Source organism: Zingiber officinale, chromosome 6A (assembly GCF_018446385.1).
Source record: "Zingiber officinale cultivar Zhangliang chromosome 6A, Zo_v1.1, whole genome shotgun sequence".
Lineage (NCBI taxonomy): Eukaryota > Viridiplantae > Streptophyta > Magnoliopsida > Zingiberales > Zingiberaceae > Zingiber > Zingiber officinale.
In genome coordinates this window covers 79,632,099-79,776,277 of record NC_055997.1, presented here as the reverse complement: position 1 = coordinate 79,776,277, position 144,179 = coordinate 79,632,099, and the positions used below count along the sequence as shown (strand labels likewise).

The following is a 144,179-nucleotide window of genomic DNA, read 5'->3' as shown; positions in this document are numbered from 1 at the left end:
GTCTAAGGTCGCCGCTCGACTGTCGGTGGAGGCAAGGGTTTAAGATCACCACTCGATCGTTGAGAAAGGTGTACTTCAAGAGGTCTTCACTTTTTATTCATATTTTGCCCTGTGTTCAGGAAACATACAAAGATACATGAATTCACTCGCGCACCTCTCATCCTGGTCCTGTAGGGTTGGAGATGATTCACGCTCTACGGCCGCTCTGCCTTCTTCTCGGGTTCCCGATCTGCCATAATTAAGATGGTGGCCTCCATCCGGCTCAGATGGTTCTAGACTCGAGGTTCTTCGTAGACCATCCCCCAAAGCTTTCTGATGATGGCGTTCACCTCCAAGTGCAGATTCTTCTGAGCGCTTCTTGCTTCGGTCTTGACCATTTCGACATAGCATCGCCGAGCGACCAGCTGATCACCTCTGACATCACCCATGCAGTCGTCCACCGAGAACTTGATCTTCTGGCAATAGGTAGACACCACCGCCCGAAATTCATTGAGAGTCGGTCGGCCCAGGATGATATTGTAGGCCGACTGTGCGTCCACCATGATGAAGTTTGTAGTTCTGGTTCTCCTCAATGGCTCTTCTCTGAGTGAGACGGCCAGTCGAGCCTGTCTAAGCGGCAGTACCTCATTGCCCGTGAAGCCGTAAAGTGGCCATCATGGGCAGCAGCTCACTTCAATCAATTTGTAATTGATCGAATGCCTTCTTGAAGATGATGTTCATCGAACTCCTTGTATCAACAAAAGTTCAGTAGATAGTGTAATTAGCAATTACTGCTTGGATAATCAGTGTGTCGTCGTGAGGGATCTCCACTCCCTCTAAGTCGTTTGGGCAAAAGCTGATCTGGGGCCCTTCGGCCTTCTCCTTGCTGCATCCCACGACGTGGATCTCCAACTGCCGAGCGTATGACTTCCTAGCTCGGTTGGAGTCACCGCCGATCGGCCCTCCGGTGATCATGCTTATCTCTCCTCGAGAAGAGTTATTCATGTTTTCTTCTTCCTGAACGGAGTATGTGTTTCACTCGGCCGAGCCTCGGGAGGGGTTGGTGTCATACCTCCGCTGATGGTGATGATGCTTGGACTCCCTTCTCTTTTCCTCTTGCCATTTGGTCGATTGATGCATTTGTCACCAATCGGTAGAAGGAGATTGGCGATGATATCCGCGTGGAGCCGGTCGACTGACGATTGGTGTCAGGCCGCAGCAATCATTCATGTTGTGGGTCATCGATTGGTGAAAGGAGCAGAACATGGGTGTCCATACCTTTCCCTTTGACGCCTTTGGTCGACCAGACGCCACATGTTGTATGACATGCGTCCTGATCTCCTGGTGCGGTCGTGCTCCCTCGACCCTTGGCCCCTTGGGTGGCTGATGGTTGCTCGACAGTTGGCTCTTGATCAGCGCCAAATGTTCGATCTGCGCCTCCTTTTTTTTGGCATCTTGGGCTTCTTCCACATTGATATATTCGTTGGTCTTTCTGAGCAGGTGGTCCAAGTCCCTGGGCGGCTTCTTGATGATCGGTCGGAAGAAATCTCATTCGGCGAGCCCCTGAGTGAAGGCATTCATCATGGTCTCGTACGAGACTGAAGGGTTGTCCATGGCCACTTGGTTGAAGTACTGAATGTACGCTCAGAGAACTTCCTTGGCCCCTTGCTTCAGGGCGAAGATGTTGACACTCATCTTCTGGTAGCGTCGGTTGCTAGCGAAATGATGTTGGAACGCGGCTCAAAAATCCTTGAAGCTTCGTATCGAGCCGTCCGACAGTCTTTTGAACCAGGACTGCGCCGATCCGGAGAGAGTTGTGAGAAAGACTCTGCACTTCACTCTGTCCGTGTACTGGTGTAGCGTGGCTTCATTGTCGAACTGATCCAGATGATCATCTAGATCGGTCAATCCATTGTACATCTTGACCGCCAATGGGGTGTAGTGTATGGGCAGAGGGTCTTGTAGAATCTCCTCTAAGAACTATCGGTTGATCCGTTTGGGAGACGCATTGTCTCGGGGCACCTTGCCCTTTTGTGCATCTCGAACGGGAGCATCATCTGAAGATAATCTCTGCTCCTGATGCGCTTAGGCAATCTCCGAGGGGGTTTGGAACAAAGCTCGATGGAAGGGGATCAGTGTGGGAGGCGCTTCCTCCTGTGTGTTGGTCGGCCTTTTGTTTTGCCCCTATACGGAGAGTTGCTCCGCTTGGTTTTCTTGTCCCACTCGCCTATCGACGCCGAGGTTGCAAGCTGTGGCGCTAGTCGATCGACTAACGCTTGTTGTTGTTGTTGCTCGATAATTTTTGCTGCTCGGGCCAAAACGAGCATCTCCGGCTCCTCTTGAGTGAGCTTTACAGTGGTGAGTCATCCAGCATCCTCCATCTTCTCGGCTCGAATGCAGGTGGAGTTCCCACAGACGACTCCAAATATGTTTCGATGAGATGGATGCTGGGGATGTGGCGCTCCGGCTGACCTCCTATGGACTTCGCTCCGACCTACAACACAAGTGGCGTCAGTGCCGAGCCAGGGAAGAGATCCCTGGCGATGACCCTCTGACGCTCAAGTCAGTCTCTGGCGAAGAAGAAGAAGAAGAAGAAGAAGAAGAAGAAGAAGCAGTAAACGAAGCAACAAGAAGACTGTAGCACAACAGTAAAATATCGCATACCTTCGTTGATGCTTGGATCCCCCCTTTATATAGAGCTCCGGAAGCATGCATGCACACTCCCCAAGGTGAGAATGCATCTCAAGGCTTTCCCTAAAAAGACCTGTCAGTAAAGTGTCCCTGACATAGTACCTTAACATGCTGAGCATATCTTTGAAGTGATTGTGGAACCTTCCGTCGTACGATTCTCTGTCTGACCATGTGCGTGTCAACGACACTAGCTCCCAAAAGGATGTCGAAAGATAGTCTGCTGTATCTATTGCATGGCCGAGTGGAATAGCCGCTCTGTTGAAATTCCACTATCCACGTGTTGTCTGTTGTCAGGCCGAGCGGGATAGTCGCTCGGCCGGAAGCCCACTGTCCATTGCTCTGTTGCTGGGCCGAGCGGGATAGCCGCTTAGCTAGAAGTCCACTGTCTGCGTGTTTAGTTGCTGGGACGAGCGAGATAACTGCTCAACTGGAAGTCCACTGTCCGCGTACTCGGCTGATGTCTAGTCTGCTGCTAGGCCGAGCGGAGGAGCCACTCGGCTCGGTTTCCACATACTGCTTCCTTGGTCGTCCTCTTATTTGAGTGCCAGGTGCTCGACTCGTGGCCGAGTCAAAGGTGATATCAGATCAGACCTTTCTCTTCCTGATCGGGACATGCTCGTCCAATCGGCAAATAACTTCTAAGCGTTGATCGCCTTGACTTTGACCTCCACCGTGACAGCAGAATAGAGCCCCTCATCATTACCGGATCATACTTAATAGTTAAAGTTAATGATAAATTCTGCGAATATTTGAAACATCATAGGAAAATATTGTTACTTAAAATTGTTAAAAAGATTCTTCAATACAAAGATAAGTTGAAGATTATATCATCTTAAGAAATAAATCAGGAAGCCTGGTCCTGAGTAATCTCCTACGGTCAAGGAAATTGGCAGGAGGGTCAAAGGCTAGATATCCTTTCTCTTTTAATTATTCTACGGCCCCCTCAGCCTCATGATTGAAAGCTTTGACAATAGATTTTACAATAGAAGTATTGAAGTTGGTCGACTCAAGAAATATCCTTTTTCTCTTTGCAAATCGATCATCTTCACCCGCTTGATAGTTTGCTAGAGTATCTTAATAAGATTTCAGTTCAGCCTCCTTAGAGGAAATATCTTCTTGAGCCTTGGTTAAGGATGAACATAGAGAGGTTATTTCGGTATCCTTAGAGTGTAAATCAGAGACTTTAGAAGCTAACTCTAAAGCGTGAGCATCCTTCAGCGTTTGCAGCTGAGATGATAGTTGAGTATTCTCTGTAGCGAGCTTATCTAGTTTTGTTGTTAACTCAGCATGAAGGTTGATCTTTGATTGAACTTGTGATTCGAAGTTTTCTATAGAAGTTCTCCATTGGCTCAGGTTTTCATATTCAACCTCGAGTAGTCTGCGAGTCTCTTGTAGTTGTGCAGATAACTCAGCTATCTTTCTAGAGGCTTGGGTAGAAGATGCCTCAGAGGCTGGTTGCCTTAGCATTTCATTCTCTCGAGCTAGGTCATATAATTGGAGGGACACACTCATGTTGGTGACCCAACGCTATAGAGTGGAAAGTTATCAGTAAAGTGTATGAATGAGAGAATAATTGAATAAAAAATATTTTACCTTAGTTTCTTCGAGAGAAAATTTATCCACTAACTCAGCGGAAGTAAGTTTCTCAATCTGTTGGCGAGTGTCTGCCCAAGCTATAGTTAAAGAACCCCCTTAGTAATATTGGGAGGGTAGAAGAGGGTGTGGATGAGGACGATAAGGAGGTGTGAATTGAGGGTGGGGAGAAAATAAGAAAAGGAGGATCCTGAGTCTCTTGGAGAGGTAAAGGGATTTGTTCCTGAAAAGTCATAACAAACCCAGGATCCAAACTGGTGCTCTAAGTTGGGAGGTCCCCCTAGGGAGGGATAGATGGTGAAGCAAGAATAGGATATAAGGAGGATAATGTAAATCCAGGAGAAGTAGTCTGGATATCTCCTTGTACCACATCTTCAAGAACAAAAATAGTCCGTCTCTTGGGGAAGGGCGCTAGGGTCAGTCTGCGCCCTGTACGTTTTCCTTGAGGAGTAGCTTATTACTTTCTCTTGTATTTCCAGAGGAATAGCTTTTGACAATAGAGGTAAATTTGCAAATGTTTCCCCAGAATAGTTTGTGAGCTAGAGGCAGCCACTTGCTGGATGGAGGTTTCATGCAAAGGAGCAGCAGAGGGTTGATTTTGCTCGACATTAAGTTCTTGTTCATTGGCTAAGAACGCCTCCTCTTCTAGACCAATTTCCTTGTCAACCAAGGCTTCAAATACAGCATCCACTACATTAAATAAAGAGTATTTTAGTTAGTTAAAAAGTAATGGTGAAGATGTCATAACTTACCAAAGTAGCATTGTAATTTATTTTGAACAGGGCTAAGGCCAAAAAGGTATAGAAGGTCATTATGTATCCATTTGTGAATGCAAAAACGATGACCAAATAATTTATTAGAATAATCGGAGAAGATTGGTTGTTAATGAAGTTCTTTTATGTTGAGAAGAGGGGGGAAAGAAGATTATCATGAAGTACACCATGTGACGGGTCTAGGAAATCTTATGAAAAAGAAGCGTGACTTCTAACCCTTGATGGGTGAGGGCATTTCTTTAAAGAAAATCATCTTCAGACGGGATTGAAAAAAAAATACTCCTGGATCTGATTTTTTGGGATAAGAGAACATGAAGAAATTTTGGGATGTAGGAGGAATACTGAAGAGGCAAAACAACATGTACAACCCACACAGATATCGGAAAGCATTTGAGCCGAATTGTTGTAAAGGAATACCAAAGTACTGACTTATCTCCGCTAAAAAGGGAGGAATAGAAAAATGTAAGCCCGCCATTAATTGGCCCTTGAAGAAAGTAACATAATCATCAGGAGGGAGATAAGGATAATCATTGGGTTGTGGGACCTTAATATGATACTCTTTAGGGATTTCATACTGAAGATGAATGGAAGTTTTATTGGTGGTACTAAAGGATGAATGAGTCTGAGCGTACTAAAGAACTAGTGATTTCTCAGTCATGGCAGAAAACAGAAACACTTAAGGGATAAGTAAATTACTAGGTCCTTACGAAAAGGAGGTAGTAGAAAAAGGTCAAGAAAAATGAAGAAGTGCTGGGTGTTGGAAAGAGTCAAGAAAAAGAATCGCCGGGAAATGAGTTGAGGAAGACGAAGGGTAAAGAAATAAAAAAAAACTTAAGGTTTTAGGGTAATATAACTAATAAGGATCGTCATTGAATTGAAACGGCTTATGTAGGGAGAGTCGTTGATCTGCTGAGTAGAATATGTGATAGGACACTAATAAAGAAGCATGTTAATGGTTGTTTCAAGAAATAGAAGAAAATTCTATGTGACACTCACCTATAAAGAGACATTTATGATGGACAGGATGGGCCAAATCACAGGCTGAGACGCCATATCTTTGTGCACTTTTAACATTCTCTTTCTGTTGAAGGGCCAATTACCAATAAAATAAATTTGAAAAGCCGCTCAACTCTCAAGGCATAATTGAGAGAGAAAAGAAAAGAAAGTATAAAATAATGAGTTAGATGAGTAAAGCAAACAAACGAAATTAAGACTCATGTCTAGTTAGTCGGCTACATCTCCTTCGACTAGACTTGAGGGGAAGGCTAGTAATATGGGTTATGATAAGTTGGCCTGTCGGATGACGTGGAGGTCTTGGTTGATAGAGAAAGGAGAGGCTCATAGTTGGGTGAATGTATGATTAATAGGGTAACGGCCGACCAAATGAAAGGCTTTCTATAGGCGCTTGGTCAGGCGACGCCTGACCAAGAATAGAAGCGTTCAACCTTATGAAAGCTTCTAGTATATGATCGGTCGAGCGAGGCCGAATGAGTACAAGTGTTCCTATACATGCTCGGATGGGCAAAACCCGACCGAGCGTAAAGACACTCACCCTTATGAAAGCTTTTAGTATATGATCGACCGAGCGAGAGCCAGACGAACAAGAGTGTGCCTATACACACTTGGATGGGCAAAACCCAACCAAGCGTAAAGACACTCAACCTTATGAAAGCTTCTAGTATATGATCAGCCGAGCGAGGGCCGGATGAGTACAAGTATACCTATACATGCTCAGATGGACAAAGCCCGACTGAGCGTAAAGACACTCAATCTTATGAAAGCTTCTAGTATATGATCGGCTGAGTGAGAGATGGACGAGCACAAGTGTGCCTATACACGCTCGGATGGGCAAAATTCGACGGACCACAAAGGCACTCAACCTTATGAAAGCTTCTAATATATGATCGACCGAGCGAGGGTCGAACGAGCATAAATGTGTCTATACACAGTCAGATGGGCAAATCCCGACTGAGCGTAAAGACAGTCAACCTTATGAAAGCTTCTAGTATATGATCGACCGAGCGAGGGCCAGACGAGCACAAGTGTACCTATACATGCTCGGATGGGCAATGCCCGACCGAGCGTAAAGGCACTCAACCTTATGAAAACTTCTAGTATATGATCAGCCAAGAGAGGGTCGGATGAGCACAAGTGTGCCTATTCATGCTCGGATGGGCAAAGCCCGACCGAATTTAAAGGCACTCAGCTTTATAAAGTTTATAGTACATTATCGGTCGAAATATATTTAACAGAAGGTATTCTCAATATATATACAACCAACTTGAATGACCAACCGAGACATATTTAACAGAGGATGGTGTACAAGTAGTAAATAGCTTTATGACAGCTTAACAAATTTAGCAGAAAATATTCTCTAGAAGCTTCTTCAGTTATAGGGACATATTCCTATTCATATTTCATCAGGAATATAAGTCATAAATGACAAAAGAGGTACATTTGAGGTTCAAAAAAGATTCCTTGAAGGATTATTGCATGAAACCTAAAGTGGTACTTCATCTTCTAACAAACTTTAACAAATCGGGGGCCACCTCATGATTACGGAGGTTATATGAGGTAGTATAAAAAGGGGAATCCTCTCCATTGGCAAGGTATGCAATTCTAGCATCCAAAACTCTACTTCTTGGTACTTTCATTACTGTACTTCTTCTTCTTCTTCCACCTTCAAGAGAGAGAACTAACTTGAGCGTCGGAAGGCCTAGTTAGGGATTCTCACCCCGGTCTTGGGTCACTAACGCTTTGTTAGCTCGTCTCACTATGCGCAAGATCGTTAAAGATCTCTTCCAGATCTCCAGAAGTTCATTTTCTTTGGAATCATCGTTCATCATGATCATCACACCTTCTCACAAATTTTAGATAGGATCAGCATAAAAATAGGTGTTTTCAAAAATAAGCTTGAAAAATATTTTTAATTTTTAAATTATTATTTTTCTTAATAAATTCATAGAAAATAACTTAATCGTCAAAAAAATTTAAAAATTTTCTATTTATAAATAATATTTCTATTTTACACAGATAAAATTTTGAATAGAAACTATGATCATAAAGTTAATGAAATAATTAAATTTAAAAAAAAATTAAATAAATTAATTTTCTATCATGCATAAAAATTAATTTATTGAGCTAAGTATGATTTTGGTATTCAAAATAAATTATTTTCTACTAGATTAATCAAAAAAAAAAATTGTTATATATGATCTTAGGAATTTTTTTAATTTAATCCTTGTGAAATCTAGAATACCAATTAATCCCTTTGACAATTTTAAATTGTAAATTTTGAAGAATATTTGAATTTTCACATACATAGTTATTCTTCAATTTTTCTATTTGTGTTTTCGATTTTTCATTTTCCAGATTGAGGTTATCATACATGTCTAAAGGACATGAATTTGCTATGTTTAATTTTAACTTAGCATTTTCTTTTTCTAATTTTACTATATTCTTGGAAAGCATTTTAATAAATTGAAACGATTGTTTAAGAGGTAATGCACGTACCTCACTTATCTCGTGGTCTAATGCTCCTCCTTCATCACTGCTTTTTTCTAAAGATCCTTTCCCTTTGTCAATGCTCATCTCCGAGGAGCTTTTGGTATCCCTTTGGTGATCTGCCATCAGGCCTAATCTAGTGTACTCTTCTAGTTATGATTCTAATGACGATAATTCATCCCATATTGCCTTTAAGTTCTTGTGCTTCGATCTTGTTAGTCTTTTACCCTTATCTTTCTCCTTCCTTTTCAGTTTAGAGCAGTTGTCCTTAATGTGTACTTCTTCTTGGCAGTTGTAGTATCGAACCTTCCTTTTGCTATGAAGGTTCTTTTTCACCTGTGACTTGTTAAATTTATTAGTTTTAATAAATTTACTAAACTTTCTTACCATTAACACTACTTCGTCTTAGTCGACGGATGCTTCAGAGTTTAGATCGTCTGTTCTTGCCTTCATGATAATTATCTGACTTGGTTCCTTCTTTAATTCTGTACATCTAGATTCGTGAAGTTATAAAGTAGAAAATAAACTTTCTAATGTACTTACCTCTTGATCTTTAGAAATATAATAGGAGTCGACTATTGAAGACCATTTAGGTGTCCTTGGAAAAGCATTTAATGCATACCTTAAAGAATCTCCATTTGTTACATTTTCTCTAAGATTCGTGAGTTCAGTGATCAGCTCCTTCAGTTTGGTGTGCAGTTGCACTATTGCCTCTCCTCCCTTCTTTTAGCCAGAGGTTTGTTAGTTGATTCCGAAGAAGGTTCGTCTCACGAGCTTTGCTTCTGATGTTCCTTTGTGTTGCTTCAGGAACTTCTTTCAAAGTTCCTTTATTGATTTGTAGGAGTCAAGATTCTAAAATTCGTTAGGCGCTAGTCGGGCGTTAGACCAGCGCCTAAGCCGCCTAAGCGGCCTAAGCGGGGACTAGGCGCCACTAGGAGGATTCCACGATATCAACATAAATTATATAATAAATCACGTTCTATAACTCCAACACAATAATATTAAATTTAAAATATTTTCAAAATTACACAACCAATAAAATATCATAAATTTATTCTGCTTCTTGTTTTTCATAATTTTCAACAACTTATTCTTCATCAGATACAAACTTAATATCATCATTAGACACAAACTTAATGTTACATTTCAATTTTTTTTTAATTAGGTTTTAAATTTAAAAGCCCAAACTAAAATAAATTATGAAAATCTTGCATCATTTCCGCGGCACCTAAATGATTCGACCAATTATTTGGTGCCTAGGACCACCTAATCCCGCCTAGGCACCATGGTCGCCTAGGCTGACCGACTAGCATGTTTTCGGTGAGGCTGGCTGGTGCCTAGCGCCTAGGTGGCTACCTATGCCAATTTTTAGAACACTACTAGGTGTTGATCTTGCTGATTTCTTGAGATGATAGCACGTTTAGCAAGTAGAATTCGACTCATCCATTCGTCACAAAGTTTGCTTGCTCTTTCTTTGTCCAAAGATGCTCTTTTGTTTGTTTATCTTTTTGATCTTTTGAAGCTTCAAAACCATATTTGATTATTAATAAAACTTCAAAGTCGGTTTTAAAAATACCTCCATTCACTTTTTCCATAGGGTGAACTCTCCCTTGAATTTCAATGGGTAGATACTCGGTTCGACCATCGTCTTATTTGTTTTGATCGACGGTTAGTCCTTCTGAAGCGGTTGGGTTTTAATACCACTTGTTAGTCTCGATGAAGCCAGCTGGAGGGGGTGAATAACCTAGGTGTTTGTTAATGTAAGACGGATAAAAACTCACTAAAATTCTCCTTCATTGAAGGTGGAGAAGCCCCTTACATTCTTTGATAGCTCAAAAATATACTAGGAAATAAATATAGAAGTTATTTATTTTCTAGCTCTAGAGATTTTTTTATAGCCTATAGAAAATCATATCTATGGCTCAAAGGCGCCTTCAAGGAGATCCAAGGTGCCTCCAACTTGATAAGTTTCATCTGCTAAAGATAAATCTTTATTTTCAACGAATGGTTGTTGAAGGAGCCTTCAACATGCTTGAAGGCGCCTTCCATGAAGCTTTGAAGGCGCCTTCAAGCTCACTGAAGGTGGCTTCCACAGGGTAGATCAGCTTCCAGCTGGTCTTCTTTGTGTGGGTGATGCTCTAGTTATCTGGAGTTGAGCTCACTCAAACCCAACTCCAACCTTCTCCTTGAGTAGACTTTCTTCCCGGCTTCTCATCTCTTGAACGTCGTGCACGTCATTCTCGTCCATCGATGTACTCTTTCAACACCTTTTCCTTTGAATGCACCGAGTCTGTCGACTCGCTTCCCATATCATCCTTCTCGCTAGCTACGTCTTCCGCTCGACTTCTTATACTCCTAAGTTTCTGTACACTTAGATACAAGGTATCAAATACAAACATGACCTAACTTATTTGGTTGACCACATCAAAACTACCACAAGATACTTACACATTTAACTTGTCTTAGATTAAGTTGGAGATTTCCGAGCCAGTCAGGATGGCAGACTGGTCCACCTCGCCACGAATTGGCTTGTTTGGCAGCTAGCACTAAGCTCATTGTCATTCATACTTCGATCAAATGTAATGGGGGAATCATAAGTGGACACCTATTAGATCTCTCTTGAGAAAGTTTTATGGTTGCAAATGTTCACGGTCATGAATGCTCGCAGTTTAGCTACGAAATTATGATGAGCACGGGCTCTCGCAAGTTTTTTTTTTTTTAGTCACGATCTTTTTTCTTGCCATGGAAAGGAAAGGAGGAAAAATGAAATCACGAATAGGCACGAGCTATGGAATTATGATGAGCATGATTGTATCTAGTGGGGGCTAACAAAAATATTAGACCGTCTAACAGGAACATTATCATTTTTTGCCACGCATGAGCTCATGACCGTTGGAATCATAGTTTGTAAAATCACAATCTGAATCGATCCTACGATCTAAAAATTCAAAATCGATTCAGGATCGTACAGAAACACTTTTTGCAATAGGATCGCAGCAGGATCGGTAGGATCAAAATAGAATCCATAGGATCGGAACAGGATCGGAGTAGAATTGGAATAGAATCGATGGAAGCTTTGAGAGGTCATAACTTTTGACTCGGATTGAACTACTAGGCCTATAATATATCAAATCAAAACTCGGTCAGAGATCTTTAATAAATTGTAAAGTTTATCCTTAACCACCCTCTTTCAAATCCAAAAAATATCATTTAAATTCTTTTCGGATGTCTAAGATTTTATTTTTTTATTATCTTTTTTTCATCTTATTAGAGTTTTAAATTATTTAAACATATGTTTAATTATTTTTGAGTTAGTTTTTTATCAATAATATTCCGTCATTTCTTTTTTCCAAAATAATAAGTTTTTGGATGTCAATTGTCTAGTATTGTGTGACATCAACCAGTCTTTAGAAGATTATTTCCTACGTTCATATTTGAATCAAAGGATTCAATAACTTCTGTTATATATGTTAGGTGATTTGTTGGTCTTTAAATTGAATTATCTTATAAATCAAGAAAATACTTTTGACATTGAATGTGTTATTATTATTGTGTTAATAGAAATTGTATATTTTTCATTTTATGATATGAAAATATAAATATTATTACTATGCGAGAATGATAGTTAAATTACAAGTTAATTTAAATTTGTACATATAGTAATGTAATTGAAAATGTTGAGTGTAAATAATAGTATATATATACAAAATTAGTTATTTATTTATATGTAAACGAGTTTTTTTAGGTATTTTTTTTTCTAATTATTAATAATGTATGATAAGATTTTAAGGATTTTTGGTAGGATCGTACGATTCTACAATCCGATCCTGATCTTAAATTTGATCCTGATCTTAAATCGATTCTATAAATTATAATTGGAAACACTCTTTAGAACTAGATATCAATAAAATCATAGTGGTGACTTTAAAATTACACGGCTAGATGATCATGAAAACATAATCAGTCATTTGCGAGCGTTCATGCTAATAATGTTAAGTTGATGATATTATATTTTAATCATCTTCCACCAAAAGGATTAAGAATAATTATAAATAGCCCCTAACAGGGCGGCATATTTTTAAAATTTTTTCTTTTTAATAGATAATGGATCGGTTGGCTGTTAGAATAAACTTCTATAAATACTTTTTAAATTTATCCTAATGTACTTATAAATACTTTTTTTATTTATCTTGATGTAGTGTGAAAAATTTTCATAAAAATTTTCATAGAACTAGGTTAATCATTCTAGATTAGATGTTATCTAATATGATTAATCAGTTTTTTTAAATAATAATAAATTAATTAAAGTTGGGATTTTGGATAGATTAATCATGCATAAATGATTATTTTCTAAATATGTAAGTCATTTATTTTTTTTAACAATGAATTTTTATATATAAATACGAATCAATTCACCTAGCTACCTAATAGCTCCTTAATTTCCCTTGGCCTATGAGTGCTTCATCAACCATATACGTGGATAGCCCCTAAGGTTTGATGATGATGATGATGATTGATCCTATTCGAGAATCGAGCCAGGGTGGGGGATGTGACACTCCTGTTGACTCTTGATGGACTCCGAGTTGAAGGAACCTGTAACCACAGCAACATCAGTGCCAAGCCAGGGTGGGGTTCCCCAATGATGGTCTTCCGACGCTCAAGTCAGTCTCTGGAGGTGCATAAGCGAGGAAACAAAGAAGCAGAGTAACAGTAGCTACAGTAAAAGTGTGCATACCTCCGTCGAAGCTTGGAGCATTTTATATAGGGCTCCGGGGAAGCGTGCGCACGCTTCTCGGGACATACACGTTTCTCAAAACTTCCCCTGAAAAGACATGTCAGGAAAACGTCCCTAACACCATACCTCAATGACCCGGGCATAGCTCTGACATGATAGTGGAAGCTTCCGTCGTACGATCATACCTCCGTCGAAGCTTGGAGCCTTTTATATAGGGCTCCGGGGAAGCGTGCGCACGCTTCTCGGGGCATACACGCTTCTCAAAACTTCCCCTGAAAAGACATGTCAGGAAAACGTCCCTAACACCATACCTCAATGACCCGGGCATAGCTCTGACATGATAGTGGAAGCTTCCGTCGTACGATCCTCTGCCTGTCTATGCCGCCAACCATGCCGTCTGTCGGTGGCGTGAGTTCCCACGAGGATATCAGCTGATCCTCCTTTTGTCTGTTAGTGGACCGAGCGGGAGGGCCGCTCGGCCAGCCCTTGGCCGCTCGGGTGGTCTAGCCCTTCGGCTGAGCGGAGTGGCCGTTCGGAGAGGCCGCTCGGCCAACATTCCATTGTCAGAGTTCTGTTGTGCTGTGATCCCTTTTCACCGGCTCCGAGGTTCGATGTAAGTTCGAGCGAGCTAGCCGCTCGGTGTATGTCTTGCTTTGAGTGTCGGAAGCTCGGTGCCTGACCGAACTGTGGTGATATTTGATCAGTACCTCTTTGTCCCTTTCAGACAAGTGAGTTGTCCGACCGGCCACCGATACATGGATGTTGATCGCTTAGACTTTGACTTCCACCGTGGCCATGACCCCCTGAGGGGTGGGCCCTTATCACCGAATCACATGTCTCGCCTTCAAGTCTAGTAGAAGGAGGTTGTAAGTCTGACTGACTGGACATCAAGAAGCATGGGACCGGTTGGCTGATCGGCCACCATATTGGTAGAACTCCGATCGATTCGTCGAAGATTGCCGACCGACCGTGAGACCAACCCCTGTAGCCGATCGACGCTCCAAGCATTCACACTTGGGCTTTCTCTTTCAATATCCTCGGACGCTTGCGGTCAATGTTGACATCACCAGAATCTCTTTGGAATTCGTGCAAATCACCCCCTTGAGGCCGAGCACGCTCCCATTAAATGTGAACCAGTGAGGGAATGCCATGTGTCATGGCCGCAGTTGTCGTCTGCCTGAAGCGACAGGCTTTGACGCGACGCCCAGCGGTTTGAATTCTATGACTGGATATGTGTCTTGGATTTCATGCCCTAGATCTGACGGCTCTGCTCGGCCGAGCGGAGGGCTTATAACGTCGCAGCGCCGCCTTCTTCCTTGCCATTGCTTTCTGCTCAGTGTTCCGGCGGGTTGTGACCAGTTGCTCCGGCGATTCGCGATCAGTTGCTCCGGCGACTTCCCGTCTTCCTCTCTTCGTCCGCGGCAACCTTTCCTGCTCTCTATAAGCCTTCTTTGATCTTCTCATAGTTCTTTTAAATCTTTGCTTCTTTCTCGCGCTTATCACGCTTTCTGTCCTCCTATCGAAATCGTTTTGCGACCATGGCTAGCTCTTCTTGGCCGTCCGACCCCGCTCCTGGTCTCTAGAACGGTACCATGGAGACCATATTTGACGCGGGCGATGCTGAGAGCCTTAGGAATGTCTTTGAGATCCCCCCTGACCATGAGATAATCTTGGCTGATTCGTCCGATCGACCAAATAATCCACCGGCCGGCACTATTTGTCTTTTCCAAGACCAATTTGTAGCTGGCCTTCGATTCCCGATCCACCCCTTTATTCTTGAAGTTTGTAACTACTTCCGCGTCCCCCTTCCATAGCTCGTCCCCAATTCTTTCTGCTTGTTGTGCGACATTGTCGTGTTGTTCCGGTTGCATGACATCCCTCTAACCCCTCAAGTCTTGCATTATTTCTACTATCCCAAGCAGTCCAAGCTAGGGACCTACCTTTTTCAGTCTCGGGTCGGCCTAGTATTTTTTGAGAAAATGCCAACTTCCAATAAACATTGGAAGGAGTATTTTTTCTTTCTGCGACTTCCCGAATGGCTGAGCTTTCAGACGTGTTGGCAGGTCGGACTACCCCCTCAACCGGATTTGAAGAAGTACAAGAGCCAACCGGATTACCTTCATGCAGCGAACATGCTGTCCAGTCAGAAATACGACATCTATAAGCTACTGTTGGAGGGTGTTATGTATATCTTTGGGTTGAGTCCGATCCGCGTGAGGCTCCCGAACGACTTAGGTATGAGATTTCTTACCCTTTTCCCTAGAATCTAACTGATTTCTTCTTTTCTTTTGCAGCTAAAATCATGATGCGAGCACATGCGACCGGTCTGACCAAACTCAAGGATGTTGACATCGAGGCAGCTGCAGCAAAGGAAATGGCGAGCCTCGGCTTGACGCCGGTCGGCTCCCACAAAGGCGCGTTGGTGAAGAGTGGGGGAGGGGGCGCCTACTGTGGGCGAAGGCGACACCGGCCGAACGGCCAGCATAGAGGTGGCGGGAGATCCACTCCCCTTCGGAGCGCAACCTGCCACCCAGGCCAGAGGCTCAGAGTCTTCAGGAAATGGCGAGCCACTCGTTAGGCGCAAGAGACACCGCACAGCCATGCCTTCCCGATCTGCCACCTCGGCCGTGAGCCCCTCCGAGTGAGGGGTACATTGTCTCCCGCGGCCATCCCCGAAATAGTGGAGGTCACTTTATCCGATCGAACACCCTCCTTGGCCGATCTGTTGAAGGAGCCTATCGCTGCACGACCGATCGCGTCTCTGCCTCCGTCTTGAACCCAACAGAGGTCATTGCGGTCCAGGATTGATCCAGCGTCGACTGCTGCTCCTTCCGGTTCGGCGATTTCCTCCTCATCAGACCCGAGCGGCCGGTGATCGGTGACCGTGACCCTCAACCTTCCAACAGAGGACCACCTAGAGCAGTGCACCTGTCCGACCACCCCCGAGCATAAGATTCTAATCCGCATGCCACTTGCCGGTATTTGGGAGGAAGAGAGGGCCCGAGCGGCTACGATGTCCCCAGGATAGCTCGACAACAACCACTTGCAGATGTCCATCGAGGTACGTATTTCGCTATCAATTCACTAATTACCTCTGATCGGCGCTAACATTTTTCTGTTCCATTGCAGTACTAGGTGGAGAGCGTGGCCATGTGCCAATGACTTGCCTTTGTGGAGGATGAGCTGAAGAAGCTCAAGCTTTCAGGCGGTGCATCCTCTTCCCAGGGTCCATCAATCGCCGAGCTGCAGGCCAATTTGGAGAAGGCCAACAAACTCTTGGAGGCCGAGTGGAAGAAGTTCGCCGATTAAGCTATCATGTTGGGTCAGCTCGAGGGGTAGGTGATGACTTATGTCAAGAAGATCGAGCTGGCCACAACCAGAAAAAACCGTGTCATTGTCGACTTGGAGCTGAAAAACCTGGAGGCTCAATCCTTCGCCCAGAAGCTCAAGGAGGCAGAAGACCTACTGGTCGCTGAGCGGGACAACCGCTCGGCTGGGAAAGCTACTCTTCGGGGGCAAGTGCAGACCCTCGATGACGCTCTGGAGGGTTCCTGCGCTACTCTAAAGACTTACCAGGAGGCTGAGCCGAGCTGGTTTGAAATGATGAAGTAGGAGTACCTCCGCTCGGACAAATTTACCGACAAAGTCGTCCATCGGATCGTCCGGGCCTTTGTGCTGGTGATTGACGAGACACTCGGTCAACTGAAGGTGAAAGGTCACCTCCCCGACGCCCTGACGGATGGCGTCATCAATCGTAGCCAGCTGAACGATTCGATGTCAGATGACATTTTCGATTATCTTGAGCAAGATAGTCCTGTAGGATTTTTACTTTTTGAAGACTGAATGTATGTTCATCGCTCGGCAGTGCCTCTTTTTTATTAATGGATATTCGCTTGTTCGGCAAGCTTTCTTTTTATAATTCTCATATGTTTACCCTCGCTCCTTCCGGTCGGCGATAAGTGCTAGTCTCACATTGCCTTCAGCGAAGCATTTTTACAACATGGCTCCAAGTGGGCGGAATATTCGAGGGCTCAGGTTGCCATTTGACCCCAGATGAATTCAGTAGGTTCTCTCTGGTTTAAGGTCATCGCTCGACCGTTATCGGAAGCATGGGTTTAACATATCCGCTCGACAATTTGACGAAGACGTGGGTTTAAGGTCGTCGCTCGACCGTCGGTGGAGACTAGGGTTTAACGTCGCCGCTCGACGATTTGACGAAGATTGGGTTTAACGTCGCCCCTCGACGATTTGACGAAGACGTGGGTTTAAGGTCGCTGCTCGACCGTCGGTGGAGATTAGGGTTTAACGTCGCTGCTCGATGATTTGGTGAGTCGTTCGGCCGGAACTTTGAAACCCTTGGGTTCTTTTTTACTTATCCTACAACTAGAGTATAGGGCTATCGGGGTACAAAGATAGATGATTTGCGCTCCATGGTCGTTCCAGTCATCTCCCATCCTCATCCTCCAAGCAGTAGGCACCCGAGCGGAGCTTTCCCACGACCTTAAAAGGCCCGCCTCAGGGGGCTTCCAGCTTCAAGACGTCGCCGACCGGCTTTAATTTCTTCCACACCAAGTCGCCGACCTGAAACGATCTTGGAATCACCCTTCGGTTGTAGTTCTACCTCATCCTTTGCCGGTAGGCCATCAGCTGTACTGCCACGTTGGCACTCACCTCGTCCACCAAGTCCAGCTCCAAGAGCCTCCGCTCGGTGTTGTCCTCGCTATAGTGTTGTATCTGATCAGATTCAATGTCGACCTCGACGGGGGCAACCGCTTCTCCGTTGTACACCAGGTGAAAAGGAGTTTCCCCAATCCCTTCTTTGGGAGTCGTGCGAAGTGCCCACAGTACACTGGGGAGCTCATTGACTCAACTGCCTCCCATATGGTCGAGCCGAGCTCGGAGGATTCTGAGAATTTCGCGGTTGGCGACCTCCGCTTGGCCGTTGCTTTGAGGTTAAGCTACCGAGGTGAAAGTTTGTTGAATGTTATATCCTCTGCACCATTCTTTGAGTTTTTGGCCGGTAAACTGCCTTCCGTTATCTAAGACGAGCTGACGGGGGATACCGAACCAACATATAATGTGCTGCCAGCTGCACTTCATGACCATATGCTCGGTTATTCTTGCCAGCGGCTCGGCTTCTACCCATTTGGAGAAATAATCCACCGCGACGAGCAGGAACTTCCACTGACCTGTTGCCATGGGGAATGACCCGACAATGTCCATGCCCCACTAGTCGAACGGGCATGAGACCGTGGATGCCTTCATCTCCTCGGTCGGCCGGTGTGAGAGGCTATAATACTTCTGGCAGGACACACAAGTGGCCACCGTCCGGACGACATCCTCTTGGAGGGTCGGCTAGAAGTATCCAGCCAATAGGATCTTTCTGGCCAATGAGTGGTCGGTTGGATGCCCTCCGCAGGACCCTTGATGGACCTCCCGCAGTATGTAATCGATGTCCTCCGCTCCGACGTACTTAAGCAGAGGCCTAGAGAAGGCCTTCTTGTAGAGATGATCCCCGATCAGGGTAAATCGACTAGCTCTTCTCCTTAATGTGCGAGCCTCCTCCTGATCGGACGGTGCAGCTCCTGACCGCAAGAATTCCACTAGAGCCATTCTCCAATCACTTGGAAAGGAGAGTCCCTCCATTCGATCGACATAAGCCACTAAAGATACCTGCTCGATCAGCTGTGGTATGATGATCGGTGATAGCGAGCTGGCTAGCTTGGCAAGCTCGTTTGTAGCTTGGTTCTCCGATCGGGGGATTTTATGTATGATGACCTCTCGGAAGTTAGCCAATTTTTCGAAGGCTTTGGCGTAGAGCTTGAGTCGTGCATTACTTATCTCGAATGTCCCGATTAGCTACTGAGTGGCCAATTGAGAGTCCGAGTGGATGAAGACCCTGATGGCTCCAACGTGCCGGGCGGCTTGCAGGCCGGCTATCAACGCCTCGTATTCGGTTTCATTGTTTGTTGCCCTATAGTCCAGCCGAACGACCAGCTGCATCCGCTCCCTTTTGGGGGGAGATAAGCAATATGCCGACCCCACTCCCCTGCCGAGTAGACGAACCATCCACATATATCTTCCAAATGACTTCAGGCTCAGGATTGTGTACCTCAGTGACGAAATCCTCTAAGGAATGCACCTTGATGGCTGTTCGGGGTTGGTATTGGATGTCGAACTCGCTGAGCTCCGTAGTCCATTTGATTAGTCGTCCAGATGCTTCTGGATTCAACAACACCCTCCCCAAGGGACTATTGGTCATTATGATGATGGAGTGGCTGAGGAAGTACGGGTGAAGCCTCTGAGCGGTGAGTACCAATGCGTAAGCCAACTGCTCAAGACTAGTGTAGCGAGATTTAGCGTCTTTCAATATATGACTCAGGAAGTACAATAGTTGTTCCTCGCCATTCGACCTAACTAGTGCCGAGCCGACCGCATGCTCAGTCGAGGATAAATAAATTCTGAGTGGCTCGCTGACAGTTGGCTTAGCCAATACAGGCAATGAATTGAGGTACTCCTTCAGTTCTTCGAACGCCCGGTCGCACTCCTCATCCCATTGAAATTTGGTGGCTCGGCGTAATATCTTGAAGAACGGCAAGCTCCAGTCGGATGCCTTGGAGATGAACCGAGATAGTGTTGTTATATGACTGGTGAGACGCTAGACTTCCTTCAGATTTCTAGGAGGTGGCATGTCCTGTAGTGCCTTCACTTTGCTGGGGTTGGCCTCGATGCCCCGTTCGGTGACAATGTAGCCCAGAAATCGCTCGCTTTTCGCGCCGAATAGACACTTGTTTTGGATTCAGCTTGATCTCGTACATCCTAAGCGTCTGGTAGGTCTCCATGATATCTACACATAAGTCAGCTATTCGGAGGGATTTGATTAATATGTCGCTGATGTATACCTCCAAGTTACGGTCGATCTATCGTTGGAATACTTTGTTCATCAGCCTTTGATAGGTGGCTCCGGCGTTCTTCAATCCAAACGACATGATATTATAACAATACATGCCATCAGCCGTAATAAAGCTGACCTTTTCTTGATCTTCCCGGGCAAGCAACACTTGTGGTACCCCATGGTACGCATTCAGCATGCATATCAGCTCGCACACAGCAGTGGAGTATACCATCTGATCAATCCGAGGTAGAGGATAGAAGTCCTTTGGGCATGCCTTGTTGAGGTCCTGGAAGTCGATGCAAACTTGCCACTTGTTATCCGACTTTGAGACCAGCACTACATTCGCAGGCCAGCTCAGGAATTGAACTTCCCGCACGTGGTCGGCCTCCAGCAGCTTCTCTACTTCCGCCCGGATGATCAGATTTTGCTCAGCGCTAAAGTCTCTCTTCCTTTGTTTCACCGGACGAGCATCCGGTCGGACGTGGAGTTGGTGTTGCGCGATGCTCGAGGAAATCTCGGGGAGCTCATGCGTCGACCACGTGAACACATCGTGGTTTTGCTAGAGATAAGCGATCAACTCTGCCTTCTGTTCAGCTTCCAGGTCAGACGCTATGAAAGTTGTTGCTTCCGCTCGGCGAGGATGGATTTGTACTTCCTCTTTCTTCTCATAAACTAGAGTAGGCGGTTTTTCAGTGATAGCGCTTACCTCTAGTCTGGGAGCCTTTCGAGTGGATCTGGCCTCGGTCTTGACCATCTCAACGTAGCAACAACGAGCGACTAGCTGGTCACCTCTAACTTCTCCAACCCGGTCGTCAACTGAGAACTTGATCTTTTGGCAGTAGGTTGAAACTATCGCTCGGAATTCATTGAAGGTCGATTGTCCCAGGATGACGTTGTAGGCTGAGGGGGCATCTACCACGATGAAGTTTGTGGTACTAGTCCTCCTGAGTGACTCCTCTCCGAGCGATATTGCCAATTTGGTTTAGCCGATCGGCTATATCTCGTTGCCAGTGAACCCATATAGTGGGGTCGTCATTGGCAGTAGCTCGCCTTGGTCGATCTGGAGCTGATCGAACGTCTTCTTGAAGATTATATTCACCGAGCTCCCTGTGTCAACAAAAACTCAGTGGATAGTATAGTTAGCGATTACTGCTAGGATGATAAGAGCTTCATCGTGCAGGACTTCTACTCCGTTGAGGTCCCGTGGCTCGAAACTGATCTCAGGTCCACTTGCCTTTTCTTGGTTGCACCCCATTGTATGTATCTCCAACCGGTGGGCGTATGACTTCCGGGCTCAGTTGGAGTCATCGCTGGTCGGCCCACCAGTGATGACGTTTATTTCCCCCCGCGCGACATTACTTCTGTTCTTCTCCTCCCGAGCGGATGGCCTGATTCGCTCGTAGCACGACTCAGGAAGAATTAGTGCTTCCCCTTTGCTGATGATGTTGCTGCCGCTCGGGAGATCTTCTTGCATCTTCTCGCCGCCCGGCGGATTGATGCCTATGTCGCCATTCGGGAGATCATCGACGATAGCCCCTTGGGGTTGGTCTGGCAATTGGTGTTAGACCATGACAATCACGTGTGTTGTGCGATGCCGACTGGTTGAAGGAACAGAAAATAGGTGTCCATGCCTTGCCCTTTGGTGCCTTCGGCCGATCGGAAACCACATGTTGCACGACCTGTGCCCGCATTTCTTGGTGCGGTCGGCCTTCAGCTCTTAGCCCCCTTGGCGGTTGGTGGCTGCTCGGCGGTTGCCGTTCGGTTGGCACCGAGGGTTCGGTTGGTGCCTCCTTCCTTCTGGTTGTCTAGGCCTCCTCCACATTTATATAATCATTAGCCTTCTTGAGCATATGATCGTAGTCATGGGGCGGCTTCCTGATGAGCGACTAAAAGAAGTCTCCCTCTACGAGCCCCTGGGTGAAAGCATTTATCATGGTCTCATATGAGACCGCAAGGATATCCATAGCTACCTAATTAATTCGTTGGATGTACGCCCGGAGAGCTTCTCTCTGTCCTTGCTTCAAAGAGAATAAACTGACGCTCGTCTTCTAGTAGCGTCGACTGCTCGTAAAATGATGTAGGAAGTGTTAGAGTGTATACTAAAAGCCTAGCTTTTTGTAAACATTTATTTTGAAATAAAAAATCACATTGGTCAAATGTCTACATTTATATGCTAAGTGTAGTTGTTTAATTAATTTATATTGTAGATAACATGGTGTGTGGTGTCATACATAGAAGATCATATTATCAGTTCCTTATAAGTTATAAACAGTTGCTCACGACTAAGATGGATCAGAACAAACCATTGAATAGTTGTAGTGTAATTTGGTGTTAGTTTATCTTAACTATAAAATTACACTAGTACACTCTGAGTGTATTGAGTAGGACCATTTGAGATAGTTTCTTTTTATACTGACTATATAAAAGAACAATACCTCTGTTATTATGGAAGTGTGTGCTCTTAATCATGATATAATAACAAGCACATATACTTAATATTTATTTCTTTAATTTATCAAAGGGTGTGATTTAGCTCGTTAAATCAATAGGCCTGATAAGTTAAAAAATGATATTATTTATATGGTGTGTTGCTGAGTATAGAATGAAACTGTGTCCTAGTAATCTAGGTTGATGATGTCCCCTTGAGGAGCTTATAAGGATTGTCATGTAAACCCTGCAGACTTAGTCCGACATGATGATAAGGTTGAGTGGTACTATTCTTTGAACTAGATATTAATTAAAGTGAGTTGTTAGTAACTCATTTAATATCTTAAACATAGGGAGACTAACACACTCATGATAAGAAGGAGCCCATATAGTAATATGAGATTAGTGCGGTAGTGCAATAATAACTCTTTAGTGGAATGAGATATTATTGATAAACTCGAGTTGGGTGTTCGGGACGAACACGGGAAGCTTAAGTTCATCGGGAGACCAAAACCAATTCCTCCTCTCAGTCCCTATCGTAGCCTCTTATTTATAAAGTCTTATACCCACTTATACCCACCTTCTTACCCATCCTTAGGTGGCCGGCCAAGCCAAGCTTGGAGCCCAAGCAAGGGCCGGCCAAATCAAGCCTTGGATGGTTCAAGTGGTGGCCGACCCTAGCTTGGAACCCAAGTAGGTGGCCGACCACAATAAAATTAAAAGGGATTTTATTTTTAAAATCTTTGCTTATATGGAAGCCATGATTTAAAAGAGAGTTTTAAAATTAAATCTTTCCTTTTATAGTTTCTACAAAAGATTAAAAGAAAGGTTTGATATCTTTTCTTATTTGTAGTTAAAAGAAATATTTTAATTTTGGAGAAAACTTTCCTTTTTGTAATCATCCACATGTTTTAATAGAGAGATTTTAATTTATAAAAGTTTTCTTTTATAACCAACCATGAAGGGAATTTTTTAGAAAGAAATTTTTATTTTAAAAATATCCGGAAACAAATTAGGAAGTTTTAATTTTGTGTTTAAAGCTTTCCTAATTTGGAGGACTTGTAGGGGCCGACGAATAAAAGAATAAAAGGAAATTTTAATTAAATTTTCCTTTTATTCATTGGCAAGGGAAAATAAAGAAGTTTTAATTATGTTTAAAACTTTTCTTAATTGCCAAGACCAATGAATATAAAAGAGAGGGTAGATGTGCCTCACCTCACAACACATCTATTATTTCTCTCCTCTCCTTTCCTTGGTGGTGGCCGACCCTCTCCTCTCTTCTTTCTCTCTTCTCTTTTTGTTGAGGCCGGCGGCACTTGGAGGCTTTGTTTCATCTTGGTGGCCGGTTGCTTGTGGAGAAGAAAAAGAGAAAGAAAGCTTCCCTTCAAGAAGAGTTGGTGGCCGAAACTTGCAAGGAGAAGAAGGAGACTTTGGTGGATTCTCGTCTCGATAGATCGTCACCCACACGACTGTTGGTTGCTACTCGGAAAACCTAGAGGTTCCACTGTACAAAAATTTTGTACAAAAGTCTGAACCTTTTCCTAGCTACCATGTGTTCTTTTAAATTAAATTTTGGATCGCCTGCGGAACTTAACACGTTTGATCCAAAACTTAATCTATTTGTTCTTTTAGGTTTTGACTTGGATCTCCTGCGGAACTTAACACGTTCGACCCAAGTCACCTTAAGTTATTAATTCCATTAAATATTAATTTCCATAATTGGTTCCCAGTACTGATGTGGCGAGGCACATGGCCTTCTTGGATATGGGAGCAACCACCACCGACTAGACAAAACCTCTTATGGAAAGCTAATATTTAATTTCCTAAAATAACTTTAGGTTAACCAAAAAGAACAATCAAATCACAAGGAAAATAAAAACAAAAGAACACAGCATCGAAAAATATATTCGAAATTCTAGAACGTAAGCCTCTTGTATTTGGTATTATTTCCATAAATAACTAGCATGATGCGGAAATAAAAATTACTAGTTATACCTTGTAGAAAAACCTCTTGATCTTCTACCGTATTCCTCTTCTAACCTCGGACGTTGTGTGGGCAACGATCTACCGAGATGAGAAACCACCAACCACCTTCTTCTCCTCCAAGCAAGGATCAGCCACAAAGGAAAACTTCACCAAGGAGAAAAACCAAAATACTAACCAAGCTCCAAGAGATGCTAGCTTTCTCTCCTTCTTCTTCTTCTTCTTCAAGTAGTATCCGGCCACCACAAGAGCTCCAAGAGAGAGAGAGAAGTTCGGCCACCACAAGAGGAAGAGAGAGAGAGGATGGCCGGCCACACCAAGGAACAAAAGAGGGAGAGAAATAATAGATGTTGTGTCTCATGAAGGCACCCTCTCCCCTTCTTTTATATTCCTTGGCCTAGGCAAATTAGGAAATTTAATTACAATAAAATTTCCTCAATTTCCTTGACATGATTTAATTGAGAAAAATAAAATAAAATTTCCCAATTAAATATACATTGGCCGGCCACATCATTGGAGAACAAATTGGACAAGTTTCAATCAACAATTAAAACTTCCTAATTTGTTTCCGGAAATTTTAAAATTAAAATTTCTCTTTAAAAATCTCTACATGGTTAATAAAAGAAATTTCTATAATTTTAATTTTACAACATGTGAATAATTTTTAAAGAGAAAATAAAATGTCTCACCAATCTACAAATAAGAAAAGAGATCTAATCTCTTTCTTTAATCTTTTGTAAATTTTACAAGAGAGATAATTTAATTTAAATTCTCTTTAATAAATTATTTCTTCCACATAATAAAAATTAAAATTAAAATTCTTTTTAATTTATTTTGGCCGGCCCTACTAGCTTGGGTTCAAGCTAGGGCCGGCCACCCAATCTTATACCTAGGCCGGCCCTAGCTTGTTTCCCAAGCTAGCTTGGCCGACCCCTATTGGGTGGGTATAGAAGGTGGGTATAGGTGGGTATAGAACTCTATAACTAAGAGGCTACGATAGGGACCGAGAGGAGGAATTGGTTTTGGTCTCCCGATAAAATTAAGCATCCCGTGTTCGCCTCGAACACACAACTTAATTTTATCAATGATAATTCATTCCACTAAAGAACTATCATTGAACTACCGCACCAATCCCAAATTACATTTTTGGGCTCCTTCTTATTATGAGTGTGTTAGTCTCCCTGTGTTTAAGATATCGAATGTCCACTAATTAAGTGAGTTACTAACAACTCATTTAATTAATATCTAAGTCCAAGAGTAGTACCACTCAACCTTATCGTCATGTCGGACTAAGTCCACCTGCAGGGTTTAACATGACAATCCTTATAAGCTCCTCTTGGGGACATTATCAACCTAGTATCTCTAGGACACAGTTTCCTTCTATAATCAACAACACACACTATAAGTGATACCATTTCCCAACTTATCGGGCTTATTGATTCATCGAACTAAATCTCACCCATTGATAAATTAAAGAAATAAATATCAAATATATGTGCTTGTTATTATATCAGGATTAAGAGCACACACTTCCATAATAACCGAGGTCTTTGTTTCTTTATAAAGTCAGTATAAAAGAAACGACCTCAAATGGTCCTACTCAATACACTCTAAGTGTACTAGTGTAATTATACAGTCAAGATAAACTGATACCTAATTACACTACGACCTTCTAATGGTTTGTTCCTTTCCATTTTGGTCGTGAGCTACTGTTTATAATTTATAAGGTACTGACAACATCATCTTCTGCATGTGACACCACATACTATGTTATCTACAGTATAAATTAATTGAACAACTACAACTAAATATAGACAATTTGACCAAATGTGATTCTTTATTCATAATGAATGTTTACAAAGCTTAGGCTTTCAGTATACACTCCAACAACATCTCTAATGACTGCCATATCTTCTACCATACATCTGATTCCCATTCCCTCCACATGCCGATCAAAAGCTTTCGCCGGAAGGGCCTTAGTGAAAGGATCTGCCAGGTTATCTGCTGATGCAATCTTGGCGATGACAACTTCTCCTTGTTTCACGGTATCTCGTATCAGGTGGTACTTGCGCTCTATATGTTTACTTGCCTTATGAGCTCGTGGTTCCTTCGAGTTTGCAACTGCACCGCTATTATCACAATAAATTGTGATGATTTTGGGCAAACCAGGAATCACATCTAAGTCCATTAGAAAGTTCCTGAGCCATACTGCTTCTTTAGCTGCCTCTGAGATACTCAGCTTCCATGGTTGAGTCCGAAACGCATTTCGCTTAACACTCCTCCATGAAATGACTCCACCTCCTAAAGTAAACACATAGCCTGATGTAGACTTCTTTATCCCTATCCGATTGGAAATCAATCCATGTAACCCACAAATCGTCCGCTTGGTAAACTAGCATATAATCTCTTGTCCTTCTCGGGTACTTTAATATATGCTTTACCGCAGTCCAATGTCCTTGTCCAGGGTTACTCGATCTGACCATGCCCACGGCAAAACAGATATCAGGTCTCGTACATAGCATTGCATACATTAGGCTTCCTACAGCCGAAGCATAAGGAACTGCTTTCATGTCCTCTATCTCTTTTGACGTCTTTGGAGACATCTCTTTAGATAGAGCTACTCCATGTCTAAAAGGTAAGAAACCTTTCTTGGAATCCTGCATGCTAAAACGAGCAAGGATTGTATCTATATATGAAGCTTGGGACAGACACAACATTCTTTTCTTACGATCCCTTATAACTTTGATCCCAAGAATGTGTGCACAATCTCCTAAGTCCTTCATATCAAATTGTTTGGACAACCATACCCTTACGTCTGATAATACCTTGACATTGTTGCCAATTAACAAAATATCATCTACGTATAGTACAAGAAATACCACCACGTTTCCGTTACACTTCTTGTATACACAAGACTCATCCGGACACTGAATAAATCCATACGACTGGATTACTTCATTAAACCGGATGTTCCAAGACCTTGAAGCTTGCTTCAGTCCATAAATGGACCGATTGAGCTTGCACACTAGATTCTCTTTGCCTTTTTCAATGAACCCTTCTGGTTGCTTCATATGAATGTTCTCTTCAAGACTTCCATTAAGGAAAGCTGTCTTGACATCCATTTGCCAAATCTCATAATCCATATGAGCAGCAATGGATAAGAGTATCCGGATAGACTTAAGCATGTCTACCGGTGAAAAGGTCTCCTCATAATCGATTCCCTCTTTCTGAGTGTACCCTTTCGCAACAAGCCTAGCTTTGAAGGTCTCTACCTTCCCGTCTGTCCCTCTTTTCCTTTTGTAGATCCATTTGCATCCAACGGCTTTTACACCATCAGGTGGTTCTACAAGCTCCCAGACCTTATTAGAGTACATATACTCTATTTCAGAATTCATTGCCTTTTGCTAAGATGCTGCATCTATATCTTGGAGTGCTTCGTCGTATGTTCGTGGATCAGGTTCATGTTTACCCGGGATCAAGTCTGAAGACTCTCCCAAAAACATGAATCTTTCAGGCTCCCTTACAACCCTCCCACTACGACGAGGCACTGTCTGTGGTTGTGTATCATGTGTGACACGTGTTGCAGTCTCTTGTGGTACTTCATCTTGTACTGTTGGTACTGAAGTAGACATGTCCTCTTTAAGTTCTTCTAAAACAACTTTGCTACTAGACTTGTGATCCATTATATAGTCTTCTTCTAAAAAGTGGGCATTGGTGCTAACAATGACCTTCTGATCTTTAGGACTATAAAATAAACCACCTTTCGTTCCTTTGTAATATCCTACAAACACGCGAACTTCTGTACGGGATTCTAACTTATCAGCATCTGGTTTCAGCACATGTGCTGGACTACCCCAAATCCGAATATGTCTTAGACTGGGCTTTCGCCCATTCCACAATTCTATAGGAGTAGAAGAAACTAATTTAGAAGGTACTAAGTTCAGAACGTATACTGTTGTTTCCAGAGCATATCCCCAAAACGAATTTGGTAATTATGAATAACTCATCATTGATCTAACCATCTCCATAAGAGTCCTATTCCTTCATTCTGCTACACCATTCTGTTGGGGTGTTCCAGGTGCAGACAATTGGGATTGAATCCCGGCCTCTGATAAGTAATTCCTAAACTCTCCTAAGAGGTATTCGCCACCACGATCTGACCGTAGTGTCTTGATACTTTTACCTAGTCGTTTCTCCCATCAGCCTTGTATTCTTTGAACTTATCAAAGCACTCAGACTTGCGGCGCATTAGGTAAATGTATCCATATCTTGAATAATCATCTATGAAAGAGACAAAATATTCAAAACCTCCTCTTGCCTGGACAGACACAACACAAATCAGAGTGAACCAACTCTAACACTTCTTTGGCTCTATACCCCTTGGCCTTGAACGGCCTCTTGGTCATTTTACCTTCCAAGCAAGATTCACAAGTTGGAAAATTTTCCAACTCAAATGAACTCAAAAGTCCATCGGCTATAAGCCTCTGAATCCTACTTAAGTTAATATGACCAAGCCTTAGATGCCAAAGATATGCTTGGTTCATTTCCGAAGGTTCTTTTCTCTTATTCGAGTTAGAAGATGAGTTATAAATTTCCATGTTTTGCTTTGTGGAAGAAATTGGATTTAAAGTATACAAATTGCCAACTAATGCACCAGAACAGATAATCATTTTATTTCTTTTAATAACTACATCGTTACTGAAAGAAACTGAATATCCATCTAAAAACAGTTTAGAAACTGAAATTAAATTCTTTCTAAAACTGGGTACATAAAGACAATTTCTTAAAATCAAATTTCTATTTCTACTAAAAGATAAGTAGACGTCTCCCATTGCAACAGCTGTCACCTTAGTAGCATTGCCCATGTAGACGGTAATCTCTCCTTCAGATAGTCGTCGGGTTTCCTGGAACCCCTGCAGGGAATTGCAGACATGATCAGTGGCTCCCGTATCTACACACCAGGTGCTGGTAGATAACACCGCTAAACATGTTTCAACAACTAGAGTATGAGATATACCTTTGTTTTGGTTTCTACGAGGACAGTCCGCCTTCCAATGTCCTGCCTGCTTACAGATGAAGCACTTGCCCTTCTTCATTCCAGCTTTAAATCCCGTACTCTGAGATTTATTCACTTTCTTTGCTGAACCAGCTTGTTTCTTCTTCTTCTTTCCTTTCGGTTTAGAAGTAGAACCATTTTCAGCATAGTGAATTTGAGCATTGTGACGAAATAATCCTTCTGCTGCTTGAAGTTCTGTCAGTAGTTCCGATAATAAATAAACCCTCTTATTCATATTATAGTTCAGGCGAAACTGCTCAAAACTTCTAGGTAGCGTTTGGAGGATCATATCAATCTGTGTTTCCCCATCAATTTCTCCTCCAAGGATCTGTATCTCGTTCAGATAAGCCATCATCTTTAGAATATGATCCCTTACAGGAATACCCTCTTGTATGGTGGCTGTCATTATCTTTCTCATGGCTTCTTGCCTAGAAGCCCTATCCTGATGACCAAAGAGTTCCTTGAGATTGTTCATAATATCATATGCTGTTGGTAAATCTTGATGCTGATGTTGCAATACATTTGACATTGAAGCCAAAATGTAACACCGCGCCATCTCATCTGCTTTTACCCATTTCCTATGATATTCAATCTCCTCTTGGGTAGATTCACCAGTAGGTGCATCAGGACATCGTTCGGTCAAGACAAATTTATAGCTTTCAGCAGTAAGAACAATGTCCAGGTTTCTTTTCCAATCTATGTAGTTTGGTCCAGTAAGTCTATTCTGTTGAAGTATGATGGACAGAGGGTTGAAAGACATCCTAAGAATCACAAATAACTTTTGGTCAGAACTCTAAATTTAGAATAATATTGATTCCTCAAACAATACTATTTTAAATTAACCAACACCTCAAAACACCGTAAATTTTGTATGCCACGTTAGTGTGGACGTATACAAATTCAACATTTGTAAAAGGAGGGTTTTAACCCATTAATTTTATTATCTTGTCAACCTAACTTTTTGACAAATAAAATTAATATTTGGTATATTTTGGTCACACAAATAATAGCAGTGACTCCGATGGGGAGGATACTATTAGGTGTGTCTAAGTGTATACCATTACTTGACACTGAGTCCATTAATAAGATTATGCCCCTTCCGTTGGGGAAGATCACACGCTCTTAATTAATTTCCTATAGTCATCCAAAAATGGAAGTCTGTTCTAGTGATCCACAAACAAGCTCATCCGTTATGGAGGAAGGCACTCAGAGCCAACGCGCAAGCTTGTTTGCATCACTTACAAACCAGTAATGGAGACCATGGGATTTATTTAAAAATCCCTCTCCCACTTAGTTATTTATAAATGAGGAATTTTAACTATGCTAGCCTACTAAGCATGTAAACTACCACATACACACAGCACAATATAAAAGCAATAAATAGAAAATCTAATTTTCAACTATTATGGCTTTTTTTCTCTAGTTGTCCTCCGTGTGTTGTCATCCCAAGCTGCTGCCATATTTGGCCACCGCCACCGGGTCTATCTTGCTCCTAGTTCCGCTGCGTCTCTGGTCCTTAGAAGGTTCCACGCTTTGCAAGATTCGATCCGCGACATAAATAGAATTTTACATTTTGATCCTATATTCCATAAAAGGAATGTACATGTATCTAGATCAAAAATAAAATCCTAATAAAACTAAATACAGCTCCTGCTGTATTTTAATACAATCATGCACACACATATAAATGCCCTTGACATGTCCAAGGGTCCAATCACACACATAATAACTAAAAGCCATAATAGTTGGAATTCTGCATCCACAAAGTTAGCATATTCTACTATTATCCTGCCTAAATTATGTATGACATGTGCATAATTAAACTAATACCAAATACACAGAGGCAAAACCCTAGCTCTGATACCAATTGTTGGTTGCTACTCGGAAAACCTAGAGGTTCCACGTACAAAAATTTTGTACAAAGGTCTGAACCTTTTCCTAGCTACTATGTGTTCTTTTAAATTAAATTTTGGATCGCCTGCGGAACTTAACACGTTTGATCCAAAACTTAATCTATTTGTTCTTTTAGGTTTTGACTTGGATCTCCTGCGGAACTTAACACGTTCGACCCAAGTCACCTTAAGTTATTAATTCCATTAAATATTAATTTCCATAATTGGTTCCCAGTACTGACGTGGCGAGGCACATGGCCTTCTTGGATATGGGAGCAACCACCACCGACTAGACAAAACCTCTTATGGAAAGCTAATATTTAATTTCCTAAAATAACTTTAGGTTAACCAAAAAGAACAATCAAATCACAAGGAAAAGAAAAACAAAAGAACACAGCATCGAAAAACATATTCAAAATTCTAGAACGTAAGCCTCTTGTATTTGGTATTATTTCCATAAATAACTAGCATGATGCGGAAATAAAAATTACTAGTTATACCTTGTAGAAAAACCTCTTGATCTTCTATCGTATTCCTCTTCTAACCTCGGACATTGTGTGGGCAACGATCTACCGAGATGAGAAACCACCAACCATCTTCTTCTCCTCCAAGCAAGGATCGGCCACAAAGGAAAACTTCACCAAGGAGAAAAACCAAAATACTAACCAAGCTCCAAGAGATGCTAGCTTTCTCTCCTTCTTCTTCTTCTTCTTCAAGTAGTATCCAGCCATCACAAGAGCTCCAAGAGATGCTAGCTTTCTCTCCTTCTTCTTCTTCTTCTTCAAGTAGTATCCGGCCACCACAAGAGCTCCAAGAGAGAGAGAGAGGTTCGGCCACCACAAGAGGAAGAGAGGGAGAGGATGGCCGGCCACACCAAGGAACAAAAGAGGGAGAGAAATAATAGATGTTGTGTCTCATGAAGGCACCCTCTCCCCTTCTTTTATATTCCTTGGCCTAGGCAAATTAGGAAATTTAATTACAATAAAATTTCCTCAATTTCCTTGACATGATTTAATTGAGAAAAATAAAATAAAATTTCCCAATTAAATATACATTGGCCGGCCACATCATTGGAGAACAAATTGGACAAGTTTCAATCAACAATTAAAACTTCCTAATTTGTTTCCGGAAATTTTAAAATTAAAATTTCTCTTTAAAAATCTCTACATGGTTAATAAAAGAAATTTCTATAATTTTAATTTTACAACATGTGAATAATTTTTAAAGAGAAAATAAAATATCTCACCAATCTACAAATAAGGAAAGAGATCTAATCTCTTTCTTTAATCTTTTGTAAATTTTACAAGAGAGATAATTTAATTTAAATTCTCTTTAATAAATTATTTCTTCCATATAATAAAAATTAAAATTAAAATTCTTTTTAATTTATTTTGGCCGGCCCTACTAGCTTGGGTTCAAGCTAGGGCCGGCCACCCAATCTTATACCTAGGCCGGCCCTAGCTTGGCCGGCCCCTATTGGGTGGGTATAGAAGGTGGGTATAGGTGGGTATAGAACTCTATAACTAAGAGGCTACGATAGGGACCGAGAGGAGGAATTGGTTTTGGTCTCCCGATAAAATTAAGCATCCCGTGTTCGCCCCGAACACACAACTTAATTTTATCAATGATAATTCATTCCACTAGAGAACTATCATTGAACTACCGCACCAATCCCAAATTACATTTTTGGGCTCCTTCTTATTATGAGTGTGTTAGTCTCCCTGTGTTTAAGATATCGAATGTCCACTAATTAAGTGAGTTACTGACAACTCATTTAATTAATATCTAAGTCCAAGAGTAGTACCACTCAACCTTATCGTCATGTCGGACTAAGTCCACCTGCAGGGTTTAACATGACAATCCTTATGAGCTCCTCTTGGGGACATTATCAACCTAGTATCTCTAGGACACAGTTTCCTTCTATAATCAACAACACACACTATAAGTGATACCATTTCCCAACTTATCGGGCTTATTGATTCATCGAACTAAATCTCACCCATTGATAAATTAAAGAAATAAATATCAAATATATGTGCTTGTTATTATATCAGGATTAAGAGCACACACTTCCATAATAACCGAGGTCTTTGTTTCTTTATAAAGTCAGTATAAAAGAAACGACCTCAAATGGTCCTACTCAATACACTCTAAGTGTACTAGTGTATTTATACAGTCAAGATAAACTGATACCTAATTACACTACGACCTTCTAATGGTTTGTTCCTTTCCATTTTGGTCGTGAGCTACTGTTTATAATTTATAAGGTATTGACAACATCATCTTCTGCATGTGACACCACATACTATGTTATCTACAGTATAAATTAATTGAACAACTACAACTAAATGTAGACAATTTGACCAAATGTGATTATTTATTCATAATGAATGTTTACAAAGCTTAGGCTTTCAGTATACACTCCAACAACGACGTCTGAGATAAGAAGAGGAATACGACAGAAGATCGTGAGTTCTATAAGCTACAAAAGGTATAACTAGTTATTAGTTTCCGCATCATAACTAGTTCATTCTTTTGTTTAGATCTTGAAATACCAAACACAAGAGGCTAGTGATTCTAGGCCATCGAATTTATGTTTCGATTTTGTGTTTCTTTTGTTTTTCGATCTTGTGATTCGATTGTTCTTAATGGTTAAACCTATGGTTACTATAAGGAAATTAAATATTAAATTTCGTTGAAAGACTTTGTCTAGGAAGTGGTGGATTCTCTCATACCCAAGAAGACTTAGTGTCTCGCCATGTTTAACCTGGAAGTCGATCTTTGAAATTAATATTTAATTGAATTTGTAACATGGGTGGATTTGGATCAATAATTTTAAGCATCATTTGCGATCCAATTCTAAATCACTAAAGAACAGATAAGTTAAATTTGGACTAAATAATGTTAAGTTCTGTTTGTGATTCCAAATTTAATTTCTAAAGAACACAATACGTTGTTAGGAAAGGTTCAGAACTTGTACAAAATTTTTGTACAGGGGAACCAGTACGATATTCCGAGTAGCAACCAATAGGAAGGTCGTTCGGAAATCCTTGAAGCTTTGTATTGATCCGTCCGGCAGTCTCCTAAACCATCGTTGTGTCGAGCCAAAGAGCATGGTAAGGAAGACCCGACACTTCACCCCATCTGTGTATTGGTGAAGGGTGGTCGCATTGTCGAACTTGCCCAAATGGTCATCTGGATTTGTCAACCCGTTGTATTCTCCAATAGCCAGTGGAGTATAGTGTTTGGGCAGAGGGTCTTGCAGTATCACCTCGGAGAACTGGTGGTTGATCCGCTCGGGGGACGCATCTGCTTGCGGTACTTTGCCTTTCCGAGCATCCCGAACTGGCGCTTCGTCCAAAGAACATCCTGGCTCTTGATTCGCTTGCGCGATTTTCGAGGGCATTTGAAACAGAGCCCGATGGAAAGGTATTGGCGCGGGGGGTGCTTCTCCTTGCGTGTCGGTCGACCCTCTATTTTGCCCCCAGATGGAGAGTTGCTCTAGCCGGTCCTCTTACGCCGCTCGACCCCCGGACGCCGATGTTGCTTGCTGTGCCAGCCAATCGACTAGCGTCTTTTGATGTTGCTGCTCAACTATTTTGGCTGCCCGAGCTTGCACGAGTATATCGATCTCCTCTTGAGTGAGCGTCACAGTGTGAAGTTGTCCAGCTTCTTCCATCTTCTCAACTCGGATACAGGTGTGTTCCCACAGACGACGCTAAATTTGATCCTGTCCGAGAATCAAGGCGATGGACGCTGGGGGATGTGGGGCTCTTGTTGACTCTTGATGAATTCTGAGTTGAAGGAACCTGTAACCACAGCAGCGTCAGTGCCGAGCCAGGGTGGGGTTCCCCGGCGATGACCCTCCGACGCTCAAGTCAGTCTCTGGCGATGTATAAGCGAGGAAACAAAGAAGCAGAGTAACAGTAGCTACAGTAAAAGTGTGCATACCTCCGTTGAAGCTTGGAGCCCTTTATATAGGGCTCTGGGGAAACACGCGTACGCTTCTCGAGGTATACACGTTTCTCAAAGCTTCCCCTGAAAAGACATGTCAGGAAAGCGTCCCTGACATCATACCTCAATGACCCGAGCATATCTCTGACATGACAGTGGAAGCTTCCGCAATACGATCCTCTACCTGTCCATGCTGCCAACCATGCCGTCTGTCGGTGGCGCGAGTTCCCACGAGGATATCAGCTGATCCTCCTTTTGTCTGTCAGTGGGCAGAGCGGGAGGGCCACTTGGCCAGCCTTTGGCCGTTCGGGTGGTCTAGCCCTTCGGTCGAGTGGAGTGGCCACTCGGAGTGGCCACTCCGAGGTTCGATGTAAGTTCGAGCGAGCTAGCTGCTTGGTGTATGTCTTGCTTTGAGCGTCGAAAGCTTGGTGCCTGGTCGAGCTGTGGTGATATCTGATCGGTACCTCTTTGTCCCGATCGGGCGAGTGAGTTGTCCGACCGGCCACCGATACATGAATGTTGACCGCTTAGATTTTGATTTTCATCGTGGCCATGACCCCCTGAGGGATGGGCTATGATGATGATGATGATGATGATGATGTTGTGTGAATCGATGTCCTTGAAGATAAAGATTTTGAGAAGGGTGTATATGTTGCATGATTTGAGCTTGTCCACGGGCAACGGGTGATGGAGTGGATCACATATCGAGCAACTAATCCACTGGAGTTGGAAATTGAAGAATTCCCAAAATGAATCAATAATCAAGACAAGAAACGAAAGGTTAGGTAGGGTGAGTTTATTTGATAAGATTTAAGTTAAGTCAAGTCTAGTTTAAAATAAATTAAACGGTTGAAAGATTATTCAAATTTAATTTGATTTCTTTTTTTTTATATGTTTAATTTAAATTTGATTTTAACTTAGATTCGTTTAAAAATTATCGAGTCCTCAATTTAAGTTTATTTAATTGATTATTAAATTTGATGATACAAATTTATTTATTTATTTTAATTATTTATTTATTTAATATGTTGATAAAAATTTTACTGATCAACATAATTAATAAATATTATTCATAAATATTGTTCACAAACATAAACAAGCTAAATACATATATTTAATTTTATTTATTTAATTTAACAAGTTTTTTAAATTTATTCGTTTAATTAACCTTGTATATTAGACAAACTTAAATAAATTTTTATCAAATCGAATATTAAATTTATTCATAACGTCCGATTCATTTATCATCCTAAAATTAGGGTAAGATTTTCACAGAGGAGTTGGTGTTAATTTTGAAGCTCATGTCGCTCTACTTTTTAAAATCAGAATCCAATAACTTTGGAGATCTTTACAATGTCGATAGCTAACACGTTTGGCAAGTGTTAATCTATGAGCTTAGTTACAAATGAAGGATTCACAAAGATTGAAGTACAGCTTAGATATCACCAGTAGTTATTAAAAATCTTGCATATAACCCCTTATACAAATTGTTATTATTTTGATCCGGAATAGTAGCGCTGGAGGACCCTGGGCAGGTAAACGGGGAGCAAAAACCCAAACAGATTGTAGACCCAAAGGATCGAATTGGCAACCGCGAGGACGCGCCCCGCCACCATCCGCCGCCCTCCCTCTGCCCTCTCGAACTCGCTTGCCACCCACCAAAATAAGGCGACGAGTCGCTTGCTGTTGTAGAGGATGGGCGTGAAGGCGAAGATCGGCAGCGAGAAACCGCGGGAGAAGGTGAAGCCCTCGAGGAACACCTGGATGCAGAGGAGGAACAGGTGCGGGGCGGCGGCAACGGCGCCGCCAGTGTCTCCGCCGGAGGCGCAGTCGAGGATGTGCATAAGCGGCAGGAGGAGGCCGAGGAAGGCGGCGAAGGAGACGTATTGGCCGAGGAGGCGGTTGCGGAGGTCGAACACTGGGCTGTTGTCGGCGGAGCGGAGGGGTGGGAAGGCGAAGGCGGAGAGGAAGTAGATGTAGGCGAGGGAGAAGGGGGCGAAGGCGAGGTCAGTGGAGGGGACCATGCGGTAGGCAGCGAGGACGGCTGCGACGGTCAGGCAGATTAGGTGGCGGGGGCTGAGAGAGCGGCGACGGGGCGGTGCCACCGGCGGGACGATGCCGCCGGTGGCAGCGGTGGGGGTTACACCATCAGACATCGTTCGCCGGCGCTGACGGATCGCTCGTTAACGGTAGAAAAAAAAAAGGATTTTGACGACCCAATTCCTATAAAAATTGGATCTTGCCAGTGAAATTCAGGGCCTTGGAGATCTACAGGACGAGGAACGCAGAGTTGGAAGTGGTTGGATTCGCAAGAAGATAAGATTTGTAGGGTCACAGTGGCCAGTGAGATAACAGAGTAAAATATTGTGAAATGCCCAGCGTAGCCCTGTTATATCCACTGAAAAATTCAATTTTTTTCAAAACAAAAATGATAAAAAAAAATTGTCAAGCTATCTCACTAATATCCAACAAAGACAGATGAATCATTTGTATAGGTTGAAAAGAATCCTATAAAAATTACACAGAAATGTTATCAATCACACAGGATCAACAACTTGTTTATGCAACTCTCAATTGGAGACTGCAATTTTCCTTATGTTTTTCATTTTTCTAAGAAACTAACATATTTACAACACACGTACCTGATTCCAGATATCAGAACATAACATGGCGGATCATGAAGATGAAGATCTCTGCGATTTTGGGGAGGGCTGACAGAGTTCTTCTGTTCTGTATAAAACAGTTACAAAAACTGCTGTGGTTGCGATTGAAGCCATTCTTGAATGGCTGAACGCAGTGCATGGTTTGGGATAAGCTCGCAATTTAGAAGTTTTAAGTTTGTCATGGGTGATGTATCATGGCCGCTGTCGATCCATCCCCGCATAGCTTCAGCTTCATAAGTGAAGCCATCAGTTGCTATGTGTGGATTTCTCATGATGTCCTGAAATTGTTTCGAAGTCGATTTTTTTTCAGAAATGATACAAGTCCACTTCAAGCAAAACACCTCAGTTTTGTTCACTGAGACACTGACTGTTTAGTAAGAGGAACGAATACTGACCTGGAAGATGGGACAGATAAAGTAATGAGGTATGCGGTCGCTGAACGATTTACTTGACTGTGTTGTCGTAGATAATGAAGCAACCTTCATCAATGGTTCGACAGTCTTCCAAACCTGCCCAGCTAGATCTGGTCTGTTCTTCCGACTGATAGCACAGCATCTGAGGCCCAGATGTGCCAACTGGTTTGCTTGCACAAATGGCCAGTTTCCTGCAGATTTGTCGATGATTTCATGCAGTTTTTCATCATTCATATATACCTCTACAACTCTGGCAATGCCTACAGGAGGTTTTCCAGTCAAGAGCTGCAGGATTATAATCCCGAAAGAGTAGACGTCAGATTGTGGTGTAAGCTCCCCAGTGGTAACATATTCAGGGTCCATGTACGCGAAGGTTCCTTTGGGATTAGTCGTATTGTGGTAGAGAGTGGCGTACATACTGGATTGGTCAAGAAGACGAGAGATGCCAAAATCACCAATCTTACTCACATAGTTGGCATCGAGAAGAATGTTATCAGGCTTAAGGTCTCCATGGACTATAGGATGGGGATTGTTGGAGTGAAGGAAGACCAAAGCAGAGCATATCTCCGCAATGACCCGTGTTCGGACCTGCCATGTGAGAGGTTCAGAATTATTTGCACAGGCGAGACGATCTTGAAGGCTTCCGTTAGGAAGGAACTCGTACACGAGTGCAAGAGTTTCTGAGCAAGCACCTATAAGCGTAACAAGGTTTGGGTGCCTCACCCTACTTAAGATGGCCACCTGATAGATCAGATATTGAATTCATAAGAACAAATGAGATGTCTAACTATCAAAAAGAAAAATTCAATTTGGTTTGTACCTCTTGATGAAACTCAGATCTGCCTTGCATACTTTGTGGATGCAACAACTTTATAGCCACAGTCGTGTTTCGCAGAAAACCTTTGTAGACACTTCCAAAGCCTCCTTCCCCAATCTTCAAATCATTACTGAAGTCTTCAGTTGCTTTCTTAAGCTCTAAAGCAGAGAATTCTGAATTGAAAGATCCAAGAATGCAGGCTGTCTGATCTCTCTTCTGAAGTAACTCTTCAACCTCTCTAACTGCCTTGTCATGTTCCTGCTGCAGTGCATCATAATCCGACTGAAGGGATCGGAGAAGTCCGTGTGCCTCTGATAGCTTCCTTTCATAATCTATAGCAGCATTTTCAGATTCAGTAATCTGGAGTTCCAACTTCACTTTCTCCTCGACTGCCTTCTTGAGTCGTTCAGATATTTCAGAATGCTGCCCTTTTAGTTTTTCTAATTGCAATTTTTCAACTGCAAGTGTTTCCTCAATTTCTTTCCTTAATCTTGCCTCCTTGGCATACTTACTCTCTGATGCTTTAACCTGAAAAGAAAGTTTTCAATAGAGTGAATTGAGAAGATATATATTTTTTTCTTTGCACAGGCACACCAGAACTCTCACAATTCTGTTTAGCCACCATCGTAATATTCAACAGAAATACTCAAATCTCTTGGGCATGAGAGTGGATAAAGAAAAAGATACCTTTTGGAGAGCCAAAACTGCATTCATTTCTGCCTTTTGACGCTTGCAATACTCTTCGTATGCCTCATTTTTTAAGTTCTCAGCTTCTTTTAGGGCTTCTTGGAGCTTCTTATAGACCTCTTCATCGGAAACATCATGTTCCTGTAAATTAGTGTGTAGTATTGTCAAAGGAGCCTTCTTTTGTATAAAATTATCCAAATACATTGTTCACAACTTGTTAGATGACGATATTACTTTATTTCAGGACTTTGGAGCCTAAACTATAGTTTCAAACAATTTGCAAAATTACTACTTTTACTACAATCATATCGATTTGCTTGTCAACATGATGCATTGATAGCTATTTCAAAGAAAACATCCACCTCAGGCATGCTAAATTACAAGAATATCTTGACAATCATTCGTTGATTTTTCCACAAGATTACCAAAAATTGTCATGTGACTCACCAGATCTTGATTTGGAGGTGAAAAGGGAAGTTCCTTATCATTAAGGGAAGGCAAGATCACAGATCCAGCTTCACTCTCATCGTAATTGGCCACTGATGGTGTCGCATTAATGATTTCTTCATAATTAAGAGATGATCGACCAGAAGTGTAAGAACTCCTCGTAATTCCTTCCCATGGATCGACCGAAGAACCTCCAATACTTCTACTATGTGGAGTTCTAACAAGCAATGCGGGTGGCAACTCCACTACATTTCTATCTCCAAAAGAACTAGAAGATGTTTGTCTGGAAAAATCTTCGGTAGTACTTATGTAGGAACTTAAAGATTCAGTTTGTCTCATGAATACATTTGGTGCCCTTGATTGCTCATTTGAGCTGGCCATGGAGGACTGTCTTGGGGATAAACTTGGCACCCTCGACTGTTCACTTGACCTGCCCATCGAGCTTTGGCTATCCATAGGTGATCGAGCCATCCAAGATGCATGCGAAGTAGACTCCCTGTGTAAAAAAGTGTGTGAATTTATATATTATAAGATACAAGTTATGACTTACGATGATTCATAGGTCATAAGTTATGAAGGTTCTTTAAAAATGAGCTAAAGCAGAACATTTACAATGTTAGCATATCAATGGAGAACTAATAAAGACTAGCAAACTCAAACCTGGTGTAGATCAGGTGTCCCTTGCAAATGAAGTATATTTTGCACAATGGATTAGCTAGTTGCTTTACATTGATTGCGGTCTTGGACTTAACGTCTTTCATTTTCCTGTGAAGCGAGCATATTGTATTAGTTAAGGAACTTAACATCTTTTATTTTTCTTCTAACCATACTGGAATCAGTTTAGAGAGTTAAATGAAGAATGTCACAAGGCTAGTAACATTTAGTGGATCTGTGATGAATGTCATCCACTATATTGTGTGCTTTTAGATGCCTTTTTGGCCCTTTCTTTTATTGTTTCTTTGTTTTTTTTTTAATTCATGAAACTGTAAGGAATAACAACTAGTAAAACCTTAGTGGATTAGCCAAAGCAGCTAATTGAGATTTTACTGATTGAGAACTGCAAGTATTCTGTGACTAAATCTACTAAAAACAGTAAAGAATATCAGATCTTGCCTAGAATAATGCTTATCGGCTGCAGCTCCCATCACAAGTTTGGTGATACAATGTAGTTCAATCAGCTCGACAAGACCATTTGCAATATCATCCATCTCAATCACCACCTTTTCCACTTTTACCTGAGAAGTAAATAAACAAAATTAGAAACATATCCGACTTCCTTCAAGAAGATGAACACAAAGCACCAGGCTTTCCCACATGATAAACTTTACTAAATAGAAAATATTATCGATGAAGAGATCATCAATAGGAGGATCACCGAAATCGACTACAATTTAAAATTTAAAAGATAATTGATTCCTAATTTGCATTACAGGGGATTCTATTCCTCGGTCGATGTGCATGTGATGATATTATCAAAGAGGAACCAACACTAAACACAAAACATGAAGTACCTTCATTTCTGAACATAAATTGATGTATGCATTCAAACTCTTGTTCATTTTATCTCTTTCCAACATCCTGTAAGCATTGACTTGTGTTGTCGTCAAGCAGCTTTCAGGAAACTTGCCTCCCACTGGTACCAATGACAAGTGATCAAATTGTTTTAGTGAAGTTTCATACATAAGAGAACCAGTGAGGCAATACTAACTTTTATTGCAAGACAAAGCAATTGTTGCAATAATAATGTAAGACAAATTTTAGTCATGAACTTCTCAAATATGGCATCACATCCAACAACACTAGTTACCACTGAAAGCAGAAGACAAATTTGTACCCATTAAACCTCTTGGTTTTCTTCAATAAAGCTGGTCTTTTAACCTTGTGAAGAGTTTCATCTGTATGTTGTGCTTATTGTCTCAGTATATAAACTTATGGCAAGAGAAGTGAATAATTCTATCTAACACTCAATAGGAGATCCAATCATAAATTCCACATATATGGCAAGAGAAGTAAAAGAAGACTGACAATTTGTGGTTTGCAAAAGGTGTCATTAATGTCTACCTAATATTTCAGCTTCATTAAACACTTACTTTTATAGTCAAAAGTATGAAAGATACTGAAGTCCAGTAGATATAGAGTCTAACTCTGATTTTCTTGGTTAGGGAAGTTGGCTATAGGCGATCGAATATGGTCAAGCTGGATAAGGTGTCAGGCTTAGCTCATCTAAACAGCTTAGAGCTTGGTCGAATCAGGTTGAGTTCCCAGTCACAGATTTAGCTTCCTTCAACAGCATGTGTCATCGATCTATTTTTTTTTTTTTAATTAATCCAGATATCTAACTCTTATGACCCGATTAATCCTGGAGGTGATCAATTTAATCCTATAGAAATTTCCAATTAGTTACTAGGGTAAATTGGGAAGTATAGATGAATCTTGATGGACGGCCGAGCGTCACAAGTAATTCAAACTCCTCATGTCTAATGTGTCCTCGGTGAGATTCAAACCCTTGTTACTTAGGGAGACCATTCCATCGCTTACTATCGCGCACCAAAGCCCCGGGGGCTATGTGTCATCCGTCTAATAAACTTTGGATGAGTGGATTATTTTAACCAAGACATATCAATGTCATGTTGTCGTGTAACCTAGAGGTCACAAATTCGAATCTCGAAAACAAACTCTTGTAAAACAGGGTAAGGGTGCAATATACCTTTCCTCGGACCCAGATAACACCGAAACTAGGACGACCGACCCGGTCCCACGGAAGTTTTTCCCCGGCCGCTAGAGTATATTAGGAAGCGCTCACGACAAGTGACCTAGAAACCCTGCATCCCATGGTTACACACCTTATTTGAAGAAAAAATCTTTACAAATGCGCCATAGCTAGGATCGAACCAATTCAAGAAGAATCGAAAGGAGTCGTTGTAAAGGCATGCATGCTTTACATTAATCGATTCTACATCAAAGGAATTGACTTCGTTGAAGAGGAAAACGGGAAGAAATAGCAAAACAGGAATTCATTTTCTAAATTCGTGAGCAAAACTCTATAAGTTTCTACAAATTGTTCAGGGTCGAAGAGAAAAAAACACCCCACCATCTAATACGACCTATAAAATCATTCTAGCAACAATGAATTATCATTCCAAAGAATAAGCGAGTTCCTCGAACCCTAAATCCAAGAAAAAGAGTTGCCTAGAAGATAGAAATATGCAAATTCGAGAAATAACCAAGAAAAAAGGGATTTAATTTGCCCCCTAATTCTTGAGAAAGAGAAAGAGAAAGAGAAATTTCAGTTCGTACTCATGGGAATCGTCTTCGCTGGGACATGAACGTGGGCGAGAACAATGGTCCGGCCCCTGTTAGAGTTTTGAATCGCCCAGAACAAAGTGGCCTTCCCGGCCTTCAATTCCGCCGCCACCGCGACGTAGAGCTTCTCCTCAGCGGGCGGCGCCGGCGGCACCGCCTCCTCCTCAATCTCTGTTACCCCGCTGCTCCTCGTCGAGCTGAAGCTCTCGAAGCCGCCCATACCCCTGACTTGCCTGCTCGCCATCACCACACCGCTAGTCACAGTCAAAGGTACCTCCTTTTTGCATCTTTTGGGACTAGGAATCAACCAAAAAAGAGACCCTTTTTTTTCTTAGGTACACTACATCGAGAGGAGCGATTCGAATCTCCACATTTTGTATCGGAGATGGATAGAAGATGACAGTTTGGGAATTGGAATTGTTCAGGCGGGCTTCCTTACGATCTAAAGCGAGAGCCTCGATGGGGATTCTTCAAGCAGCATTCCTTCCGATATAAAGCGAGAACCTCGAAGACCCAGAACAAAGTCAACGGTGGTAGGATGACGAAAGGAATTAAGATTTAATGCAACAGCATTTTCCATGCTTGTAAACATGTCTATTGCACCGGCCATGGTGCAACTTCGATACGCTTTCCAAAGGTGAAATCGTCGACGGCCCCTCTAGAACGTTTGTACACTTCTTGAATGGGGTGAGAGTCAATTAATAGAGCATTCTGTATTAGTTGGAAATTGACGGATTATACATGGTAATACCGTTGTATGAATCATCTGCATTAGCCCGTGAAACTATTTTCTCAAACATTCAAATCTAGTTACGATATACAAGATATTTTATTTTAGGATAAAAAATTTAAGACATTCACTATTTGAACGAGAGTCACTCAAACTTCCGGATATACTCTGATGTCCGATTGAAAGAGTTGGATATCTAGATTAATAAAAACATATATCTATTTCACCTAGCGTCGTAAATGAATGAAATGTTTGTGGACAAATTTAGTGTTTGGTTTGATAAGAGTTTGTTTATGTTTGTTCAATACACACAAGATCAATTAAATAAATAAGATTAAACAACTTGTTAAACTAAACAAATAAATTTGAATACATATGTGTTCAACTCGTTAATACTTATGAACAAAGTTTGTGAATAATGTTCATGAACAATATTCGTGAGCAACATTCGTAGATAATATTCATGAATCAAGTTCATTAATAAAACTCTTATCAACATGCTAAATAACAAAAAAAAAAAAAATTTAAATTATCAAACTCTAAAATTAATCAAATAAACAAAAGTTTCAAACAATCAAACAAATTTGAATTGAGAGTTCAACATCTAAATGAAATAAGTCCGAACTCATAAAAAATAAATCAAATCAAACTTGAACAACTATTTCAAAGATTTAGTTGATTTTATGTTCAACTCGGCTCGAATCAATTATCTTATCAAAAAAAAACTTGAACATTTCAAAGTTTGACTCGACTTTGCTTCTTTACCACCCTAATTTCACCTATATATATTTCAAATGAGTCATAGATTAGACTTGAGTAATTAAGTTTTAATTTAAATTTAATATTTGATTTTTTTTAATATTTTAAAATTAGATTATGAATCCTAAAATTATTATAATATAGAGTTAAATCAAAAATATCAAATATCAAATAATTTTATATTAAAATATGCTACCAATTTTGTACTCGGAGATAGGCAAGAGGAGGTTTAAAGTCAAAGCTAAGACAGGTTGTTTCCCCGTCATTTATATGCTTGAAATGAGACAAACGTTGACCTCAAAAGTCAATAACTTCTTTGATGGTTTTCTTATGTAGTAAATTATTGAATATTTGTTGATTTACTTTTTCTTCGTCTCCATCTTATATTTTTCTATGTCTCGTTGATTATTTGTTTCCCACCGGATCAATTTAATGGTTTGCCAGCTCAACTTAAGATTTTAATTGATAAGATTTTAATTTTTAAATGACAGTCTTGGAAGTTCTACTATTTTTGATGATTTCAAGAAAATAAGATTTTAATTCTTTAAAAAAATATAATTTAACTCAGATACAATAGCCGGAATGTATTTATTTATATATAACACATGAATGTCGACATTTGTCATGTGTGTTTGCGACTGTTACATTGCCTTGACATTAATATCATTTAATTAATTAAAGTAATCAATGATTAGAATCCATCAAATCTTGTGAATGCCTTAATCTCCAAAACGTTCTTTCGGTGCTCAATCTCCTCCTCTGTTCACTGTGTCGGTCGCCTGAGACACGTCAACCCGATCCGTAGGTTGCGCGGCGGCGCTGCCGCCGCCTAATTCTCCTCCTCCGTCTCCGCGAACAAGATCTTCAGGAAGAGGGGCGACGACGGCGAGGTCAGTGCAGCGGCAGAGCGGGCAGGAAACATCCGACCGGAGCCACCGGTCGATGCACTCCGGGTGGAAGGCGTGGCGGCATCCGGGGATCACCTTCACCATCGCCTCCCGCTCCTCGCCGCCCTCGAACTCGCCCAGGCAGATCACGCACTCCTCCGCCGGGGCCATCCCACCGAAGGAACCCAAGGGGACCAGAGGAAGCGCCGGCAGCGGCCGTTCGATCGATGGGCGCGGCGCCACCGCCTCCGCCGCCCACCGGCGCTGCTGCAGCAAGTCGTTGCGGCGCCAGTGGCAGCTGTATATCCAGATCAATAAGATGGGGAGGGAGGAGGAGAGGAAGACGAAGATGATGCCGACGGTGGAGGCCAGCTTTAAGTGCTCTGTCGAAGCGGCGGCAGCGGCGACGATGAGAAAGATTGAGGTGGTGGCGGAGGCTCAATTTTGCCGTCGACATTGTTGACATAATACAATACAATCGGGTTTAGCCTAAATGCCTAATTTATGGCAATTTAATAATTCCTTCCTTGTTTTTGTTCATGATTTAATAATTATTTGTTTATTTTTATGTCGATTCAAACCGTTTTTCTTTTATTTTTTTTGTTTTATTAATGGACAAAAAAAATCATGAGGATAGATTTTGCTTATTTTATTATTTTATTAATTAATATTTTGCTCTAAAAAATCTAAAGGTTTGATTGTGAACTTGATTATGTTTCCAACCTTGGTGTGTATGAACCTCGCTTTCAGATTGTATTATGTCAACTGTCTCTAATTTATATTAATATAAAATGATAAATATCAATAGTACATTTTAACAATACATATATTAATATCAAATTAATTAAATCTTCTAACGATTAAGTTGGATAATGTTAGGCAACTAATTAAATTAACCTAATAAAATGGTCAACGGTATGGCATGTTTATGTATTCGGACGTCATTTTATATCTTGAGTCGAGTCAGTTCCTTTTGTGTTTACTAAACCTGTCTTTGATCATCAGTGTCCGTAATATAATTTTAAAATAGAATCTCTAAATTTTGAAAATGTATAAATGATTCCCTTTAGATTTTTTTAAAACCAAAATAATTTTCATTTTTGATTCCTTTGGATCAAATATTTGGTGAAGCAAATAAAGGGATTGAAAATAATAGAAAATTTCTTTAATCTATTTCTTAAATGATCCCATCTGGAAGTTGAGTTAGACAGAGAGTCAGATGGGAAGCTGATGATGAAGGCGAGAACGTTGACGAAAAGCGGAATGAGCTTTTGGACCTGAAGATGCATTGCAGATTTTTAGATCTTCGAGGGGAGCAAGGAGGAGACGTCGAAAATGGTATCCACGAGTCTACACACACCATATAGAGAGCTCATACAAGGGTGTTAGAATGAGAACTAGGAAAGAAGTCTCTGATGCAAGTTCTCTGACACTCAAGTCAGCAAAACATGTCAAGCAAAAAGTGTAAGAAAAAGTAGAATTGTAGTAGATGCATATATGTGCGTGTACCTGGCTAACAGAAAGAACCTCCCTCTTTATATTGTCTCTCATAATTTCCATAATAATGAGGCATCAGAGAATGTCGAGTGTCAGGGTATGTCAGATAATAGAGGATGTACGACAGACTTCCATTGGGTGAAGGAAGGTTTCGCGACATGTATGTGGCAGAGTATCAGAATATTCCCTAACAAATGACCATTATTTTCTGACAGGTGGTTGCGATTCCCTGATAATGTTGTTCTCTGGTGATAGTCTGACCGACACTTGGGCTGAACGGGAGTAGATTGGGAGTCGTGCCCATGAAAAGTGAGGGACTGAGTCTTGGAGGAACGACCAACGCTAAAGTCAATCGAGAGTAGATTGGGGCAGTGCCTAAGAAAAGTGATGGGCGGAACACTGGGGGCTGATCGACACATGGGTCGGTCAAGAATAGACTGGGGCAGTGCCTAGGAAAAGTGATGGGCAGAACCGTGGGGCTGGCTGACACTTGGGTCAGTCGGGAATAAGCTGCGACAATGCCTACAAAAAGTGACGGGTGGAGCCCTGGGGGTCCGACTGATACTTGGACCGACTAGAGTAGACTGGGATGGTACCTAGGAAAAGTGATGGCCAGAGCCCTGGGGGCCTCCGGCACTTGGACCGGCCAAGAGTAGACCGGGGTAATGCCCCTGAAGCTAAGTCTTGGAGGAAATGGTCAATTTGTACCCGTACTCCTCGACCTTGACTGTCATCTCTTTTTAACTTTTGACTGCCACATCACATTGACCATTGGTCTCCCACTATTCCCGGGGTCATCCATTATACTTCATATCACAAGTCTCACATTTAAGTCTAGTTGAAGGAGACTCACAACTTGACTAAATAGACTCGAGTCTTACTATCATTTTGCTGTTTGACCTGGCCACCACTCCAATGGCTTCTCCTCGACACTACCAATAACTACCTTTTTGAAAAGAAAAGCTTGTTAAATGTGTGTCAGCCATTTTAAATGTGAGGTAAGGCGCCGACGATAGCATATCGGTGTAATGATTTAATTTTCCTATCCATCATAAATGTTGTTTTATGGGAAATTGCCATGTGTCTCACCAACTTTATTCCCATGCGATGACTGACATATTCCTTTTTGTACGAATTTCGAATGGCAATTCATTTCCCCATATCTAACGGTTGCCCTTGTTGGGGTCGTTTTAATTAGACAGTTCAAACTTCAAAAATACCCTCAGGACTCTTATTAAAAACCCTAAGTGTTGCAGGAAATGATTCATTCATGCCTCGTCTTCTTCAACTTTTGGCTTGACGATTTGTACTGCCTGCAACTTTCTCTGTAACCCTCCTAGTAAATGTTCTTTCTTGACTCTTCTCTTCATTTTTTCCCTTTTCGATGGCTTAAAAAACTTTCGTCCCTTGGTATGCTACCTTCCACTCTGATTTCAATAGTTGTGACCTCGAGTCGGCTAAGCTAAACATAGAGATTCCCACAATCTTCTGCATCTGTATTCCTGGTCCTTAAGATCGTCCTCATCGCCCTCCTCCCTATTTCGTTACTTTCTTCAAAGATCAATTGCACGCTGGTTTACAATTTCCCATCCCTCAATTTTTTTCGGAGATAAGCCAATATCTTCGCATTCAGCTCTCACAATTTACTCGCAATGCCTTTCCGTGCCATGTGCGGAATGACGATCATATTTCGTCTGTATGATATCCCTTTATCCCCCATATGTTTCATCACTTTTATTAGCTTAAGAAGTTGGAGCTTGGGATTTTCATGGTTCAATCTCGACTGAAGGTCATCTTCTTTCAAAATATACCCTTCTCGAATAAGGGATAGAAATCTCATTTCTTTTTTATCCAAGCGTCTGAGCCCCTACTTTGGTCGATTGAATGGTGAGCGATTCTCCTTTCTTCCTCTGAATTGGGAGACCATTACCACGTGCTTGCATGCACTACTGCCTCGGAGAAACTGGTGGGCGTGCAATTCCACATCCCTTCCCTACTACGAGAAAGTCTTCTTCATGTGTTTGGACTGAGTCTCATCTAAACAACACTTCCCTCCCATTTTGGTAAGCCTAGATAACATAGCTCTTGCCTTCTCACTAACTGAGGTCCCTTGTTTTATTTTTGTGGAGAGAACATTATATTTAAGGCCTATTCCCTCTAGTCCACATGGATGAAGAAAGATGTGATAAAATGGCAAGGGTAGGCCATATTGGTTGGCCGAGAGACTCAGCCAACTGGTTCCTCAGGAGAGGCCTCCCTTGACTATGTAGTGTTACAGCCGCCAACGAGGAAGTGGTAGCCGTAGAGCCCCTCACCCTCCCTGAGGAAACTACCATCGTGGCCTGGAGTCACCCTTATGGCTCCAATGCAAGAGGCGTCGAGTTACTCCCTTTGTGCAGTCATCCCTCGAGTGGTCGCCTTCGGCCCATTTAGTCGCTCGGGGGTTTACTCTAACTCAGGAAAGCACTTCGGCTTCTCCCAGGCAGGTTGCTTCAATCCCACCTCCCTTAGTATAAGGGGAAGTGGCCTCAGGGGCGAGCGGGTCCTCGCCACCTCCATTCCTCAAGTGCCTCCTCCTTTGTCGGCCATCTAGCCTTCGGAGGCTCTCCCCTAGTCATCACGCCCACCCAAAGGCTGCTTCCAGTTTACGTCTGCATTCAGCGTGCCTTCCCTCTAGGTATTGGCCCCAGCTTCATCTTCAAATCCCTCGCCTGCCTCTGGGCAGGTGCGACTGAAGGGTCTACTAGCGGAGGCCTAGAAAGGTACGATAAACAAAGTGGTAGATTGCCCGCTACTGGAGTTGGCGGACAAATTCTCCCAAGAGCTGACAGCGGTGAGTTTTGGTTATTTTGCCCCAGTATATAGAATGCTGCTAATCTTATTCCTCTGTAGCTATGGCTGATTGGGATGAGCATGTCCCAAGTTGTCGCAGGGCTACACCGGGAGAATGAAGCCCTACGGGGGCAAATAATTGAGTAGGAGAATTCTACGAGCCAGATTTTTAACATGATCACCCCACAAGAGGCTTAGACATAGGATGTCCTATTCAGAGTAGTGGAGATGAAGGCCCAACAAGCTCAGGAGCTAGCTGGTGTTAAGACGGAAAGGACAAAAAAAATGGAGGCTATGATAACTAGCATTTTGATGCATTATTTCTGCCGTTAATTTTCATGTTTTAATCCTTTCATATGATTAATTATTGATTCTTGTCATGTTTATTGAGTTGGATTCATATTATGAGTTTTGTTATAATTCTTCCTATTTTTATGGATTTCTACTTATAATTGTGCACTTTTATTTTTTAGGGATTGAGCTCAAGTTGAACCAAATTGAACCTAAAGGCTTGAGTTAATGAGAAGTCCAATCTGAAGAAATTTGAGCCATTGGATCAAATCTGAAGCAAATTAAATGAAAGATTCAGATCTGATTAATTCTAGCCATTTATCAAGATCTGGTTGATTCTGGTCAATCTGTGTAGATCTGGCATGATCTGAGCGCTCATCTTGATCTAGCCATCCTGACCATTCAATGAGCTCTAGTTGATCTCGACCATTCACTCAGATTTGATCTTAGCTGCTCCATCAGATCTAGATTGATCAGGACTGTCAAATCATATCTAGGGAAATAAAATCCACAAAGCACGCATCTTCTTCTTCGCTCGGCTTCTCACGCTCCGAAGGCTGGTACACCACTTCTTCCTCCTTCTCCATCACTCCACTAAAGGGGCCGCCGGTCCACCTCCACTCCACCACCGTCGGCCGGTCATCTCCTCTCCATCTCTTCTTCGCGTGATCGGACCCGACGCCCACGCACCGACGCCAACTTGCTCGTCACGACCAAAGATGCTGCCACTTCCTTCATCCGGACCAGATCTGGGCAGACCAAGTTTCGATTTCTGATCAGATCTGCATTCTTAATTCATGCTACTACCCATTCTTCTTCATTCGAGCTCCGTCTTCTATAGTTCTGATCAACACTTCAAGCATCCAACGACAACTTCTTTGTCACCAAGATTGGTCTATTTATTTGATTGTGATTGCTTCTTTGGTTTTTATGTTTTGAATGAGTTCTTGATTGTTGATTGTAATTAAATTCAAATTCCCATATTCTAGATCATCTAGATTAGGCTTAAGTTGAATGTTGCTCACAAGTTGTTTGATGTAATGCCCCAAACGCCTTTGATAGCTTTATTAATGCATTTTAGTTCCTTAATTTCTTTCAACACTTTGTTTGGTTAAATGTTAGTGATAGTTGTCCTTTAATTGAATGTAATTAGGATAGATTATCTTAGGTTTCTTTAATGCTCCAGATTTCATTCAATTTTTACTTTTCCTTGCAATCATAGTTTAAGTTAGACTAGATTTTCATATTTGCATTGCTCTTTTGTTCGTTAGGTTTAGTTTCAAACTTGATTTGTTATTTCATATTGTAGTTTAGAACTCAAACCCAACCCCTCCATTTTCATGTTAAAAATTTAAAGCAATAATCAATCCTGAAGATATCATCATATGATTACATTCCTTGTGAGACGACTCGAGTCATCCCTATACTACTTTAGTGTAGAGAGGGTTCAACAACTTTAATTATAATTTGATAAGCTCCCGTAGTACAACACTCGAGCCCGTATTAGGCTGCCCTGAATGTAGATCGAAAAGAATGCTAGAAGAGGGGGGAGGGGGTGAATAGCGATCGTTAAAAATCAAAAGCGAATTAAAACGAAGTACACAGTGGAAGAGAGATAAACCAATGCTAACAAACTGAGTTTTATTTGGTTCAGAACCTTCGACGACTCCTACTCTAAGGCCTGAACTCGTCGAATGCTTTCATTGGGCAATCCACTAATAGTTCGCAAAAAGTTTATAGGAGTTAAGTACAAGAACTACAAATAATAGTTACCAACAATAACAAAATGGGAAAGTCTTGGTCACCGGTTGTCGGAGGAGCTTCACAGCGTCGCAGGAGCGTTTTTAGAGCACCCAGCAAGAGAGAAACTTGTCAGGCAATAAAAGGTTAGTTCTCAAGACCCGGAGTCCTTTTCTTCAGCAGCCTTCTCCTTGCAAGAAAAGGTTAGTTCGGGCAATAAAAATTATATCTACCTTGTAAAACAAAGTTAACACAACATCGCAGATAGGGTAGTAATTTGATCATGTCTTCTCAAGACCAGAATCTAGTTAAGATCTCAACTTAGGCTTTCCAAATGGACCTAAGTTGGATCGACGCCTATAGTTCCCTCAATGGGGAACGCGCCCTCACTAGATCTCTCCTCCAGTTGCTTACCTTTACTTACTACTTACAGTCACTTGACTTGCCTCTGACCCACCAGGTCTTTCCACTAGTTGTCAGATCTATTGATCCAAACTGGATTTCGGTCGGTTGTTAGGTTTTATGGATCCAACCGGACTTCCTGCCAGATATCGGACCCCCCATACCTATCTAGACTTTCCACCAACTATCAGGCTCATAGACCTAGCTGGATTTCAGCCTGGTGTCAGATCCCTCATATTAGTCAACTCTTGCACACTTGGTAGAAAAGGTTAGACAAACATTACATCTAACTTTAACCTATTTGTCATACATCAAAACCAGATTATTAATGCAACATACACCAACAATCTCTCTCTTTTTGATGTAATGACAACTCGGGTTAAAGTTAGAAAAAAAATACAATAAGGCAATTAAAATGAGTATATTTTTTTAACCTAACACACTATCCTCTCCCTTTGTCATATATCAACAAATACATGCATAAAGCATAAATAACTAAGTAACAATTTGAAAAATCAGCTACTTAAAAGATTTGCAAAGTGATAGTTTTAAACAAAAACTTAGCTTTATTTGATGGAGGAGTAGATATTTTTTAAAAAAAAAAAAATTGCAAGAAAGTTTTCAAAAGTAATAACTTTCAAAAACATGTTAAAGTTCTTTTTGAAATTAATTTCCAAAGATTTAAAATTTTCAAAGTAGGATTGTTTAAAAAACTTGGACAGAAAAGTTAAGAAAAATTCTCTAAGTAAGATTTTCAAAAGAAAGTTTAAAGAGAAATTCCCAGTATTATTTTTAAGGGAAGTTTAATGCAAACTTCCAATGAGTTATTTTTGAAAGCATTTTTGAAGTAAGACTTTGCAAAAACTTCTTTAAGTTTAAAAAAATTTCAAAATAACTTTGGCAAAACAATATTAAACAAAATTTTCTAAGTAACAATTTCAAAGTGATTTCAAAAACTTTTCTAAAAGAAATTTCAAAGTAATTGTAAAAAAAAATTCTAATGAAGATTTTTAAGGTAAAAGATAATAAAGAAATTATTCAAATTAAATTTTCTAATATTTTAAGAGTAATTTTTACATAGAATAACTTTTCAAAACATTCTAAACATATTTTTCAAAGAGATTTTTTTTAAAACATTTGAAGTTTTTCAAAGTATGTTTGTCAAGGTTTTTTTTAAAAAAATTATGTTTAAATTGTCTAAACAATTACTCCCCCTTAATTTGATAACATAATATGGAAGTAATTATTCAATTTTCAATATGTCTAACCGTTAGTTACTGACTAGTTATATAAAGGATAGCAGTGTTCATTTGGTTAGTCAAGTTAGCAAGATTTGATCCAACTTATTGTTTACTAAGAAGGATTACTTAGCTTGATCACTGTATTTTGCTATTTTACATCCAAACTTATGTTGATGCACTAATATAAGCATCTAAAGTACAGGTAAGAGGCCTACACATCTCACGTCATTCTATGTTTATGAATACACAATCAAAGTAGACCTAGTGTATTTGTGAGATGCTTGTTTCTTAGATATATAGGTTCATGCTTTCTATGGATTTGATCTAGACTAAGGCCAAAATAATTTTTCAACACTAGAGAAATGGAAAATTTTTGAAAACATAAGTAAATAATTTTCCTAGAATTTGTAAAATATTAAAAAATTTTCTAAAGAAAATCCTAGTCTATCGTGCACATTCCCAGTTGTCTTTGTAAACTACTAAATTTAGATTCAGGTAGTGGTTTAGTGAAAATATTAGTTAAATTTGACTTGGACTCAACATAGTTGAGTTCAATATCTCCTTTGGCAACGTGATCTCTAATAAAGTGATGTTTTATTTCAATATGTTTGATTCTTGAATGATGCATTGAATTTTTGGTTAAGTTAATCAAGCTGATGTTATCAATATGAATTTTTACATTTTTATATTCTAAGTTAAAGTCTTTTAATGTGTGCATCATCCATAACAATTGTACTACACACTCACCCATTGCTATGTATTCAACTTCAGTAGTAGATAAAGCAACACAGTATTATTTTCTACTAAACCAAGTGACAAGTGATGATCCAAGTAATTGACATCCACCACTTGTACTTTTATGATCTAATTTACAGTAGGTATAATCAGAGTCAGAGTAATCGATTAATTCAAAATTAGGTGATCTGGGGTACCATATTCCTACATTTATTGTACCTTTTAAATATCTAAATATTTTTTTTACATTAGTTAAGTGGGATTCTTTAGCACATGTTTGGTATCTAGTACACATACTAACTGCAAATAAAATATCAGGTCGACTTGCAGTTAGGTATAAAAGGCTATCTATGTCACTCCTATAGTATTTTAGATCTACGAGTTTTCTATTTGGGTCACTATCTAAGGTTGTGTTAGTTGTCATTAGTGTTTTTAATTTTTTTGATATTTTCCATTCCAAACTTTTTAAGTAATTCTTTAATGTATTTTTATTAGTAAATATAATTTCCTTCATTGGTTTATTTAATCTATATTCCTAAAAAAATTAGTTAGTTTACCTACAAGGTGTTGATACAGTCTGACCTGGCTGTTGTTTTGATGTTGACACTGATTTAAGTTTGTATCAGATATTAATTAAACTCAGATTGATTATTGATCAAGGTTGATCAGGTGGAAGGGAAAAGTCCAAGTATGGAAACTTGGCACGCGAAGTCGGAGAGGGCTCGGTAGCTCGTTCTCCGGACTAGGTCAGAGAGGGCTCGGTAGCTCATTCTCTGGACCGGACGAAGTCGGAGAGGGTTCGGTAGCTTGTTCTCCAGACTAGGTCAGAGAGGGCTCGGTAGCTCGTTCTCTGGACCAGACGAACTCGAAGAGGGCTCGGTAGCTCGTTCTCCGGACTAGGTCAGAAAGGGCTCGATAGCTCATTCTCTAGACCAGGAAGGCTTTAGGGTTTAGGGCTGGGAAGCTCTAAACCTACATAGGCATTGGATCGGTCTGTTGACCGATCCAGTGATACTATGGTTATCTGATCGGTCACCGATCGATCAAGAACCAATCGAACTCTCGTGAACTCACTGAGAATTACCGATCGGCCTCAGATCGATCGAGGCAACGGAGTTCGGAGAAAGGATAGGGGATCGGCCCATGGACCGATCCACTATAGCCCGATCGGTCCACGCATCGATCGAGTTTTCTGGACCGATCAGCCCCGATCGGTCAAAGGTGGATAGGTCTCACGACCGATCCACAATAATGTCTGTAGTTTCTGCTTTTCTGATTTCTCTGTGCTAACCATCTGCTGTGAGCTTTTTAAATCTGCAGGTTGCAGGTATCATGCCAATGCTTAAATTCAAATCAAGCTCCGTCAGAAGAATAAGACAAAGTGTTCTTTCTACTGTGTTTCGCTGCAAATGGTGCAATTGGAGCATCAACGTTTACTGGCTGCGATCTGGCTGCGATCAGCTGGCAATCAGCTTGACTCCTGCTTATTGGTTCGAGCTCAGAGACACCTGTGAAGACCATGGGTTCTATTGGTGTGAGTTCAGAGAACCAGATGAGGAGGAAGAGTGATTGGCGACGCCTTAGCTTGCAGCAGCGATTCGGTGCAGGTTGACAGCGATTCGGTACAGGCTGAACGCAGTGGAAAAGCAGAGGCATAAGAAGAAGGATGAAGAGATGTTTGAAAAAAGAAAGAGAAAAAACTCTCTGTCGATCAAGCGAGTGTGTGCTAAGCTTTGAGCTCTTGGCTGAGAAGCTGCTTCCTTCTTGCGCTCTGCTTTCACTGTCGTCTTCGCGTGGCTGTGAGCATATTCTTCATTCTCTTTAGCCACTGATCATTGTAAGTCTTGTGCTTTATTTACATATCTTCTGAGACTTTGTGGAGAGGTTACTCCACCGAGAAGGAGGAAATCTTTAGCCGGAATCTATCCAGGGTGTGATCTACCGAAAGATCAAGGGATCGTCCACCTTACGGACACGCCGAGGAGTAGGGGCAAGTTACCCCCGAACCTCGTACATACTGGTGTTAGTGGTATTTGTCTCTTTTTCTTGTATTATATTTTCGTTTGCATATTTTCGCTGCGCTAACGACTTGTAGGAAGAAATTCTTTAAGCTTTTAGAGGAGGCTATTCACACCCCCCTCTCTAGACATCCGAAGATCCTAACAAGTGGTATCAGAGCAAGGTTCTCTTCATCCGGATTAACACCCTAAAAAGCAAGAAGATGGCTATGAAGGAAGGGTTTAGCACCAATCGTCCACCCTACTTCGACGGAGCGGACTTTCAATATTGGAAGAGTCGCATGGAATATTATCTCAAGACCGACATCTCAATGTGGTTCTCCGTCAAGGAAGGGTTTACACCTCCGAAGGACGAAGAAGGTAAGGAACTAGACTCATCAAGGTGGTCCACCGAGCAAACTCACAAAGGACAAGCCGATGCCAAGGCAGTGGTCACTCTACAATGTGGGATAGCCAAGGATCAACTCGTCAAGGTAGGTCCATTCATGAGCGCAAAAGACTTGTGGAACAAGCTCATCGAGCTCCAAGAAGGAACTCGAGACTCTTGGATCGCCAAGAGAGATTTATTCTTAAATCAATTACAAAACCTCACCATGAAGGAGAACGAGACGGTAAGTGAACTACACGGAAGGTTCAAAGAAATTATCAATGGTCTTCATTCCGTAGATGAATGCGTAGAGAATCGCGATCTTGTAAGGTATGTTCTCAAAGCCTTTCCGAGGAATGCCTTGTGGTCATCTATGGTAGATGCCTACAAGGTCTCCAAGGACCTTTCAATTGTTAAATTAGATGAATTTTTTTGTGAAATGGAGCTCCATGAATTTGCTAACAAGTGTCAAAAAGAGAAAGGTATTGCCTTAGTTACAGGAGAAAAGAGCAAAGATGGAAGAAGGAAGAAAGAAAAGAAGAAGGAAAAGGAGATTCCTTCATCCTCATCCTCCTCCGAGTCGATGATGAAGGTGGATCATCATCAAGCAAGATGGCCAACTTTGAAAGGAGAATCATGAGAAGGAGCCAGAGATACAAAGGGAAAGGTAAATCTATCGATCAAAATGTTGATAAAACTAATGTCACTTGTTTTGAGTGTAGCATGAAATGACACTATCGGAGCGAGTGTCCAAAACTCAAGAAGAAAGAGGAAAGGGCCAAGAAGAAGAAAGCTCTCAAAGCTACTTGGGATGAATCCTCCTCAAGCTCATCGGAGGAAGAGAAGAAGGAGAAAAGCACACGTCAATTAGCGTTCATCGCAAGGGAGGAATCGGATTCCGGGAGTGATGGTGACACGAGTGATACCTCAGCCGCGGGTTCATCATCTTCGGATGATGAAGAGGTAACTTCTCATCATTTAGAAAAATGTTATAAAACCATTGCACATTTATCTACTTTACTTAAGAAATCAAAAACTCAAATTAAATCATTAAAAGATGAAGTAGAGCACTTGAGGGCCCTTAGGGAAGATGAGGTTGATGACCTACATCAAGAGGCCCTTGAGGATGAAAACAAAGCCTTAAAGGGTGAAGTTGAGAAACTCAAGAAAATGCTTGAAAAATTCTCAACTAGCTCTAAGACCTTAGATATGATTCTAAATGCCCAAAGGGCGGTCTACAACAAGGCTGGGTTAGGATATCAACCTAAGGAGTCTAGTTTCATTTCGATAGTGTCTAGAACCCAATTTCATAGATCACATGCTTCTAGGGTTCATGAGACTAGGAAGGTTGTGACCAAGGCATGGGTTCCTAGGTCTTTCATTGTAGATGCATTAGGTCCCAAGATTTGGGTACCTAAAACGTCTATCTTTCATGTCTTGTAGGCATTGGTCAAGGGGGAGCATCTATCAACTTGGTTTGTTGATAGTGGATGCTCCAAGCACATGACCGGGGACAAGTCACTTTTTACTACCATTCAAAACAAAATTAGAGGTAATGTGTCGTTTGGTAATAATGGTAGCCTTAAGGTTATAGGAGTTGGAGACATTCATATATCCGAATGTCTCCAAATCAAAAATGCCCTTCTAGTCAAGGGGATGACCTTTAATCTCCTAAGTGTCAGCCAATTGTGGGATACGGGTTACACAATTGAGTTTCATTCAAGTCAATGTCTGGTCAAACACATTGACACACTTGACACGGTACTAGTAGGCACAAGGGTAGATAACATTTATCAAGTATCTTTTAAAAGTACTACTAATGCCTCTGCTAAGTGTTTCATGTCAAAAGAAGAAGAATCATGGCTTTGGCATAGGAGGTTGGCCCATGTGAACATGAAGAATATTCGAAAGCTGACCAACAAAAGATTAGTGCGAGGCCTACCAAGCATCAAGTACCAAAAGACAAAATTATGTGATGCATGTCTAAAGGGTAAGCAAACAAAAGCGTCTCATAAAGGTAAAAGCGCTGTAAGTACATCTACTGCTTTAGATTTATTGCATATGGATTTATTTGATTGCAGTAATGTCATTTCATTGAATGGAAGTAGATACTGCTTAGTGATCATTGATGATTTTACTAGATATACATGGACTTTCTTTTTGAAAAATAAGGATCAAACCATAGATATTTTTGTTTCTTTTTGTAGAAGAACTGAAAATGAAAAATCAACAACAATTAAAACAATTAAAGTGATCATGGTGGAGAATTTCAAAACCATAGATTTTTAGAATTTTGTCAAGAAAAAAGATATAGGCATGAGTTCTCTACTCCAAGGACCCCACAACAAAATGGGGTTGTGGAGAGAAAGAACCGAGTCTTGCAAGAGGCTACACGAAGCATGCTCAATGAGTACTCACTACCGAGCTACCTATGGGCTGAAGCTGTAAATATAGCTTGCTATGTGCAAAATCGAGTCTTGATACATAGGTTTTTAGGAAAGACTCCCCATGAACTTTGGTTTGGGAAACCCCCTACAATTAAACATCTTAGGGTGTTTGGTTGTAAGGTGTTTATCTTGAACACCAAGGATCATCTTGGAAAGTTCACGGCTAAGGCTGATGAAGGGATACTGGTCGGGTACTCTCTCATCAGCAAAGCCTATCGAGTCTACAACAATAGGACTAAATTGATTGAAGAGTCCTCGGATGTAGCATTTGAAGAAATCCCTAAATCAAATGATCAATCGAGGGATGTAGGAGAAATTCAATTTGAACTTAGAAGTCTAAGTTTGAATGATCAAAACATAGAAAGAGTCGAAGTTGACTCCGATGATGATGAGCAAAGGCAACAAAGGGCTCAGGCTGATCCTTTGCCTGATACTGAGTCCTTGCCTGTGCCTAGTGAGATCACTCATGAGACACCACCAACACCAAGGCAATCTAGGATAGCCTCTAGTCATCCCCAAGACCAGATTGTTGGAGACATCCAACAAGGGGTTAGGACTATATCATTCTTTAGAAATGAGTCTAATGAGGTCGCCTTGATCTCAGAAATCGAACCAAAATTAGTCGGTGAGGCATTGCACGATCCTAACTGGATCATAGCTATGCAAGATGAGTTAGGTCAATTTGAAAGGAGCCAAGTGTGGGACTTAGTTCCTAGACCTAAGAAGACCACCATTATTGGAACCAAATGGGTCTTCAAAAATAAGTTAAACCAAAAGGGAGAAGTCGTAAGAAACAAGGCAAGACTTGTAGCCAAGGGCTATAGTCAAGTCGAAGGTCTCGATTATGATGAGACTTATGCTCCCGTGGCCCGATTAGAGTCCATTAGTTTAATGCTAGCTTTTGTTGCACATTGAGACTTCAAGCTCTATCAAATGGACGTTAAATCTGATGGGACCGAAAAGTAGCTAGAGGAGGGGTGAATAGCTCGTCGTTGGCTCGTTGCTCGGAGTTGCTTGTTTCTTCAAAGATGCGCAGCAGAAAATATAGAAACAAACCACACAACGCTAACAAGGTTGGTTTAGTATCCACCTCACAAGAGGTGACTAGTCCAAGGATCCACACCTACACACACACCCTCCACTAATAAAACTCTCCTTTATGGTAACTACCAAGGGCGGAGAAGCCCTACAAGACTCAATACAAGAAGAAAGGGAAAGGTAATGAAATACAAGCTTACAATGAGAGCAAAAACCCTAACTCTAGTTTCTTCTTCTTGCTTTGATCCGCCTCTTGACTTGGAAGAACCTCCAAGAGCCTTCAAGAACTGGCGATCTCGAGCTTGAGAAGAGCTGTGGAGAAGCTGGTGAAGATCTGAAATGAATCGGTGAAGAGATGCCGAAGGAAATGAACGCCTGCGGCTTAACGGTCGAATCCCGATCGATTGAATGCTCCCATCGATCGGGAGGCTTTGGATCGATCCACGGATCGATCCAGCGCCTCGCTCGAAAATGCCGATCGATCCACGGATCGATCCAGCGCTATCGCAAGCAGAAGCGTCCCAATCGATCCACCGATCGATTGGGACCTCGGATCGATCCACCGATCGATCTAGAGGGTTCTTCCGTTGACTCGCACGATGGATCGATCGATCGGAATCTTCTGGATCGATCCACTGATCGATCCAGATCTGCTGGATCGATCCACGGATCAATCCAAACCTGCTGGATCAATCGGCTGATCAATCCAGATCTTGGTTTTTGCCCAAAACCAAGTCCAAAGCCCCCTAAACCAACATCTAGTCAACCATGACTTGTTGGTACATAAGACTTAGCATTCGGTCACCCTTGACTAGCTAGGACTCTCTCACCAAGTGTCTGGTCAATCCCTTTGACCCACTTGGACTTTTCTCTTCTTGCCAAGTATCCGGTCACTCCCTAAGACCTACTTGGACTTTTCTTCCTCGTGCCAAGTATCCGGTCAATCCCTTTGACCTACTTGGACTCTCACCAGATGTCTGGTCAACCTTGACCCATCTGGATTTCTCTTGCCTGGCTTCACTCACCAGGACTTTCCCAATTGCCTAGCTTCACTCACTAGGTCTTTCACCTGACTTCACTCACCAGGATTTTTCTCCTGCCTAACTTCACTCACTAGGACTTCCCAATTGCCTAGCTTCACTTACTAGGTCTTTCACCTGGCTTCACTCACCAGGATTTTCCTCCTGCCTAGCTTCACTCACTAGGTCTTTCACCTGGCTTCACTCACCAGGATTTTCCTCCTGCCTAGCTTCACTCACTAGGACTTCCCAATTGCCTAGCTTCCCTCACTAGGTCTTTCACCTGGCTTCACTCACCAGGATTTTCCTCCTGCCTAACATCCCAGTTAGGACTTCCCAGTCAAGTATCCGGTCATCCTTGACCTACTTGACTCTTCTTCAATCAACCTTACATTGTCAAACATCGAAACTCAAACCAAGACTCAAGCTTGGTCAACCAGGTCAACCTTGACCTGAGGGATGTTGCACCAACAATCTCCCCCTTTTTGATGTTTGACAATACCAACACTATCACTTACAATACCACATGTAAGTTAGGCTAATCCCATAGCCTAAACCTTCTTCATGCCACTAGGAAATGAATACATAAGTTAAGCCCTTCATTCTCCCCCTAAGAGGGCAACCTCCCTCTAGGTGATAAAAGCCTAACTTACTCCCTTTCATTCTCCCCTTATTGGCACACATCAAACCATGCCCCATTTTTGGGCACACATCAACAAATTCACTTGTTGAAAACTCTCCCCCTGAAGAGTTGCTCATCGTTGTTCACAACTTCACTCGTTGTGATCAGCACGATAATGAAGGTCCCATACCCTTCATTAACCTTAACCCTACATTCTATCCCAATGTAGGCAAATGCCCATCCTTGAGCATTATCCACTTGAAACCACTTGAACAATGAGGATATCCACTCCCCATTAAAGTTCAAACGCTCAACCTTGAGCATGTTCTTACCGGAAGGTTAACCACCTTCCAAGGTTCATGAAAAATAATTTTTATGTCTTTAAAGAGTCCCTCCCCATAAAGACATGGTGGTAACTTCTATCATTGCACCAACAATGACTTGGAATCCCCAAAACTTTAGGAAACCCAATTTTAGAAGTTTTGAGGTTCAAATATTCAAAATTTGAAACAAACCTCAACCTAAACTTCAACTTAGCCTTCCTTAACCAATCCATCCTTGTTTTCCACACGAAAACACCCTTTTTATGTATACAAATGTATTTTCAGGGGATTGGAATGGTTACCTAGACTAAAATAGGTTCAAAATGCTGAAAATAATCTTTCCCAGCCAAAATCAGCATCTTCAATCGATTGGAGTTGGGTTCCAATCGATTGAACCCTGCTGAATCGATCCACTGATCGATTCAGTCTTCTTGGATCGATCGGCTGATCGATCCAGCGAGCTTCTGCTCGCGAGAAATGCCTTCTCAATCGATCGGCTGATCGATTGAGGCACTCCAATCGATTCACTGATCGATTGGAGGCCTGAAATTGCTGAAATTCAATTTCAGCCAATTTCAGAAACCCCTAAAAAATTCTACAAAATTCCAAAAATCGTATAAATTTGTGTCGACATTATTTAGGGTATAATTTATCATGGAAAAATAGTTTTCTATGAAAATACATCATATTTTCAAAGATTGACACAAACTTGAGAACTTACAAAAACTTTAGTGTTTTCTTCAAGTTTGTGTCTAACTATTCAATGGTGATTACTATCAAAAGATAGCCTTCACTAAGGTTTTCCAAAATTATTTTAAAAACATTTTCAAAACTAATATCCCACCATGTTCCTTGGGCTTAATGCACATGACTTGTACATTAACTTTCCCAATGATGGGAAAACACATAACTATGTGTTTTGATGAACTTAAAACTCAAAGAAATGCACTAAATCAACATGTTGAGTTTTGTTCATCATCCTAACATCTCACTTGTATTTATTGTGGACAAAACACATACAAGTCATCTTATAGGTCTTTGTGAGATGTAAACTTTGGTTTTTGCCCTATTCTAGGGATCATGCTTATCTATCTAAGCATTTTAGAGATACTAGACATCCACCTAGGATGTCACTTGTTAATAAGTGTTGTTAAATACCATTTGTCCTTAATTACAAGGAATTAAGCTTAATGCATGATTATGTTATGGCATACATCAAAAGGAAATAATTTTCAAAAGAAAATATCCTATAACTACATGATGTATGAATGTCATGACATGGTATTTTTGAGTTTTTCATAATAAAACATGAATGCAAAAATAGACATGATGTCATGGCATATGATGGGCAAACAATCATGGCAAGGTTTAGCATAAATAGAATATACCTAGATTTCCCTTTTTTTAAGTATCCTTAACCACTTAGCTAACTCAAAATATACCACTTGTTTTAACTTAAAACGTTAAACCTAGATTGCCCTAAATGCTTCAAAGAAATGCCAAAACCTAAATTGACATTCCTATTTCTCTTTATTTGTTTATGCCACTTAAAAATTTAGCATATCCTTAAATGTTTGCATATTCCATTTTTCCTCAAGAGTAATCACATAAATCAAGGTCCGGATTGCCTTAAATTTCTAAGAGAATACCAAAATCCCAACTTGGTATTTCTCTAGGTTTTCCCAATTTATGCCATTTTGAGATAAAATCAAATTTTCCACCATTAGGCACATTTTACTCTTTCAAGGAGTAAATAATAATTCCATTTTATTTTCAAAAGTTAACAAAAACCTTGAACATGCTCCTTGAGTGTCAATTTCCTCTAAGTTGGGTTAACTACCCTTCTAATCAGAGTTGACACTCTCTAACCATCTATGTGGTAGAGAAGATGCTCCTAGGAACCCAACATCTATTTGTGCTCCGTGGATCCTTTAGGTACTCACTAGGGATAACTTCCCTAGATACCTTCCTAGTGACCTTGTTGGGCTTCTTAGAAGCCTTGGTCACATTTTCTAGGTCAACTCTAGGGATAGCCTCCCTTGTGACCTTGTTAGTGACTTTTTTAGACTTCTTAGAAGTCTTAGTCACTTTGGTTGCAAAGATACTTCTAGGGATATCTTCCCTTGTATCCTTGACTTGACCTCTAGACTTAGGGTTTGTTCCATAACTATATGGAACCCTATGATAACTAGGCACATCATTTTTTGCTTTGGTTTTGTATCCCAAACCTCTATGGTCATTTGATGGCTTTTGTACCCCTAAACCAAGGTTATGCTCATTTTGCCCTAATAGGGTATTTTCCAATCTTTTTAGGGTCTTTTCTAATTTATCAAGTCTTGACCGCAAGACTTGATTTTCCCTCACTAAGTCCTTAGTATTTGATTTTTCATTTGATCCATGAGCATTTTTATTCTTGGGCTTGTATCTATTATCCTTAGTGTTCTTGCCCAAATGTCTATCTATCTTCCTAACCTTAGGTTGGGTAGTCTTGGCATGTAGGGCCACATGCTTTTTCTTAATGTCCTCATGCTTTCTATTCTTATGGTAAATTGCATTAAAATGATAAAAATTAGAACTATCATGCTTTTTACCATAACGTAAAGGGGTAGGCTCAATAAATGTTACCTTCTTCTTTACCTTGGAGGCTCCCCCTTGACTAGTGCCTCCTTGAGCCTTGACCATCTTCTTCCCCTTGGGGCATTGACTTCGGTAATGCCCTTTTTGTTGACACAAGAAGCACACAATGTGCTCCTTGCTCTTCTTTGTCCCGTGGGTGGTCTCCTTGGGCTTCTCCTTGCCCTTTTGTGTCACTTGACCCTTATTCTTGGCCAAGTTGGGACACTTGCTCTTGTAGTGCCCACTTTCCCTACACTCAAAACATATTATATGATTTTTATTTTTAATTGAAACATTTATACCTTCTTGTGTAGGGATGACACTTGCTCCTCCATTTGATATTTCTTGAATTTTGGAGGTGGCACCATCTTCTTCTTCTTCACTTGACCTGGATGTGGAGGCCTCTTCTTGCTCCGGGTTCATTGATCTACACTCCCCCTCAATCCTAGAGGTGGAGGCTTCATCATCTTGTACATGGAACAAGGAGTATGCTCCCTCCTTGTTTTCTTCATTGCACTCCCTTGAAGATGAAGCTTCTTCTTGGACTTCTTCTTCGGAGGTTGAGCATCTCTCAACCTCGGAGTCCTCCTCTTGGTCTTGCTCCAAAGAGTCACCCTCTCTGGATTCTTCTTGCTCTTGTACAGTGGAGGGGATCTCTTCACGAAACTTGGCCAATTTACTCCATAATTCCTTTGCATCTTCAAATTCTCCAATTTTGCAAAGGATGATGCTTGGCAATAAATTGACCAAAAGATTGGTCACTTTGTCATTTGCCTCGCACCTTTGGACTTGCTCTTGGCTCCACTTGCTCCTCTTGAGAACTTTGCCCTTTGAGTTTGTTGGAGTCTTGAAGCCTTCCATAAGAGCAAACCATTGCTCTATCTCCATCATAAGAAAATTTCCGATTCTTGATTTCCAAGAATCGAAGCTCGTGGAAGTGTATGGTGGAGCCACCCTCGTGTCGAATCCGAGACCATCTCGGAATTCCATTGTAGAAGTTGAGCTTTTAAATTTCTTTGACTTTGACAATTTTGCTTCAACTTCTTCACCCTCCAGCTCTTCTTGTTATGCTTGACCCTTCCGACGATGATTCCAGTGAAGAGCGGCCTCGCTCTGATACCACTTGATGGGACGGAAAAGTAGCTAGAGGGGGGGTGAATAGCTCGTCGTTGGCTCGTTGCTCGGCGTTGCTTGTTTCTTCAAAGATGCGCAGTGGAAAATACAGAAACAAACCACACAACGCTAACAAGGTTGGTTTACTTGGTATCCACCTCACAAGAGGTGACTAGTCCAAGGATCCACACCTACACACACACCCTCCACTAATAAAACTCTCCTTTATGGTAACTACCAAGGGCGGAGAAGCCCTACAAGACTCAATACAAGAACAAAGGGAAAGGTAATGAAATACAAGCTTACAAGCTTACAATGAGAGCAAAAACCCTAACCCTAGTTTCTTCTTCTTGCTTTGATCCGCCTCTTGACTTGGAAGAACCTCCAAGAGCCTTCAAGAACTGGCGATCTCGAGCTTGAGAAGAGCTGTGGAGAAGCTGGTGAAGATCTGAAATGAATCGGTGAAGAGATGCCGAAGGAAATGAACGCCTGCGGCTTAAATCGACGCTAACGGTCGAATCCCGATCAATTGGAATGCTCCCAATCGATCAGGGAGGCTTTGGATCGATCCACGGATCGATCCAGAGCGCCTCTGTGCTCTAGAAAAATGCCTAGATCGATCCACGGATCGATCCAGCGCTTATCGCGCTAAGCAGCAGCGTCCCAATCGATCCACTGATCGATTGGGACCTCTGGATCGATCCACCGATCGATCCAGAGGGGTTCTGTTCATGGGGACTCACCTGATCGATCGGCCGATCGATCCAGATCTTCTGGATCGATCCACTGATCGATCCAGATCTGCTGGATCGATCCACAGATCAATCCAAACCTGCTGGATCAATCGGCTGATCAATCCAGATCTTGGTTTTTGCCCAAAACCAAGTCCAAAGCCCCCTAAACCAACATCTAGTCAACCATGACTTGTTGGTACATAAGACCTAGCATCCGGTCACCCTTGACCAGCTAGGACTCTCTCACCAAGTGTCTGGTCAATCCCTTTGACCCACTTGGACTTTTCTCTTCTTGCCAAGTATCCGGTCACTCTCTAAGACCTACTTGGGCTTTTCTTCCTCGTGCCAAGTATCCGGTCAATCCCTTTGACCTACTTGGACTCTCACCAGATGTCTGGTCAACCTTGACCCATCTGGATTTCTCTTGTCTGGCTTCACTCACCAGGACTTTCCCAATTGCCTAGCTTCACTCACTAGGTCTTTCACCTGGCTTCACTCACCAAGATTTTTCTCCTACCTAGCTTCACTCATTAGGACTTCCCAATTGCCTAGCTTCACTCACTAGGTCTTTCACCTGGCTTCACTCACCAGGATTTTCCTCCTACCTAGCTTCACTCACTAGGTCTTTCACCTGGCTTCACTCACCAGGATTTTCCTCCTGCCTAGCTTCACTCACTAGGACTTCCCAATTGCCTAGCTTCCATCACTAGGTCTTTCACCTGGCTTCACTCACCAGGATTTTCCTCCTGCCTAACATCCCAGTTAGGACTTCCCAGTCAAGTATCCGGTCATCCTTGACCTACTTGACTCTTCTTCAATCAACCTTGCATTGTCAAACATCGAAACCCAAACCAAGACTCAAGCTTGGTCAACCAGGTCAACCTTGACCTGAGGGATGTTGCACCAACAAAATCGACTTTCTTAAACGATTTCATTAAAGAAGAGGTCTTTGTCGAACAACCACCGGGGTTTGTGAATACCGAAGCTCCAAACCACGTGTACAAGCTCAAGAAAGCTCTTTATGTGCTTAAACAAGCACCTCGAGCTTGGTACGAAAGGTTGTCAACTTACTTACTAGAAAAGGGTTTTGTAAGAGGTCAAATAGATCCAACACTATTTCTGCGTAGAGATGGTGAAAACATATTTGTAGCCCAGGTGTATGTCGATGACATAATTTGAGGATCAAATAATAAGGGATATTTGAATGAATTTATCACTCACATGGAAAGTGAGTTTGAGATGAGTCTGGTGGGAGAATTGACATTCTTCCTTGGACTTGAAATCAAACAAACTCAAGATGACATTTATGTCCATCAGACGAAATACACTCAAGAGATGCTCAAGAAATTCAAAATGAGTGATTCTAAGGAAGTATCTGTTGATACAGTCTGACCTGGATGTTGTTTTGATGTTGACACTGATTTAAGTTTGAATCAGATATTAAATTAACTCAGATTAATTACTAATCAAGGTTGACTTGGTTAACCTGATTGACCTGATTGGGAAAAATCCAAGCAAGGAGCTTGGCACGGGAAAGTCCTGGTGAGTGAAGCCAGGCAGTGGGAAAGTCCTAACTGGGATGTTAGGCAGTTGGAAAGTCCTGGTGAGTGAAGCCAGGCAATTGGAAAGTCCTGGTGAGTGAAACCAGGCAATTGGGAAGTCCAAGTGTGGAAGCTTGGCATGTATGGTCGGAGAGGGTTCGGTAGCACGCTCTCTGAACCGTCAGGGGTGAGGGCAGCAAGCTTGGAAGCTTGACTCGAGACTCACAGCTTTGGATCGGTCTGATCGCTTTCTGATCGGTCTCAGACCGATCCAGCCGATCGATCCGCAGATCGACGTGCAACACTCAAGAGCACATCGAGTGTATCGATCGGTCCGGGACCGATGCAAAACTCGAGAGCACATCGGGTATCGATCGGTCCGGAGACCGATCGATAACACCTCGCAGCACATCGAGGATACCGATCGGTCCGGGACCGATCGATGATCCTCGAGCGCCGAGTGGATACCGATCGGTCCCACGGACCGATCTGGGACCTGATCGGTCCACAGACCGATCAGGCTTCGGTGCCAAATTCGTGTGAAGGGGTGGATCGGTCTTGGGACCGATCAGACAAGCACCTGATCGGTCACCAGACCGATAAGTGACGATAAATAGAAGCGTGGATCGGTCTGCTGACCGATCCATAGTATGGCTTGTTTTGCATGCGCTTTCTCTTATTGTTTCTGATTCGCAATTGCTTTTACCTATTTCGTTTCTAACCATCTGCTGAAAGCTTTCTCGAAGTTACAGGTTACAGATTACTTGATGTTGGGTGAATTCAAATTGAGGATCATTAGTAGAAGGCGACGAAAAAGCTTTTGCTGTGTCTCGCTGCGGACAAACCAGTTTTGGTAGCAACGTCTCGTTTGCGATCTGCTGGCAGCCGTTTGGTCGAAATCAGCTTGACTTGTGCTGATAGGTTCAAGCTCAGAGGTACCAGTGGAAACGAGGATGCCATTGGTGGGAGCTGAGACAATCTGACAAGGAAGAAGCGTGATTGGCGACGTCGTGGACGGTTGCAGGGATTTGCAGGGATTTGTTGCAGGTTTGGCAGAGATCCGTTACAGAGCAGAGAGGCATATGAAGGTGGAGAGGAGAGGCTCTCGTGACAATGCTTTTTGTGCTCTTGCTGTGAAAAACACTGTGGAGAAAAACTCTCTGGAAGATTGAAGCAGTGTGCTTGTTCTTCGCTGATTGTGGCTGTGAGCTTCCTTTGATCATTTCACTTGAGCCACTACTGTAAGTCTTGTGCTTAATTTCTTACTGCTGTTAAAGACTTTGTGGAGAGGTTACTCCACCGAGAAGGAGAATCCTTTAGCCGGATAGCTTCCGGTGTGATCTACCGAAGATCAAGAGGATTCGCCCACCTTACGGACACGCCGAGGAGTAGGGCAAGTTATCCCCGAACCTCGTAAATCTCTGAGTTAGTGTCTGTGCTTTCTTGTTTTAGTTTCTAATTCTCTCTAACAAAGTTCTTGAAGAAATTTGTGTTTAGTGTTTTCACACTATTATCTAAGGTCCCAAAGAACGAGCTGCTCTTCATCCGGACTAACATTCCAAGGAGCAACAAGATGGCCATGAAGGAAGGATTCAACACCAACAGACCACCGTTCTTCGATGGAGCAGATTTCCAGATTGGAAGAGTCGCATGGAGTATTACCTCAAGACCGATATCTCCATGTGGTTCTCCGTCAAGGAGGGATTCTCACCTCCAAAGGACGAAGAAGGTAAGGAACTTGACTCATCGAGATGGTCAACCGAGCAAACTCGCAAGGGACAAGCCGATGCCAAGGCGGTTGTCACTTTGCAATGTGGGATAGCCAAGGATCAACTTGTCAAGGTTGGTCCTTTCACAAGTGCGAAGGATCTATGGAACAAGCTCATCGAGCTCCAAGAAGGGACTCGAGACTCTCGGATCGCCAAGAGGGATTTGTTCCTAAACCAACTACATAACCTTGTCATGAAGGAAAATGAAACTGTAAGTGAGATACATGGAAGGTTCAAGGAGATCATCAATGGTCTCCATTCGGTGGATGAACGAGTAGAAAACCGTGACCTCGTAAGGTATGCTCTAAAAGCTTTTCCTAGGAATGCCTTGTGGTCATCCATGGTGGATGCCTACAAGGTATCCAAGGATCTTTCCATTGTTAAACTAGATGAATTTTTCTGTGAGATGGAACTTCATGAGCTTGCTAACAAAGGTCAAAAAGAGAAGGGTATTGCTTTATTTGCAGGACTAAAGAGCAAGGATGGAAGAAGGAAGAAGGAAAAGAAGAAAGAAAAGGAGATTTCCTCATCCACCTCTTCTTCCGAATCCGATGATGAAAGTGGATCATCATCAAGCGAGATGGTGAACTTCGTAAGGAGGATTATGAGAAGAGGCCGAAGATACAAAGGAAAAGGTAAAACTAATGATCAAAATTTTGATAAATCTAATGTTACATGTTATGAGTGTAGCAAGAAAGGACACATTCGGAGCGAGTGTCCGAAACTAAAGAGGAAGGAGGAACGAGCCAAAAGGAAGGAGGAAAGAGCCAAGAAGAAGAAGGCTCTCAAGGCCACTTGGGATGAGTCCTCATCAAGCTCATCGGAGGAAGAAGAGAAGATGGAAAAGAGCACTCGGCAATTGGCACTCATGGCAAGGGAAGAGTCAGAATCCGAGAGTGATGACTCAAGCGCTTCAACCACGGCTTCATCATCTTCGGATGATGAAGAGGTAACCTCTTCTCATATAGAAAAGTGTTATAAAACTATCACTCACTTATCTACATTGCTTAAAAAGTCAAAAACAGAAAATAAATTGTTAAAAGAAGAAGTAAAAACCTTAAGGACCCTTAGGGAAGATGAGGTCGATGACCTACATCTAGAAGTCCTTGAGGATGAGAACAAGGCGTTAAAGGGTGAGGTTGAGAAACTCAAGAAAATGCTTGAGAAATTCTCAACTAGCTCTAAGACTCTAGACATGATTCTAAATGCCCAAAGGGCAGTTTACAACAAAGCCGGGTTAGGGTATCAACCCAAGGAGTCGAGTTTCATTTCTCTAATGTCTAGAACTCAAAATAGTAGATCACATGTTTCTAGAGTTCATGGAACTAGGAAAGGTATGACCAAGGCATGGGTTCCTAGGTCTTCGTTGTAGAAGCATTAGGTCCCAAGATTTGGGTACCTAAAACCTCTATTTTTCGTGTATTGTAGGCATTGGTCGAGGGGAGCATCTATCAACTTGGTTTGTTGATAGTGGATGCTCCAAGCACATGACCGAAACAAATCACTCTTTACTACCATTCAAAACAAAAGTAGAGGTAATGTGTCTTTTGGTAATAATGGTAGCCTTAAGGTTGTAGGAATTGGAGACATTCATATATTCGAATGTCTTCATATCAAGAATGTCCTTCTAGTCAAGGGGATGACTTTTAATCTCCTAAGTGCCAATTGTGTGATACGGGTTACACAATTGAATTTCATTCAAGTCAATGTTTGGTTAAACACATTGACACACTTGACACGGTACTAGTAGGCACAAGGGTTGACAATATCTATCAAGTATCATTTAAAAGTGCTACTAATGCTTTGATTAAGTGTTTCATGTCGAAAGAAGAAGAGTCTTGGTTATGGCATAGAAGATTGGCACATGGAAACATGAAGAACAGCGCGAAGTTGGCCAACCAAGGATTAGTGCGAGGCGTACCAAGCATCAAGTTCCACAAGACCAAACTATGTGATGCATGTCAAAAGGGTAAGCAAACAAAAGCTGTCCATAAAGGTAAAAGCAATGTAAGTACATCTACGCTTTAGATTTATTGCACATGGACCTATTTGATTGCAGTAGTGTAATATCATTGAACGGAAGCAGATCTTGCTTGGTGATCGTTGATGCTTTCCCTCGATACACATGCCCTTTCTTCTTGAAACATACGGACCACACTCTCGATATTTTTATTTCCTTTTGTAGAAGAACTCAAAATGAAAAATCGACAACAATTAAAACCATTAGAAGTGATCATGGTGGGGAATTTCAAAATCATAGGTTTTAGAGTTTTGTCAAGAAAAGGGATATAGGCATGAGTTCTCTACTCCAAGGACCCCACAAAGAAATGGGGTTGTGGAGAGAAAGAACCGAGTCCTACAAGAGGTTGCAAAGCATGCTTCATGAGTACTCACTACCGAGCTACTTATGAGTTGTACAACTTGCTATGTGCAAAATCGAGTTTTAATACATAGGTTTTAGGAAAGACTCCCATGAACTTTGGTTTGGGAAACCGCCTACAATTAAACATCTTAGGGTGTTTGGTTGTAAAGTGTTTATCTTAAACACCAAGGACCATCTTGGGAAGTTCACGGCTAAGGCCGATCAAGGGATACTGGTCGGGTACTCTCTTACCAGCCCTATCGAGTCTACAATGAGAGGACTAAATTGATTGAAGAGTCCTCGACGTAGCATTTGAAGAAATCCCTAAATCAAATGATCAATCAAGGGATGTAGGAGAAATTCAATTCGAACTTAGAAATCTAAGTTTGAATGATCAAAACATTGGAAGAGTCGAAGTTGACTCTGAAGATGATGAGCAAAGGCAAGAAAGGGCTCAATCTGATCTCTTGCCTGTGCCGAGTGAGACCACTCATGAGGCACCGCCAACCCCAAGGCAATCTAGGATAGTCTCTAGTCATCCACAAGACCAGATTGTGGGAGACATCCAACAAGGGGTTAGGACTAGATCATTCTTCAGAAATGAGTCGAATGAGGTTGCTTTGATCTCAGAAATCGAACCTAAACTAGTTGATGAGGCATTGCATGATCCTGATTGGGTCATAGCTATGCAAGATGAGTTAGGTCAATTTGAAAGGAGCCAAGTGTGGGACTTAGTTCCTAGACCTAAGAAGACCACCATTATTGGAACTAAATGGGTCTTCAAAAATAAGTTAAACCAAAAGGGAGAGGTAGTAAGAAACAAGGCAAGACTAGTAGCCAAGGGCTATAGTCAAGTTGAAGGCCTCGATTATGATGAGACCTATGCTCCTGTGGCACGATTGGAGTCCATTCGTTCAATGCTAGCTTTTGCTGCACATAGAGGTTTCAAGCTCTATCAAATGGACGTTAAATCGGCCTTCTTAAATGGTTTCATTAAAGAAGAGGTCTATGTTGAACAACCCCCGGGGTTTGTGAGTACCGAAGCTCCAAACCACGTATACAAGCTCAAGAAAGCTCTTTATGGGCTTAAACAAGCACCTCGAGCTTGGTACGAAAGGTTGTCGACTTATCTATTAGAAAAGGGTTTTGTAAGGGGTCAAATAGACCCAACACTATTTCTTCGTCGAGATGGTGAAAATATTTTTGTAGCCCAAGTATATGTCGATGACATAATTTGTGGCTCAAATAACAAGGGCTATTTAAATGAATTTATCACTCACATGGAAAGTGAGTTTGAAATGAGTCTTGTGGGAGAATTGACATTCTTCCTTGGACTAGAAATCAAACAAACTAGAGATGGCATTTATGTCCATCAAGCAAAATACACTCAAGAGATGCTTAAGAAATTCAAAATGAGTGATTCTAAGGAAGTATCCACTCCTATGGCGACGAGTACTCGTCTTGACAATGATGAGAGTGGAAAATCAGTTGATCTAACGCAATATAGAAGCATGATCGGTAGTCTTCTATATCTCACCTAGTCGACCGGACATACTCTTTCTGTTGTGGGCATGTGCGCTAGGTATCAAGTCCGTGCCAAGGAATCTCACTTAATTGCAGCTAAGAGAATTCCGAGATACCTTAAAGGCACAATTAGAGTAGGTCTTTGACCCTCGCATGAATCATTTGACTTGATAGGTTATACCGACTCCGATTATGTGCAAATTGGATCGGAAAAGTACGAGTGGGGTTGCCAATTTTAGGTTCATGTTTAGTTAGTTGGTCAAGTCAAGCAACATTGTGTTGCTCTCTCCACGACCCGAGGTCGAATATATTGCCATGGGAGAGAGTGTATCACAGTTGTTGTGGATGATACACACCCTAGAGGATTATGGACTCTCTTATAAGGGTGTACAAGTGCTATGCGACAACATTAGCACAATCAACCTAACTAAAAATCCAGTCCATCATTCGAGGACCAAACACATTGAAGTGCGTCATCACTTCATAAGAGATCACGTAGCTAGGGGAGACATTGTGCTCACATATGTTGAGTCAAAGTCAAACCTAGCCGATATCTTCACAAAACCCCTTCCGGAGAATGAATTTAGTCATTTAAGGAGGGAGTTGGGAATGTGTTTGGCTCCTTAGGTCATTAGAACTTCACCATGATCAATAAGGACTATTAAAATGACAAGAGTAATTGGGAAACTGATTTGGGCAATTTGGGGACATCTCACACAAACGATAAGGTTTAACAAATTGTTTTTGTTTGCTAGAAATGGGGTGAGATGCTAGGAACAACCAATTTATTCAAAATGTATTATGCATCCCTTGAATAAGTAGGTTGAAGAGACATAAATTGAGTATGGGGAAGGTCATTACATAATTCATGTGTATTTGACTCCTAGATCTTACTCATATATTCCAACCAAGGAATCTTGGTTGGACTTTTGTCTAGAAATTATCTAATCATGATTGATGTGTTGATTGATACTTTGGATTGGTATCTTTAATGATAAGATGAGTTGATAATGTAAGAATAGTAATTTAGGATATATTTTGACAAATTTGAAACTAAACATGACAGGGTTGGATATTTCAGGTTTTGAAACTCTGAAATGTCTGAAACTAACTTGTAACTTAATAAAAAAAAAACCTAGAATGTTAGGACTTTCAGAGCTTGCAATTAGGAAATGTTCTTGTTCGTAGATGTTTAAGTTCTGTGTTCTGAATTTGAGAAGTTCTGAATTTTCAGAATTCTCGAGAGAAACGACTGCGAAATCAGTTGCTCGAATTCAGATATCAGAAATCTGAATTATCAGACACTGATCGGTCTCACGACCGATCAGAAGACTCTCTGATCGGTCCACCGTCCGATCAGGGGTCCTCCAGATATCTTCGTGCTCTCTGTTGGCTCACTGATCGGTCCAGGGACCGATCAGGAGGTTCTGGCACGCGACAATCACAAATGATCGGTCCAGAGACCGATCAGCTCTCTATGGTTCGCAGGAAGGCCCCTGATCGATCCGAGCACCGATCAGAGGGTTTCCTGATCGGTCACGGGGACCGATCAGACCCTTTTTGTGTGCGTTAAAATCGATCCTGATCGGACAGCCGTCCGATCAGATTACACTGTGCGCTACCCCCTCATTAAATCCTCCTGATCTCCTCTCTTCCCGATCTTCTTCTTTCTCACAACCCTAGCCGACCGACGCCCCGACACCCCTTTCTTCCTCCCGTATACTCGACCCATCGTCTTCTAAAAGCCGAAGGTCAAAATGGCACCGAGGTAATCTCTCGATCTCTAATCTCTACTGTTATTGTCTTTGGCAGTTCACGTTATCATGTTTCTTACGGTGACTGTGGTTTGTGTTTGGTGGTTTGCCCATGGCCGGTGCTCTCTCTTTGTTTCCCATTGTCCAAATGGTTAGGAAGAAACCCACTAGTGGTGAGGGTACCTCTAAGGAACCAACCGAGAAATCCAAATCCAAGTCCAAAGCTCCTGCTACCTCCCGACCTCAACCAGCTAGTTCGGGGAGATTCCCCAACCAACAATTTGAAAAATCATTTAAGGAGAGGACTTTCAAATTACTCCCTTGTCGATCCGTTGATAAGAAGTTCATGCAGGAATCTTGTCCCTCTATTTTAGAAACCATTGCCTACTACAAGCTCGATTCTTTGGTTTTTCTAGAAAGGGACATCAACTTTGATCTAGTATCTGAATTCTATAACAACCTTCATCCGACTCCTGATGGTAGTTATAGAACAAGAGTGGCTAAGCAAAACGTTGATCTCAACATAATTGCCTTCTTTGAGTATTTAGGTTGTCGTTTGTGTTCGGGGACGGTGTTCTCCATCTATCCTGTTTTGCCTGAACCCGTACCTCATCCTCTTAATGTCTCTTCTGACTCAATCTATGAGTACTTCTTTGGTCATCCGAGACTGGATGGTTTAGATGAGTTAGATGACGACTTTCCTACATTTGCAGCCCTTAGACTCTCTGCTCCTGACTACATCCTTTTCAAAGTTGTCACACAATGTCTTCTACCTATCACCTCTAAACCGTTGGCAGAAATTCGACCATATCACTGTCTGATGCTTTATGGGTTACGTCGACGTCTAGATTTTGATATTATGTCGAGTGTCTATATGTCTATCATATCCCATAGCGAACCGAGCGGCGACAACATCTATATGCCTTTTGGGCATATAATTACTGATTGGCTCGAGTCCATGGGTATTGACGTCTCTAGGGGGAGGATAGTGAAGATGGTCAGGCAGGATTGTCGACTTGGGAAACGTGCATTTTCCAAGTCCGGAATCCTAAGTCAGGATGGGACGGTTAGGTGGAAGGATGGGAGGGCACTGGGTGAGCTACCACTTCCACGACAGGTTGCTCGTCCTCCTGCTGCTGCTGCATATGGCGAGGAGGATCCAGATCTGCGCTGGCAGATCGCTGAGCTGGAGAGTCGCTTTGATCGACACGAGGAGATGGTGACTGCTGAGTTCGATGGACTACGCTTACGGATTGACCAGCGCTACGATGACCTGCGCGGGCATATTGACCAGCGCTTCGATGATATGCGCAGTCATCAGGTGGTGACGCAGCAGTTGCTACTCGGATGGATGGCACGATACCCGCCTCCGCAGTCTTACCCAGGCTATCCATCCTCCAGCGTGCCGTCTCAGGATTTCACCCTTCCTGCCGATGATGATGATGCTCCTCATGTTGAGGACGTTGATTGATGTAGTCTGTGTGTCACCTAGTCTGTATGTATTTTGGATGCTATGTGTTAGTCTGACCTGGATATTTGTACTTCTGATGCTACTCATATATTTATGCTCCTCGGTTTTATATTTGCTTGCTTCTTATTATGCTTCATTTTCTGTATTTTTTATGCTGTTCCTATGCCATGATTTGATTGTATCTTTTGTCTTTCTTACTGTCATATTGAGACCTAAGAGGGAACTCTGGGTCGGTTAAGAGAAGGCAGTATGGTTTAAGGGGGAGCCTTTTGAGTTTTTGTCACCTCATTTGCACCTTTTCGGTGTTTGACAAAGGGGGAGAGGATACCTAAGTTTAGAAATGTATGAAAGCTTGATTTTAGGGGAGAGGATAAAGGGAAGGATCTTGATTCCCGTCATTGACTTGGTAGTGTATCCGTCTTAGGGGGAGGATCCCGATTTCCCTGAAATTATGGATATGAGAGTTTTTCTGATCTAAACTTAAATTGTGTTGTCAAACAACAAAAAGGGGGAGATTGTTGATACAGTCTGACCTGGATGTTGTTTTGATGTTGACACTGATTTAAGTTTGAATCAGATATTAAATTAACTCAGATTAATTACTAATCAAGGTTGACTTGGTTAACCTGATTGACCTGATTGGGAAAAGTCCAAGCAAGGAGCTTGGCACGGGAAAGTCCTGGTGAGTGAAGCCAGGCAGTGGGAAAGTCCTAACTGGGATGTTAGGCAGTTGGAAAGTCCTGGTGAGTGAAGCCAGGCAATTGGAAAGTCCTGGTGAGTGAAACCAGGCAATTGGGAAGTCCAAGTGTGGAAGCTTGGCATGTATGGTCGGAGAGGGTTCGGTAGCACGCTCTCTGGACCGTCAGGGGTGAGGGCAGCAAGCTTGGAAGCTTGACTCGAGACTCACAGCTTTGGATCGGTCTGCAGACCGATCCAGTGGCACAGTGGCACGGCTGATCGGTCTGTAGACCGATCCGATGGTCCTGTCGATCGATCCGCAGATCGATCAGGTGTCCAAGGTTCACTGATCGGTCCGGGGACCGATCAGACAACACTCAGTAGCACACTGAGTGTATACTGATCGGTCTGGGGACCGATCAGACAACACTCAGTAGCACACTGAGTGTATACTGATCGGTCCGGGGACCGATCAGATAACACTCAGTAGCACACTGAGTGGATACTGATCGGTCTTATGGACCGATCCAGCTGAGTCCTGATCGGTCCACAGACCGATCAGGCTTCGTTGCCAGATTCGCGTGAAGGGGTGGATCGGTCTTGGGACCGATCAGACAAGCACCTGATCGGTCACCAGACCGATCAGTGACGATAAATAGAAGCGTGGATCGGTCTGCTGACCGATCCACAGTATGGCTTGTTTTGCATGCGCTTTCTCTTATTGTTTCTGATTCGCAATTGCTTTTACCTATTTCGTTTCTAACCATCTGCTGTAAGCTTTCTCGAAGTTACAGGTTACAGATTACTTGATGTTGGGTGAATTCAAATTAAGGATCATTAGTAGAAGGCGACGAAAAAGCTTTTGCTGTGTCTCGCTGCGGACAAACCAGTTTTGGTAGCAACGTCTCGTTTGCGATCTGCTGGCAGCCGTTTGGTCGAAATCAGCTTGACTTGTGCTGATAGGTTCAAGCTCAGAGGTACCAGTGGAAACGAGGATGCCATTGGTGGGAGCTGAGACAATCAGACAAGGAAGAAGCGTGATTGGCGACGTCGTGGACGGTTGCAGGGATTTGCAGGGATTTGCTGCAGGTTGGCAGAGATCCGTTACAGAGCAGAGAGGCATATGAAGGTGGAGAGGAGAGGCTCTCGTGACAATGCTTTTTGTGCTCTTGCTGTGAAAAACACCGTGGAGAAAAACTCTCTGGAAGATTGAAGCAGTGTGCTTGTTCTTCGCTGATTGTGGCTGTGAGCTTCCTTTGATCATTTCACTTGAGCCACTACTGTAAGTCTTGTGCTTAATTTCTTACTGCTGTTAAAGACTTTGTGGAGAGGTTACTCCACCGAGAAGGAGAATCCTTTAGCCGGATAGCTTCCGGGGTGTGATCTACCGAAAGATCAAGAGGATTCGTCCACCTTACGGACACGCCGAGGAGTAGGGGCAAGTTATCCCCGAACCTCGTAAATCTCTGAGTTAGTGTGCTGTGCTTTCTTGTTTTAGTTTTCTAATTCCGCTGTGCTAACAAAGTTCTTGAAGAAATTTGTGTTTAGTGTTTTTCAAAGAGGCTATTCACCCCCCTCTAGCCATCTAAGGTCCCAACAGTATCCACTCCAATGGCGACAAACACTCGCCTTGACAATGATGAGGATTGAAAACCAGTTGATCTAACGCAATATAGAAGCATGATCGGTAGTCTTCTATATCTCACAGCTAGTCGACCGGACATACTTTTTGCTGTGGGCATGTGCGCTAGATATCAAGTATGTGCCAAGGAATCTCATTTAATTGCAGTTAAGAGAATCCTGAGATACCTTAAGGGCACAATTAGAGTAGGTCTCTGGTACCCTCGTACTGAGTCTTTTGATTTGATAGGCTATACCGACTCCGATTATGCTGGGTGCAAATTGGATCGGAAAAGCACTAGTGGGGGTTGCCAATTTTTAGGTTCATCATTGGTTAGTTGGTCAAGTCAGAAGCAACATTGCGTTGCTCTCTCCACGACCGAGGCTGAATACATTGCCATGGGAGAGAGTGTATCACAATTGTTGTGGATGATCCACACCCTAGAAGATTATGGGCTTTCATATAAGGAGTGCAAGTGTTGTGTGACAACATCAGCACAATAAACCTAACGAAAAATCCAGTCCATCATTCAAGGACCAAACACATTGAAGTGCGTCATCACTTCATTACAGATCACGTAGCTAGGGGAGACATTGCGCTCACATATGTTGAGTCAAAATCAAACCTAGCCGATATTTTCACCAAACCTCTTCCGGAGAATGAATTTAGTCATTTAAGGAGAGAATTGGGAATGTGTTTGGCTCAATAGGCCATTAGGACTTCATCATGATCAATAAGGACAATTAAAACGACAAGAGAAATTGGGAAATTAATTTGGGCAACTTGGGGACATCTCACACAAACTATAAGGTTTAACAAATTATTTTTGTTTGCTAGAAATGGGGTGAGATGCTAGGATCAGCCAAATTATTCAAAATATATCATGCATCCCTTGAATAATTAGGTTGAAGAGACATAAATCGAGTATGAGGAAGACCATTACATAATTCATGTGTATTTGGTTCCTAGATCTTACTCATATATTCCAACCAAGGAAACTTGGTTGGACCTTTACCTAGAAATTAACTAACTTTGGTTGATGTGCTGATTGATACCTTTGATCGATACCTTTCATGATTTTGATTGAAAATAGGACAAGTTGTTGAAGTAATGATAGCAATTTGGATATATTTTAACAAACTCAAAACTGATCATAGCAAGGATGTGTTTTGAACCAGGTAATAAATAGCCTGAGTCTTGATTAATACCTTGGTTCACTATAGATCATAGTTTCAGAAGTTTTTCTGGTTTTGAAACCTTAAAGTTCAAAACGTCTGAACTCTATGCGTTTGGAGTTGGTCTGAGTTTTTTTTAATATTTGGAACCTTCCGGTTCTGAACAATTTCAGACCGTAAGAGCTCATCTTTCGGAAATATTTATGTTTGTAGATTCTTCAGGTTCTAGGTTCTGAATTTGGAAGTTTCTGAACTTCTTGAGTTCTGAATCTTCAGAATTTTCGATAGAAAACTTCTACGAATTTCAGTTACTGAATGGAGAATCTTTAATTTGTCAGACACTGATCGGTCTACAGCCCGATCAGGAGAGGCTGGATCGGTCTGTCGACCGATCCAGAACTCTCTGTTTGTTTACTGATCGGTCCAGGGACCGATCAGGAGGTTCCCTGATCGGTCAGGATCTCTCCTGATCGAACAGCCGTCCGATCATATCAACACCTGGATCAATCACCCATCCCTCTTAACTCTTCTCAATCCTTTCTCTTCCCATTGCACGCCGAAGCCCTAGCCGACACCCTCCTACGCCTCAACTCTTCTCTCCTTTATCCGAAAGATACATAAATGGCATCAAGGTAACTCCATTCTCCCCGAGCTCTACTCATTTTGGCACTTCATTTTCATTTCTCACCGTATCTTTGTAATTTGGCTTGGTTCTCGGTTGTTGGTGGCTTCCGTGCTCACCTATTTGCCCCGTTCGTGTCACATTTTTAACCTTTAGGAAGAAACAAGTTAGTGAGGGAACTTCTAAGTCGTCAACTGAGAAATCTAAATCTAAGGCTCTCTCCCGACCTCAACCATCTATTTCTGGAAGATTTCCAAACCATCACTTTGAACAAGCTTTTCAACAAAGAACCTTCAAACTGCTTCCTTATAGGTCTGTGGATCAAAAATTCATGGATGAATTTTGTCCATCTATGTCGGAAATACTTGCCTATTACAAACTTGATTCTCTAGTTTATTTAGAACGGGACATCAATTACGACTTAGTATCTGAGTTTTATAATAATCTTCATCAAACTAATAATGTTAATTATAGAACTAGAGTTGCTAAGCAAACTATTGATTTCCCTTTCTCGGCCTTCTTTGATTATCTAGCTTGCCGGAGGTGTTCAGGAAATGTCTTTTCCATATATCCTGATTTACCAGACCCCTTACCTTCTCCCTTTGATGTCTCATCTAACTCCATTTATGAGTATTTCTTCGGACATCCTAGACTAGGTGGAAAAGATGAGTTAGATGTTGATTTTCCTACCTTTGCAGCCCTGAGACTATCTGCCCCAGATTACATTCTCTTTAACATTGTCACAAATTGTCTTCTGCCAATCACATCTAAACCCTTGTCAGAGATCCGACCATATCACTGCCTGATGCTTTATGGATTGCGTCGGCATCTTGATTTTGACATCATGTCGAGCATTTATTCGTCTATCATCTCATATAGTGAGCCTAACAGCTTCACCGTTTATATGCCTTATGGGCATATAATTACGGATTGGCTCGAGACCCTACAGATTGATGTCTCCAAGGGAAGGATAGTCAAGATGGTGAGGCAGGACTACAGACTTGGAAAACGTGTATTTTCCAAGTCTGGCATCATAGGACAGTATGGGGCGGTTCGTTGGAAGGACGGGAGAGCACTGGGTGAGTTACCACGGGCACCTCCACGACAGGTTGATGCTGCTCCTATTGCTGCTCCTCCTCCTGCTACTGCTGAGTATGGAGAGGCAGATTCTGATCTGCGCTGGCAGATTGTTGAGCTGGAGAGCCGCATCGATCAGCATGATGAGCTGCTGGCTGCTAAGCTCCATGGGTTGCGCATTCGGATTGACCAGCGTTACGATGATCTACGCAGTCCGCATTTGGCGACGCAGCAGGTGCTTCTAGGATGGATGGCCAGCTACCCACCTCCGCAGTATTACTCGTGCTATCCACCCTCAAGCAGCAGCATGCCGCCTCAGGGACTCATTCCTCCAGCTGATGATGATGATGCTCCTCATATTGAGGATGTTGATTGATACACCTTGTTTTATGTTGGTCATTTTGATTGCCTATGTTTCGGATACTGTTTGATAGATACATGTGTCTGACCTGGATATTAGCTGTTTTCATATATTTATCCTACTCGTTTTTCTATTACTTGCTTCTCTTTATGTTTCAGTTCTTATTGGCTATTTATATACTTTTCATATGCCATATCTTGTATGTCTCGTACTTACTGTCCGATAATACACTTAGAGGGAATTCTATGTGGATTAAGAAAGAGACAGTATGGGTTAAGGGGGAGTCCTTTAAGTCTTATTACCTAATTCGCACCTTTTCGGTGTTTGACAAAGGGGGAAAAGATGACTAAGTTTAGAGATGAATGAAGTTTTGATTTTAGGGGAGAGGATAACCTTGAGGATTATTGACTTCCTTACATAGTGTTGTATCCGTCTTAGGGGGAGGATCTTGATTCCCCTAAAATTATGGAAATATGAGCATTTCTGATCTCAACTTAAATCGTGTTGTCAAACAACAAAAAGGGGGAGATTGTTGATACAGTCTGACCTGGATGTTGTTTTGATGTTGACACTGATTTAAGTTTGTATCAGATATTAATTAAACTCAGATTGATTACTGATCAAGGTTGATCGGTGGAAGGAAAAGTCCAAGTATGGAAACTTGGCACGCAAGTCGAAGAGGGCTCAGAGCCTGCCTCCGGACCGGACGGGTGGAGAGGGCTCGGAGCTCGTTCTCCGGACTAGGTCGAGAGGGCCTCGGTGAGCTCGTTCTCCGGACCGGCTCGTAGCTCGCTCTCTCGAACTAGGTCGAGAGGGCTCGTAGCTCGTTCTCGACCCACGAAGTCGAGAGGGCTCGGTAGCTCGCTCTGGACTAGGTCGAGAGGGCCTGTAGCTCATTCTCTAGACTAGAAGGCTTTAGGGTTTAGGGTCGAAGCTCTAAACCTACATAGGCATTAGATCGGTCCGTTGACCGATCCAATGATACTATGGTTATCGATCGGTCACCGACCGATCAAGAACCAATCAAGAACTCTCGTGAACTCACCGGAATTACCGATCGGTGCAGATCGATCAGAGGCAACGGAGTTCGGAGAAAGGATAGGGATTGGTTTGTGGACCGTCCATTTATAGCCTGATCGGTCCACGCACCGATCGAGCCCTCGACCGATCAGTCAGAGCCCGATCGGTCAGGTCGTGGATCGGTCTCACGACCGATCCACAATAATGTCTATAGTTTCTGCTTTTTCTCGCAACTTCGATTCGTCCGATTTAACCATCTGAGCTTTTTAAATCTGCAGGTTGCAGGTATCATGCCAATGCTTAAATTCAAATCAAGCTCCGTCAGAAGAATAAGACAAAGTGTTCTTTCTACTGTGTTTCGCTGCAAATGGTGCAATTGGAGCATCAACGTTTACTGGCTGCGATCTGGCTACGATCAGCTGGCAATCAGCTTGACTCCTGCTTATTGGTTCGAGCTCAGAGACACCTGTGAAGACCATGGGTTCTATTGGTGTGAGTTCAGAGAACCAGATGAGAAGGAAGAGTGATTGGCGACGCCTTAGCTTGCATCAGCGATTCGGTGCAGGTTGACAGCGATTCGGTACAGGCTGAACGCATCCGGGGTGTGATCTACCGAAAGATCAAGGGATCGTCCACTTTACGGATACGCCGAGGAGTAGGGGCAAGTTACCCCCGAACCCCGTACATACTGGTGTTAGTGGTATTTGTCTCTTTTTCTTGTATTATATTTTCGTTTGCATATTTCCGCTGCACTAACGACTTGTAGGAAGAAATTCTTTAAGCTTTTAGAGGAGGCTATTCACACCCCCCTCTCTAGCCATCCGAAGATCCTAACACAAGGCTCATTTCAAATTCTTGTTCTATTTAAGTTATAAATTCTTGTAAAAATTCTGAGTTGGTTGAGCTAAAGATTATGTCATCTACATATACTTGGGCTATAAAGATATCTTGTTTAACTAATTTTACAAATAATGTTGGATCAATTTGACATTAGTTGAACCCTTTAGAGATTAGGTAGGAGGTCAACCTTTCATACCAGGCCCTAGGTGCTTATTTAAGACAATACAATGCTTTCTTGAGTTTAAAGACATGGTTAGGATGGTCTATATTTTCAAACCTAGGTGGTTGACCTACATAAACTTCTTCTTTTATTAGCCCATTTAGGAAGACATATTTAACATCTATTTGATAAAGCTTAAAACTTTTATGGGTTGCATAGCTCAGTAACATTCTGATAGACTCAAGGGTAGCCACTGGAGCATATGTTTCATCATAGTCAAGTCCCTCTACTTGACTAAACCCTTTAGCTACTAGTCTAGCCTTGTTTCTAATAATTTTTTCATTTTCACTTAGTTTATTTCTGAATACCCATTTTGTTTCTATTACCTTTTTATTATCAGATAGTGGTACTAAGTCCTAGACTTCATTTCTCTCAAATTGGGTTAGTTCTTCCTGCATGACTATGATCCAGTCTGGGCCGAGTAGGGATTCTTCTATTATTTTAGGTTCGATTTTAGAAATTAATGATATTTGACTTAGATTTCTAAAACATGATTTAGTCTAAACTTTTAGGTCTGGATCACCTATAATTTGTTCAACTAGGTGGTCTGAGCTAGTTCTTATTGTTCTAGCCTCAGTTTATGTTTGTTCATTTTCTTATGGCATATTTTGTTCAATTTCATATTCATCAATTGGATTTTCACTTGCTCCCCCTAAATTAGTGCTAGCTCTAGTGAAATCAATTGGTTGGTATTGCGATTGAGTTAAGTTAGTTTCTTTAGTAATTTCATCGAATTTTACATTGATTATTTTCTCAATTCTTAGGGTAGTTTTATTGTAAACTCTGTATCCTCTATTGTTTAGGGAGTACCCTACAAAGATTTCATTTTCTACTTTTGATGTAAATTTTCTTAAATGTTCTCTTGTATTTAGTATATATACAGGGCATCCAAATACCTTAAAGTATTTAATGCTAGGTAATTTATTATAGTAGATTTCAAATGGAGTTTTATTATATTTTTTATTTATTGTTGTTCTATTTTGGACATAGCAGGCTGTACAAACAACTTCTGCCCAAAAGTATTTTGGTAATTGATAATCATTAAGCATTGTTCTAGTGGCTTCCTGAAGAGTTCTATTTTTTTATTTCTACTATTCCATTTTGTTGAGGTGTATAAGGACATGAGAATTCTTGATAATACTCATTTTTTAGGCAGAATTTTGTAAACCTATGATTCTTAAATTCCCCGCCATTGTCACTCCTAATTCTTTTGATTTTTGAGTCTTTTTCATTTTCAACTTGTTTACAAAAATTACTAAATATTTCAAATGTTTCGTCTTTATTTTTTTTAAATTTTACTCAAGTAAATCTTGAGTAATCATCAATTATTACTAGACAATATAGGTTTCCATTAATAGATTTAACCCCATGTGAGTCAAATAAATCTAGATGTGATAACTCAAGTGGTGAGTTGGTTTGAATTTGATTAATTTGTTTATGAGTTGATTTGGTCTGTTTTCTTTGTTGACAAGTATTACAAATTATTGAGTCTAAATTAGGTAGTTTTGGTAGTCCTCTAACTAAACCATTTAGTTTAGTGAGGTTTCTAAAGTTAGTGTGGGACATTCTCCTATGCCATAGTTAGGTTTCTTCTTTTTGTGTCAAGTGACACTTATGTGAGGGGCTAGCTAGGTTAATTGTATAAATATTATTATTCCTAAGTCCTTTTAATTTTATTGTAAGGTCTTTCATATGTTTAATTAAGTATTTAGTGGATGTAAACTCTATGTTACCTATTTCAATTACCTTCAATTTGTCGTTATTTCCAAAGGCTACTATTCCTAGTCTTTTTAAGGTTAGCTTTGTTAACATTATTTGATCCCAGGTCATGTGTCGGGAGCAACCACTGTCTAATATCCATTTAGATTCCTAACAAATTTAGGAGAAATAAAAAGTTCGACTTAAGTGTGAACTTATTTTAACTTGATTGATTTTATTTTAATTTTAACTTAATTTATTTTATTTTAAATTTTATCCTTATTCATCTCACCTAGTATAAGTTTTCAGACACAGAAATTCTACGATTTTGTGAGATGAGTTTAGGTTGAATTTCAGGGTTTGGTTTAACCTTGTGTTAGATTTAAGTTTAGCTTTGAGTTCAATAAATATGCATTCTTCGGATAAACTTCTGGGCTATGGTGAGTCACGTGGACATCATTAGAGTAACCATGCCTTCGAGGTTTTTCAAATAATCTTATCCACTAAACTTAATAATAAAACTTTGGTCTAACTAGTTAGGATTGGTAAGGGGTAGCTTCAGTTAGTTCCATTAATGTAACGACCCGCCTTCTACTAGCTAAGCTGTAAGGCCGATCGCTACAGTTATGCTGTGCTAACTGTGCGGAAAACTGGTCTAATTTAAATTTACTTTTGCTACTAATCTAATTGCTGGAAAAACTGGAACTGAATATGCCACATGTACTGGAAGCTGTGTGCATGCTAGAGAAGGTAATCTGTACCTCTCGGATGGTCATAATGCTGAAACTATGCCTTCCTAGCTGAGTTCAGGCGCTTCAATCGATCCACGGATCGATTGGCATCGTTGGGATCGATCCACGGATCGATCCAACTTGATACTGGGCATGGGGCAATGCCTGGATCGATCGGCTGATCGATCCAGGTCCTGGGATCGATCGGCTAATCGACCCAATTACTTACTGTTCGCGACAGAAAGTCACTAGATCGATCGACTGATCGTTCCAGGATTTGATCGATCGGCGGATCGATCCAATTCCTTTCTGTTCGCGACAAAATGCGTCTGGATCGATCGGCTGATCGATCCAGCTGCATTCTGTTCGTGGGAATCAGCCTCAATCGATCCATGGATCAATTGAGGACCCCCGATCGGTCCATGGATCGATCCAGGGTTTCTGATTTCGAGCTGAAACTCTGATTTCAGCAGATTTCGTGCCAAAATCAGTGAAACAACTCTACAAATGCTAATAACTATTCTATCATGCATTGGGCAATATACAAGACATAATATAATGCATGTTCACTAGTTCATACCATTAACCATATTAGAATGCGAAGCATAAGGGAAAAGAAAACAAGACTTTAATAACTAGACTTGCTACAAGTTCTAATGCGTAGTAAAATAAAACTAGATCCCTAGGATCTTTATTCCAGCTCCTGCCACACACATCCTCATCTGCACTGACCTCCAGCCTCCACTGCTAGTCCATTTTCCTTTTACCTGTATCTGCAGTATAAGGAAAATAGTATCTGTAAGCTAAAAAGCTTAGTAAGAAACCATCTACTCACAAAACAATGCATACGATGCAACTCATGATTTGAAAATCATGCTGTTTGAAAAAAACATACTGAATATGCAAGCATGGCATGGCATGGTATCATACAAAGCATGGCATAACATAAGCTGAACATAAAATAAAACTGATCATAACATGTCTAGAACTATATATGAAGCTATCATATTTAACAACTGAAATAAACTGAGTTGATACAAAATGAGCTAAGCCGAAGCTGAGCTAATACTGAATTCCATTATGTTTTAAAACTGATTTGGGAAAACTATTATATATAATAGATAAAAATACTAAACATGCTGCTGTAGGGCCCTGGCATCTGTACTTGCTGTGCGCGCATCCCTAACTAGACCCGGGATTGCAAGTTCCGAATCTAGTAGGGTTTACTAGGTTAGCTGAACCTAGGGACGACTATGGGAGTCCAACCCAGTGGATATCTAATCCAGTACAATGTCGCTGCTGAAAGTAAAATACTGAAATGCTAATTAGCTGAATCTAGGTTATCTGAACCTAGCACTAAGTTGTCTGAACCTAGAGGCGACTGTGGGAGCTCACCCATTGGACACCTAGTCCCATAAAGCTGAAATAAAAATTGATATGCTGGTTTAAATGCTTCTATGCATCTAACTATGCTGTTAAAACTGTCTAATGTTGCGCTAAACATTTTATCGAACACCTAGTGTGCTCCAACTCTCCTCTCTAATAGGGGACCACCTCTAGGCACCCGACGACGTCTAGAACCTCTATCTGAAGAGGTTAAATGCGTCCGGCCCATCCAGAGATACTCAACTAACCCCTAAGTCGGCGAAGAGAATTAAATACACTCTAGATATCGATAAAAATCTACATATAACTAAATTATAAGCATGCAATCAAACGAGAGCTACTTATACTGCAGGTGAGGGGTTTCTTACCTCCGGTTCGTAATTTCTTACGATTCTATTCGCTAGAATTCCGGTGGAGATGACCTTCTCGACGATCCGCTCACGTCTTCGCGTTCCTCTTTCGTGTTGGAGTCGTCGCCGGAAGATGATCCGAGAGTCCTTGGGGCTTGGGCGCCGAGAGAGGAGGAGGAAGAGATGTGGGCGGCGGTGAGGTTTTGGAAGAGGATAGGTCACGGTGAAAAAAAAATAAAAAAAAAAACCTCCTCACTTAATTAATATTCCTATTTATATTAAAGACTTAATTCGCCCAACTCCAATATAAATTTTATTGGTTCCCTTTCCTTTCAGCACGGCTCATAACCAACATTAACATTATCCCTAAACCATAGGTCTCGGTTCGATTCCCCTTAAGCTATTTTATGTTCTATTTATTTTTGCTCTTTTACTTGAAAATTCAAAAATATCTAAAAATTCCAGAAAATCGTAAAATATTTATAATGTAGTTTCGAGAATTTTCGGACAATCCCCTATACCTTATAAAAGTTCGTCCTCGAACTTAGAACAGTCTGGATACTTCTGTCTCATGCTTGCCTCTGTCTCCCAAGTTGCCTCTGATTGTGCCAAATAACTTTGACTAATGGTACTTCTTTGTTCCTTATCTTAACTGCTCGGTCTATTATCTGAATAGGCCGACTATCATAGCTGAGGTCTTCGCGGATCTGTACCGACTGGGGCTCAATCACCTGGGTGGCATCTGGGGTATACTTCTTCAGCATAGAGACATGAAATACGTTGTGGACAGCTGACATTTCCTGGGGTAGCTCTAAGTCATATGCTACCTTGCCCACTCTTCTGCTGATAAGGTATGGTCCCACATATCTGGGACTAAGTTTGCCCTTCTTCCCAAAACGCGTTACTCCCTTCATGGGAGCTACTCTGAGGAACACTGAATCCCCAACTGAAAACTCTAAGGGTCTGCGCCGTGTATCAACATGGCTCTTCTGGCGGCTCTGAGCTGTCTCTATCCTCTGGCGGATCTGCTGTATAGCTGCTGTGGTATCTGCTACTAGATCTGTCTGAAGCTCTAGTTCTTTCTGTTCACCACTCTCATACCAGCAGATTGGAGATCTACACCTCCGCCCATAGAGAGCCTCATAAGGTGTCATGCCGATAGTGGCCTGATAGCTGTTGTTGTATGCAAATTCTGCTAAGCTCAGATATTTGCATCAACTTCCCTTGAAGTCTAGGGCACACGCTCGAAGCATATCTTCGAGTACCTGATTTACTCGCTCCGTCTGACCATCGATATGCTGAACTTTAACTTAGTGCCCAATGCTGACTGTACACACTCCCAGAAGTGTGATGTGAATCTGCTGTCTCTGTCTGAAATGATGGTTCGTGGGACTCCATGTAGTCTGACGATCTCCTGGAGATACAACTGAGCTAGCTTCTCCATGGAGTAGGATATCTTGATAGCTAAGAAGTGGGCTGATTTACTCAACCTGTCGACTATTACCCAGATGGCGTCAAAACCATTCGTGGTTCTGGGCAGTCCCACTATGAAATCCATAGAGATATCCTCCCACTTCCATTCTGGAATCTGTATAGGCTGCAGAACTCCTCCTGGTCGCTGATGTTCTGCCTTGACCCTCTGACAGGTGAGGCAGATGCTAACATATCTGGCGATGTCTCGCTTCATCCCGGGCCACCAAAAATGTTTCTTCAGGTCTTGATATATTTTGGTGGAACCTGGATGCATCGCATAGGGAGTCTTGTGAGCCTCATCTAAAATCTATCTCCGTAACTCCTCCTGATCTGGAACACAGAGTCTGTCACCAAAGTACAACACCCCGCTATCGGACACCCTGAATTCTCGACTTTCCGCTTCTGCTAGCCCTTGCTTGATTTTCTGAATTCCAAGATCCTGTTCCTGGGCTGTCTGGAGGTCACCAAGCAAGGTAGACTCTAAGGTCAAGGTAGAGAGCTGTCCCACTATAAGCTCGAGACCGAAATCTATGATCTCCTTCTGTAGGGGCGGTGACATGGCTGCGAGAGATAATAAGGTAGCACTGGACTTTCTGCTAAGTGCATCTGCTACCTTATTGGCTTTCCCTGGATGGTAGAGGATGTCTATATCGTAGTCTTTGACCAGTTCAAGCCACCTGCGCTGTCGCATGTTCAGATCCTTCTGAGTGAAGAAGTACTTCAGACTCTGATGATCTGTATATACTCTACACTGGGCTCCATACAAGTAATGTCTCCAAATCTTGAGAGTGAACACCACTGCTGCAAGCTCAAGGTCATGAGTAGGGTAATTCTTCTCATAATCCTTGAGTTGTCTGGAGGCATAGGCGATCACCTTACCGTCTTGCATCAGCACTGCTCCTAATCCCAATTTAGAGGCATCACTGTAAATGTCGAAGCTATCTGTATTTCCTGGTAAAGCTAAGATAGGAGCACTGGTCAATCTTCTTTTGAGCTCGCTGAAGCTGTTCTCACAGTCCTCTGTCCACTGAAATTTTCTGTTCTTTCTGGTGAGAGCTGTCAGTGGGGAGGCTATCCTGGAGAAGTTCTCTACAAACTTCCTGTAATAACCTGCTAATCCCAAAAATCTTCTGATTTTACTGGCGTTCTTCGGTCTTTTCCAGTTACTTACTGCTTCTATTTTGCTGGGGTCTACCATGACACCATCCTTTGAGATGATGTGACCCAGGAAGGACACCTGATCAAGCCAGAATTCACATTTCGTGAACTTGGCATATAGCTGATTCTGCTGAAGTGTCTGTAGTACTGTCTTCAGGTGCTCTGCATGTTCTTCCTGAGTTCCTGAGTAGATAAGGATGTCATCGATGAACACGATAACAAACTTATCTAAGTACTCTCTGAATACTCTGTTCATGAGATCCATGAATGTAGCTGGAGCATTTTTCACGCCAAAAGGCATGACTACGAACTCGTAATGTCCGTATCTGGTCCTGAATGTTGTCTTCGGTATATCACCCTCCTTGACTCTGACTTGGTGATATCCTGATTTGAGGTCAATCTTAGATAATACTGCTGCTCCCTTTAACTGGTCGAACAGGTCATCTATCCTGGGAAGAGGATACCTGTTCTTGATCGTGACTTGGTTCAGTGATCTGTAGTCTATGCACAGTCGCATGCTTCCATCCTTCTTCTTCACGAACAATACAGGCGCTCCCCATGGTGAGTGACTCGGGCGTATGAAACCCTTGTCAAGCGGCTCCTGAAGTTCCTTCAGTTCTGCTGGAGCCATGCGATAAGGCGCTTTGGAGATAGGATTTGTACCGGGAATGAGCTCTATCTCAAAGTCAATCTCCCTGTCTGGTGCTAAACCTGGTAACTCTTCAGGGAAGATTGCTGGGTAGTCACATACGACTCGAACCTCGGCTAGTTGTTGGTACTTGTCCTGGCTGGCGTTGACTACATGTGCTAGGAATCCTGTACATCCTGAATCTAGTAGCTTCTGTGCTTTCATAGCTGAGAGAAATTTCTTCGCCTTTCTCTTTGGTTCCCCGCTGTATTTAAATTGCACTGCCGCTTCAGGTTGGAAGATGACCTTCTATTTACGGCACTCTATGGTAGCACCGTATCTGATCAGAAAGTCCATTCCAAAGATCACGTCATAGTCGGTCATCTCTAGCACTATCAGATCACAAAAGAGCTCTCTGTCTGCTATAATGACCGGCACTGTTCTGTGCCAGTGCGTGGAAGCCATGATCTCTCCTGAAGGTAGTGCCGTCAAAAACTGACCACTGAGTACTTCTGAGGGTATTTCTAACTTTTCGGAGAACATCCTGACTATATATGAATGGGTTGCCCCAGTATCAAATAGAACAGTAGCACTATACTGAAAAATGCTAATCTGACCTGTGACCACTGTCGAGGCATTGGCTACGTCCTCTCTGGTGAGTGAGTAGATCCTCGCATTTGCCATAGCTGGAGGGGCTTCTAATCTGCCCTGGATAATAAGTGGACCTTCTAGAGCGGCCTGCATCTGATATAACTGAGCTGGCTGGCTTGCATACTGAATCTGCTGTGGCTGAGGAAGACTGGTCTTGTTCGGGCACTGCTTGGCCATATGCCCTTCTTGTCCACATTCAAAGCATCCTCGTGTGCCCTTGCGACAAACCCCTGGGTGGAATTTCCCACAAGTAGCACACTTTGGATAACTGGGTCGCTTGCTAGATGGTCCTCCTTTTGGGTCACTCCCCGATTTGCGTTTGCTGTTGGAGTTCCCTTTCCAGTTAGAGATGTGGCCTTGCTGTTTCTGAGTGTGAGAGTTTCCTTGGCCTTTGGACTCTGAGGAGACTTGCTTCAGCTGCTTTAATGCTCTGTGGTCAAGGCACTGCTCACTAACTCCTCTGTGATTTGTGGCCTATGTATGCCACCAGCCACATTCACTGCTATCTCTGGCCTCAGCATCTTGAGCATCAACCGGATCCGTTCCTTCTCTGTGCTGACTAGCTCTGGGCATAGACGAGCCAACCTGTTGAATTTCTTCACGGCTTCCTCAACTGAAAGGTTGCCCTGACGAAACTCAGTGAACTCGTCGTAGTGGCGGTTGGTAACCCGTATGTGAAAGAACTCCTCGAAGAATTCCTTCTCGAAGTCAGCCCATGACATCTGGTTCACTGGGCGCTTCGTTCTGATTCTTTCCCACCACATGCGTGCGTCTCCTGTCAGGCAGAAGGAGGCACACTTCACTTTCTCGTGTTTTGGCCAGTCCAGGAGCTCCATCGTGCTCTCCAGTGTTTTGAACCAGCCTTGTGCATCCCATGGTTCACTAGTGTCTGAGAAGCTCTCTGGTTTGACCCGCTGCCACTGGATCAGATAGGCTTCCTTTCTTGGCTCACCTGCTGGGGCTCTGTAGGCTGAGCCGGTGGAACCTCTAAGACTACCGAAGTCGTCAAATTCGGTTCCGACTGTGGGGGTACTCTGGCGATTAGCCTTTAAGGTGGCTATTTCGTGTTGCTGTTCAGCAAATGAGCCACTAATGCTGTAAGGTTTGGAGGAGGCACTGAACTGCCTGCCTCTTGCTGGGGATCAGTAGCTAGTGCCCTTCTAGCTGGGCGTCCTCGTGCCATTTCTAAAGACATAGAGAACATAACATAACTAATGTAATCACAGTTATACAACTACTGATATCATGTTTAAAACTATCACATACTAACAAGCAGTAGGCATATAAACATGAACTGTAATAACAAAACAAGGAGCATAAATAAAGTAGAGGTATTCTTACTTGGAAGCTGCAGGTTCAATGCTGATGTGTGTGTAGGAAGTATGGAACGCTGCTCTGATACCACTCTGTAACGACCCGCCTTCTACTAGCTAAGCTGTAAGGCCGATCGCTACAGTTATGTTGTGCTAACTGTGCGGAAAACTGGTCTAATTTAAATTTACTTTTGCTACTAATCTAATTGCTGGAAAAACTGGAACTGAATATGCCACATGTACTGGAAGCTGTGTGCATGCTAGAGAAGGTAATCTGTACCTCTCGGATGATCATAATGCTGAAACTATGCCTTCCTAGTTGAGTTCAGGCGCTTCAATCGATCCACGGATCGATTGGCATCGTTGGGATCGATCCACGGATCGATCCAACTTGATACTGGGCACGGGGCAATGCCTGGATCGATCGGCTGATCGATCCAGGTCCTGGGATCGATCGGCTGATCGACCCAATTACTTACTGTTCGCGACAGAAAGTCACTAGATCGATCGGCTGATCGTTCCAGGATTTGATCGATCGGCGGATCGATCCAATTCCTTTCTGCTCGCGACAGAATGCGTCTGGATCGATCGGCTGATCGATCCAGCTGCATTCTGTTCACGGGAATCAGCCTCAATCGATCCATGGATCGATTGAGGACCCCCGATCGGTCCATGGATCGATCCAGGGTTTCTGATTTCGAGCTGAAACTCTGATTTCAGCAGATTTCGTGCCAAAATCAGTGAAACAACTCTACAAATGCTAATAACTATTCTATCATGCATTGGGCAACATACAAGACATAATATAATGCATGTTCACTAGTTCATACCATTAACCATACTAGAATGCGAAGCATAAGGGAAAAGAAAACAAGACTTTAATAACTAGACTTGCTACAAGTTCTAATGCGTAGTAAAATAAAACTAGATCCCTAGGATCTTTATTCCAGTTCCTGCCACACACATCCTCATCTGCACTGACCTCCAGCCTCCACTGCTAGTCCATTTTCCTTTTACCTGTATCTGCAGTATAAGGAAAATAGTATCTGTAAGCTAAAAAGCTTAGTAAGAAACCATCTACTCACAAAACAATGCATACGATGCAACTCATGATTTGAAAATCATGCTGTTTGAAAAAAACATACTGAATATGCAAGCATGGCATGGCATGGTATCATACAAAGCATGGCATAACATAAGCTGAACATAAAATAAAACTGATCATAACATGTCTAGAACTATATATGAAGCTATCATATTTAACAACTGAAATAAACTGAGTTGATACAAAATGAGCTAAGCCGAAGCTGAGCTAATACTGAATTCCATTATGTTTTAAAACTGATTTGGGAAAACTATTATATATAATAGATAAAAATACTAAACATGCTGCTGTAGGGCCCTGGCATCTGTACTTGCTGTGCGCGCATCCCTAACTAGACCCGGGATTACAAGTTCCGAATCTAGTAGGGTTTACTAGGTTAGCTGAACCTAGGGACGACTATGGGAGTCCAACCCAGTGGATATCTAATCCAGTACAGTGCCGCTGCTGAAAGTAAAATACTGAAATGCTAATTAGCTGAATCTTGGTTATCTGAACCTAGCACTAGGTTGTCTGAACCTAGAGGCGACTGTGGGAGCCCACCCATTGGACACCTAGTCCCATAAAGCTGAAATAAAAACTGATATGCTGGTTTAAATGCTTCTATGCATCTAACTATGCTGTTAAAACTGTCTAATATTGCGCTAAACATTTTATCGAACACCTAGTGTGCTCCAACTCTCCTCTCTAATAAGGGACCACCTCTAGGCACCCGATGACGTCTAGAACCTCTATCTGAAGAGGTAAAACGCGTCCGGCCCATCCAGAGATACTCAACTACCCCCTAAGTCGGCGAAGAGAATTAAATACACTCTAGATATCGATAAAAATCTACATATAACTAAATTATAAGCATGCAATCAAACGAGAGCTACTTATACTGCAGGTGAGGGGTTTCTTACCTCCGGTTCGTAATTTCTTACGATTCTATTCGCTAGAATTCCGGTGGAGATGACCTTCTCGACGATCCGCTCACGTCTTCGCGTTCCTCTCGCGGAGAAGAACCTCTTTCGTGTTGGAGTCGTCGCCGGAAGATGATCCGAGAGTCCTTGGGGCTTGGGCGCCGAGAGAGGAGGAGGAAGAGATGTGGGCGGCGGTGAGGTTTTGGAAGAGGATAGGTCACGGTGAAAAAAAAAATAAAAAAAAATAACCTCCTCACTTAATTAATTTTCCTATTTATATTAAAGACTTAATTCGCCCAACTCCAATATAAATTTTATTGGTTCCCTTTCCTTTCAGCACGGCCCTGCTGGGTTCAATCGGTTACTAACATTATCCCTAAACCATAGGTCTCGGGTTCGATTCCCGCCTAAGCTATTTTGCGGTTCTATTTATTTTTGCTGCTTCCGCTACTCGGAAAATTCCGGAAAAATATCTAAAAATTCCAGAAAAATCGTAGAATATTTATAATGCAGTTTCGAGAATTTTCGGGCGTTACAATTAAACTAAATGTGCCAGGTCGAAGCCATGTCTTCCTAGACATGCATAGACAGAGCTTCCATAACCTACTCTGTCACGCCCCCAAAGGAGTCCCTGCCAGATAAAAATCCGACAACATCTCCCCTGTACCGGTGACAATATGAAGCATCACTACAAACAAAATATACATCAGTCACATGCGGCTGGAATATTTATATACACAACCATGCAGTTATAATAACAGCCCACACGGCTGGAATGAAACAATCACAACCACGCAGTTATATATAAAACAGCCCACACGGCTGTACAAAACAAACCAACACAGCGGAAAAACGAAAACGGAAAGCCCACACAAGACAAATAGATACAATGCATGCCGGCACGGCTTAAATACAACACCAAAAGAATAAGATAGTCACATGGCTAAACACAAATACGATGCCACGAATAAGAAAAGAATATACAATAGAAAACGAACACAGTCTTCGGATGTGACGTAGGACCCGGCAGACAGGATACTCCGAGCGACACTCCAAACATCTACCTGAAAACATAAATGTATACATGCGGTGGTGAGTATAGGTAACTCAGCGGGTAATAGACAAGATAGTGCATGGTCAATAAACACACATGGAGATCACAAGTATACAGTCTCAGTAGGGAATAAGAACATGATCATACTATCATAATCAATGCATCTGAACATACCTGACATAATAACCTGACATAAACTGTACAAACCACAACTAACATAATGACAGATACATACCCAATCTGGAATCGACACATGGTACAATGATCAGTAAACTCACCGGATCTGCAACAGATATACCCATGACACCTGTGCAATATAAGTACGACTGCATATACATGTAAAATAAATGACATGTATGCAGCATGACAACCATATGCAACAAGCATATCTCAAACAAGTACAACAACTACAATCACATGCAACTAGTATCTACTAGGCATGTATGCAAGTATATATCCACCGATGCACCGCGCATCCTATGCAAATGTGCATGCATGCTCCATGGTCACCCTCGACACCTCTCCAGACACCACGACCCCAGTATGGCCGAGAGGCTTGGGTCCGTGACAAACCGTACAAACCTCACGCACGTAACCGCTATAAAGCAACTGAGGCGACAGTATACTATGTAGTTATCTAACTACATAGCTAAGGGTCCCTCACCACTCACAACTCAAGCCCTCTAACTACTGTACCCTCAAGATCTACTACTCCAGAGTGGTCGAGGCTGACAGAGTAAAAATACTAAGCAGCTGAGTAAGCGCGACAGGACATAGCTCCACTCCCAGCTACCACTTTCCATCAGTGGTAGAGTGGACAGCTATAAAAACTGACAACCCTCTCAACTACAAAGGAGACGATAGTCGTCAGTATGCAATGAATGATGAACATGATATATATATAATCATGATACAGACACCGTCATCATCCATGCAAACTCTAACTCCACATAAGCACTCCACAACATGAATATAATCGTCATGGTAAATCCACACATCCCACCAAATACATGTACACAACTACACACGTATAATCAACCAAAACTCTCCATTAATCCCACTGGACACATATGCACAAAACGCAAGTACAATCAACATGTATCCTCCAATAATAAACACCTCAGACACGTGTATAAACTCAAACATACAATCAACACAACTCCTCCAAAAGTACACGACAAATACGTATGTACACACCACATGTAAATGCACGGTCAACAAGATGACTCCTATAACACATACCCACCTATGTACAGTCCCCGTCATATACCCAATCAGCATGGTAATACCAACAACCCGACAATCCCTACAAGACATACTCTACACGTGTAATCACAACAGAGTAGATATCCAGAGTAGAGACTGTATATGATATAACTAGATCATCACAAGGGTCAAGCATAAGTATCATGCAGGAAAAACAGCAACCGATCATGATATAAGATAAAGCAGCCTAATTCATCCAATAATAACCATGCACTAAGTACGAGAAAATCTACATAGAAGTCAAGGAAGAAATACCCGCCTTTATCTGTCGACCGCGTCAGATAAATCAATCCCACTTCAAGACGCTCGTCCCGAATCCAAGTCCTGCGAATCACATGGTATATACATAATGTTTAGCTAATCACATAATCAACAACAAACTAAACCCAAAACCTAATCCTACGTCGATTAGGTAACCCTGTTTATGATCCAAACCAAAGTAGATCATAGGTTCATCCTTAAACTCCCCTCTTTCTAAATCCAACCATAATCCACCATCATCACACTAATCAAATCCCCTCATGAATTAATCCAATTCAATCCACATAATTCATCATCAATCAAACACTAATCCAAACTCATCATAAATCCTTTTAAATCTACTAATCAATCCAATACAACTTAATTTAAATTCCTACAATCCATCACTACTAATCCAAACCAATGTAGAAATAAAATCACCTTAATTCTTAATCCACAATAATTCATCCAATCCACATCACACCACTCATAAATCAAAGCAAGCACAAACCCTACCATCCTCTAAAAACCTAATATAGCAACATACTACTAAGAATCAAAAGTGCATCACTGAAATAAACTCACCTTGAGATAGAGCAGCTAAATCCAGTATCTCGCAACCCTACACCCACTGTCCAGAAGCTACAAAAGCGCACAAACACCTATGCTTCCAAGAAACAATCCAAAACATACCAATAATGATCATGTATCCATCTACATAAATCATTCACCAAATAATCATTACAAATCAATTCCAAAACTTACCTAAATTCAGATGCACTGTGCATAATCCAAATTGAGGATGGCCGCTGGATATTGGTAGCTAGGGTAAGGTGGGGTTGCTAAACTCCTAAATGAATATCCTAAAACACAATCAACATCTCAATATATGAGCATTAGATTCAAATCTCAATTCATCAACGAAATCCAACCAACTTACCCTCTATTGAATCCTGATTTCTAGCCAAATCGATGATGTTTGGGGAGATGCCCAACAACTTCATATCAGAACCAGAAAATGACAACTAGCACTGAATCTTGGGCAAGATGATGCTCAAAGTAGAGGTCTAGTGATTACAACAAGCCACAAGTAGCCAAAAATCCATCCGTAGTCAACTTCTTGATGAGGGGAGCACAACTGGAGTAAAACCATAGTCACCGGCATCAGTTGACCAGAGTGGAGGAGTCCGATCTAGGGCACAGGTGCGTAAGGAACAAGGCGACGGCTAGCCATGGCGATCGGAGGTAGCAACTGCCTGTATTGGGGATCAGTGGTCAGTACCAGCGCAAGAAGGAGATGGATTGGAGAAAGGCTCAAGAAACTCACCCCTGTCTCCGGCTCGCGCGCACAGCTTCCGATGAGCACTAGAGATCCGCAACTAGGGCTGGCGCCGATCTACACATCGGTTGATGGCGCACAAAAGGGAAATCGATCACTCTAGCCGGAGGCCGAAGAAGGGCCCTTAGAGACCGGATCTGCGCCGACGGATGCTCCGCTAATCGGCGCCGAAGGATGCTCCGTTGATCGACGCCGAAGGCGTGATGAAGGCATCACCAAGAGAGAGAGAGAGAGAGAGAATGGAGACTTGGCCGAGGCACGCTAGAGGAGAAGACGCCGCCAGCGGTGAGCCCGCGGCGATCGGCGATCGGGCGAGGAGAAATCGAGAGAGGGAAGAAACTCGCTCGGAGAAAGAAATCGGGGGAGAAATGAGAAGAAATCAAAGAAATCAAATAAATACCTAGGTTTAGTTTAATTAAACCCGAAGCTCCCTCCTAATCACCTCCCAATTAATTTGGGTATACTGAATAGGTCTCCATCTGTACCCGAATACATCCCCTCAAAACGGGTCATACGGACTCCATTTAAATCCCAAAAAATTTCTAAAAATTTCAGAAAAATCCAATACGATTTTTCGTCCAATAACATTTATTATTTAATTTTACGGTATCTTACATTCTCCCCCACTAATAAAAATTTGGTCCCCAAATTTACTGGTCAACTCAGGGACCCTCCTCCAAGGTAACTACCAATCAACATACTCATATGCCACTCATCCAAGTATCATAAACAAATCCCCAACCCTAGTATCATAAACATATCTCCAAACATGATAATTCTCCTCCAAGTGACTAGCGACAACTTTGTGAGCTATGAACTCACCCTACTCCCGCTACTCCCACTCTGCAATCTAGCCAACTGTGGATAAATCAAACACCTCTAAAATCCAAAATCCACTATCAATAAATCCTCCAACACCTGTATAGAGCGCTCAAACTATCCATCAGTCTGAGTTGAAAATATATACTAAGGTGAAACTCCTAATCCAAAGTCTGTTGTAACCATAATCAAAACCATGACATTAAATCACTGATCTCCATCCAAAACAATACTCAGAGATACATCATCCAGTCCGATAATTCCTCTAGAGTATAATCCTGTTTCTCAATCCAAAAGAATCTGTCCTACAAATCGATAGCTAAAGAGACAACTAGTCAACCAACAATGATTAACTAAAGCATCATATCATCTCCATGTCCTGGATAATCCCACGACAAATCTGTCAAAACATGCTCCCAACTCTACTCTAGCATCCAAATCAACGAAGATAATCATGCTAGTCTCTGATATTCAGCCTCCACGTGCTGACACACTATACATCAAGCTACAAAATCTGCGATGTCTTCCTTCCTGTCGTTCCACCAATAAGAGTGCTCCAATGTCTCCACACATCAGGTGTCACTCGAATGTATCGCAAATCCATATCAAGGTGTTTCCTGCAGTAACTCCTCCCGGATAAGAAGTGACTCGAAAACACACACAATCTCCCATAGAGATCTATAAATCTCATTCCCATCACACGATAATTCGATATACTGGCATGAGATTACTCCACTCATACCATATCGGAACTACACCAACTCTCAGATACGATACATCTGTGTAGAGTACAAATCCGTCTACACTAGAAAGCATAACTAAGACGGTGCAGTTATCTAAACTGATCTCACAAACATCTATCCAGGAAAATTCCATACTCTTCCTAGACAATCCGGTCAACTGCGTAAATGCTGGAGAAAACCCTCAATCAATCTCTAGTAATATCCAGCCAAACTAAAGGAAGCTGCGAGTCTCTGGTATAAACTACGACTACTTCCAACTGGTAACAACTTCTAATTCCCATGGATCCACTAATATCTCTCTACTAAAGACAACGCGTCCCAGAAATCTCGCAGAAGACAATCACAATACATACTACTAACTACACATATAGATGTTCCCGTCGAAACATCTCTAAAACTATGCGAAACTAGTGTACGTGATCCACCTCGGATCGGGAATAGATCACAACATCACCAATAAAGACAATGAAAACTGATCCAAACCCTAAAAATACCAAGTACACTGAGTCCATGTAAACATCTAGGCACGGTATGCCTAAATGGTAACACCAAGGACTCATAATGTACGTACCACAAGCTTACTCTACCATAAGATCATCAACAACAAGTCTGTAATCTAATCACCAACTACAAATCACTAAATCCATAAATATCACACAAGTGCTACTCCTCATGTCTCTATCAACCTCAAACACCAAATAGTAGACCATCAAACCAAATATCCACCAATAGATCATCAAAAGGCAACCTATCACCACATCTGATCTCCCAATATCCACCAAACTCCAATCATCCTCAACATCAATCAATCATACCAGATAGTCTCCTAAACAATGATAGAGAAAAATGAAAACATTCAACCCTCAACACTTACTGCCAACAAACTAAATGTATCCCAAAAAGTCTGCCAAATCTCATCATCTCATCCTCTTAGATAATCAAATATCCATAGTAAAAGAATATCAATCTAAAGTCAAAGGGTCACACAATCTCCTGACTAAGGGTCTACCTATCAAGAGAGTATCTCCACCACCCTCATAATCATCCTATATATGCCCCTCGACAAATATCGATAAAAGGTCAAACCCTCTAATATGAGATATAGACTACAAGATCTGGTAAAATGATCACGTGGTCAAAGTCTTGAACCACCTAATAGAGACAATGTTAGTTGAGTCGTCTAACCATTGTCTTGTACCCCATCATACTGTGATTGCTCCATCTGAGGTTCAATAACCTCCAGTATCAAGCAATGAACACCAAAAATAGAGGAACACTATAACCAAACAGCTGATCAAAATATCTGTCAATCGACGCTCTACCCCTCAAAGATCATCATATGAAATTATACCTAGTTATGATCAGAACTCCTAGGTATTACTCAACTAATACCCCTACCTCCGTATCATCACAGGTCGTAAATCACTAGGTACATCAAGGATATCTAACTACATCCGACAGCTCTATGAGTCAGGATCTCCCATGGAGCAACGTTAGACAAGTCTACTAGTCATCACCTTAAAATCCATTGTGTTGACGAAAGAAGTAGAGAACTACTCTCTCCAAACACCTCAAGGAAATCACTAAGTGATGACCTGAGCTCCAAAAAGCATTCCTTGCTTCTTCCTTCACGTGGTACCGGGTCACGTAAAGGTTAAGTAGCTAACTTCAACTCTCTCACGTCAGTACAAATCATATATCCAAATGTCCTCTCCAACTCATACACCCTAGTAGTGGATCCATCTCATAAGTGTTAAGCAAGTAGCTTTACACTTTTCCACATCAGTGGAGGTATCATATCCGAATGTACCTTCTAAGTCATCCTATCAGGTACAAACAGTTCATGGTCAAAGTCCCCATGGGATAGGATACGACAACCCTCTACAGGCTGACCAAGCCGACAATGGGATACGGCTAACTCAGTCCTCCCCATGACGGTACAAGTCACGTACTCAAGTGAGTCTCCCAAATATCTAACCCAACACAAGTAACCCCAAAGATCAGAATCTCTAAAAATAGAGTATACCCTAATGATCGAACTGCTAAATAAATTGATCGTCAACTAACTGATCTAATAAGGATAAATCAATCCTCGTCAAAAGCAACTAAGGTAAAATCGATCCACCATTACCCAAGTCAACGAGGGTAATCTACTAACCTAACCAACAAGAGTAAATCAATACTCTACTAATCAAAAGAACAGGCGTACAAAACCAACTAAGGTAAATCAAACCACCACAGCACAAGTCGATCAGGTAAATCAATCCTAAACTGATCTAACCAACCGGAGTAATACAAACTGAGTCAACATATGTATACAGATATCATCCACTACCCAGCTAATAATAATAGACACTGATATGTGACTCTAAATCTCAACCAACTAATAGTAGCAACAACTAACACAATTGGTAGTATGATATGAAGAATTCCTTGAGACTGTAAATCCTTGATCTCCATTAGGTCAACCGTGATCAGTGATTGACCCAACACATGCAATGCATACTACAAACCAATAGGTAGGTACTAACAAGAGAGTACTAACACATGTCATAACAAACTATCATGGACAACAATACATATAGCAACAGCAGTGTATGATAACAATATGCAAATATACCTCCTATAGCCTGGAGATGTCCTGCTGCTGCCTGGTCCCAAAGCCCGAAAAGTCACATCAGGAAAACCGAAACACAAAATCCAAAAACACGAATAACAGGTATCGTACCTGCTCTGATACCAAATTGGTATCAGATAAATCTCGAAAATCCAAAACATGAAACAAAACAGGCATCGTACCTGCTCTGATACCAAAAATTGGTATCAGCTAATTCTCGAAAATCTAAAACAAAAACAAAGCAGGCATCGTACCCGCTCTGATACCAAAAATTGGTATCAGATAAATCTCAAAAATCGTAGAATATTTATAATGCAGTTTCGAGAATTTTCGGGCGTTACAATTAAACTAAATGCGCCAGGTCGAAGCCATGTCTTCCTAGACATGCATAGACAGAGCTTCCATAACCTACTCTCATCCAAAACTTCTGCAATGCTATTTTTCAAGTTAAACTTTTGTTCCTTTTTAATCTAATCCTAATTTTCCTGCCAAGTAAACTATTATTTTAGAGATACCAACTAGTTTGGAGCTTCCTCCTGAATTATTGACCGTTCCAGTTTAGGTTTTAGATTTATGTCAATTTTTGTTGTTATAATAAACTTGATGATAATTTAAGTTAGTTTTGTAGTTATTTATTTTGAATTTGTTTTTTCTATTTGGGTTTGAATTGTTTAGCTTTATTTTACATGTTGGGTTTAGGTTTGATTTGTTTGATTTTAATCCATTCTTCAGTTTGGATTTTAGTTTTGAAGGTTCATTTTGGTTTAGTTTTGAATTAAAAGGTTTAGTTGGATTTTGTTTTAGATAATGAATTTCAGTTTTAGGTACATAAAACAGATTGAGTTCTACTTGTGTAGTTAGATAAGCTTTTGGAACTCAAGCTTTAGTTTGTTTCTTATTTTGGCTTATAAGTGATATAAATATTTTATTTGTTAAGTTGGATTTGTATCCAAGTTCAGATTTATTGTATACAACTTTTTAGGTTTTGAGAATTAAATCTAAGTTTTTAGATCTAGTGGTGAAAGTTTCTAATAATCCTTTAAGTTTGTTAATTTCATTCTTTAATATTGTGCTTTCCTCCTCAAGTTTTACAACTTGATTTGAATTTGTACTTTCAATCTATTTCTTGAAGTGTTGATTTTCCTCAAGGAGCGTTTCATTTTATTTTTCATATTTATTTAATTTTTTATTTAAAACGTAATTATTCTAAAGAATTTTGAGATTAGTATAGAAGATACCTCATTCGAATCTTCGGAAATGAGTGCAGAGTCATGGCTTGATTCATCTTCGGACTCATCATCTTGCTTCTAATTCCAGTCCGGATGCTATCAATGCGAGGTAGTTGTGATGTTTCCGATCTTCAACGTCCGATTCTTCGGAGGATACTTCATCCCATGTCACCTTCTCTTCTTCCTGCATTTTGATGTTAAGTAATTTATTTAAAATCGAATCCATTTTAGTTACCTTTGCCTCGTTGGTGCCTTCATGTAGTTCATTCAGTTTGTCCTAGAGCTCCTTTGCATTTTTATGTGGGGCGACATGGTTCAGTTCTTTCTTCGTTAGTCCGCAATGAATTGTGTTAAGAGCTTTGAAGTCGATCTGAGCCTTCTTCTTTATTTTCGGATTCCAATTTTCTGGGTCTATTGGAATTCCGACGTTGTTGATGGACGCTTTGTATCCTTTGGTGATGCTAAACCATTAGTCAAAGTTGGTCTTCAGGTACACCTCCATTCGTTTCTTCCAATATGGAAAGTCATCACAGTTAAAGAGGAGAGGACGTACAGTGGAGTATCCCTCGTTTTGGGCTATGAACCTTGCACACAAAAGAGTAAAAGGTAAAAAGAATCCCAAGACTAGGTCTTGGATTAGTAGTATGGGAGAAGAAAGAAAAAAAAAATATTAAGACTCAATTGGTGTTGCACTAATTCAGAGTTGTTTGCAACGAAAAAGATTTATCCAAAAAGGTAATTATACCAGTTTGAACTATACCGAAAAAGCTCAAAATCTGAAAGAGGGAAAAAAATTACCCCTTGCCTGATTGGTGGTTGCACCAATTCAAAGCGGAGCCTGGCTCTGATACCACTTATAGGATCGGAAAGAATGCTAGAGAGGGGGGGGGGGTGAATGGTGATTGTTGAAAATCAAAAGTGAATTAAAACGAAGTACGCAACAGAAGAGAGATAAACCAATGCTAACAAATCGAGTTTTACTTTGTTAAGAGCTTTTGACGATTCCTACTCCAAGGCCTGTACTCGTTGAGTGCTTTTGTTCTGCAGTCCAGCAACAGTTCGCAAAAAGTTTACAGTAGTTAAGTACAAGAACTAGAAATAACAGTTACCAACAACAACAAAATGGGAAAGTCTTGGTCGTCTGTTGTCGGTGGAGCTTCATAGCATCGCAGGAGCATTTTCAGAGCACCCAGCAAGAGAGAAACTTATCGTCATTATTGTTCTAAAGCTTCGGGTAGAAGGCCTTTAAATAGGTCCATTCCAGGCGCTTGGAACCCCTCTGGGCACCTGGACCACGTGGCTCGGGCAATCGACATGCTCCACATCAGCTTATGGATGTTTTTTTAGTTCCGGGCGCTTGAATCGAGTCCGGGGGCCTGGATTGCCTAGGCGCCTACGGCTCGCCTGGGCCAACCTGCTCTAGGTGCTCAGACTAGCTCCGGACCCCCGGAGTCCTAGCGCCCGAACCAGCTCCAGATGCCCGAAGTCCTAGTGCTTGAACCAACCTTCTCCCTACAAGAAAAGGTTAGTCCGGGCAATAAAAATTATATCTACCCTGCAAAACAGAGTTAGCACAACATCACAGATAGGGTAGTAATTCGATCCTATCTCCTCGGGACTAGAATCTAGTCAAGATCCCAACTTAGTCTTCCCAAATGGGCCTAAGTTGGATCAATGCCTATAGTTCCCTTAATAGGGAATGCGTCCTCACTAGATCTCTCATCCAGTTGCTTACCTTCGCTTACCACTTGCAGTCACTTGACTTGCCTCTGATCCACTAGTTCTTTCCTCTGGTTGTCAGGTCCGCTGACCCAACTGGATTTTGGCTGGTTGTCAAGTCCTGCAGACCCAACCGGAATTCTTGCCAGATATTAGGCCCCGCTGACCTATCTAGACTTCCCACTAGCTATCAGGCCCGCATAACTAGCTGGATTTCAGCCTGGTGTTAGGTCTCTTAGACCAGTCAACTCCTGTACACTTGGTAGAAAAGGTTAGATAAACATTACATCTAACTTTAACCTATTTGTCATACATCAAAACCAAATTATTAGTGTAATCTGCACCAACACTGAAGACCAGCGATGATAGGCTCCGCTTAGAAAGCTTAAGAAGGGTCCAAGCAGTGTCTAATTCTGATGCAAAAAACCTAGAAGCCCAGGAATTACTGTTGGATTAGAAAGACACTGGGGGGGGGTGAATAGAATTCGTCAAAAATCGTGATTAAAAACAAGTTACGTAGTGGAATAAAGAAAATAGAAACAATACTAATAAGGCCAAGTTTTACTTGGTTTGGAGCTTGTGATGACTCTTACTCCAAGGCCCATGATTATTGATCACTTTTATTGGGCAATCACTATCAATTCGAATATTTGAATTACAATATTTTAGTACACGAATTGTAAACTAAAAAGTTATCGACAAGAAGAAAGAATGAATTAAGTTCCTTAATCGTCGGAGCAACTTCTCAGGATTGTCAAAACCTTCTCACAGTAGCATGCAAGAATGAAAGTTAAAGCAGATGCTCTTCTGAAGCTGCTGGTCAAAGGCCTTTATATAGACCCATTCTAGGTGCCTAGAATCCCTCTGGGTGCTTGGACTATTGATGACATGGTGAACTCTCGTCGAAACTTCATCCGCGAAGTTTAACCACCACTAGGAGCCTGGACCCCCTCCGAGCACCTGGACTGTTGACGTGAATTCGGCCAGTCATCACGTTCCAACTCAACTTCTGGATGATTTTTCTGGTCCGAGTGTCAGACCATCTCTAGGAGCCCGAATCACCCGGGTGCCTGGCCAGGCCACCCTAGCGAAGCTGGTCCGGGTGCTCGGGCTAGCTCCAAGTGCCTGGACTCTTTTTTTTTCAGCCTTCTTCCCTGCAAAAAAGAGTTAGTCCTAGGTAACAAAAATATGTTTATCCTGTAAAATAAAATTAGCACAATATAGTAAGAAAGAAGTAGTAATTAGATTCTATCTCTCTGAGACCAGGATCTAATCAAGGTCTCAGCTTAGGTTTCCCAAATAGACCTAAGCTGGACTGATGCCTACTATTGCCTCAACCGAGAACACCCTCACTAGATCTCTCCTCCAGTTGTTTACCTCCACTTACCAATTGTAGACTTTAAGTCCCTTGATCCACCAAGACTTCCTCCCATATTTCAACCAATCTGGATTTCCTCCTGCTATATCTCAATCGATTTAGACTTCGTGCCGGCTATCAACCTAGCTGGACTTACTCCTACCATATTTAAACCAATCTGGACTTCATGGTAACTATCAATCTAGCTGGACTTCAGCTTAGTGTTTCGGTCCTCTAGACTCATCAAATCCTACATACTTGGTAAAAAGAGTAGACGTACACCACATCTAACTTTAACCTATTTATCATACATCAAAACATGATTATTAGTGTAACCTGCACTAACAATCTCTCCTTTTAGATGTAATGACAATTTGGGTTAAAGTTAAAAAAAATATAATTAAATAAAAATTGAGTAAAGTGAGTTAACATGATTTGATTTTCCTAACCTAACCCACTATCCTCCCCCTTTGACATATATTAAAAAATTAATGCATAAAGTAGAATTAAATAAAGGTTTAACAAAACAAACTTTGCAAACTTAGTTTTTCAAGCAAGTTTTCAAACAATTATTTCAAGTAATATTTTCAAATTAAAATTTTACAAAGGTAAAAACTCAGCTTTATTATAGAGAGGAATAAATGTTTTCAAGAAAATCTTACAAGGCTTTTCCAAATAATTTTTCAAAATCCATTTTTCAAAAATTGTCTGTTAAGGGACATTTGGTAGAATAATTTATACAATAGTATTCAAAAGATTTTATATAATGACTTTGCAAATATATTGTCAAAGGAATTTTAAAATTTTATAAATATTTTTCAATTATTCAAAATTTTCAAAAATATTTTGCAAAGATAATTTTTACAAGAATTTTGCAAGCAAATTTTGAAGATAATTTTTAAAATATTTTTCAAAAGTAATTTTTAGACTGAATAACTTTTCAAAATATTTTAAAGATATTTTTCAAAGTAATTTTCAAACTATTTTCTAAAATATTTTTATAAAACATTTTTAAGGAAACTTTCAAAGAAGTTTTTAAATCAATTTTCTAAAAAACATTGAAATAGGGTTTTGAAAAAAAAACTTTTCAGATGATTAAGTAATTTGCAAGTATATTAAAACATGTCTTAAGATAATTTTTCAACCATATACTTTGAAAACTCTGAACAAAAGATATTAAACAGAGATTTAAGTAAGTTTTAAGATATTAGTTTACAAAAAAATAGCAAAAAAACTAAATTTTTTGAAATATGACACTTTTAAAAGTAGTTTTCAAATATCCATCCCCTAAACCTGATATTTCTTTAAAAATGTTCATCTAAATAGTGTTCTTAAATGTCTAGTCTTTAGTTAATAACTAACTATCAAAAGATAGTAATGTTCACTTAGTTAGTCAAGTTATGTACTAATGTCTAGTTAGAAATTGTGAAAAAGGACTACTTAACTTGATCAATTTACTATTATATTTGTTGGTGTAATTTCCCTAGGTCAAGGTTGACCAAGTTAACTAAGCTTGAATTGGCTCAAGCTTGAGTCATAATGTGTGAGTTTTGATATTTGATAATATATGAAGATTGTTTTGACAATGTATGGAGATTGCAAGAGCAATCGTTCGTTTAGGGAGATTGGTCAAGATTGACCAGTCTAATGTGAAGAAGAGTCAAGTAAGTCAAGGTTGATTGGATGCTTGATTGTAAAGTCTTAATTGGAGGTTAGGCAAGGTAAGTCCAATAGAAAGGTTGGCAAAAGATAGAAATCCAAGCATATCAGTATTTGACCGAACACTTGATGGGAAATTCCTGGTGAGTGAAGTCAAACAAAAGGAAAATTCCTAGTAAGTGAAGCTAGGAAGAAAGGAAATCCTGGTGAGTAAAGATAGGTGAAAGACCTAGTGAGTGAAGCTAGACAGATGGAAAATCCTGGTGAGTGAAGTCAGGTGAAAGTCCTAGTGAGTGAAGCTAGACAGATGGAAATCCTGGTTAGTAAATTCAGGTGAAAGTCTTAGTGAGTGAAGCTAGGTAGTAAGGAAGTCTTGGTGAGTGAAGCCAGGCACGTGAAAATCCAAGTGGGTCCAGGAGGACAGGACATTTGGCATGGAGAGAAAAGTCCAAGTGGGTAAAAGGATTGACCAGACACTTGGTGACGAAGTCTCAACACGTCAAGGTTGACTGGATGTTGGGTTTGAGAACCCTAGACTTGAGTTAGGCAAGTTAGGTTTGGTCAAATTGATCATGAGATCAATTGAACTAGAGCCCAATTGATTAGTCAATCGATTAGGAGAGTACAACGAGAAAAAGGGGCATAATTGATCGGCCAATCGATTGGGAGGCATTCTCATAAGAACAGAGAGGTTCTGAATCGATCAGTCGATCGATTGGGCACCACCAATCGATCAGCTGATCTATTGGGGTTGGATTTCTCATTAAGTTGACTAATGCTAAGTAGATTATATTTGAAGTTATCAACCAATAACACCTTTTTAAAAATAAAGTTAGTTTTGAGTTCGATATTACCTATCTCAATTACCTTGAGTTTGTCGTTGTTTCTAAAAGTAACTATTCCTAAGCTTTTGTATGTTAAATGAGTGAACTTGGTGTGATCTCTAGTCATATGTCTGGAACAACCACTGTCCAATATCCACTTAATTTCCTACAAAAGGTAAGAGTCACTTATTAACTGAATCGAGGATTAAGTTTGTTTTAATTTTAACTTGAATTTGAGTTTAATTTAATTTAATTTAATTTTAATTTAATTTTAATTTAATTTTAATTTAATTTATTTTAATTTAATTTTTAATTTAATTTATTTTAATTTAATTTAAACTCTTAGTCATCTCACACGATCTATGTTTTCAATTAGGGTATCCTATAATTTTGTGAGATGAGTTTAGATGGAATTTTTAGGGTTGGATTTAACTTTATATTATATTCAAGTTTAGCTTTGGGTTCAACAAACGGGTATTTTTTCGATAAACTTCTGGGTTATAGTGAGTCACCTGGATATCATTAGAGTAACCATGCATTCAAGGTTTTCCAAATAGTTATATCCACTAAACTTAGTATAAAACTTTAGTCTAACTAGTTAGGATTCGTAAGGGGTAGCTTCAGTTAGTTCCACTAAGCTAAATGCACAAGGTCGAAGTCATATTTTCCCAGACATGCATAGGCAGAGTTTCCCTAATCTAGTATCATTCAAAACTTCACCAGTACCGTTGATCAAGTTAAACTTTTATCCCTTGTTGACTAATCCTAATTACCCAGCCGGGTAAACTATTATTTGGAGGTATCAACCAATTTAAAGCCTGCCCATGAATTATTTAGCTAGGTTTGAGTTTTGAGTTTGTGTCAATTACTTTTGTAATTATAATAGACTTGGTGGTAATTTGAGTTAGTTTTATAGTTATTTGATTTAAGTTTATTTGAATTTTCATTATTTGATTTTATCTTATTTTTTAGTTTGAAATTTAGTTTTAAAGGTTTATTTTGATTTAGTTTTGAATTAATAGGTTTAGTTGGATTTGATTTTAAATAGCGAATTTCATTTTTAGGTACATAAAATTGATTAAGTCCTACTTGCGTGGTTAGACATGCTTTCAGAACCCAAGCTTTAGTTAGTTTCTTATTTTGATCCATAAGTGATATAAAGGTTTTGTTAGTCAAGCTGGATTTGTAACCGAGACTGGACTTGTTGTATACAGCTCTTTGTGATCCAAGTATTATGTTAAGGTACTTGGATCTAGTTGTAAATTTTTCTAGTAGTTCTTTTAGTTCAAGTATTTCGTCTTTCAATCTGGAATTATCCTCCTCAAGTTTTGCAACTTGAGTTGAGGTTTCAGGTTGAATTGGTTTAATTATTAGATTTGAGTTCAGTTGATCATTAAGTAATTTATTTTATAGATTTAGTTCATTTATTTTATTTTCTGACATAGTTAATTTTTTATTTAAATATACTATTATTTTAGAAACTTTTTGCTTAAAGTAAATTGTAGCTCATCGGAATCTTCAGAAACAAGTGCGGACTTGTAGCTCGATTCGGGTTCGGACTCGTCTTCTGAGTCGCTTTCCGATTTTGGTCCATAAGCCATCAGTGAGAGGTAGTTGGTGTGCTTTAGTTTGTCACCATCTGATTCCTCCGTGGATGATTCATCCCAAGTTGCCTTGTGGGCTTTCTTTTTCTTCAGATTCGGACAGTTGTTCTTGTAGTGTCCCTTTCTTTTGCATCCAAAGCATGTGATGTTCGTCTTGTTGTTGCTGGAGTTTGAGGTTGAGTTGATCTTCTACAGGTCCCTTCTTGTGAAATTCTTTTTTCTCTTGATGAACATCTTCCTTACCAGGTTCACCAAGTTATTCTTCATCGTTTGAGTTTTGGTCAGACTCAACTTCAGGTTCCGGTTTGGTTCTGGTATTTTCTTTTGATGTTCATGCAATAAAAGCAACATCTTTCTCAAGTTTGGTGTTAGTCTATTCGTGTAGCTCCAATTCACAAAAAATTCATCTAACTTTAACTTGGATAAGTTCCTCAAAATCTTATAGGCATCCACGATGGATGCCCACAATGCATTTCGAGGAAATGTGTTCAGCGCATACCTTATAAGATCCCGGTTCTCCATCTGATGGCTGATTGTATGAAGTGCGTTGAGGATATCTTTTATCCTCGCGTGCAGCTAACTAGCAGTCTCACCTTCTTGTATTTTTATATTAAATAATTTATTTAAATATAGATCTCTTTTTATTACATTTGCGTCATTGGTTCCCTCGTGTAGTTCTATGAGTTTTCCCCATAGCTCCTTGGCGTTTTTGTGTGGGCCAACAGGGTTTAGCTCCTCCTTTGTTAACCTGCACTGGATTGTGTTAAGAGTCTTGAAATCATTTTGGGCGTTCTTCTTCATTTTCAGATTCTAATTTTTCGGGTCCATTGGAATTCTGGCGTTGTCAATTGGCACCTTGTACCCTTTGGTGACGCTAAACCATTGGTTGAAGTCAATTTTTAGGTACACCTCCATCCGCTTCTTCTAGTATGGGAAATCGTCCCCATTAAAGAGTGGGGGGCGAACGATGTTGTACCCCTCATTTTGGGCCATTTAGAACTGTAGATAGAAAACTGAAGAAAGGTACTAAGACTTGGTCTTGGATTAGCAGAGTTTGAGAAGAAGAATAAAATTTTAAGTAATTTGAGTGGTGTTGAACTAACTTCGAGTTAAAAACTGAACAAAAAATCATTATTTGAAATGGTAAGTTCTACCAATTCAAATTAAGTATGAAAAACTAAAATTCGAAAAGAAAATAAAGTAATTCCCCCTAGCTTGATTGGTGGTTGCACCAATTGAGAGCAGAACTTGCTCTAATACCACTTGTTGGTTCGAGTCACACGTGAGAGGGGGGTGATCATGTAGTTTTGAGAATCTCATTCTTTTCGGATTTTAAAAGATAAGTACATAGAGGAAATTTAAAAAAAAACACCAGAAACACAGTTTTACTTGGTTCAGAGCATTCGGCGACGCCTACTCTAAAACCCGGGTCCCGTGAACCTATCGATGGGTAATCCACTAAAATATCTCTTTTGGTACCTCCGGAAGAGGAAATTGAGTACAAAGAATTTAGGCGAAGTGTAATATGCTACACTTCCCTATTTTAGTAATTAAGTACAAAAAAAATTGTTACCAACACTTAGGGATTGATGTGAGAGAACTCTTGTATTGTTACTCTTTGACCTATCTGGACTTCTACACCATCTTTGGCTGCTTTCCCCAGTAAGTTATCGAAGTCCTTTGCGGGCTTCCTGATGAGGGCTCAGATGAACTCCCCTTCTGACAAGTTTTGGGAGAATGTGCTTATTAATATCTCAGAGGTGGCGGATGGGAAGTCCAACTCCGCCTGGTTGAAACGCTTAATGTATACTCTCAAGGACTCCATGGCTCCTTGTTTGAGTGTGAACAGACTATGATTAGTCTTCTCGTATCTCCTGCTACTGGAAAAATAGTGCAGGAAAGTGTTTTTGAACTCTGTAAAACAAGTAATAGATTCGACCGGTAGTCTATCAAACCATCTTTGTGCTGATCCAAGGAGAGTGGTCAGAAATACTCAGCATTTTATTGTGTTGTTGTACTGGTGCAACAGAGTAGCGTTATGAAATTTTAGGAGATGGTCCTCCAGATCATTGTTAACCTCCATACTCTCCAATGGACGGGGGTTTAAAACCCTTGGACAGTTTTTCATCCAGCAATTTCTGAGAGAAGGGTATGTTGGATTGTTTAGGTGTTTCCCGAATATTCGGAGCCTTCCCTTTCTTTGGATCCCTCGAGGGTGAATTCTCAGCCGAGGAAGCTTGCGATCCTTCTCCTAGCGCTCAAAAAAATGTCCGGGGGAAGTCGTATGGCTGCTTCCTCCTAGATTTCCCCTCTGAGGTAGGGAGCTCATTTACGATTCATCTTTTTGACACGACCTATGCCTTGGCGACCTTAAATAGCTTGTATTCCTATAGTGTCATGGTTGCATAGGTCGGTGACCTTAAACAGCTTGTATTCCTCGGGATTAGGCGAAGAAGTTCCCATAGACGATGCCAAATTTGATCCTATTCAGAAGCTGAGTTAGACCGGAGGCCGGTGACGAGGGCGAGAACGCTGACAAAGAGTGGACTGGGCTTTGGACCCAAAGATACATTGTAGGCTTTTAGATCTTCGAGGGGAGCAGGGAGGAGATGTCAAAAAGACATCAAAAATGGTACTCACGAGCCTGCACACACCACAGAGAGCTCACACGGGGTTGTAAGAGCAAGAACCAAGGAAAAGGTCCCTAACACAAGCCCTCTAATGCTCAAGTCAGCAAAAGAGGTCGAGCGAAAAGTGCAAGAAAAAATAGAATTGTAGTAAATACGTGTATATGCACGTACCTGGCCAACGGAGAGGGCATCCCTCTTTATACTACCTCTCATGACCTTCGTAATAATGAGGCATCAGGGAATGTCGAGTGTTAGGGTATGTTGGATGAAGGAGGATATATAACGGACTTCCATTGGGTGAAGGAAGATTCCGTGGCATGCATGTGATTTATCAGAATATTCCTTAACAAATACTTGTTATTTCCTGACAAGTGGTTGCGATTCTCTTATAATGTTATTCCCTGGTGATAATTTGACCGACACTTGGGTCGATCGGGAGTAGATTGGGAGTTTCTCTTATGAAAAGTGAGGAATTAAATCATGGAAGACCGACCGATGTTGGGGCCAATCGGGAATAGACTAGGGAACTTCCCAAAAAAAGTGATGGGCAAAACCTTGCGGGGCCGACTGACAGTTGGGTCAGTCGGGAATAGACTGGGGTAATGCCCAGGAAAAGTGACGAGTGGAGCCCTGGGGTCCGATCAACACTTGGGCCAGTTGTGAACAGACTAGGGCAGTGCTCAGAAAAAGTGATGGGTGGAGTCCTCAGGACCGACCAACACTTGGGCCGCCCAGGAGTAGAACAGGACAATGCCTCTGAAGCTAAGTCTTGGAAAAAATGATCAATTTTAAAACGTACTTTCTAAGTTTAACTATCATTTCCTCTTTAACGTTTGATCGTCACATTATCTTAACCTGACCTTGATTATTCCTAGCCATCCATTAGAGCATCTGCAACGCCGCGTTAAAGCGGCGTTATAACGCCATTGTAGCTTTAACGCGGCGTTGCAAAACGTCGCGTTAAAATTAATTGCTTGAACGCGTTCAGTGTTCTGAACGCGTTCAAGCTTCATGGGGTGGGCCAGGGCTGGCCCACCCCATGTTATAAATATAATTTTAAAATTTTATTTATTAAATAATTTATAAATTATAAAATTAAAAAAGGTACTAACGGTTAGTCTAGCCCACCCATGTTATATATATAATTTTAAAATTTTATTTATTAAAAAATTTATAAATTATAAAATTAAAAAGGTAATAACGGTTAGTTTTTTAACGGCTAGTTCAAAATTTCATCTATAAATATCCATCAATATGTACACATATTTTCATTCCAACTCACTACTCTTTCAATTCTACTCTATAAATTCTCTCCCCATCTATTTTTTCAAGTTCCTACCATCTTATTTTCTATCCAAAATGGATGAAAATAATAGGGTATTTTTTATAAATTTCTTGAATTCTACAAACAACTCACAAGAATATTTATCTTCTCAAAATCCACAAATTCTACCAAATTATCAATACTCACATCCATTTCCCAATATGTCGTTTCCTCCACAAAATCTTCAAAATTTCCAAGGTTTTGGAAATTATATGAATCATCTGAATTATGCTCCTCGAGGTCCATATCAACCGCTTCCAGCTGAATATTGGCAAAACATGAGTCATTCGTATTTCACGCCGTCGGTTGTTCATGGATATAGTACCCCACTCACAACTGGTATGTCTTTTACTCCTTCGATGTCGAATGAACCTGTAACTCCGACTTTTGTCCCGAAGACTCAACTTTCCGACCGTGAATCCCCAATTGAGGTGATCAATTTAGAAAAGGCGGTTTTAAATGCTGAGGGTACAAGAAAGCGTTCAAGTTGGACAAAGGTTGAAGACGATCGAGGTCTTAGCGAGAAGTTTTGTCACTATCAGTGATGATCCAATAATCGGTAATGATCAAAAGGAGGATGCTTTTTGGGGACGGGTTGCAAGCTACTACAATGAGAATCTTCCCCTAAGTTCAAACACCAGAAGTGCAAATGTTATATGGTCACATTGGCACAATACAATCCAAAAGAAGGTATATCGATTCAACGCAAATTGCAATAGTGTTTATAGTTCATATCGAAGTGGTCACAGTGATGAAGATATATTGAGGTTTGCGTACGAAAAATATCGATCCGAAAATAATGGCGTTGCATTCAATCTCGAACATGTGTGGAGAATTGTCAAAGATCGTCCAATGTTTGCTCCATAGTCGGGAGCAAGCAACACCTCCTCCAACCAAGATGTGAGTATAGACCTTGATTATGAACATACTCGTCCAATGGGACAAAAGGCAGCAAAAAGAAAGGGAAAAGACAAAGTAAAATCGACCATGGAGGATCTGACAGTAAACTACAACAATATTATCACAAAGTTCACTGAGTACACAAGCGTGAAGAAGTCTGAAGTCGATTTGAAACAAAAACAACTCGAAGTAGAGGAAATTAAGGCAAAAGCTGCATTGTCCAAATCTGAAGCTAAGAATCGTCGCTTGAAGTTGAAGGAGTACGAAATATTGAACAAAGACACCTCATAGATGACAAAGGAGCAGCTTATCATACATGAATGCATATGCCAGGATATTAGGTCGAGATGGAATATTTAAATTGTTTACTGAATGTTCATTTTCTAGTATTATTATATTTTCGAGTGATTGTAATTTTTAATTATTGTATTTCTCATTTCGATTAATGTAAGTTTTAATTATTATAATTTTGCAAAATAGTCATTATAAACAAGCCTTGGAAACTAACTGTTACAACTAGCCGTTGGAAACTAGACATTGCAAACTAGGCGTTACAAACTTACTGTTGCAAACTAACCGTTGCAAATTAGCCGTTGCAAACTAGCCGTTGCAAACTTACCGTTGCAAACTTACCGTTGGAAGCTTACCATTACAAACTTACCATTGCAAACTAACCGTTGCAAACTAGTCGTTGCATGAGAAAAACAATATATATAGACACATTGTGCTACAAGATTTTCATTCGACTATCATACCATTTCTCAAACACATATACTAAAATGTGTTTCCTCCAATATGTCTCATTCTACAGGCAGTTCTAGCTCAAGTTCCAGCTCGACAAGCGAAGACGAAGTCCATGTTGAAATCGATGAGCAAGCTTATGATCCGGGTGAAGAATTGATGTTATTAGTTCTTCAACAACACCAACAACTTATGGAAGCATATCAGAGGAGGGGCATGCGTAGAAGAAGGTTCGTCCAAAGAAATCGTGAAGCCGGGCATGAGAGGCTCGTCAATGATTATTTCTCTATAACCCCGATGTATCATGATGAAATATTTCGAAGACGATTTCGAATGCGAAGAGAGTTATTCCTCCGCATAGTGAATGCATTAGAGAATCATTCAGCATTTTTTCAACATAGGGACGATGCTGTACGAAGAAAAGGGTTGTCACCACTTCAAAAATGCACCGTCGCGATTCACCAACTTGCTTACGGAGTCCCTGCCGATCATCTTGACAAGTACCTACATATGGGTGAATCAACTGCCATCAGGTGCCTCTTCAAGTTTTGCGAATACGTGGTTGAAATATTTGGTGATAGGTACTTGAGAAGGCTAAATGCTGATGATGTTCAACGTCTTCTTCAAATGCATGATGAGAGACATGGCTTCCCTGGCATATTAGGTAGTCTTGATTGTATGCACTGGAAATGGAAAAATTGTCCAATTGCTTGGAAATGTCAATTTACAAGGGGGCATGGGTCACCAACAATCGTACTTGAAGCGGTCGCGTCTCATGACTTGTGGATATGGCATGCATTTTTTGGGGTCGCCGGTTCACATAATGATATTAACGTGTTATATGAATCTCCCATATTCAACGTCTTGCAAGGAAATATGTCGGAGATTAATTTCACGGTAAACGACACTGCATATACGAAGGGCTATTATCTAACAGATGGAATATATCCCGAGTGGACTACTTTTGTTAAGGCTTTTCCTTGCCCGGAGGATCCCAAGAGGAAGTTGTTTAAGGAAAGACAGGAGTCTATAAGAAAAGATGTTGAACGGGCATTTGGGGTGCTCCAATCTCGATGGGCAATTGTCAGAGGTCCAGCTCGTTATTGGTATAGGAAAAGTTAAAACAAATCATGTTAGCATGCATTATTTTGCATAATATGATTGTTAAGGATGAGGGAGGTCACGTGACAAATTGGTACAATGATGAAGGTGATGAACCCGCATAACCTATCCATGGCTCAAACCGAGGATTTCAAGATTATCTTCAAATAAATTCTGAGCTACGTGACACTCAAGTTCATCACCAACTTCGCGCCGACTTAGTTGAGCATATCTAGGGGCAATACAACAGCAATACGTGAATTAGTATTTCATATATTATTTTTAATTTCATAATTGTATGGTTTATTTAAGTGATTGTTACATTTCAATTTCATAATTACATAGTAATTTAAAATAAATTTTGTTTTCCCAGCTTTGTAAATTTAGTCGCTCAGTTGTAATTTCGTTTTCCCAACTTTATAATTTTATGTGCTCAGTTGTAATTTCGTTTTCCCAACTTTATAATTTTGTTTTCCTAACATTGTAATTTCATTTCCTTACAACCATCTATTTTATTTAATAAATATATTTAAAAAATTAATATTATTTTTTAAAAATAATAAAATTATATTTTTAAAAGTAATATTACTATTAAAAATAATAATAATAATTTAAATATTTTAAAACATAATTAAAATATATTTATTTAATATGATATAATTTTAAGATGGTTGAGTGGATTGTGGGATCCATAAATAATGAGTGTTAATGTTAAAAGGGATGTGGGTGAAAGAAAGATGTTGTTATAATAAGTATGTGGCAGTGAGTTCCATGCTTTTTCATAAGATGATGGGTGTTATAATATTGTAACATTATGGATGCCCTTATACATCATTTCACATTAAGAAATATTAATTTTTTCTTGTTGAAAAGGTCGAATTGTATAAAATAAATAACTAGAATTAATTTCCAATGTACAAGCAAATTTGGCTCGCTCCAGATTTAGAATGTAGCGTCAGAAAAAAATAACATGTTTTTATTTCTGGTCAGATATTTGATTATTTTGGAATTGATTAATTATTTTATTAAGATAATATTATTAATTGATAGCTGTTTTAATTGTATTTTTCATTAAAAAAAATGTGTTAGTTAATGGTGATTTGGACCGCATTTTAAATTAATTTTAAATAACGAACGAACGCATTATTAGATTGGTCAATTTCCTCTACATGGGATGTGTAACAGGAGCATTACTTGTCCATGACTATATTTCAACTACTACTTTACGACACTTATACTAGTTGATCAGGCATTATACATTAATTGAAACGGGCCATAATAAAAAATTATATTAATTAAAAGGTACAATAATTAAAAATAATAATAAATAAAAATTATATATTTTATTTTTCCTTAATCTCTTGATATAGATGTTGGTAAATGATAAGTTGCTCCTCTGTCATTTACGAAGTATCCTTCGAAAGGATTGCGTATTTCTTTAATTGAACTTTGGCCAAGACAGTTTTTACTTTCATCTCGGCAGCTTTTACTTTCATCTCCTCAACTACTTTGTGCTATTTTTGTTTCATTTTAACTTCAACCATTTTTATGCTTGTATACTCAATAAACGTTGCAAAAATATTGTCCAAAGCTATTGGCATACCTTCAATATCCGATTTCATTTTGTCTTTTCCCTTTTTTTTCTGCCTTCTGACCATTAGATGAGTTTCTTCTTCGTTTAGGTCTACATATAAACTCGAATCTTTGTTAGATGATGTGTTGATTGCCCTCGACTCTGAGGCCCTTGTCTTCTTCATGCCAACAAGATGATCAACGGATTGTGAGTAAACATTGGACGATCTTTTATGATGATCTCCATACATGCTCGAGATTAAATGCAATGTCATTATTTTTCTCACAATAATTTTCATACGCAAGCCGCAATATATCCTCATCATTGTAGCCGCTATGACACACACTATAAACACTATTGTAATTTGTGTTGAAGTGATATACCTTTTTTGAATGATATTGTGTCAGTGTTATCATATGACACTTGTAATTCCGCTGAGTGTACCTGGAAGATGATTTGTTGGTGCAGGGAGCACCAGACGATCGAACATGTGTTTTAATAATGGCAAAGGGTTCAAAGTTAATGTTACTTATTGTCTAACAAGTGTAAATGAGCTTGCAGGAAAGTCCTAAGTGTTCTTAGATAAAAGTCCTAATGGATTCTAGGCTGGTGGAAAATCCTAAGGGGAAGTAACCCTAGGTTATGGAAAGTCGTAGCTGTGGTTAGGCAATGAAATCCTGGTTTGAGGGACTGGGTCAAGTTTTGGTGGGTCGAGCACTTTAGGCAAAATTTTAGAGTCAGGGACTCTAGATGAAAATCCTGGTGGTCACGGACTAGGTGGAAGTCTGGACGGGTCATGAAGCGAACGCTCAGCATGAAGTCTTAAAGTCTCAGACATTAAGCAAAAGTCCAATCGGTCTGGAGGACCGATCTGACAAAAGGTAATTTCTCTTAAGAGGAGTAGGTGAGGATGTGTTCCCCGTTGAGGGAACATTAGGCGTCGGTTTGACTTAGGGTTTCCAGGAAATTCGAAAGTCAGAATTGGATAGTATGAAGACTGTCAACTACTTTATTATTCATATTTTATTGTGCTAACTTTGTTTTACAGGGTATATTTTACTTGTGGACTAATATGCCTTACAGGAAGAGAGATATACAAGGAAATGCTCGGATGAACAATATTTGAGGTGCCTCCGGGGTTGTTGGAGGTGTCTCAGGTGCCTTAGCCAAAGTTTCTCGTAGGAGGGAGCTGGAGGTGCCTTCCAGATGCCTGAAGGAGCCTTGGATCAGGGTTGGAAGGAGCCTTCCAGAAGCTTGAAGTCGCCTTCGACCGGAAAAGTTTCACAGATTGCGGAAATTATCGTCTCCGACGCTGCGGCGATAAACTTCACAGCTAGAGGCGCCTTCAAGGTGGTTGAAGGCACCTTCAATAACTTATAATTGCCCTCTTCAAGTAGTGCATCAAGCACAACTCATCTTCACGATTATTCTCCTGTGTACTGCTCCAAAGACGATCTAACAAAATCGTAACGCTACTCTGACAACCAGAAGCTCTCAATTTCAACACCGTTGTTATCAGTACAACTTTCAGTTATAGTACTGTAATTATAAATATGTTGCACTCAGTTTTGTAATATTCTGAATTGATAGTGAATTTCCCAAAGTATACACTCAACGAGCGTGAGCCTTGGAGTAGGAGTAGTCAAAGGCTCCGAACCAAGTAAAACCAAAAGTGTCAACATTATGTTTTCTTCTTCTACTTATTTTCCGCTACATTTATCTCCGATAGTTTTTACGAAAAGTGTGAAAAAGGCACGAGTGTTATTCACCTCCCTCCCTCTAGCACGTCTCGATCCTACAATTGGTATCAAAGCGAGGTTGTTCTGAATTGGTGAAACCACCAATCGAGCAGGGGGTTCCTTTTTGAAAAAGAAAATTATATATTGTTTTTGGTTAAAAAAATATTCTTACGTCTTTCATTTTTTCCCTCCAATTTTTTTTTAAAAAAATTCACTTTCATTTTTTCACCATTAATAAGAATTTGCGAAATAACATGTTTGACAAAATTTAACATTATATATTTTTTATTATTTTATTGTTATTATTTCATTATTAATTTATTTTTTCCTTGAAATTGGTATTATTACCCCTTTTGATTAGATTTCTTTTTCGTAATCAAGTTTTTTGTGTCTCTAAGTCGGTGCAAGCACCACTCGAGTTATACAATCTCTTTTCATACCACACTACTAATCCAAGACCGAGTCTTGGTACTCTTTGCTCTTTTATTTTTTTGTGCAAGATTCCCTCAAATGGCATACTAAAAAAGCTACAGTACTGCACGCCCACCACTATTCTCCGGCAAGGATTTTAACTACTGGAGGAACCGAATGGAGTATCACCTCAAAACACAAGTCAAAATGTGGATCATTATCCAAACCTGCTTCGCGCTTCCACTCGATGACATTGGAAAACTAGTATCATACGAAAACTGCGACCCAAGTCTAATGAGGAAGATAGAGGCCGACGCCAAAACAACCCAGACCCTCCAATGTGGCTTAACTAAAGAAGAGTTGAACCAGGTTGACCCCTTCAATAGCCCAAAGAATTATGGGAAAAGCTAATCGAGTTGCATGAGGTCACCTCTAACACCAAGGTAAGCAAAAGAGATCTAATTTTAAATAAATTATATAATATAAAAATACAAGATGGTGAATCGATGAGTCAACCATACGCACTGATCCAAGACCTTCTCAACGGTCTCACGCAATAGGATAAAAAGTAGAAAATTATAACGTCATCAGGTATGCACTAAATGTCTCTCCTAGGAACACCTTATAGGCATCAATGGTAGATGCTTACAAGGTATCTAAGGACCTTTCCTTAATTAGATTAGATGAATTATTTTCTAAATTCAAACTTCATGAACAGACTAATGCACTGCCAGTCGAGAAAGGTATTGCTTTAGTCATAGGTACAAATAGAACGAGGGAGCTAAAAATCAAGCGCCGAACTGAACCTGAGTTCAAAGATGAATTCAACTTGGAAGAAGATGATGAAATTACGGCCGAGCTCATGAAACTAGTATGAAAAATGTACAAAAAGAAGAACATGACTCAATCAAACATGAAGACAAAGTCTGAAGTCACTTGTTGCGATTGCAACAAGAAGGGACAAATCAAGCCTGAATGTCCAAACCAGAAGCAAAGAAGAAGGAAGGCCTTGAAAGCAATGTGGTCCAAATCCTCGGAAGACTCGGAAGAAAAACATGAGCAAGCAAGCTTCGTTGCTCTACCAGCACAAGCATACGTTGTTGAAACTGATTTCGAATATGAAGTTGGAGCCAAATCAGAAATAGAGTCTGAAAGAAGTCACAGATCCGTATCCACTTCTGAATGGCCAAATAATATTGTAAGTTCTCTGATTACTGGTACTCAAGTCGATGATTTACAAAATTTAATTTCATATCTATTAAGGAAGTTGGCCAAATCCAATATTCGGGTCAAGTCACTCCAAAAGGAGGTAACTGCCCTTAAGGAAGTGACTAACCCAAGCTCCTTGACTGAATCTGTTCAGACTGAAACTTCAACTCAAGTTCAACAATTTGAGGAAGAAAATTCCATCTTGAAAAGTCAAGTCAAGAAACTAAAGGATATATTGGAACAGTTTACCTTGGGTTTCAAGAATCTTGATCTGATTCTTAGAAAATAAAGAGTTGTATACAGTCGATCCGGACTTGGGTATAAGGCTAAACATAAATTTAGATCTTACTTGTCTCTTGTAAATTGATCAAATAGAAACATAGTCCAAGCATGGGTCCCCAAGTCTAACATGATTAATCAAGTTGGGCTTGATCAATATTGGATCTCCAGGGATCAAATCTACTACCTTGATAGACCTTATCAAGGATATGATCCAGGAGGAGCCAATAGAAAGACTATATTTATTATTAAATAAATTTGTTTGATGTTTAATTTACTACTTTCTGTAGGATCATAGACATGCTAGAGGGGGGGGGGGGTGAATAGCACGCATTACTTTTCACTCGTTTCGGAAAACACACAGAATACACAACGGAATAAAGAATGAAGAGATAAGCAACGCTAACAAGCTTTCTTTTACTTGGTTCAGAGACTGTGGTGACTCCTACTCCAAGGCCCTTGATGGCTTTTGTTGGGCAATCACTATAAATTCAAAAATTGAGTACAACTACAAATATGCAGCTTACAAGTATTGCTCAAAATTAGACTTGTTACCAACGACTTGGAGAAATAGAACTTCTAGCTTGATCGTTGTCGGAGCAGCGTTTAGACATTTTCGAAGTGCGCGCAAGAGCTCAAGTTGTTCTTTAAGTATTGTTGTTGAAGCACCTGGTCGAACCCTCCTTTTATAGTCGAGCTTGATCTGATCCAGATCCCTTGATCTCGGAATCAGGTTTGACTCACCGTCGATCGGTCGACCGATCCTCCTGATTGGTCGACCAATCCTGTCTGAATCAGTCTGCCTTCTGGTTCTTCTGCTCGGATATACTTTCTTCATTCGGTCGACTGATCCCCAGCATATCTGGTCCGATCAACTCGGCTTGGTCACGCCACCGCTTATCCCCGGTTTGGTCGACCGATCTCGAGGTTTAGTTGATCAATCCCTCAGTCAAACCAAGTCCACTCGCTAGAACTCTGCTATGTTTGCTTCGAGGTTCGATCGATCAATCCCTAGGTTCGATCGACCAATCCAAGCCGAACATCAACCTACAGAATCATTAATCTTCCTATAAAATAGAGTTAACACATAGCAGATAATATGTAAATAAATAACTTTGACAGCTTTTGGACTGCCCAATTCTGATTTTGGATTTTCTCCGGAAACCTTAGGTCAAACCGATGCCTACTGTTCCCTTACAGGGGAACTCATCCTCACCTACTCCTCTCAAGAGAAGTTACCTGTTGCCAGACTGGTCCTCCAGACTGACTGGTCTTTTGCTCAGCGCCCGATGCTTCTGGTCTTCATGCTGGACATCCGCTCCACGACCTGCCCAAACTTCTACCTAGTCTGCGACCACCAGGATTTCAACCTAGAGCCCCCAACTCTAGGATTTTCCCCGAAGTACTCGACCCGCCAAGACTTTCCACTGAGGATTACCACCCCCAGGACCTAGGGTTACCATCCTCTCGAATTTTCCACTTGCCTAACTGTAGCTAGGACTTTTCATCACCTAGGGTTACCACCCCCTAGGACCTAGGGTTACAGCCTCCTAGGGTTTTCCATTTACCAAGAATCCACTAGGACTTTTGCCTAAGACAACTTAGTGTTGGGACCTTGACTTCCGCTAGAGGGGGGTGAATAGTGTCTCACCCAAAATGTCGCTTCGTACAATGGTTAGTACACACAGCGGAATACAAAAACAAATACTAACAATAGAAAGCAAACCTAACACGTTGATTTAACGTGATTTGGAGATAAAGCTCCTACTTCATGGCTATCCGTAAGGTGGATGATCCTGATCCGTCAGTGGATGATTCCCCGGACAACTTGTTTCTAGCTCAAGCTCCTTGTGGGTGGAGAAACCTCGCCACAACCTCGTACAAGCACGCTATATCACTTGGGCACTTGGAGACTCTAATTAGGGTCAACCACCACTAATTTCATCAACCTTAATCAAGCTTCCAATGCTTGGTTATATAGGCCATGAGTTAAAAAATCCTGCCTACCAGTCGACTGCCAAAACCATCAGTCGAGTGCCCTCTGTGGAGATTTGATCGTTACAACCCAACGACTTGATACCAATCGATTGATACTTCCATCAGTCGACTGCTCCACACTAACCGAATGAACAGAAGCATTCTATTCGCTCCCAGTTGACTGCCCGATCAACCACACCAGTCGACTGATGAAAACATCAGTCGACTACTACAGTGCAGCTACAGTAACGCTACAGTACTTCTACAGTAAACACTAATCATAGGATTTAACTCCCGAGTACATTTATTCAGCACTCGTCCTCACCCGACCAACATAGACCTAGCCTTCTAGCCTCCTCCATCAACCTTGCATCCCTCAGATGCCTCCCCATCCTTCACGTCTTGCCTTCTGGAGCTTTCATCGGCCTTGTCATTGTTGAAGGGTCTTCCTTTGCCAAGAGATTGCGCCTTCAGGACTTCATCCATTTCCAAGTCACACTTGGACTTACGTTGCCAAGACTACATGCTTGGACTTACACCACCAAGACTCATCCTTGGACTTTCCTCCTTTTCCAAGATCACACTTGGACTTTCCTTGTTGTACTTGTATCAGCACACTCATAATACATATCAAATACAACAATAAACCTAACTTAAACCTTTGCCCAAACATCAAAACCTAGGGTATCCAGATTCCTCCAACACTTAGGACTTTTCTGCAAGCTCAATTAACTTTGTTAGATCACAAGATAACTTAACTTTGGACCCTTTGACATAATCAAAATCCGGGTTTAATCGTCGGATGCTTCCCGCACCAACAATCTCTCCTTTTTTTATTATGACAATACGGTTTAAAGTTAAGTAAAACATAACAATAAATAAAGAAATTTAAGCATGAGCATAAATACAATAATTTAAGTAAAACTCCCTTATGCTCCCCTTTTCATAAAAATTATGTTTAAATTCTTAACTTTGACTTTTTTCTCCCCCTTTGACATAAATCAAAAATAATACTAAGTAGAGAGAATGTTGTTTTACATGTAAATATAGAAAATAATATTTATTTTATTTAACTTTAAGCTCCCCCTGAAGGGTAGCACTTAAAAAAAAATTAGCTAATTTTAAGCATTTGAAAGTGAGTCAACTTTAAAAAAAAAACTTAGCTAAACTTAGCTTTTGAAAATAAGTACTTTGAAACACATTTAGCTAATTTAGAAATGCTTTGAAAATACTTATCTTTTTCCAAAAAATAACTTAGCTCAATTTTAGCTTTGAAAATTACATAGTTGTAAAAAAAACTTAGCTAATCTTTGGTTTTGAAGCTATCTTAGCTTTTTCAAAAAAAATAACTTAGCTAAATTTTAGCTTTGAAAATATTTATTTTGTTAAGTAGTTAGCTTTCAAAAGAAGTTGATAAGAACTTAGCTTTATAAAGGTTTTGAAAAAGGCTTAGTTAAAAGTACTCAGCTTAAAAAAGATTTTGATTAAAGCTTAATTTAAAAAATTTGATAAAAACTAAGTTAAGTACTTAGCTTTAAAAAAAGTTGATAAAAACATAGTTAAGTACATAGCTTAAAAAGCTTTTGATAAAAATACTTTAGCTTTAAAAATATTGTGCTAAAAACTTCAACTTTAAAAATATTTTAACAAAAACTTAGCTTTAAAAATATTTCGATAAAAACTTTAGCTTTAAAAATATTTTGATAAACACTTAGCTTGAAGAATATTTTGATAAAACTTAGCTTTAAAAAAATATTTTCTGTCTTTTCAAAAATAATTTATTTTTCTTTTCAAAAATAGTTTGAACTTCCTCTTTCAGAAAAGTTTATCTTTGAAAAATAATAAAAATTAATGTCTTAACCTTCTTTTCACTCCCCCTTAATTAATGCTAAAAACAAATGAATGCTTTTTAGGGTATCCTAGAGTCCAAGCATGTAAAATAAACATAAAAGTTATTATTTATTTTTCTAATTTTTCTAATTTTCCATCTCACCCATTCCAGGTTATCAAGCATGTTCAGCTTATGAGTGTGTGTGTGACGAAGTTAAGTTAGGTTGATTTTATCTTTAACTTTGAAAAATATTTATGATACTGAAGTATATTTCAAAAATAATTTAAATTAAATTTTAATTTTAAAAGTACTAAATTTGAGATTTTAAAATATAAGTTTGAATTTAAAGATTTCAAAATATTGAAGACAAAAGTATTTTAAATTTGAGTTTCAGAATAATTAAATTTTAATTTAAAAATATATACATTTGAATAATTAAATTTTGAATTTTAAAACTTTTTAAACATTATTTAAAAATAATTATGATTAAGAAAATTAAATCATTTGAAAATAATTTACTTTGATTAAGGAGTTTAGAATTAATTGAAATTAATTATGATTTGAAAATAATTAACATTTAATTATGAATTGAAAATAATTATAATTAATTAGATTTTGAAAATATTTAACATTTTAAAATTAATTATGATTTGAAAATAATTATCATTTAAAAATAATTAAGATTTTAAAAATCTAAGAATTAATAATTTAAAATTTAATTATGATTTGAAAATTAATAATCAAATAATTAAGATTTTTTTTAATTCATTATGATTTTAAAATTAATTTTGAGATTAATTATGATTTTGAATGATTTTAAAATTAATTATGAAATTAAGTAAGATTTTGAAAATAATTAAATAATATTTTGAAATTAAGATTAATTAAGATTTTGAAATTAAGATTAATTAAGATTTTGAAATTAATTAGAATTTGAAATTAAGATTAATTACGATTTTGAAATTAATTAGAATTTGAAATTAAGATTTCAAAATTAATTAAGTTAACTTAATTGAATTAATTTTAATTAATTTGGGTTTGGTTAACTACTTTATATTTTAAACATGGATCTATCTCACTCTTTTTCTAAATTACCAATCAGGGAACCTTATTGGTTTTTGTGAGATGATTAATGTTATCTTCAATTCAAATTCCAATCTAAGGATTGATTTACAATTGATTTAGACTAAGGTTTTACAGTTAGTCAATTAAATATTTATTTTAATGATTAGCTTCCAGGCTGTGGCGAGGCACTAGGCCTTCTTGGGTATGGGATCATCCACCACTTCTAGACAAAGTCTTTCAAAGAAATTGGATATTTAATTTCCTTTCTAAATCTTCTCGATCTAACTAGTCAAGTGTGAATCAAGTCTAAGTCCTTATTTATCTTAATCTAGATTAAGCAATTAATAATCATGAATGACATTTATCAATATTATGCATGGATCAAACAAGTCAAGCATTTATTATTTAAGTTAACAAGTTACAATTTTAAGTTAACTTCTATGTTAAGTTTTAAGTTTTAAGTTTACCGATTAATTTAATGTTTATTGATTGGTTTCATAATTAAAAGACACTTGATGATAGCTTGGTTTGTAGAGTTTAAGTTTCACCTTAGACTTGTAATCTAAGTCTAGATTTTGTGATTTAGTTAAATTATTAATAATCTTTTCTAATTTATCAATTTTATCTTTTAAAATATTATTTTGTATTTCTAATTTTCTAAAAGTTAATTTCTTATTTTTATTAAACAATTTTAAGTTATTCTTATTTAGATTTGAATCAACTTTATTCATTACCGTATTAGCATGCATATATAATTTTTGAGAGAAATCTATACTAGAGCAAGCAAGATTAGTTAGGGCACATACATGTGTTGCAAAAATTGGATTGTCATGTAATGTAAATTTACTTACCTTGATTTCTCCCTTTAGATTCTTGGGTCTTCTTTTTAAACATTGACTTTTACAGTGACCCATTCATTTGCACTTGAAGCATTCAATGTGTTTCTTCCCTTTTCGGATCGATTTCTCATTCTCCTCTGGTTGTGTCGGCCGAATCTTACTAATAGGGCACTTTTTTTCTATAGTGCCCTCTCTCCCTACACTTAAAACAAGTTATGTGAAATTTTGAAGTTACATTTTTACCTTTTAGATCCATGATAGGATTCTCCCCCTTGACTGTTGCCATCTAGAATTCGGACTCAGATTCAACTATCTATTCCTTGGCCATCAGTGCTATGAAATCGGTCTGATCTGATTCTTCTAAGTTTGGTTCGAAGGTTGACTCTGGAGATTCATACTCAGATTCGAACTCAGGTTCAATTTGGTCTTCTATCTCTAAAGGAAACTCATGAAGCTTGATCAACTTCTCCCAAAGCTCCTTAGCATTATTGAACTTTCCAACTCGATGAAGCTCTGAATTTATTAGTCCACATAGAAGAGTACATGTTGCTTTTACATCTGCCTCAATTTTTCTCCTTGTTTGTGTATCCCACTTGTCACAGGCGATGGGCACACCTTCTTCGGTGGGGAGTATAAATTTAATCTGGACTATGATCCATATCTCTACTTGGGTTTTCAGTTGGTGCTCCATCTGGTCTTTCCAGTATCTGAAATCTTCACTGGAGAAAAGAGGTGGACGAGTTGTGCTAGAGCCTTCTTGGTAGGCCATTAAAGAGGAGAAATATTGCACACAATAAGAAAAATAACAAATGTTCCAAGACTTGGTCTTGGATTAGTAGTGCGGGAGAAAATAAAACTAGCAATTTACTCATTTCGAGAAAAATAATAAAATAATAAAAATATTATTATAAATTTTGGTAATTTCAATATTTTGTTAATATTAACTAATGGCGAAAAGATGAGAATGACTTTTTCAAAATAGTTTTAGAGAGAAAAAATGAAAGGCGTAAGAATATATTTTAAGAAAAAATGGTATATAATTTGTTTTTCAAAGAAGAACCCTCTCTGCTCGATTGGTGGTTTCACCAATTCAGAGCAACCTAGCTCTGATACCAATTGTAGGATCATAGACGTGCTAGAGGGGGGGGTGAATAGCACACGTTGCTTTTTCACCCGTTTTAGAAAACACACAAAATACGCAGCGGAATAAAGAATGAAAAGACAAGCAACGCTAACAAGCTTTCTTTTACTTGGTTCGGAGCCTGTGGCGACTCCTACTCCAAGGCCCATGATCGTTGATCACTTTTGTTGGGCAATCACTATAAATTTAGAAATTGAGTACAAGTACAAATATGTAGCTTTCAAGTATTGCTCAAAATTAGACTTGTTACCAACGACTTGGAGAAATAGAACTTCTAGATTGATCGTCATCGGAGCAGCGTTTAGACATTTTCGGAGTGTGCATAAGAGCTCAAGTTGTTCTTCAAGAATTGTTGTCGAAGCACCTGGTCGAGCCCTCCTTTTATAGCCGAGCTTGATCTAATCCAGGTCTCCTGATCTCGGGATCAGGTTTAACTCACCGTCGATCGATTGACCGATCCTGCCTGAATCGGTCCGCCTTCTGATTCTTCTGCTCGGATATACTTTCTTTGTTCAGTTGATTGATTCCGCCGTTCGATAGACTGATCCCTAGTATATCTAGTTCGATCAACTCGGCTCGGCCACGTCACCGCTTATCCTCAATTCGGTTGACCGATCCCGAGGTTCTCTAGACCGACTGGACTTTTTCTCATCGCCCGATGCTTCCGGTCTTCATGCTGAACGTCCGCTCCACAACCTGCCCAGACTTCCACCCAGTCCGCGACCACCAGGATTTCAACCTATAGTCCCCAACTCTAGGATTTTGCCTGAAGCACTCGACCTATCAAGACTTTCCACCTAGGGTTACCACCCCCATGACTTAGGGTTATCGCCACCTAGGGTTTTCCACCTGCCTAACCACAACTAGGACTTTTCATCACCTAGGGTTACCACCCCCTAGGACATAGGGTTACTACCCCCAAGGGTTTTTCACCTGCCTAGAATTCACTAGGACTTTTGCCTAAGACAACTTAGGACTTTCCTTCATGATCAATTAACCTTGTTACATCACGAGACAACTTAACTTTTGACCCTTTAACATAATCAAAACTTAGGTTCGATCGTTGGATGCTTTCTGCACCAACACTTTTTTTATACATGCTTAGATTAAGATAGATAAGAACTTACGCTTGATCAACACTTGTTTACTTAGACTAAAGATTCTCAGAAAGAAAATTAAATATTTAATTTCTTTAAAATGTTTTGTCTAGAAGTGGTGTTGTTCTAATATCCAAGAAGGCCTAGTGCCTCGCCACAGCCTGGAAGTGAATTATTAAAATGGATATTTAATTGACTAACTATTAAATTTTAATCTAACTCAAATGTAAATCAATTCTTAGATTTTAATCTAAATTAAAGATTAAAATTAACCATCTCTCAATACCAATAAGCTTCCCTGATTTGAAAATCTAGAAAGGATGAAATGAATTTAGATTTAATTTGAGAATTAGTCTAACCTAATTCAAACCAATCAAATTCAAAATTAATTTCAAAGTTTTAAAATCTTAATTAATATTAATTAATTGTAAAACTTTAATTATTTTTAAAATTTAATCTTCAAACTTATTTATTCTTCAAATTTAGTTATTCATATTAATTATTTTCAAATGGTAATTAATTTTTAAATCACAATTAATTTTTGAAAATTTTAATTATTTTCAAATGTTAATTAATTTTTAAATCATAATTAAATCTTTGAATTTTAAATTTTAAATTTATATATTTTAAAATTTAAAATTAAATATTTTTCAAATCCAAACTTAAATATTTTTCAAAATGTAATCTTAAATTCAAATCAAAATTTAAAAGTTAAACTTAAATATTTTCAATTCTCAAACTTAAAATAAATATCAAAATTAAGAGTAACTTCATCTAGCCAGGGGTGGGAAGTCCTAGTAAGTAACGACATGGCCGAGGGTCGTCGGTCGACGACATAAAGGGTCGCCAGTTGAGCCGCCCAAGGGATCGCCAAGGGGCCGCCAAATGGGCCACCAGTTGGGTTGCCCAAGGGGCCGAGTCATTACAATAAAAGATACCTTTTTATTGTAACGATCCGACCCCTCAACCCCTTGAGCGGCCCAACTGGCGGCCCATTTGGCGGTCCCTTGGGCGGCCCAACTAGTGGTCCAACTGGCGACCCCTTATGTCGTCGACCGACGAACCTCGGCCGTGCCGTTACTCACTAGGTCTTTCCACCCCTGGCCAGTGGATTTTTGCCTTCCTCAGGATTCGAACTCTAGACCTCCAGGATAAGTACTAGAGTTTATGAATCCTGGTAGCCAAGTGAGAAACATATCAACATGGCATTATCAAAGATAAGTCAAGGTACTCGCCTCCAATATAAATCGAGCTAATCAACCTCTATGTCGAAGTGCTCGTCCCGAATCCAAATCCTGTATAAATCAATACATATATTTTATTTAGCTAAACTCATATGAATTAAACAGCTAAATAAAATACTCACACCTAATTAGGGAAAAATCCTAATCATTCTAGCATAAGGATTTAACCTAACAAACAGAATATCACTCACCTCAAAAGATCCCCAACATCCTTAACCGCAACCTTAATCAGAACTATATCATTCCTTCACATTTTCTTCTTTTTAATCCAAGACATGAATCAACTACTCACAGGATCCTCTATCAACATAGATCATCTACGATATTAATCAAAGGGAAAATCATATTAATGGCAACTTACATTGAGTCCTGGATAAGGATAGATTCAGATCCCATTCCACCTAATGAAGTAATTAGGTTCATTCCACCCTAGATCAGAACTATATCATTCCTTCACATTTTCTTCTTTTTAATCCAAGACATGAATCAACTACTCACAGGATCCTTTATCAACATAGATCATCTACGATATTAATCAAAGGGAAAATCATATTAATGGCAACTTACATTGAGTCCTAGATAAGGATAAATTCAGATCCCATCCACCTAATGAAGTAATTAGGTTCATTCCACCCTAGATCAGAACTATATCATTCCTTCACATTTTCTTCTTTTTAATCCAAGACATGAATCAACTACTCACAGGATCCTCTATCAACATAGATCATCTACGATATTAATCAAAGGGAAAATCATATTAATGGCAACTTACATTGAGTCCTGGATAAGGATAAATTCAGATCTCATTCCACCTAATGAAGTAATTAGGTTCATTCCACCCTAGTTCATCTCACACAAACTCTTAAGTTTAACATGTTTGATAACATAGAATGAGTGAGATGGAAAATTAGGAAAATAAATAATTACCTTTATATTATTAGACTTATGCTTTTCATGCTTGGACTCAAGGGTCATAGTTATTAATCAAGGTGTTTATTAAATTATTTAAGCTCACTATACCCTACAAATTACTTAAATTTTTTGAAAGAGAGAGAGAAATAGGGAGTTAAATTTTTTAAGTTTTCTTGTGAGGTGCTATTTCAAAAGAAAATCTTTTCAAAATTAAGTATTTAGCTAAGTTGTTTTTTAAAAATAAAAAAAATTCAAAGCTAAGTATTTAGCTAAGATTTTTTTTTAAGAGAAATCTTTTCAAAACTAAGTATTTAGCTAAATGTTTTAAAGAGAAAGAAAACCTTTTCAAAGCTAAGTATTTTTCAAAGGCATCCCTTTCAAAACTAAGTATTTTTTTTTTCAAAGACATTCTTTTCAAAGCTCAATATCTAGTAAGTTTTTATAAGAAACTCTTTGAAAGCTAAATACATTTCTTTTAAAAAGAAAAGTAAAGTGCTACTTTTAGGGAGAGCTTAAAGGAAAAGATTAAAAAGTTAACTTTCCATATTTTTTTTAACTTTTCTCTCTACTTAATAATTTTTTATATATGTCAAAAGGGGAGAAAGGTGTTAAAAGTAAGCCTTATTTTGAGAAAAAGTAATACTTAAGGGGGAGTGAGTAATACTTTATTTTTTGCCTTAAAAAATAATACCTATAATTTACTTGGTAGTTATTCTACTTTATCCCTTTAAATGCTTTTTGTTTTTACTTAACTTTGAATTATGTTACCATAATAAAAAATGGAAAGATTGTTGGTGCAGGGAGCACCAGACGATCGAACCTGTATTTTGATAATGGCAAAGGATTCAAAGTTAAGATTACTTGTTATCTAATAAGTGTGAGAAATGAGCTTGCAGGAAAGTCCTAAGTGTTCTTAGGTAAAAGTCCTAGTGGATTCTAGATAGGTGGAAAACCCTAGGAGGAGGTAACCCTAGGTTATGGAAAGTCTTAGATGTGGTTAGGTAATGAAGTCCTGGTCCAGGAGACTAGGGAAAGTCTTGACGAGTCGAGCACTTTAGGCGAAATCCTAGAGTCGGGAACTCTAGGTGAAAATTCTGGTGGTCCCGAACCAGGTGGAAGTCTGGACGGGTCATGGAGCGGACGTTCGGTATGAAGTCCTGAAGTCTCGGACGCTGAGCAAAAGTCCAGTCAATTTGGAGGATCAAAAAGGTAATTTCTCTTGAGAGAAGTAGGTGAGGACGTGTTCTCCATTGAGGGAACAATAGGCGTCGGTTTGACCTAGGGTTTTCCAAAAATCCAAAAGTCAAAACCAGATAGTCTGAAGACTGTCAACTACTTTATTATTCATATTTTATTGTGCTAACTTTGTTTTGCAGGGTATATTTTGCTTGTGGACTAATATGTCTTGCAGAAAGGGAGATTCACAAGGAAATGCTCGAATGAACAGTGCCCAAGGTGCCTCCGGGGCTGTTGGAGGTGCCTTAGCCAAAGCTTCGCACGAGAGGGAGCTGGAGGCGCCTTTTAGCTGCCTGAAGGCACCTTGGATCAGAGATGGAAGGCGCTTTCGATTAGATAAGTTTCGCAAATTGCAAAAATTATCGTCTCCGACGCTGCGGGCATAAACTTTATAGCTGAAGATGCCTTCATGGAGGTTGAAGGTGCCTTCAACAGTTTATAATTGCCCTCTTCAAGTAGTGCATCAAACACTACTCATCTTCGCGATCTTTCTCCTGTGCGCTACTCCAAAGATGATCCAACAAAGTCGTCGCGCTACTCCGACAACCATAAGCTCTCAATTTCAATGTCGTTGTTGTCGGTATAACTTTCAGTTATAGTACTTTAATTATAAATATGTTGTACTCAGTTTTGTAATATTTCATATTGATAGTGAATTGTCCAAAGTAAACACTCAACGAGTGTGGGCCTTGGAATAGGAGTCGTCAAATGCTCCGAAGCAAGTAAAACCAAAAGTGTCAGTATTGCTTTTTCTTGTTCTACTTATTTTCCGCTACGTTGATCTCCGATAGTTTTTACGAAAAGTGTGAAAAAGTCACGAATGTTATTCATCCCCTCTAACATGTCTCGATCCTACACGATTCTCATTGTAGTAGCTTGCAACACGTCCCCAGAAAGCATTCACCTTCTTATCATTGTCAATGATTGGATCATCACTAATAGTGACAAATGATCTCACTAAAACCTCATCTTCAACCTTACTCCATGTTGATCGATTTCTTCTATCTGCAGCATTAGAATCCATCTTCTCCAAATTTGCAAATTCAATTGGGGATTCACGGTCAGACAGTTGAGTTTCTGAAATAAAAATTGGAGTAAATGGTTCATTTTACATCGGAGATATAAAAAGTATACTGGTTGCATGTAGATTAGATGGATAATTTTATGGATATGGACCGTATGAATTATTTGGTGCGTATGAATTATGTAGATAATTTGGTGGATATGAAAAATATAGATAATTTGATAAAATTTATGAATTTTGGGAAGAATTATTTTTTAATTTTTTTTTTTAAATTTTTGATTATTTTTATCTATTTCGGAGGAAAATAATAGAAAGAAGATTTTTAGAGTGATTTAAGTATTTGAACATTGAAATAAGTCGTATATGATATATATTTATAGATAAAATTTTATTTTTTTTATTAAACTAACTGTTGACTAGCCATTTAACTTTTTTTATTTTAATCTCATTAAAAAAAATATACCACTAATTTAATTTTATTTATTGCTTTAAAGTTTTAAAATTTTAAAATTTTAATTTTTTTTAATAAAATGAAGCTATGGCCCTCCTACACGCTCCAGGTGACAAACTTTTTTATAATATAACACGTTCACTGTCATTCAATGTCACGTCGGATTTAACACCATCTCACATTCATTTGAGCGCGACTTAAATATTATAGCAAAGCACTGAATAGAAGTCAACGCTTCAATAAGGCTTGTGCAAGAAAGTGGCATATCAATAACTAACCACATATCAGTTGATGCTGCTCAAGTTTGTTGGAAGAATAATCATTAATTAAAGATAAATATGTCATGAAATGATTAAAATAATTAATTAAGACATCTTTAATGATTAAATCTTCTAATAATTTTTTTTAAAATTTTTAACATATCATATCAATATCATATCATAAGTCCAAAAAATATTGATCGTCCGAGTGAAGAAATCTGAAAAGTCAAGGATTAGATGGCCATTGACGGGATGAAAATTTTAATCCTACAAAATAAAATCAAACTAGAAAAGGGGTCTATGACGTTGGCTTTCCGACGCTCAAGTCAAAATCAAGAAGAGAATGAGTACTTAAGAAATGATAAATCTTGTCTTCTTCATACCTAGCGCCCTTTTATACATTTTTCTGTGATCGTTCATCTGCCCTTATTTAATGATATTAATTGCTAGAGGAAAATTTCTTTATCTTGACTTCTGTACATTGATGATAAATATAGTGTTCTTCTTTATCTTGACTTCTTCATATTTAATGATAGACGACATGTTCTCTTTTACTTTCTTATCTCTTCATGTGTAATGTCATTCCTTGCGCCGAATGGGCGGTCCAAGCGGCTCATTTTCCCTGCCGACCGACCCATGATGCCCCGATCGACCGGGTGATTTTCGATCGACTACTCCTTTGCCGACCGGGATAATCGTAAGTTCGGCATTGACCGCCTTGACTTTGACCGACACTATGTCAATTGACCCGTGATAGGTGGACCCTCCCTTATCACTGCATCATAAACCTCCCTCTCAAGTCTAGTCGAAGGAGGCTACAGGTCCGACTGATTGAACAACTAGTCCTTGGCAATTTTTATGTCCGATCGGAATGTTCGGTCCCTACTATCTGATCAGCGCATCAACCAATGTCACTCAGTCATTGTCTAACCATGACAAATGGGTGATCGGAGTGTCTAGTAACCTGTTCTCTATGCAGCGCGGGGCAATGAACAGCGGTACTTAGAGAATTCTCCAAACACGCTTCTTCAAGCGGTCTTGGTCGTCGCTGACGTCACTCATATTTCACGAAGCTTGTGTAAATCCTTGACAATTATGGTTGAGCACACGACCATCCCTTTTAATTAAATTCATTAAATGCTACCCATTAACCACATGCCACGTGTCCCTCTTTCTACCGTCGCACACCTGACAAGACAGGCGGATATCCTCTGTTGGTGTGACTAGCACCTCTTTGAATTCCACGGTCAGATCTTCTTCTAGGTTCTTGAAACCTTGGATCGAACGGCTGAGAGCGATCGTCCGTGAGGTTTATAAGCCTCGCGTGTGCCATCATCTTCTCCACTTCGTGCCTTCGTCTTCGAGCTTCGCTACTATGGCATTTCGCTTATTCGCCGGTGATCCTCCTATACTCTGATAATCTCTCGCTTCTTTGATCGATTCTACGTGATCTTCCTTGTAAGGTTTTCGATCGATTCGGTCTAGTGTTTGTTGATCGTTCATCTTCAATCTTGTTCTTTCGTTCTTTCAATAGCAAGCTCATCTCAGCCTCCCATCGTCATCCCTGGACTCAAGTACACCTCCATTGAGTCTAGGTTCAACGCAAGCGATGTGGAGAGTATGAGGGTTGCATACAAAATTCCACCTAACTATCAAATCGGTCTTCCTTCCACTTTTGACCACCCGGACGAACTGCTACCCGGTTTCGTAATATTTTTCAGGGACCAATTTACCGTCGTTCTACGGTTCCCGATGTTGGTGCAATATCCCTCAGGTCAAGGTTGACCTGGTTGACTAAGCTTGAGTCTTGGTTTGGGTTTCGATGTTTGACAATGCAGTTGTGCATTTGGGGAGATTGTCTGGTGCAATTCTCCTCTGATCAGGGTCTGATCAGGTTGGTTGAAGAAGAGTCAAGTAGGTCAACGTTGATCGAATACTTGACTGGGAAGTCCTAACTGGGATGTTAGGCAGGAGAAAATCCTGGTGAGTGAAGCCAGGTGAAAGACCTAGTGAGTGAAGCTAGGCAGGAGAAAATCCTGGTGAGTGAAGCCAGGTGAAAGACCTAGTGAGTGAAGCTAAGCAGGAGAAAATCCTAGTGAGTGAAGCTAGGTGAAAGTCCTGGTGAGTGAAGCCAAGCAGAAGAGAAGTCCTAGTGAGTGAAGCTAGGCAGAATGGAAGTCCTGGTGAATGAAGCCAGGCACGGGGGAAATCCGGATGGGTCAAGGTTGACCAGACATCTGGTAAAAGTCCAAGTAGGTCAAGGGAGTGACCGGATACTTGGCAAGATGAAGAAAAGTCCAAGTAGGTCAAGGGAGTGACCGGATACTTGGCAAGATGAAGAAAAGTCCAAATAGGTCAAGGGAGTGACTAGATACTTGGCAAGATGAAGAAAAGTCCAAGTGGGTCAAAGGGATTGACCGGACACTTGGTGAGGGAGTCTAGCAGGTCAAGGGTGACCGGATGCTAGGCATGATGTTCTAACAGGTCAAGGATTGACCGGATGTTGGTTTGGGGGCTTTGGGACTTGGTTTTGGGCAAAAACCAGTATCTGGATCGATCAGCTGATCGATTGGATGCTTCACAATCGATCAGATAATCGATCGGGTGAGTCCTTGCGACAGAGCTCCTCCCAATCGATCAGCCGATCGATTGGGAAGAAATGTCGCGAGCACAGAATGCCTCTGGATCGATCAGGTGATCGATCAGTGGATCGATCGGGGTGGCGCGTTTTGTCGCGATAAGCCCTGGATCGATCAACTGATCGATCCAGGCGAATTTCTAGAGCACAGAGGCACTCTGGATCGATCCACCGATCGATCCAAAGTATCCCCGATCGATTGGGAGCATTCCAATCGATCGGGATCCGACCGTTGGTATCGATAAAGGCTGCAGGCGCTCGATTCCTTCGCAAGAGCTTTCGCAGAACTTCACGATTCATCTCAGATCTTCACCAACGACTCCACAGAGCTCTCCACGCCAGTTCTTGAAGATTCTTGGAGTTTCTTCCAAGTCAAGAGGCGGATCAAAAGCTACAACAAGAAGTTAGGGTTAGGGTTTTGATTGCACATCTTGTAATCTGTTGCTTGTATCTTGCTACCCTTTCTTTCTTATTGTACTGAGAGTGTTGTAGGGCTTCTCCGCCTTTGGTAGTTACCATAAAGGAGTGTTATTCATAGTGGAGGGTGCGTGAGTAGGTGTGGATCCTTGGACTAGTCACCTCTTGTGAGGTGGATACCAAGTAAACCATCCTTGTTAGCGTTGTATGTTTTGTTTCTTTATATTTCCGCTGCACATCCTTGAAGAAGCAAGCTACAACGAGCACCGAGCACGCGACGAGCTATTCACCCCCCCCCCCTCTAGCTACTTTTCGGTCCCAACAAGTGGTATCAGAGCGAGGTCGTTCTTCACCGGAATCATCGCCGGAAGGGGCAAACAAAACAAGTAAAGCTAGAGGGTGAAGAAGTTGCAGCAAATTCATCAAAGTCAAAGAATTCAAGAAGCTCAACTTCAAGATGCAATTCCAAGATGGACTTGGATTTGACACAAGGGTGGCTCCATCGTACACATCTACAAGCTTCGACCTTTGGAAATCAAGGATCGAAAACTTCTTAATGGTGGAGATAGAGCAATGGTTTGCTCTTATGGAAGGTTTCGAAGCTCCAACAAACTCCAAGGGCAAGCCTCTCAAGAAAAGCAAATGGAGTCAAGAACAAGTTCAAAGGAGCAAGGCAAATGATAAAGTGACCAAGCTTTTGGTAAATTTATTGTCAAGCAATATTTTGGCTCAAGTTGGAGAGTTCAAGGATGTCAAGGAGATATGGAGCAAATTGGCATCAATACATGAGATCCCCTCCACTGCACCAATCCAAGAAGAATCCAAAGAGGGTGACTCATTGGAGCAAAATCAAGAGGAAGAGGAAGAGGAAGAGGAAGAGGACTCCGAAGTTGAGAGATGCTCAACTTCCGAAGAAGAAGTCCAAGAAGAAGCTTCATCTTCGAGGGAATGCAATGAAGGGAACAAGGAAGGAGCATACTCCTTGTTCCATGTACAAGATGAAGATGAAGAAGCCTCCACCTCTAGGATTAAGGGGGAGCAATCTTCATTGACACCGGATCAAGAGCAAGAAGAATCTTCTACATCCGGGTCAAGAAGAGAAGAGGATGAAGAAGCTTCCACCTCCACAAGTCAAGAAAAATCTAATGGAGGAGCATCACTATCGGATCAAGAGGAAGCCTCTACATCCACATCACATGGAGGAGCAAGTGCCACCCCTACACAAGAAGGTATAAACATTTCAATTAAAAATAAAAATCATATTATATGTTTTGAGTGTAGGAAGAATGGGCACTATAAGAGCAAGTGTCCCAACTTGCCTAAGAAGAAGGGCCAAGTGGCACAAAAGAGCAAGGAGAAGCCCAAGGAGAACATCCCCGGAACAAAGAAGAGCAAGGAACACATTGTGTGCTTCTTGTGCAATCAAAAGGGACATTACCGGAGTCAATGTCCCAAGAGGAAGAAGGTGGTCAAGGCTCAAGGAGGAAGCTCAACTCAAGGGGGAGACTCCAAGGTAAAAAGGAAAGTAACATTTATTGAGCCTACTCTTTTAAATCATGGTAAAAAACATGCTAGTTCTAATTTACATGGTACGCTTCGTCTTAGCTTAACTTTTGAATCTAACTGATTTTTCTTTCTCTTTTGCAGCTCAAGTCATGTTGCGTGCACGTCTGGCTGGCAAAGCCAAGCTTGCGAACGCTGAGATCAATGCGGCGATCGTGGATGACTTGGAGAGCCGCCGATTGGCTCACAAAAAGACCCACTCGGAGAGAGTGAGGGAGCGCTAGCACTAGTGAGCGAAGGGATAGCCAGCCGAACACCTAGTGGTGGAGCGGTCGATGCATCGAATCCTCCCCTCGCTCAGCTGCCAATGGTTCCGGTTGAGGGGGCGTCGGACTCGACCTCTTCTGGGAAGCCACTAATAAGCCACAAGAGGCGCCCGACGGAGGCTACATCCCACTCTGCTTCCTCCGTTGTGCAAACCCCCACCAGAACTAGCCTGCGCCTTCCCTCCGCTGAACAGGTTGAAACTTCGATGCCAACTCTTGTCATGGCAACCATTCCCCCTACATCATCTGATCGGACACCATCCCTTTCCGGTCTGCCCTAGGGAACCATTTGCGTGCCGCCAGTTGCCTTCATGCCACTGCTGAAGATTCAAAAGTCTGGAATTCGATCGGCCGGTTGTCCGGCAGAGCCACCTCAGCCCAATCAGCCTCGAGCACCCGGCGAAACATAACAACGGTTATCCATCTTCCGACTAAGGAATGACATGAGTCGGACGACGCTGAATCCCGAGCCCCTGAGTACCAAATAATCATTCAAGGGTCGCTCGCACAGATATAGGCAGACGCTCGAGCCCACGCAGCGATCATGCCTTTGGGAGCACTCGCGGATAGCCATACGTAGATGTCCACTAGGGTAAGTTTTTTGTATGGTCTTTAATTTATCTCTGATCGCCTCTTATATTTCTCTGGTTCTTCTTAGTATTGGTTGGAGAGTCTGGCCCTGTGCTAGAGGCTCACATTTTTTGAACAGGAAGTCAAGCAGCTGAAGGCGTCGAGCGGCCAATCATCTGCTTCTCAGACACAACTGGAGTAAATGAATGCTGAGATGGCTCAACTAAGAGATGATCTGGCCAAGAGCACTGGTGTCGACCTTTTTGCATGTCACGTGGCACCCCAAATTGATAAAGATTGGAACTCACATTAAATAAATGAAACACGTGTAGTAAGGAGTCCCAAGTCGTATTTTTCCAAGGATTGACTAGTAAATGTGTGCACACTCTAGATTTAATTCAAATTCTACTCCTACATCATCAATATGAATCCGATATCAATTTAACTCATGGTCAGCCTTAACAATCCAATTCACATAGCAAAGGTATCAAGTAGCAAGTGAATTCGAAATCTCAAACAACTTGTAAAACCAGAGTTTCATCCAATTCTCAATTACACTTAATTCAACCATTAAACTTGAATGCTCAATCACAGTAACCTTCAACAGAGGAACACAATCAA

General features: G+C 40.6%; 5 protein-coding genes across 5 annotated transcripts; 2 read left to right on the top strand and 3 right to left on the bottom strand.

Annotated features, from left to right (window-relative positions):
• Positions 1-36,768: 36,768 nt before the first annotated feature.
• On the bottom strand, positions 36,769-37,807 carry LOC121996687. Its single transcript, XM_042550731.1, has one exon. The coding sequence runs from the start codon at positions 37,636-37,638 to the stop codon at positions 36,976-36,978; it is 663 nt and encodes a 220-aa protein (XP_042406665.1). The 5' UTR covers positions 37,639-37,807; the 3' UTR covers positions 36,769-36,975.
• Positions 37,808-38,025: 218 nt separating this feature from the next.
• On the bottom strand, positions 38,026-44,421 carry LOC121996686 (U-box domain-containing protein 33-like). Its single transcript, XM_042550730.1, has 9 exons — positions 43,807-44,421; positions 42,021-42,142; positions 41,623-41,744; positions 41,170-41,274; positions 40,510-41,005; positions 40,063-40,203; positions 39,379-39,903; positions 38,541-39,299; positions 38,026-38,423 (listed from the first exon to the last, which is right to left on the bottom strand). The coding sequence occupies exons 1-9, from the start codon at positions 44,054-44,056 to the stop codon at positions 38,226-38,228; spliced, it is 2,718 nt and encodes a 905-aa protein (XP_042406664.1). The 5' UTR covers positions 44,057-44,421; the 3' UTR covers positions 38,026-38,225.
• A 1,626-nt stretch (positions 44,422-46,047) lies between these two features.
• On the bottom strand, positions 46,048-117,320 carry LOC121994973 (probable E3 ubiquitin-protein ligase ATL45). Its single transcript, XM_042548842.1, has 2 exons — positions 117,161-117,320; positions 46,048-46,625 (listed from the first exon to the last, which is right to left on the bottom strand). The coding sequence occupies exons 1-2, from the start codon at positions 117,318-117,320 to the stop codon at positions 46,048-46,050; spliced, it is 738 nt and encodes a 245-aa protein (XP_042404776.1).
• A 213-nt stretch (positions 117,321-117,533) lies between these two features.
• On the top strand, positions 117,534-118,265 carry LOC121994972. The gene is made up of 2 exons (XM_042548841.1): positions 117,534-117,764; positions 117,942-118,265. Exons 1-2 carry the CDS (start codon positions 117,534-117,536, stop codon positions 118,263-118,265), a joined length of 555 nt encoding a protein of 184 aa, XP_042404775.1.
• Positions 118,266-119,012: 747 nt separating this feature from the next.
• On the top strand, positions 119,013-119,837 carry LOC121994970. Its single transcript, XM_042548840.1, has one exon. The coding sequence runs from the start codon at positions 119,013-119,015 to the stop codon at positions 119,835-119,837; it is 825 nt and encodes a 274-aa protein (XP_042404774.1).
• The last annotated feature ends 24,342 nt before the right edge of the window (positions 119,838-144,179 follow it).

Bases quoted from the DNA above. Each gene is read 5' to 3' on its own strand.
- LOC121996687 (XM_042550731.1), bottom strand. From the start codon at position 37,638: ATGTCTGATGGTGTAACCCCCACCGCTGCCACCGGCGGCATCGTCCCG.
- LOC121996686 (XM_042550730.1), bottom strand. From the start codon at position 44,056: ATGGCGAGCAGGCAAGTCAGGGGTATGGGCGGCTTCGAGAGCTTCAGC. The intron at 42,143-43,806 runs GTACGAACTGAA...CATTGGTACCAG, and splicing joins AGCGAAGACGATTCCCATGA to TGGGAGGCAAGTTTCCTGAA. The intron at 40,204-40,509 runs GTGAGTCACATG...ACTAATTTACAG, and splicing joins CACCTCCAAATCAAGATCTG to GAACATGATGTTTCCGATGA.
- LOC121994973 (XM_042548842.1), bottom strand. From the start codon at position 117,320: ATGGACCTCGAGGAGCATAATTCAGATGATTCATATAATTTCCAAAAC. The intron at 46,626-117,160 runs GTTTGTAGAATT...GGCAAAATTGAG, and splicing joins GATAAATATTCTTGTGAGTT to CCTCCGCCACCACCTCAATC.
- LOC121994972 (XM_042548841.1), top strand. From the start codon at position 117,534: ATGCTGAGGGTACAAGAAAGCGTTCAAGTTGGACAAAGGTTGAAGACG. The intron at 117,765-117,941 runs GTATATCGATTC...TTTGCTCCATAG, and splicing joins ACAATACAATCCAAAAGAAG to TCGGGAGCAAGCAACACCTC.
- LOC121994970 (XM_042548840.1), top strand. From the start codon at position 119,013: ATGTATCATGATGAAATATTTCGAAGACGATTTCGAATGCGAAGAGAG.